Source organism: Trachinotus anak, unplaced genomic scaffold (genome assembly GCF_046630095.1).
Source record: "Trachinotus anak isolate AG129_WGS33_773 ecotype Australia unplaced genomic scaffold, CSIRO_AGI_Tana_v1 ptg000032l, whole genome shotgun sequence".
In the NCBI taxonomy this organism is placed as follows: Eukaryota; Metazoa; Chordata; class Actinopteri; order Carangiformes; family Carangidae; genus Trachinotus; species Trachinotus anak.
Window position 1 is genome coordinate 25,866,212 of NW_027273883.1, and position 124,145 is coordinate 25,990,356.

At 45.0% G+C, this 124,145-nt stretch overlaps 5 protein-coding genes and 1 long non-coding RNA gene across 13 annotated transcripts; 3 read left to right on the forward strand and 3 right to left on the reverse strand.

The window, feature by feature from the left end:
- Positions 1-30,421: 30,421 nt before the first annotated feature.
- Positions 30,422-36,052, reverse strand: LOC139613482 (alpha-N-acetylgalactosaminidase-like). Of its 3 annotated transcripts, XM_071470157.1 has the most exons (10): positions 35,914-36,052; positions 35,617-35,784; positions 34,895-35,051; positions 34,061-34,201; positions 33,273-33,484; positions 33,073-33,167; positions 31,946-32,107; positions 31,517-31,714; positions 31,263-31,403; positions 30,422-30,821 (listed from the first exon to the last, which is right to left on the reverse strand). In XM_071470157.1, the coding sequence occupies exons 2-10, from the start codon at positions 35,714-35,716 to the stop codon at positions 30,630-30,632; spliced, it is 1,398 nt and encodes a 465-aa protein (XP_071326258.1). In that variant the 5' UTR covers positions 35,717-35,784; positions 35,914-36,052; the 3' UTR covers positions 30,422-30,629. The 3 variants fall into 3 exon arrangements, with proteins under 3 accessions (XP_071326258.1, XP_071326259.1, XP_071326260.1); XM_071470158.1 differs by lacking the exon at positions 35,914-36,052 and having other exon boundaries at positions 35,606-35,731; XM_071470159.1 differs by lacking the exon at positions 35,914-36,052 and having other exon boundaries at positions 34,895-35,068; positions 35,606-35,666.
- Positions 36,053-38,689: 2,637 nt separating this feature from the next.
- Positions 38,690-47,720, forward strand: LOC139613553 (retrovirus-related Pol polyprotein). 6 transcript variants are annotated; one of them, XR_011686775.1, is made up of 3 exons: positions 40,505-42,986; positions 43,748-43,820; positions 44,430-45,976. XR_011686775.1 is itself a non-coding variant. In XM_071470306.1 (2 exons), the coding sequence occupies exons 1-2, from the start codon at positions 40,398-40,400 to the stop codon at positions 44,691-44,693; spliced, it is 300 nt and encodes a 99-aa protein (XP_071326407.1). In that variant the 5' UTR covers positions 38,970-40,397; the 3' UTR covers positions 44,694-45,975. The 6 variants fall into 6 exon arrangements, 1 of the variants encoding a protein (XP_071326407.1); XR_011686777.1 differs by having other exon boundaries at positions 43,748-43,811; XR_011686776.1 differs by lacking the exons at positions 40,505-42,986; positions 43,748-43,820 and adding an exon at positions 38,690-38,946 and having other exon boundaries at positions 44,430-47,720.
- A 249-nt stretch (positions 47,721-47,969) lies between these two features.
- LOC139613418 (uncharacterized) lies at positions 47,970-51,663 on the reverse strand. Its single transcript, XR_011686749.1, has 3 exons — positions 51,068-51,663; positions 49,971-50,068; positions 47,970-48,422 (listed from the first exon to the last, which is right to left on the reverse strand). It is a non-coding gene; the product is annotated as an uncharacterized lncRNA (long non-coding RNA).
- Positions 51,664-53,246: 1,583 nt separating this feature from the next.
- On the reverse strand, positions 53,247-56,533 carry LOC139613045 (uncharacterized). The gene is made up of 2 exons (XM_071469346.1): positions 56,376-56,533; positions 53,247-55,041 (listed from the first exon to the last, which is right to left on the reverse strand). The coding sequence occupies exons 1-2, from the start codon at positions 56,392-56,394 to the stop codon at positions 53,549-53,551; spliced, it is 1,512 nt and encodes a 503-aa protein (XP_071325447.1). The 5' UTR covers positions 56,395-56,533; the 3' UTR covers positions 53,247-53,548.
- A 2,552-nt stretch (positions 56,534-59,085) lies between these two features.
- On the forward strand, positions 59,086-62,632 carry rrp15 (ribosomal RNA processing 15 homolog). The gene is made up of 5 exons (XM_071469348.1): positions 59,086-59,233; positions 60,172-60,470; positions 61,788-61,885; positions 61,963-62,152; positions 62,293-62,632. The coding sequence occupies exons 1-5, from the start codon at positions 59,194-59,196 to the stop codon at positions 62,434-62,436; spliced, it is 771 nt and encodes a 256-aa protein (XP_071325449.1). The 5' UTR covers positions 59,086-59,193; the 3' UTR covers positions 62,437-62,632.
- A 2,052-nt stretch (positions 62,633-64,684) lies between these two features.
- Positions 64,685-95,071, forward strand: tgfb2 (transforming growth factor, beta 2). The gene is made up of 7 exons (XM_071469347.1): positions 64,685-65,915; positions 85,553-85,716; positions 88,998-89,130; positions 89,216-89,326; positions 90,798-90,978; positions 91,858-92,011; positions 92,087-95,071. Exons 1-7 carry the CDS (start codon positions 65,570-65,572, stop codon positions 92,243-92,245), a joined length of 1,248 nt encoding a protein of 415 aa, XP_071325448.1. The 5' UTR covers positions 64,685-65,569; the 3' UTR covers positions 92,246-95,071.
- The last annotated feature ends 29,074 nt before the right edge of the window (positions 95,072-124,145 follow it).

Genomic DNA, 124,145 nt, shown 5'->3' on the forward strand with positions numbered 1-124,145 from the left:
GAAGACTGGTTGGAGGACTGGATGGAGGACTGGTTGGAGGACTGGTTAGGGTTGGAGGACTGGTTCAGCAGGTTGATTATCAGGACCGTTAAACAGCCACATGAACATCTGAGTCTTTCTGAGCCGTTGTCTCTGTGTTGAGTTCTGGTCTAAAAAATCCTTGGGGAAGGTAAAGATCGTGATTATTGGCTTCTTCACCTTCAACCTAGAACCCCATCCATCTCTCACTCTTTTCTTTTCTTTTTGCTTGCAGTGGATCAAAGTGGAACAGCCAGGAAATCTATCTCAACAATCACAACCACAGTCCATGATAGGGGTGGGGTGCTGCCCTGACACAGTCGTCATCATCACATAGGGAACCTACCTGGACAGTGATGGAGGGGTCTGGAAACAGGATGTGAGGTGTCAGGTAGGTCACTCTGCCTGATATATGATGGGAATCCACAGGAGTCACCTTGTGTTGGTGGGAGGAAGAATCCAACCTCATGAAGAGTGAACCTGTATGAGGTCATCAGCAGGCCCTGAGGTTCAGCACAGGGGGACTGTCAGTGGATAAACATTACTTTAGAGTTTGTTGTTGTTCATATACTCAGACATGTTTGTGCAAGGTGTTATTTATGAATTTTTAATAATTGATTATGATGTTTGATCAAGCACAACTGACCAACAACATCAAACTGCCCCTAAAGGGGAGCTACAAACAATGTACTGTGTCTTTTAATGAGGAGGATTTGTTGCAGCCATCATGTTAACAACCAGTAATGTTCAGATGTTAATATCACAAACTAAACATTTAATAGAATCAAAACTCAAAGTCCAAACTTAAGATGTCCGTCAGGGCGAAACCTGACAGACTCTCATTTGTGTAAAATAGTTAAGGTTTGTCCCAAAAGTCACAGAGGTGTTGCTCAGTGCTTTATAAAAAAAAAAAGAAAAGAGTCTGAAAGGAACTAACTCTAGCATCAAAGTCGCTAGGTTGACAACACTGGATGTCACAAAGCTTCAGCAGATCCATCCAATCACTATAACCAATCTGACTTTAGATTGACGTAGGACCGCCCACCTAATTCACATACTGACATACAGAAATACAGAAATTAATTAATTATATTAATTAATGTAAAAAACATAGAAATAGATTTTTTTCACTACCAAAATGTTTTATTTTTCATTTATTGATGTATTTGATTATTTATTTCTACATTTATTCATTTATTTATTTCCCCCATACACCGTACCTGGCTTGTTAGCTTAGCACATTAACTTTCTAATTAGCCAGCGAGTGAATTAGCCTCGGGTTAGTCTTCGAGCAAGACACCCAGCTGGGACACTAATACTAATGGGGGTGTAAGTTTGCCACAGTTATTAAACCATCATGCATTGAAGTCTTGGCTCCACCCACACTCCACCTCTTAGACCATTTTTGGATTAGCTAGGAGTTCAGGGCGGAGTCAGGTAATGCCAAAATGGCAACGGTGAAGCAGCTCACTCTGAGCTTCAGAAACTTGTGGGGGACGTCACAGAGGTTACGTCCATCTTTATTTACAGTCTGTAGGTTTAACCAACGACTAACAGACTAATGGAGGACTGGCAGTGACCAGGACCTGGTCAGTGACCAGGACTTGGTCTCTGCTCACACAGATCAGTCAGTGTGTTAGTGTTGGAGCTGGAGTCAGTCTGAGTCTTGTCTTGTAGTTTCAGTATCAGTGTCACAGGGTCAGACATCAACACAAACCACAGACAGAGGGGGAGTTAAGAGAGAGGGGTCCTCACACCACTCAGGCAGGAAGCAGCTGGAGGAGATGAGCAGTGAACCCAGTGTTGTGTAACAACATAAGTGATGCAGACTCATGTGCTGTGCTCTCAGAAATGTACAGAACACTGTGTATTGAGTAGGAACGTGTCTGAACCAATGTGAAAAGTATACTTTATGCAAATCCCCCATGTCACTGAGCATGCTCAGTACTGTATGAGACAAAAACACTACCACATGTTGTCAAAATACACAACATAAACAGTGAAACACTCAAATGTGTTGGTCTGACACTGGACATGTGTGAAGTCATCTGGGAGTGAGGGGCGTTCACCTCCTCCTCTGCAGCGTGTCATCATGATGATGTCACTGACTTTTGTTTCCTGGTTATGACATGATTGTTAGTCTGAGTGTTTGTGAAGCTGCTAATCTCAACATCAGTGACAAGCAGCTCTGTATGGATGACAGAGGTCAGAGGTCCGAGGAGAATGGACAGACTGGTTGGAGCTCTGGTCACTCAGATAACCACTCTACAACTGAGCTGAGCAGAAAAGCTTCATAGTGAACAACACATCAACCTGGAGGTGGATGGACTACAACAGCAGAGACCACATCAGGGTCCACTTCCTGTCACCAAGACCAGAAACCTGAGGCTGCAGTGAACTCAGGCTCACCAACACTGGACAGGTGAAGACCTGGTCTGATGGATCTGGATTTCTGCTGAGGCAGCAGATGGTAGGGTCAGAGTCTGAATCCATGGACCCAACCTGTCCAGGTGGTGGTGGTGGTAGTATGATGGTGTGGGTGTGTTTTCTTGACTTACTTTGGGTCTTAACACCGATGAGTCCTGGTTTGAATGTCTCAGTCTGTCTGAGTGTTTTTCTGACCATGTTCATCCTTCATGGCCACAGTTCACCATCTTCTAACAGCTACTTCCTGCAGGATAATGCTCTATGTCACAAACTGGTTTCATCAACATGACAGTGAGTCCAGTTCAGTATCAGACCTGGATCCAGTAGACCCCCTTTGGGACGTGGTAGAACAGGAGACCTGCAGCATGAATGTGATGCAGTCATGTCAACATGGAGCAGAGTCTCAGAGGAAAGTTTCAACATCTGGATCCAGGACCTGAAGACCTGAGGAGCTACACTGTGAGTGTGGTGTTCCTAATAAAGGGATCCCTGAGTGTTTATATGTGTGTAAATATACAGATAATTAATATACTATAAGGCAGCAGGAGGATTGTTGTTGTACTGGTTGAGAACACACATACACACACACACACACACACACACACACACACATACACAAACCATCCTGGTGCCAGTACACAGTGGTGGTGTGGTACAACCTTGGTGACCTCCTGGGGATGTTTGTGGACATGGCCCAGGTCATGTTCCCAGTGCTGTGTGGGAATCACACGCTCTGTGAGATCATCAGTCAGTTGACCATGGAAAACATCTCTGACAGGCAATGTGGGAGGAGGGGGGGTTGGTATGTTGATGCTCCAACGTTGTCCTGTAATCACACACACACACTCTAAACTGTCCCAGAGGACAACTTGGTGGGTTTCAGCTTCACTACATTATCTCTGAATCAGTGTTTGTGTGTGTTGTGTTTTGTGAAATGGATGAACTGTGGTTCTTCTCCTTTGCAATGACCCATGGGGCTTATGGGTAATGTAGTATTTAGAGGCAGATAAAATTGAGGCCTCTCAGAAACAGTGATGTGTGAGTGAACTGTCCAGTGACAGTGTGTTTGTCACGTTCACACTCTGTCTGAGTCATGAAATGTTTAGTAATTTGTTTAGTTAGTGTAACTGACACTGTTTGTGGAGTCAGTTAAACGGGATGTGATGTGAAGCATGATGCTGTTTCCACAGTTACTTCAGTCACCTGATAATGTAATGAGGTAATGAGGTAATGAGATACATGAATGTTGTGCTGCTGAATAAACTGCTGTAGTCAGGACTCACCCAAGTGTCACAGTTGTGTTGCAGTTGTCAGTGTGTTTGATTTCATCACTGATTTCATGACTATACCTAAATGGGTCTGGTCTATTTAAAGTAAAGACTGTGTGTTCTGTTGTCATTTGCTGTGGTCAGTTGTTTGTCAGGTCCTTTACACAATTTTCAGACTTGAGCCACAACAGAATAAATTATCCACAGACACATGAAGAGGATCATTGATGACCATTGATGATCCCTCTCTCCAGCAAAGCTATCCAGCTCCCTGTTCCCAGGCCAGATGGGGTATGTAATCCCTCCAGCGAGTTTTGGGTCTACCTTAGGGTCTTCTCCCAGTTGGATGTGCCGAGAAAACCTCCAAAGGAAGATGCCCAGGAGGCATCCTAATCAGATGCCCAAACCACCTGAGCTGGCTCAGCAGCGACTCTAAACCTCCCCAGATAGTTGAACTCCTCAATTTCAGGCAGTAACTCACCTCCTCCTGGATCTTAGGTTCAACAATCGGTCAGACCCTCCTTTCCAGCACACTGGAGTAAACTTTCTGAGGGAGGCCGAGCAGTGTGATTCCCCAGTAATTGGAGGATACCCTCTGGTCCTCTTTTTAAAAATGGGAACCACCAACCTCATCTACCACTCCAGAGGTACTGTCCCTGAACTCCACGCAACATAGAAGAGGTGTGTCAGTCATGACAGCCTAACAATGTCCAAAGACTTCAGCAACTAAGGCCATATCTCATCCTGGCACTCACATGGCACCTTGCCACCATGGAGCCTCTTGGCTACCTCAGCAACCTTTGCCAGGGCTATGGATGGGGCTACCCCCAAGTCTTCGGACGCTGCCGCGTCCACAGAAGAAATGTCTGTCAGGTTCAGGAGCTCCTCAAAGTGTTACTTCCACCACCCAACAACATCACCAGTCCGGGTCAGCAGTTCCCCTCCCTGACTGAACACAGCCTGAGTCACTGAACGACTTGCTTCCATGAGGCCAAACCAAAAGTCCTCCTCCATAGCCTCCCCAAACTCCTCCCAGACACGGGTTTTTTCTTCTACCTGTCGCTGCTTCTGGAGACCACTGGGCCAGCCAAGTCCAAAAGGCATCTTTCTTCAGCCAGGTCTGTCCAGCAGCCTCCCCCACCGTCTGATCCAACTCACCACCACCAATTGAGAGCTCCAAGAAGGCCTGATACTCTGAACTGTTGTTTGGTCAGACCCAGTCAGACTCAGACAGACTCAGTCAGACTTGGTCAGACTTGGTCAGATTCAACCAGACTCAGCCAGACTCGATCAGACTCAGAAAGACTCAGACAGACTTGGTCAGACTTAGTCAGGCTCTCTGTGTCTGATCTGGAGACCAGACACAGAGAGGGAATACTGGACAATAAGACTCCACATGAAGGATCAGATTGATCTGTGATGATGGATCTGGACTTTAGCAACAATGTTGATAATATGTCAGTTTTTTATTGGAGCTTCTTCTTCTTCTTCTTCTGTGATGAACATTAATTTCTTTACTTTCAGTCAACACCATCTCAACCTGTAAGAGTGCACTGACTCCTGGTGGTCCAACAGTTCACTGTGCTTTCCTCAAAAACCTGAATTCAATATAATTGATGTAGAGGCACAGAGGTGTACACACTGGGAACAATCTGATATAAAATACTGTCAGAGAGGCTTCACTAACACATCAACCTGTGACTGAAACCAGCAGAGGGTCAGCAGCTCTCAACATGTCTGTGTGTTATCCACTGTGGGTTTCAACATGGCTACTGGAGGACACACACAATCATATGAAAGCCCTCTGTAAAAAGCTGCACACATTCATATGCACACTCTGATTTGGAGCCACATAAGGGCCATGCAAAGGTCACCTGGAGGTTTGACAAAGTGAGAGGCCCAGGGCAGCACAAGACCTTCTAGGTTACTCTATTATTAGTATTCGTGATAATCACTCTCCTGGAGGTGTCTACCATCAGTCAGGCCAAGCTGTTTGCCGTGGTTGATTTCACCGTTACGGCACCGTTATCTGACTGGTCCATTTATAGGCAGCAGCTCCACATGACGGCTGAGACACAGCGAGGAGGGAACCTGATCCAGGAGAGACCTGCTGCTGTTGGCACAGTGACAACACAGATAGTGGAGGAAGCAAGAGTCAGGAACCCTCATCAATCTGACAGCGTCCACAAACACACACACACACACACACACATACACACACACCCACACACAGACACACACTTTGCTGTGTTCCAACTCCTATTGTTTTTTAGTTTATTTTTACATAAATCTACAGACAGTTAAAAAAGTGAGGACGTGTTCAGCAGCTATAAAAACCGTCTGGTTTGACCACTAAATGTCTCTGTGTTGAAATTGTTTCTAAAGCCCAGAGATTGTAAAATCCTCAGAGAGGAGCAGGGTTTCAGCAACTCTCACATGGGGCAATAGTCTCTTCACATCACCGTGGTTACAACAGGCAGGAAACGCTGTATAAAGTGTCTTCTACAAACCTCTGATTGTGATGAAGAGCGTGATGAAGAGTGTGATAAGCAGACCTGTCTCCACTGTGTTGGCCATCATCACAGAGACTGTGACTCAGCTGCTTAATGTCACCCTCACAAACAATGGCCGCCCTCCTCCTCATATATCTCACTCTCTGTGTGTCTTCGCTGCCTTCATCCACACACACACGGGTTGTTCAGTTTGTGTTGGTCGTCTCATCATGTTTACGTTCTTTATCTTTATTAGACACAGAACCATCAATGGCTGTTGACGTGTGTTTTACCTGAATAATATCGTGAGTGACAACCTGCCTGCTCTGCTGACCTTACAGGTGGTTATACAGGTGTATGAGTGTGAAGCTCCTCCTCCCCATATAAAAGGCAGATGATGGCGTCTGGAGACTTTTAATGAGTTGTTTTAAACTTATGAGCTCAAAGAGTGAAAGGAACCACAACAGAGGAAAAATAAATCCTGGGAAATTCAACACAAAGAACTGAACAACCAAAAAAACTCTCTCTGCTCTACTGACCACCACCACTTACCTAACCCCCCATTGCCTGATTACATCATTGTCTTCACACAGGACACAGGAGCACATCAGCTCCATCTCTGTTGGTCACTTTATTGATCATGTGGGCAGTGACTGGACTGTCCGTGGCCTGAGTTGAGTTCAGGGACATCCTGTCTCTCACAAATCAAACATGCTTCATTTCCTTCTTATTAGGGGCTATTAGTGGCTCGGACTAAGAGATTGCAGATCTGTTGCCAGGGACAGGCAGGAGATAAATGTGTGTCTCATGTTGATCCAGACCAGCTAATGCCTCCCATTAACAGTGAGAGCGCCTTGTTCCACAGGAGAGCACTGCCAAAGTACACAGTGATGGAGCAACAGGTGGAGCAGAGAGCTACGCTAAAATGGAAAAGGAGAAGTAGATTAAACAATGGGACTCAAGAGCATGAAATGAAGCCTCACTGTATCTTTACAGACTCATTTTAGATCTGAAATCTGGGGAGAAGTTTGACTGTTTCTGCCATTTGAGTTTTAAAGACAAGAAACGTGCACAGAGCAGGTAGGACAGACGCCACGTTCACTGTCACAGACACACGTGAGAAAATAAAGGAAACAAGCACCTAATCTGTCAAACTTCAGTGAAATGAACTTTCTACATCAGAATCAAAATCAGACTCTGGTTTACGCCAAGTAGGTTTTCACATACAAGGAACTTGTTTTGGTGCAAACAGTAAAAATAGCAAGAAGATAAAAATATGAACAAAGATAAAAACAAGCAGGTCAGATCACTTAAATATAGACAGGAGAGTTAACAATGACATAAAATATAATATCTACAATATAAATGGTATGAGTTCTGAAAGAGACAACAACCCTTACGTCATCTGACAGTGATCTGTTGCAACAGCCCATGTTTAAAGACAACAGTTAGTCTGTGAATATTCATACAAAAATATGATCGGGATTAGTTTCTAAGTATTTGACAATTTCACAGTCTGCTCTGTTCTGACTGTGCGACCAGGTGAAGTAACGCTGGGACAGACTGAACCTCATGAACAGCAGGTAGAGACTCAGTTTGCATTAACACACCTATTTGTTCTGGAAATGATCATGTGACCATGGATGTATTATAACTGAAAACCAGACTTCAGAACTGTTTTCTAGCTTCAAGGTTTGCTTTTATTATTTTTCCTGCCACTGTTCCTGAATTTGACCTTGGGAGTCGCTGCAGACAGGACACAGGTGAGACAATGATCTGGGAGGGTTGAGTATTATTTTCCCTCAGTGTGATCCAGATGTGAACCTCTGAATGTATTTCAAGCTTTCAGCGTTGAGCGTCACAGGATTCACTAACATGTTAGTATGAAGTGGAACTGCCTCGTCCACAAACTGGCATTGACCTAAGTCTCAGCTCCACACACGCCCCATCTCTTTGACCATATTTGGATTAGCTGGGAGTTAGGCGCGGAGTCAGGCACTGCCAAGATGGCGACGGTGGAGCAGCTCACTCTCAGCTTCAGAAACCTGTGGTGATGTCACAGAGGCTCCGCCCATCTTCATTCACAGTCTGCTATGTCTCAGCAGTGAACACATAGAGCTACAGTAAGCAGCAAGGGATAAACTTGATTCAGACATTTTTGTCCAGCAGCAGAGGTCCACCAGCCAGGAGCTGAACCTGGATGTTACAGTCAGGTGGTCACCCCTTCTCATTCCTCCCACATCACCAACAGGGTGACTGATGTCAGGGAAGGTTTTACAAAGCTCAGTGTAAAACTTCATCACACAGAAAGTGATTAAATTTCACTGACGTCTTCTTTTTAATGATGATGTGTAGAGAAGTGATTTTTGGGCTGCAGGGTTTTCACTACAAGTGACAACCTGGACACATTGCCTGGTGATAATGACAGTGTGTCACTAACATACTGATGCTGAGCAGGAAATATTCATTATGTTCACTGTGGTAATGTGGCGCTAGAGAGAAGGAGATCAGATTCAGAGGGATTCATCCTCTGTGGTTACTACAGATTTACTGAGATATTTTAGTCTGGACCACAGTCGTGGACTCAGCAGCACCGACATCCACTGAGCTGCTATCTGAACAGATAAAACACTGTATTACAACTACACATACAGACACACACAAAACAGCATTGTTACAGACACAGAAATCAAAGTGTTACCAAAGTGTCACTCATCATGTCTGCCCCTGTGAGGTCTGTTTTTATCACAGAGCTGCTCTCACTGCTTCATACAGAGGTTCACTGTTGCACACTCTGCAGGGCTCTGTGGTCCAGACCATCCTGTGCTGCTGCACTGTCATCAGGGTGAAGTGGTTTGGTAACCAGACCTGGCAGCAGCAGTCACAGTGGGTGGTACAGCCATCAGCACTCTTCACCCACATTACACCAGAGTTATGTAACGTAGCAAGAAGTGGAGCTAAACTGTGACTGTGGTCTGAAGAACATCTGACCACAGACCAGAAGACTCAAATCCACGACTCAGAGTATCACAGGAAAGACGGTCACTATCTCTCCTTCCTGTGGTACATTGTTGAATAATGGCCACAAGTGTTTTTCCAGAAAATGTTGTCACAGTGACCCTGACCTTTAACATTTGACCACCAAAATCTAATCAGTTCATTGTTTAGTCCAAATGAATGTTTGGAGAGACATTCACAAGAATGAGACGGACGGATAACCTGAACACTAGTTCCGTGTTCTCCAGCCTCCGTGTTCTCCAGCCTCCATGTTCTCCAGCCACCATGTTCTTCAGCATCCATGTTCTCTAGCAATCATGTTCTCCAGCATCCATGTTCTTCAGCATCCATGTTCTCTAGCAATCATGTTCTCCAGCATCCATGTTCCCTTTAGAACATGGAACATGAAACATGCTTGGGCTCCTCTTCCGGTGTTCCAGCTGAACATGAAGTCAGTGTTCTCCTCATGTTATGTGACCTCTGGACTGGAATGTAGCAGTACATGTGAGTCTGTGTGTGTTTGTCTGTGTGTGTGTGTGTGTGTGTCTGTGTGTTTCTGTGTGTGTCTGTGTGTGTGTCTGTGTGTTTGTGTGTGTGTTTGTGTGTGTGTGTGTGTGTGTGTGCATGTGTTTGTGTGTGTGTGAGTGTGTTTGTGTGTGTGTGTGTGTGTTTCTTTCTGTGTCTGTGTGTGTGTGTGTCTGTGTGTTTGTGTGTGTGTGTGTGCTGACAGTCAGTAGATACAATAAGACCCTAATTTTTAACAACAATGTAGTCGAAGTTTTAGTAGTTGTAGTTGTTGTAGTAGTTGTTGTAGTTGTAGTAATTGCAGTTGTAGTACTTGTAGTTGTATTTGTTGTAGTTGTAGTATTTGTATTTGTAGTTGTAGTACTTGTAACTGTCGTACTTGTAGTTGTAATAGTTGTAGTAGTTGCAGTTGTAGCTGTAGTACTTGTAGTTGTAATAGTTGTAGTAGTTGTAGCTGTAGTATTTGTAGTTGTAATAGTTATAGTAGTTGTAGTTACCTCACCCACTCGTGTCTCTGTCATGTTCGTCTCTTAAATCTGTTCTGATTTCAGTCTGAAAACTCCGGGACCACCGACAGCAGCGGCTCTGACATCTGTGTGTTTTCCCAGGAGGACGTCTGAAACATCTTCATGGGCACATTAGACCAATAAGAACTAACAAGCTGTGATTGGGGAGGAGCCACAGACAAGCAGCATTACAGAAAATCAGTTCTTCAGTGACGAGGGTTTATGTCCCTCACTGCCTGCCATACACAGTGTAGTGTGGCTGCTGCAGCGATTCTCTGACCAACACTAAACTCAACATTAAATTGTCCTCATGTCTCTGAAGGTGTCTGAGACGCCTCACAGTCACAGCTCTGCAGGCTCCCAGTGTCTCAGGCTAAAATAAGAGCTGAGCTATAATGAAACCATGTAGTTAAATCTAAATCGGTGGACGTGTATTTGCGTGGGCGGCATATTTTATAACAAGGAAAGTGAAAGCATGGATTTGCGGAAAAATGCCTGTTTGCGCCGAGGGCAACCGTAATGATAGGGCCTCAGGCTGAGGACGTGAACGCTGTCATCCACGTTGCATGACAACCTCAGGGGAACGGCGAGCTGCCAAACACGCCTGGTCGGATAAATGCGGGCCATGTCACATTACTTTGCTGTAACAAGCTTTTTTACATGCAATTACAGGCATACAGAATGAGTTTGCTCAGCATTAAGGGAACATTTTAGGGCCTTACAGCTCAGTTAACAGACTGACCCTGAGTCGCTCCTCACAGACTATTTTCAGGTTGGAAACAGCCTTTTTCCACTCGGAGCGTGACAAACGAGCTTCCTGCGACACGTCTGCGTGCAGGAGAGCGACACGGGAGAAAATACATTGTGCATATGCTGACATGACCCATATTGCAGCGGGAGAAACTAGTTTCCTGTGTCTTTGGGTCCATCAGGCTGAGGGAGTCTTTCACCAGCATGTGGCTTTAGATAGACACATGTTCGTCTTTGGTGGACAAGTTGTTTCTGCCTCTAGGAGTGAATGAGCTGCACATTCTTGATTTTTCTCTTTCAAACATAAGCAGCTGGTGATCTGATGATCTTCACAGAGTTTCCTCTTTGGTACGACCCACAGCTTCATCTTACTATGGATGATTTGGAAACAAACAGCGGCCCTCAACCTGCTCCTTACATCAACTTTGTTGCTCTTTATACAATGTCACCTGACTTCCTCCTTTGCTCCCATCATACTCACTACAGCTGTTAGAGGTCACCTGACAGTCAAACCTGAGTCATCAGCTGCTGCACAGACAACTGGGCTGTTTTTATCCAGGACACTGTTTGTTGTTGTTTTGACTGCTACTGTGAGATAGCATGTTAACATGCTAACATGCTGAGGTTTAGCTACCTGGCTGCTCTTGTGAGAGGTCCCCACAGATCACCAGATGTACACCTGACGCCCTTCTCAACAACACCTGGAGGAAGCTGGGAATTAAACCATCAACCCAGGGATCTGCAGGCAACCTGCTCTCCCACCTGAGCCATGGTCCCCTCCTCTCCAGGACAGTCTCTGTTTCTCAGGTGTGATTACCTGTGTCAGTCTGACAAGCAGTGAATGTAATGATAACAATAGAATCTCTGTAGGTGTTCACACCTTTTACCTGAATGTGGAGAAATCAAAGCTTCAAACCGTTTTGGATACTGTTCTGGTTTCATGAAAGGAGGACACGTGTTACCTGACTGTATTTGTCCAGTCAACAACATGTTTGTCCCACGTCAGTGGGAGGAAGAGTGTTTGGGCTGGTGAGGAGTCAGGTTTCGGTTGAAGAGTCTCCAGCAGCTCCGTGAGGCTGAACTCACACACTGCAGACATCAGCATGCTAACATGCTAACATACTGATGTTTAGCAGGTCAGTGTTTGGTCATTTACTGGAGGCTCTGGGTCTGTGGTGTTTTGATATGTGATAAAATTCTTTTCTGGAAGATGAAATTTGAAATATAATATTTGTTGCTGCTAGTTAATCTGAGAAGAAGTTAAAATACTGATTTCCTGGACAGTTTAACGCAAGCGATGCCTCTGTGAGCCTCTTATCTGTACAAATACACCACCACAGTTCAATAAATAAATGAAAATGAACAGAGGCGGTGTGTTTCATATTTTTAACATATTTTACATATGGGATATGAAAAGTGAATATTTTACTACGCTCAATTCTGTTTTTCGTCTGCTTGTGGAGATTTGAGTTTACATGATCTTGTCACATTTCAGTCAGGTACAGATGTGTTGAAGTGTCACCTGAACTGAGCTGCTGATATCAGGAGGAACTATAACCAGTCCTCCTGTCCTCCTGTCCTCTGAACGTCTGAGTTGAACTTATGAAGTTAAAAGTCTCAGTAATTTACTGAAACAGCTGATCACAGATGTCTCTGTCAAACAGGAGGAAACTGTGACTTTGTTGGGGACTATTTTCAGTGGCAGATTCATTTGGTATGTGTAAGTATGTGTGTGTGTGTGTGTGTGTGTGTGTGTGTGTGTGTGTGTGTGTGTGTGTGTGTGTGTCAACATAAACTACAGTGGGTTTGTGTTCATGGTGATGAAGAAACTTGTCACCTGTGGTTCACTATCAGACTTTAGAAGACTGGTCCTTTAGTTAAACTTCACCTGCTGTCTGATATGATCTTCTTCCTGCCTGTCAATCATCAACATGTGGTTAAACATTCTCTGTACTCCTCCTGATTCTGTCTGAGGCCAGGTTGGGTTCCTCTGGTGGGATCCTGGTTCTGTCTGTCACTCTCTGCTCTCATGACTGAGCTGAACGCCTCTGGTTATTTTGGTTCTAGGTTTCAGACCATGTCACTGTGGTGGAGGCCGGTGGAGACACTCAGAGACACACCCCCTTCTCCATGTCCTCATGTGACCTGACAACCTTATTTCAGCCATCTTCAGACACACACACACACGTTAACATTCTCACTTGCTCTTTCACAATGTAACACACACTCTGACCTCAGAGCAGTTGTCCATGTCAGTATCAGACTGGAGGAGGGGGGAATCCACTGATCAGCTGATCTGGAGACTTTAGTCCTCCATGTTTTCTCATCAGAGCAGGTACAGTGAGGAGTTCAGCCTCTGATGTTGTCTGCTGTGTGTGTGTCTGTGGAGACATCATTAGACTCACCACAGCTGGAGCTGATGATTGGTGATGACTACCTGCTGGGGCGGTGGGTGGAGCTGAAGATTGATGATGACTACCTGCTGGACCGGTTGGTGAAGTGCTGCAGGTTTTGTCTCTCTGCTGCTCTGTTTCCTCTGGTCCTGCAGAGGGAGATGAAGCTCTGACTGTAAACTGTCTCTGACAAAGGCGCTTTAATAGAAGTGAAAGAGGCACCACAGGTGCTAAGCCACGTTAACTTCCTGTGTTGTGGGCAGTGAGGTCACTAAATGAAGAGGCTCGACCCAGAACACAGACCAGAACCATGCAAGAACTGGTCTCCTCAGGACCCACGTCTGAGATGAAAACTGCTCCTGTTCCTCTCTCATTGAAAACCACAAGACATCATGGTTTTGTTTATGTCTTCTCCAGTAAATAAGCTACACAGTTAACTAACCACTGTCAACTAACCATAGTAAAACATAGTTAACTAATCACCATTAACTAACCATGGATAACCAGCCACAGTTAACTAAGCACTGTTAACTAACTAACCACTGTTAAATAACTAACTGTGGTTAACTAACCACTGTTAAGTAACTAACCACAGTTAACCAATTGTCATTAACTAACCACTGTTAACTAACCACAGTTAACTAACAGTTAACTAACCATTGTTCATGACCACAGTTAATTAACCACAGTTAAATGACCCCAGTTAACTAAACCCTGTTAAATGACCACAGTTAACTAACCACTGTTGGAGTCCACTGTGAGTTCTGAATTATATAAATCGACAGATGAATAGATCAGACAGATCAGGTTAATAAAGGCTGATGATGAGTTCAGTATTAAACACGATTTGTTAATGAATCTATCAAATGTCATTTAATTTAGTTCAATTTAATCTTTATTTAAATCTCAATGTAAATAACTAATTAAAAACTTAACCCATGTGGAGAAGAGCAGTGAGTCCACTGTGGTGAACACTGAAAATAACTGAAATCATTTTATCAGAAGTGATTATTTATTATTATTTATCACCTACAATCTAAACTGATTCCACTGAGCCGTCTGTTGATTATCTAATTACAAAAATAAATTTATCTGACTGGTATTTGAATAGAACTTTGTATTCATGGACACCATTGGACACACTAATCTGACATTAAAGGAGTCACTGTATGAGCAGCAGCAACATGGTGGAGAATGAGCTGCTGCTCTGACGTAGTTTGACTGTCTGAGTCTGATCCTTTCTCTGCTGAGGAGGTTAGGATCAGCAGAGATCTGCTGCTGAGTGGAGGCTGGGAGGAGGAGTGTATCCTCTGCAGGATTACACTCCCATCAGCAGGTAATCCTGCACTAGGTTGTGTTTCACCTAAACTAACCACAAACAGACACAGGAAGTCCTGACCCAGACAGTGAGCAGAGTGTGGAAACAAGAAAAGGACACTGATACAAAAAAATCACCTCTGCTGATGACCACTTCAGTATTTCCCTCAGTTATGTTTTAAAACAGCTGATCAGTGTGTCATGGAAGAAGTTAAATGACCCACCACTGCTCACAGACTTGTATCTGCTCTGACTGCATCACACTCTTCGTCTGCACAGCGAACAGCTGACGGAAAGTGACTGATGGAAACTGACACAGTCAACAAACCTGGGAAGGTTCCTGCTTTTTCCATCTGTCACTACCTGGAAACTCAGTGGGTCACATCTCTGAGTCACAGTGGGACACAGTGGGTCCCATCTCTGGGTCACAGTGGGTCACAGTGGGTCACATGTCTGGTGCTAACAAGCTGTGGACACCAGCACCGATGAAGCACCGGTGGATTGGTAGAAACACAGTCGACAGAACAAAGTGATGTGGGGCCATCATAGAGTGGACCAGAGGCTGTTATGGCTGTACTGGTCCAAAGGCTTCAACGTTTGACAGCTCGTTAATTTACTCTGATTAGATCATTAGACTTTGTGCTGTGTCTGATGCTGCAGGATTTTAACACACAGAGAACCCTCCTTCCTCTGCAGTGACAAGAACACAGAATACAGAACACAGAACACAGGCCTCTACAGTTGAGGTGGGGGGAGGGTGGTTACACTGTGTCAGGATGTGATTGGATGAAGATGAGGTGGGGGGGGGGGTGGTTACACTGTGTCAGGATGTGATTGGATGAAGATGAGAACAAGCCTGTGGAGCTTAGAGAGAGTGGGAAATGTGTATGTGAAGACGTGAAGAAGGAGATAATGTCCTTCACTGGATGTTGACAGGTGTACCTGGAACAGGTGAGCAGTGGACTCAGATCATTGGATCAGAAGGATGAAGAGTCTGAGAGAAGTTCACACCTTGACACACCTGTCCTGTCAGGGTGTGGACTCAGTTCCACAGAGTCTGATGGGTATTTAGCTGAAGCTCCCTGACTCTCAGTGAAACATGCACTGTTACTGTGAAACCTTCGTTTTAAACAACAGCAGCAGCTAAGACCTGAAGGTTTTCCTGAACCACTTTAAACCCCACAGCAGTGAATCCTGAACCCTCATGAATCCACTGAGCCTGGTTCAGATGATCACTAAAATGTTGGGTCTTCAGGGAGCCAGGATCTCAGCATGTCCCTGTTCACACCATGAACTCTGTGTGTGCTCACCTCCACCATCATTCTCCAGAGGATGAACCGTGAGTGTGAGCTTGTGAACTCCACTCTGGACCCAACATGTCTGATAATGTGACGGTTTCAGCAGTGGAGTCCTCCACAGATTTCTGTTGAACAGTCACAGCTGAATTAAAATGCTTTGATTGTTTATGTCCATTTCTGCTGGCTGTCAGTCTTCTTCCTGACTTGTTCTGGCTCATGACTGCCCCCTGCTGAAGAGAAGTGGACCAGTCTGAAACCAGTCTGAAACCAAGCAGAGACCTACTCTTTAACACATCAAGGTCAAACCTGTAAACACACGGACCACATTTATATGTATGAAGCCACTGTAGTTCATTGACCCTGTGACATTTGAAATTAGCACCAACAAACATGTGCTGTTCATGACAACATTTTCATATTGTGCTGGTCATGAAACCTGCAGCCTCCCTCAGACGCTTGTTTTGTTTTAGTTTGGGACAGAAATGGTCAGAATTTAATTATTGAGACAAAACTTCAGCAGCTTCATCCCACATTGATCTGACTGTTATTAGACAGTCCCCACAGATCCTCAGCTGGTTTAATGTGAGGCTGCAGTGGATATCCTATCATCAGAGCAGGAGACAGGATATATTACATATGTTGGTCTTTTAATTGTCCTCGGGACCCTGCTGACCCTCAGCTGCAGTGCATTATTGGAAACATGAGTCAGTGTAGATGGAAGCCAGATGGTGGAGTGAGGGTCGACGGAGGGAACACCTTCTCCCACTGAGTTCTAACATGAGTTATGTAAGTGCTGTGTTTTTCCATAACAGGTCAAGTGTTGAATTATTAGCCATGTTTAAACAGAGGAAGAATCATGTGACTCCTCTGTTTGATCTGTGGTCTCTATCTGTATTAATGTAGTTACCTGTCGTCACTGCTGAGAGCTCCTTAAGTATGGTAAAATATTATTTGTTGTATTTTTTAATATTAATTTATTGATTACTCAATTCTGACAGAAGTCATAAAGACTTCTCCAAAACTGATTTATAACCAATTAATCTCATCAACATGAGCTTTAGCCTGTGATTTATCAGTGATTTATCTTTGCACCATCAAAGGTGAACATGTTTATGACATCGCTGACTCTACATCAATAACAGTGTCACAAACACAGAACCTCCTGGACCACCTGCAATTTACCTGCCAATCATCTGTGGGTAGAAGATGAAGGTCAGCAAACTCACCCGGAGGAACCGAATGCTGTGTCTCAAATCAGATACTTCAGTCAGTACACTCTCATGTAGTACACTGTGTACACAGTACACACACATGTAGTCCACACACATATAGTACACTGTGTACACAGACACACATATGTATTACATAGTACACACACGTAGTACACTGTGTACACATTACACTCACTGGTGTGTTGTCTCAAATCAAACCACCCTCAGGTTTCTGAAGCTCAGAGTGAGCTGCTCCACCGTTGCCATCTTAGCAGCGCCTGACTCCGGCCCTAACTCCCAACTAATCCAAATATGGTCAGAGAGGTGGGGCGTGTGTGGAGCTGAGACTTAGGTAGATGCTGTTTTTTTTACCAGGCTGTAAACATGTTTCTTTCTGCAGTAGAGTTGGAAATTTTAACATGGGAGTCTATGGGGACTGACTCTAGTGGTCATTAGAGGAACTGCAGCTTTCAGGTCTTCACTGTTGATGCTCCAGGTTTCAGACTATCTATCTATCATAGCTTTTGGGGAAGGTTACTGTTAAAACTTAATTGACATGATGAACATGTGTAATACAGGACTGGGCCTATGGAGTAAAATGTGTCACTGCAGCAACAGATTTTTGTGTCTATTGTGACTGCAGGATAACACAAAGTAAATGTTGTGCAGCATTATAACATGAGCCCAAATACACCATATGCAAAAAGTAAGGCATGTTTGGAAGTGACATGGGTGTACCTAACATATACACATCCTCCACCTTCAACTAACCCTCTGTAAGGCTGATCATCATCAGTCTCTTCATCATGATATCAATGTCTTCATCTCTGTCCCCAACCAAGGTCATGAGAAACCTGGAGTCATGTTTGATGTATCTGTCTCCAGGTCCTGACTCTTGGTTCTGTACAACATCAGGTCTGACCTCCACCCAGATCCTGGTCCGGGTCCTGGTTATCGCTTCCCTCCTCTGACAGACCTCCCTTGACCCACAGTGAAACTCTGACAAATGGTCCAGAAGCACCAGTACATCTGGTCTTCATCACTCTGCTCCTCACCCACCTCCACTAACTCCCTCTGACCCTGAACCAGATCCAGTCTCTGATGTTGCCTTCAGAGTGACTTCTGGGTCTGAACTCAGCCATTCAGCCTGATACTCCTTCTCCTCCACTGTGTTACTCCAATGAATGTGGTCTGTCATCACCATCCCTGCACACAGACAGTCTTAGTCCAGACTGTTCTGGTCTGTGGTTCCCTGATGGTGGAATCAGCTCCTGAAGTCTATCAGAGCAGGATATCTTCAAGAACCTGCTGAAGCCTCCTGTCTTCAGAGAGCACCTCCTCCCCTAACACCTCTAACACCCTAACATGTCTAACTAGCTCTTACTCTGACTTTCACTTCACTTCTTTACCTGATCTTCTTCAATTATTCAACAGATGTAGAACTGAGTCCTGACACCAAGGTCTCTACTGACCTGAAGCTTCACTGATCCACCTCACTGAGAGTCTCTGTGGAGGAAACAGTCTGACACATGAGTCAGTGTAAATGTAGATGTAACCACTGACCTGAGTGTCATCCCTGTATTCATAGCAGAGTTACAGACAGCACAGGACCTGACCACCAGAGGTCATATCCAAACATGTTCCATCAAGTCTGGACCTGGTGTTTAATGTGTAGCTCAGGCAGTTTAGGGCCCAGACTGACAGAGCAGAGATTTGTCACATCTCTGACAGTCTCTGTGGTGATGGGGTCAGAACAGGGTTGGTGGTCCTGACTGATTTTCTGAGGCTCTTTGTTTTCTTGTCCTCCCTTCAGAGTTCAGAGGCGTCCTGTGGGCTGGCCGTGGAGGTACATCATCCTAATGGCCCCCACGATAATGTAAATCAGAAGTGTTAATGCACTTACAGTCCATATGGACACCTCCCTGGGACTTGACGTTCCCAGCATGTCTGCAATGGTTGTTATACTGGCAGATCAAGGTCCTGTTAGAGCCAGACAGTGATCACATATCAGCTATTCAATCCAGCCTCGCATTGGTCAGAGCCCTGACCTTTCTCAAAGGGGTTGTTGCCTGTGGACTGTCAGTGGAGGTTTAAACATTTAACCTTTGGGAGGGTCTCTCCGCCTCAGGACCCGGTCACACCAGTGCCTATGACAGCTACATTCTGGATCAGGACCAGTTCATGCTGGTGGAGTCACAGAGATTTTAAGTCATGCACTTGTGTAGAGAAAGTAAAGTTTGACTTGGTGAACTGGCATGAACCTTTGAGCCACCCTCTAGTTTCAGACTACGTCACACTGCTGACCTTTCAGGAGTAAGAAACCTGAGAGCCCAAACTGAATGGAGCCATGTTAGCTTAGCCACATTAGTTTTGTCATACCATCCAATTAATGCCACCATGCTCTGTGTAAACAGTTGCACAGACTTGAGACATGGTGTGGAATCTAGGTGAGTGAGTCTACAGTGTTCAGGTCTCAGTATGACGTATCATCCCACCACACTCGAGGTTGGATATATAGAGGTGAGAGTCAGACATGGGTAGAACAGCACACACCTTTAGAAAGAATTTAGGGTGGTGCACCCAGACAAGTGATGGAATTAACTGCAAGTATAAAGAAACAGGACGGTGTGTTGCTAAGCTACCAGCTGTGCAAGGCTGCAGACAGATTCACAAGTTTAAGTACAAATTCAATCACTGACTTCAAGTTACACTAAAACGACCATGAATGACAATGGTCAAGACCGTTGGCTCTAGTGAGTCAGTGTCCTTCATCCTCTGGGGACCATCAATATTCTTGGATCATCCAATAGTTGAGATATTTCAGTCTGGACCACAGTGGTGGACCAACCAACTGACCGACCAATCAAATGTCCTGACAGACTCACACAAGAAGAACATGTAACTTCATCTGTCAGTGATATGAACTCTGTCACCTCCAGCGTCTCGTGGGGTACTGGGAGCCATCCCAGTATTAACCCCAGCAGTAAGAGCCCTTCTTCCCTTTTAAACATTAACCAAGCAGCAGCTGCCTTTATCTCAAAGCCCTATGAGGAATGTGTTGACCACGGTGTGGTTCAGGATCTAGAGGACAATGTCAAGACCACTGGCCTCAGCACTATGTGGGACTGGACCATGTCCAGAAGGGTTTGCACCAAAGAAAATGGAGCCCTGTTGTTTTCTGTGACATGGAGACAGAGAAATCCAATCAGCACCTATATATACTTATATATGATTTGCACTATAAAGTTATTTTTTATCTAACTTCACCAGTTTTAGATTTATTTATTTTTTTGTAATTCAAAATCGCTGAATTTTCACATTTACTGTTCAAATATTGAGAAGAGAAGCGCGGTGAGGCAGCAGCCAGATGAGCCTCACCATGGATTGCGCAATGACTCGACTAACTGTGCTGGCATGCTATGCAGTGAGACCGTATTGCTGTCTCTCTGTATGTCGCTATTAAAATGTTCAAACACTTTTGCTATATGAACAAAATTTCCATAGTTTAGCTGATGTATTTAATGTACAGTGTTTTTTGTCAACAACTGCATGTGTGTAACGTGTTTCTTGTGCTGAGCAATCATAAAATGGCTGCAAAGAGGCATTAAGTGAGGCCCGCAGTTCTCCTGCCTCATGGTAGGGGGCCCTCATGATCCCAGTGATTCTTCTTGCAACTCCAATCTACAGTTAGTGTAGCGTCCCGGCTAAATGATGGTCGAACTCTCAAACTGATGGTTCATGTTCCTTTATTTTGCGAACCGTGATCCATTTAATGAACATTATGAACACACCGTAAGAGCTTGTGCCTCTTATTAGCCAGGTGCTGCGTTTCATGTAACTTAAGCACACTTTTAGCATTGACACACTCTTCTCACAGCCGGTGAAGTCCGAAGCACCGGATGTTTACGAGGTTTCGGCGGGACGCCTTCAAAATAAAAGCGCTGGATATAACATCTGCTTAATATATTAAAAAATAAAATAAAAAATGACCTGGCCTTAACTTATGTTCATGAACTAAATAAATAAACATAAAGACAACAAAATGTAGTTATGTGTTAATCATATTAAAGGTCATTTACAGTTAGCAAGTCAAGTGCAGCCATCCCTTTATTTTTTCCTCTTGTCTTGCCTTATTTTCAAAATGGAGGATTACATATCTAAACTCAAACAGTTTTCTAAACTGGAATATCAATCGAAGCAGGAGGTAATAATTAAAGGAAGACCAACGCCGGAGCTAGAGGGTTTGCTTCAGACTGCGGGACAGAAGACCCGGTCTTTTCAAACAGAGTGGTACACACGAAAAGGCTGGCTGTGTGGGTGTCCAGTAAGAAACCGCCTTTTCTGCTTTTCCTGCCTTCTTTTCTCAACTTGTGACAATTTCTGGACTCAGATGGGATATTGTGACCTGAAGAATTTGCAAAGAAGCCTCATCAAACATGAGCGATCAACCACTCACATTCAAAGCCAGATCGCACTAAAAACGTTCGGGGTGTCCAGGATAGACTTGGCTTTGGACCAACAGCAAAGACTCAACATCAGCATCCACAATGCTAAGGTAAAAGAGAACCGAGAGATTTTAAAAGATCTCATCAATGCCACCTGCTTCCTCCCCAAACAGCAGCAAACAGGCTCTGCCAATCGTGGCAACTATGTTGAACTCTTACATGCTTTTGCTGAGAAAGATGACAGGCTAGCTGGACATTTAGAGACATCCACTGTGTTTTCTGGCTTGTCAAATAGAATACAGAATGATTTCATTGAAGCAGTCGCTAATGTCATTAGAAATGACATTAAAAAGGAGATCAGTGCAACCCCATTTGTTGCTGTAGAAGTAGACGAGATCACAGACGTCACAAACCAAGCTCAGATTTCTGTCATATTGCGGTGTGTGGCTAACACTGAAGCAGACTGTGAGGTGAAGGAGGCGTTTTTGGGTTTCGATGACATGAGTGAGGACAGACGCGCTCCTGCCATTGCTGAGTATGTCCTGGGAGTGTTGGAGAAGTATGACTGTGTTGACAAGCTTGTAGCTCAGACCTATGATGGGGCGGCTGTAATGGCATCAGAGCTTAATGGCGTGCAAGCTAAAATTAAAGAAAAAGTGCCCGAAGCCATGTTTACCCGCTGTTACGCACACAGGCTGAACTTGGTGCTATTGCATTCAGCAAAGTGCTTGCCCGAGTGTCGCACGTTTTTTTTAAAACAGCTGAGGGCCTAGTGTCATTGAGCAGCTCATTTAGCTCAGGACACAGTGAGATACCTTCAGTCTGGATCTGCCCTGGGACTTTTGTCTCATCTGATCCTGTCTTCTTCCTACATGTGATCTGGTTCTTTTGACTCGTCCTGTTTGTGTAAAACCTCATGTTTTATTTTGGTTCAGTTATTTTCATCTATTAAAGTTTTTATTGTCTCTTTTTGGCTGAGCCAATCAAAAGTGTCCATATAAAAGGAGAAGCCAGGTGAGCTACCTGTCAGTAATGGTGACGTGATCGGGTTCAGATTTTCAGATTTGACATCAGTCACCTTGGGCTTTGTTGGGTCTTAGTGACACAGGTATGAGCTGGGTCCAGGTCTCAGGTCATTGTTCTCACAGAGGGTGGTGATGCACCTGAAGCTGAAGAATAACTTACACACATTAACACCTAGGCTCTGACTCACACCACACTCACCTATATACATCATCCATGACAAACTAGAGACCATCTAGAGAGGATCAACCAGCTGAGATGACCACACCCATCTTCAAACTCCACCTTCAACTACACACCTGTACAGGTTCATAACTGGATCGTGCAGGTTGTGATGAAATGTGTCCACAGACAGAGACAGACAGACAGACAGACAGACAGACAGAAAGACAGAGACAGAGAGAGACAGACAGAGACAGGTATCATCAAGCATGCTATGAAATCACTTCATATAAAGTCTGAAGTAATCTGTATCCTATATGTGAGCGTTCTAAAGAACTGATATGAGAACAGTGAAGAACATTATGAAGTGAAAAGTTCTCATTAACTTCTACTGGAGATAAACATCCTGAGAACAGACTCAGCTCTTCTCCAGAACATTTACCCACAAACCTCCTCTCTACGGACATCAGTCTGGAGGTGGCCTCACTGTCTCAGACTGTGATTCAGACTTGCTGCTTTGCCTCTGGTCTGGAGTCATGAGTTTCTGCTGAGGACTCTATCTGTCCCCATCCATGGTGCCAGTTTAACAAAGTGAGACAGAAACATGGCTGAATCAGCTGCAGGAGAATAAAAGCCACTTGTACGTGAATAAATAATTAACAGCTTCTAGTTTTTTGTTGAAATAAAGTGTTGAAATTTAAATATTAAACGAGCATAAATACTTCAGCTCAGCAGCCTGTTTACAGACACTTTGGTCCCTGCCAATTAAAAACCTGGATCAGTGAGCTCAGTCCTCAAGGCTTTGTGTGCTCTGGACTTGACTAACAGGCTTGATGTGGTTGACTGTGCTCCACAGTCTGAGCTGATGGAGGCAGGTGGCTCTGACTTTGACCTAGTCTCTGCTGCCAGCAGGCAGCTGATCACTTGGCCCGGTGCTGCTGCAACGTGCAACTGTTCATGTAGACACTTGAGCTGAGTCCAGAAAGGCAGATAGAGGACTGGACTGAGGCTGGTTTCTTCTCAATAAACCACTGTTTTAAATGTTTAATATATGTTTTTCTTTTTTTTGATGTGAGGTTTTTTTTGTAGAAAATGAACCAGTCCTGAGGGTTAGTTTAGTCTCACACACTCACTGTGTGTCCACAGGTTGGTGTTGGTCAGAACTGTTTGACATAATGATTTTTATTTTTTTTTATACTGCAACAACTTGTCACCACAGTCACTCAAACAAGGGCTTAAAGGTAAGAACACACCCACCCGCATTTGAAGAGTAACTGTCCAAAGTTTGTCTTCACTGCCAACTGGTGGTGACAACATGTTCCTGGTACATCAGTACAATTTAAAACATCCTGTGAAGGACAGCCTCCTCCTAAGAGAGGTTAAAGGTCCATATGGTCTAAAGGTAGATGTCCATGTTTTTTTGATTATAAAGCAGGTCTAGGTTCTATATTAATACTGTGAAAGTATCAAAGCCTCAGTCCACAGAGAAATGCACACAGCCTGTATTCAGAAACTGAGCCTTAAAACCAGCCATCAGGACTTCTGGAACTTTGTGATGTCACAACGAAGCAGTCACTGCTCTCAGCCACGCCCCAAATCCAACCCACCTGGGTTTACCTGAAACCTGCTATATTTATATTTTATATTTTTGTATTATACAAAACTACACTGAGATGGTTTTTGGTTCTTAAAACCACAAATATATCTTCTGATGATATCAGCAATTGAGAAGTTAAAATCTGGACCTTTAAACATCAATAAATCTGCTTAGAGAAAATAAAGAAGAATATGTTCCTTACAACTTCAGAGTTGTTGTCCCCATCATGTCCAGACACTCAGTGATTATTGTCCACAACCTCTTCCAGCTCCTCCTGGGAGATCTCGAGGTGTTTCAAGCCAGATGAGACACCTCATCCCTCCTGTTCTGGGTCTTCCCCAGGGTCTCATACCAGTTCAATGTATCTGGAAAACCTCCAAAGGAAGACATCCAAGAGACATTCTTATGACCCACCTCTCAGCCCCCCTTGGACGCCTCAGCTCCCTGTGGATGCCTCAGCTCCTCTGTGAGCGGAACCACATAGGAAACCTTCAGTCATGACCCAGAGGTCAGGACCAAAGGTGACGGTTGGAACGTAGATCAACTAATAAATTGAGAGCTTCGACCTCAGGCTCAGCTCCTCAACAGTCTACATCACTGCTGAAACCACATCAATCAAATAATCACCCACCATTTCTGGGTAAAGACCCACAGCTTCAGACCTGGTGGTGCTGACTCTCACCAACTTTACATTTGGCTCCAGTCTGTTCTGCAGGTCACAGTTTGATGAAGCTGACAGAACCACATGGACTGAGGTTCCCAAACTGGACTCTCTCTACCCCTCAGCTGCACCTTGAGATCCTGTCCATGTGGACTGAATGGGCAAACTCCAAAGACCCCCTCTGGTAACCTTACAAGGGTGAGGAAGTGGATCAGGCCTTGGCCGCGCCCACCACCTGCTGGCTCCAGGTGTCCAGGTGAAAGAGCAGAGAGAATGCAGATGGTTAGAGGAGGAAACATCAGAGACTCAGCCTCATGTTTGAGCCTCAGTCAGACCCAGACTTAGATGGTGCTGACTGACTATTTTACTCATCATTTGTCTTTATTTTATAAAAACATAATGTGGACATAAACAAGGTGAAACACCTGATCTTCATCAGAGGCTCATGTGTTAGAAGTAATGTGTTGCACAGCATCATCATCATCATTGTCAAAACACAACAAATACAACTAAGGATGAAGGCTTCAGTCTAAATGTGAGAAAATAAATCCAACAACACATTCAGAGGTGGATGTCACTCAGATTTGTCGTCTACAGCTGCCTCCATCTCTCCTCATGTCAGACACTCACTGATGTTAGAGGCCTCTCAGTCTGGGGGGTGTGTTTCAGTGATGTCTAGTTAAGCGTGTAACTGGGTTGTGCAACTTTATTGCTTATATAACAGGTCATTTAAAACGGTTAATTGGTTTGATCGTACGTGCCAATGGTCAAGTCCAGAGTTTTAGTTTGTGTCAGTGTGTTGTCAGGTCGAGACGCTGAGAGAGACCAGTCCAGGAACAGGACCAGAACATCCTGATCAGGGATCAGGGGTGTCGGTGACATCAGAGAGTTGACACAAAATCCAAAAAACATGACAAAAACCTATCACAGACAACATCAGTGATGACACCTGTAATGACACATAAGTGGTCCTGCAGTTCACCACCCACACTTCCCATCATACCTTTCACCTGGTCACTCAGGGTGACCACTTTCCTGGCATCATTATGTCACGTCCACAGCAGTGTGTCCTCAGAAAACCAGAGCCATTCATTCTGCTGCACTCGTGGTGAATCTGACCCCAACCCAGGCCCCTCCCTCCCTGAGACAGCAGATCAGCGGGGGTGGAGGGGTAACAGTGAAGAGTAAGCTGCTGTATTGGGGCAGTAATTCTAAATAATGATCTGGTTTCGTTGCAGATGGCAAAGTCACCCTGACTGCGCTCCAACAGAGATGTTTAGGATCTGAACTCATTTCTGCTCATAAACATTAGAGACAGAAACACACACACACGAGACCTGGGAGAAACCCCCCACATGGGAGTGTTTATGAATTATCATGACAATTTTATAAATGATGATAATAAATAATAAAAATAATAATAATATCACTCAGTCTCTGTCTATAAATAATAATAATGTTTATAAATAATAAAATATAACCTCAGTTCTCTCTGATGAATTGTAACAAATATTTATAAACAATAAGAAGAAGAAGAAGAAAAAATAATAATAATCAAATATAACCAGTCCCCTCAGTGTTTCTATTTATACATATTATATATATATATATATATATATATTAGAGAAACCTGAGGATCAGACTGAGGAATATGAAGAAGCTGGAGGAAACACCAGAGGTCTGTAGGTTTGACTCTGGGTTTTCAGAGGTACAATGGTGGTTCACCTGTTACCGGGGTAAATCACCATGGTAACTAATGCTGGACTCCTAACCAGGTTAAGTTCAAGATAACATATGTATAACCTACTGCTGAGTCTGTGGACCATTACATCACTGTTAGTAGAGGATCCTGTGGAGTCTAGTACTGGATCATGATCAGGGTCTCTGAGGAGGTCAGAGACTTCAGAGACTTCAGAGACTGGCTCTGTTTTTCCCTGATGATGACCTTATGAGAGATTCTCGTCAGGGGGGGTCACCAACTCTTGAAACACAGTCTGCAGAGTAATATAGGAAGTGTAGGAGCTGCTGAGAACCTCAGTCCTGCTCCCTGGACCCTGACCAACTGATACAGCTGGTAGATGTTTAACTCTGTGACTGCTTGATCCATAAATAATGTAGAGCCTCATTTATATACTATTGTATAATAAATCCTGTTGTATCTCCATTCAGGAACAGAACTCAGGAGGCCAGGGAGGCACTAAGGGACTGGTTTGAGTCCACAGATCTGAATGTTCTCTTGGAGTCACAGGAAAATGAAAACAGCAAACACTGGACAGAACAGTTGACTGCACCATGGATTACATTAAGTTCTGTATGGACACTGTGATACCAACAAGGCCTATATGCTGCTTCAACAACAAACCCTGGATCAACAGTAATATCAAGACCCTCCTCAACCAGAGAAAGGAGGTCTTCAGGTTTGGAGTCAGGGAGAAGTGTAGATATGTGCAACATGAGCTGAAGATAAGATTAAAGCAGGTGAAGGAGGTCTACCTCCAGGAAAAGGGGGTCCACCTCCAGGTGAAGGAGGAATACCTCCAGGAGAAGGAGGACCACCTCCAGGAGAAGGAGGGCTACCTCCAGGTGAAGGACTACCTCCAGGTGAGGGAGGGCCACCTCCAGGAGAGGGAGGATTACCTCCAGAAGGAGGGTACCTCCAGGAGAAGGAGGTCTACCTCCGGGAGAAAGAGGTCTACCTCCAAGTGAAGGAGGATTACCTCCAGGAGAAGGAGGGCTACCTCCAGGTGAAGGAGGATTACCGGGAGAAGGAGGACTACCTCCAGGAGAAGGAGCACTACCTCAATGAGAAGGAGGGCTACCTCCAGGTGAAGGAGGATTACCAGGAGAAGGAGGATTACCTCCATGAGAAGGAGGGCTATCTCCAGGAGAAGGAGTGGTACCTCCAGGTGAGGGAAGACTACCTCCAGGTGAAGGAGGATTACGTCCAGGAGAAGGGCTACCCCCATGCGAAGGAGGATTACCTCCAGGAGAAGGAGGGCTACCTCCAGGTGAGGGAGGGATATCTCCAGGTGTAAGAGGATTACCTCCAGGAGAAGGAGGGCTACCTCCAGGTGAAGGAGCACTACCAGGAGAAGGAGGACTACCTCCAGGAGACGGAGGGCTACCTCCAGGTGAGGGAGGATTACCAGGAGAAGGAGGATTACCTTCATGAGAAGGAGGGCTACCTCCAGGAGAAGGAGTGCTACCTCCAGGTGAGGGAGGACTACCTCTAGGAGAAGGAGGGCTACCTCCAGGTGAAGGAGGGTTACCTCCAGGAGAAGGAGGGCTACCTCCAGGTGAAGGACTACCTTCAGGTGAGGGAGGGCTACTTCCAGGTGAAGGAGGACTACCAGTGTCTGTAGCTCTCTGAGCTCTCATCATCTGGGGCCTTCACCTGAGAAATGGTGGAAATCTGACGTTTCTCTTTTTTCACGTGTTAATGTGAGGAAGGGAAATGAGTGAGCCCACTGGTTGTAAGTGCAGCAGCTGATTACCCACCGTCCCTCAGTCAAGTTGACCCTCAGGTGTTATCTTGTGGTTCTCTTGTAGGACAGGCGCAAAGGAGGAAGTCGGAGTTCTCAGGAGGATGAAGAGGCCACTGGTTGTTTCCTGTGTGTCACTGATAATCACTGTTTCTTTTATCAAGACTACAGCCCCAACCACACTTAACATTGTAACCATGACAACAAAGGTACTCTAACACGCACAGACACCTAGAGCAGGTGGGGTGTTAGGTGCCTTGCTGACGGGCCCTTCAGCTGTGGATTTTGATGTCTCTAACAGTGAGACATCAGAGTCTGTCACAGTGACATGTGTGCTGCCAGGATGGTGGACTGAGTGTCATGTGACCACTAATCACACAGTGCACGTGATGAAGTCCACCAGTGTCAGTGAGGATGGACAGTGTGTGTGTGTGTGTGTGTGTGTGAGTCTCCTTTCATTTGTGCATCAAAGCCTCTTTGTAGCCTTAACACACAAAAGGAGACTCAAAGTCAGACTGTGGTTTTCAGAGCAGCTGCTTTCTGCAGAGCCACAATTGGTCCCTTCATCTGATCCAGGGGTCAGGAAGGACTGTCCCGTTTGGCCTACAACAAAGGACTTCCACACAATCTGTCAAAGCCAAATGATGTGCCCCCCCCAACCCCCCCATCCCCCCCCCCACCCCCACCCCCCACCACCCCCCACCACCCCCCACCCCTTGCTGTGACATCAGTAAAATGGCCGCTCTATCCTCCAGTCATTATCCAAATGTATGTGAAGACACTGGTGGACTGTGTTAGCTCTGGCTGCTCAGTGAACTGTCACTGATCTGATGCACATCAGTGAGGTTTCAGGTCTTCAGTGGACACACTCATTAATGTTGTGTCCCTCTGAGGACACTGACGTCCTGTCGTCACTGTTGGTCATGTTCTTTAATTACAGTCATCCTTAAAAGACCCAGACTCTGCTCCACACTGTACAGTTTGCTCTGCCTCTGATGTGCTCGTCTTCAGCTCTGGTTGCTGAAGTTCTCTTCAGAAAATAAAACATGTTCATGGAGTGTTCATCATCATCATCATCATCATCCATCAGCAGTGGAGCTCCTCCCTCTGTGGTTAATGACCCCATGATTTTATCCTGAGATATGACCCACGTTGATCTGATCTCACAACAAATTATTCTTTATGTGGTTATTTCATTTGATTTGTTTTCTGTTTCATTTCAAAAATCCCGTTAGGATCAGGTCCTGTTGGTCCTGTCACCTCATGTGTTTGTCCCCAGTTTGTTTTCTGTGTGTTTGTGAGTGTTTTTTATTTCAGACCGGTTCAGTTCACAACTCGTCTCCAGATCATTTTCACTCTCTGTGTCACACTTCAGCCAAATCCTGTTTGCTGTGTTAGTGTGTTTTTAGTAACCGGTTTCCTCCGCGTGTATGAGGTTCCACTTGTTCCCCCAGCTTCTTATCAGTCTGCCTGCTTGCTGTGGATTTCCCTGCTCACCAGCAGAAGGATTTCCAGTCTCCGCCTGCCTCTTCAGATCCATACTCTGCCTAAACCCTCAAACCACCAACCGCTTCACTTTCCTAACCTCCACCTGCAGTAACCTGTCCCCCGACTTCATCCTCTTCATCAGCTACCACACCCCTGGAAACCCCTCACAGCGAAGATCACTGTTCTGTTTGTGGGACAAAAACCTTACACATGTGGGTGATCACTACCCACACTGTATGATGTTACGTGTTTCCACTCACCTGGATGTGTGATAGGTGTGTCTGAACTGCTTCTGTGAATATGTGAAGCTTCATGTCTTTTACAGAACTGATCAATAACAAATCAATCAATATTCCAGTCATCAGAGACAGAGTGAAGGAAGACTTCCCCTTCTTATTTATTATATCTGTGTATAAGAGCCTGATTCACCCCGATTATGTTTTTATAGATTCATTTACAGTCAGTGGACCTGAGTCAAACATGACACCAGCAGAATTTACAACATTTTAACAACATTCAGACAAAATGACAAATTTAGCAGTAGCTGCTATGACGAGCCTGTCAGCTGTTCATAACACGTTGTGACGATCAGGTCCAGGTCTGTGGACTCTGAGCTGTGAGGGTCTCCTGTGGACAGGCTCATTGTGTGTGGACAGTGGGTAGATGTACCACATGACCACACCTGACGGGTTAATGGAGACGGTGAACTCTGTGGTGGCATTCAGCCCCTTCACCGTGGTGCCAGTGAACACGTCGTAGGCCTGAGGACAAGATGAAGACACACCTGCTTCAAAAACACTGATGAGCTCAGATAAGTCTGTCCCCTGGTGCATGCTGGGAGAATTTCTAACACATCTTCCTCATGATCCGCTCTGATTGGCTGATGGTGCTGCCTTTTTTTTACAGCAGAAACACAGAACCAATCAGCCGCAGATAGGTGTGGTCTGAACCACTGTCTGCTCTTTACACAGAGCGGAGCTGCTCATTAGTATCTTCCTCATCCTCTTACTCCTCCTCCTCCTCTCTCCCTTTCTGTTCTGTTCCTCATGTTGATCTAACACTAAATTTCCCACTGAGCATCAATAAAGTTTCATCTTTTGTCCTAAAATCTTATTCCTTGATAAATGACTGAAATAGTTAATTGATTATCCATTGATGAGGTGATCATGTGACAACACAGGTGAATGCACAGGTGAACAAACCTCATAGTTTCCAGGGTCATAGTGGAGTTTGTGCAGAGAGCAGTGGTAGAGCAGCGGCATGTCTGTCCTCCGGCTCAGGAACACCAGGCTGCTGGCTGAGTGAGACAGAGGCCTCCAGTACACCTCGACGTGACTCTGCTCCTGCTCTCTCACACACACACATGCACACACACACATATTGTTTCCCAGCCCTGTTAGTTTACTGTAAATAAGCTAACAGTGATAATAATGAAGATGATGATGATGATGATAACCTGCAGTAGGCGTCGCCCCTGGATACCTAGGGGGTCCTGGTTGATGGCGATGACTGCTTTGTTCTGCAAGATGGCCCTGGCCTTGTTGTCCAGGTTTCGAAGGTCGTTGGACATGATAAGAGGCGCCGCCATGATGGCCCACAGCGCCATCTGAGAGCGAGCCTGGTCCACGCTCAGGCCGAAGTTACCGATGATGAGCTGAGGAGAGAAGAAGGAGGGATGAAGACACCTGGCTCATGTACAGTGAACATGTGACAGAGGAGAGAGGGCAGGTCCTTCACGTTACTGTCACAGAGCAGCCAATCAGCAGTGAGGACAAACATCACAGATTTAGAGTATGGACGGATACATGTGGTGACATCATGATCTCATCACTGCTGCAGGGAAACAATGATGTCAAAGACAGCCAGCTGGGTCATACCATCGTACCATGTCAGGGTCGTTCCAGCGCCCGGGGCCGGCGGCCGGCTGCAGGTAGTCCTGGTTGTTGGAGAACCAATCAATGATGTCCTGGACGCTGTCCCACGAATCCTGGATGTCACCGTAGTTCCTCCACAGGTGACAGATGTCCCCCAGCAGAGAGTAGTTCACCTGGCGGGAGCAGTATTACTCACATATTAAAGACTGAGAGTCAACAGCAGAGGGTGGATATCTGACCTAAGACTGACAGGACCAGACCTGAGACCGACCAGACCTGCAGGGACCTGCAAGCGACCCGACAGGTAGAAAACATGTTTGGGTCGGGATCAGTCACGTTGGTCATTTAAAAGATATCCATACATGAGTGATCAGGGTCAGTGGAGGAGTGAGTGGTTACTCTAAGTACTGTAGGTTACAGTGAGGTCACAGTGAGGTCACAGTGAGGTCACAGTGAGGTCACAGCTCAGACGTCTATGAGTTGATGTTTCCCTCCAAACATCTCAATAAATGTTCAGATGATCCAGTATCTCACCAATAGTCCAACAGATACGACCTCACAGATTTCTCTCATCTGCTTTTTGTGTTTTATATAATTTTGTTGTAAATAAATGTTTTGTTGCACTTGTGTGTTTCCCATGGCTTTGTTGCAGTCTGAGAGCCAGTTGGTAACAGTAACACAACTCAGTGCCTGAGTTTACACTAATGTATCGGGTTCAGGTCTCAGATTCTGGGCCAGCAGCTCTGTGAGGCTGTACCTGATGATGTTACCACGGTGATGTTCAGCCGGTGTAATGTGACCACGTTCATCTTATCTTAAGGTGACATTGTTCATGTTGTTTAGGATGTACTGACAGTACAACGGAAGGCATCCATGTCTGTTTGACCCAGTCGTCATGACGACTGAGACATTGACATGAAAGGGAAACTATTCATTGCAGTAAATCTAACATGAGTGAATGCAGCATTAGCATGTTAGCATAGCCTAGTATGTTAGCATGCTAAAATTACCTAGCACACAATAAACTTGTTTGAAGAATCCTTCAGTGCAGAAAGATCCAGTCTAATTTCAGACTCTAGTTTCAGTTCTGTCCCACTGACCCAGGTCCTGGTTCCACATTGACACAGTGAGAACTCACATTAGGGGGCAGTCCTCCCAGGTAGACAGGCCAGCTGCAGGAGTACACTATTGGTCGGCCCGTAGCATTCAAAGCCTTGGACATCAGAGGGTAACCTGTGGGACATGAGACAAACACTAGCTGTGGCTGGTCCACGATTCTTGTACGAAGTGATGTCAGGTTTTCAGTGACGTCATGAAGTCATGTGATGAGGGTCTTACCCAGCATCTGTTCTACAGGATCAGAGTAACAGCCATCAAACTTCAGGTAGTCTACCCCCCAGCTGGCAAAGGTCTGCGCATCAATCTCAATCTTGTCCAGGGTGGTGCCAGGGAATCCCATACATGTCCGAGACCCCATGTCTGAATAGATGCCCAGCTTCAGTCCACGGTCATGGACGTATCTTGCCAGTTTTGCAATGCCCCCTGGGAACCTGGAGGAAAGAGATTACAGTGGTAATGACTCCAGAGTCCAGAGACATCAGTCCCCACAGGTGTTAACTGATCACCAGATCTGAGGGTCCAAACCAGTGGTTTTATTTTATATTTATTCATAGTGCTGCAGATCTCTAACAGGAGATCAGGACCTAGTCCTGATCCATCAACACCATTACCCAGTGAGGACAGGTCAGAGGTTAGCCAGTTAGATTGAAGGGTCACAAGCCAAAAAGGTTGAGAACCACTGACTAAAGACATGAAGCTACAGGTCCAGGTACAGATCATTTCAGTGTAGTAATCACCTGGGTATACAGCTCTGACAGATGTGGAGTCACATCTTTTTAACATCTGGTCAGACTGTGTCTCTAATGTGTCACTAATGTGTCTCAGTCTTTCAGGACCAGCAAACATCAGATCTGCTGAAACAATGAAAATTGCTGTTGAACATGGACTAAGGTAACTCATGATCCAGATCCTGGAAAAACTGTACATCAGTTTCTCTGCCTTTAGGACAAAGCACTGTGTAGTCCTGGATGCTGACAGAGCAGAGACCCTGAGGGACGCGGACCAACCTGGAGGGATCAGGCTGCAGTCTCCCTCCTTGGTCTCTAAGCAGGGACATCCAGCAGTCGTCTATGATCACATACTCATAACCCAGCTCCTTCCAGCCGTCCTCAGCCAGCCGGTCAGCCATGTCTCTGAACAGGTCCTCACTGTGGACAGACAGAGGACAGAGATCAGAGGTCAGAGGTGAGGAGGGCAGAGAACAGAGGAGGAGGTGTGTGTGTTGTTGTGTTGACCTCAGTGTGTTGTTTCGTGTGTCTGTCTCACAGTAGGACACTGGACATGTGGAGGTTAAATCACTGACTGTGTGTGAGTGAACAGCTCCACCTTGTGGACAGTCATGTGTCACATCACTAACCTCAGACATCATGACTTCTGTCACACAACTTTCTAAATTTAGTAGAAAACATAGACCACACAGGCTGATGTTCACTGTGGAAAGAGTCTGTTTTCTGACAGGAAGAAACCATCAACAGTTCAATTAAAGACAACTTTTAATCCTGAACTCATGAGGAAATTATCTCAGTATGAATAAAAACTAATAACAAAATCAGTCAATCGGGAGGAGTCAATCAGGAAGATTCTGATCAGGAGGAGTCAATCAGGAGGAGGAGTCTCTGCAGCAGGACAACAAGTCCAGGTAAACAGCAGGAGTCAGATTCTCACTGCAGAAGCAGAATGACCTCAGTGTGTGGTTTCCTTTCTCTGACCTGGTTGTCTTTGACCAGGTTCTCTCTGATGCGGTGCCTTCTGACCTGGTTCTCTCTCAGTACTTGGTTTCTACCTCGGTCCTTTATCTCCTTACTGAAGAATATCAGGTGTAAACTAAATCATGAATCTACCTGATGCAGTTCTCTGGGTCATCCTTACAGTCCACATCACAGCGAAAGCGTTCCCAGGCCATCCATCCCATCGGAGGAGTCCTCAACAGTCCGTCATCCAAGGCCACAGTCAGTGAGACCAGGACCAGGAGCCGAGTCACTACTAAAGGCCCCATTCCTGAAAGAAGACTGACACTTACAACAACATACATAACATACACAAACATGCACAAACGTAGACAAACATACACAAACAAGCACAAACATACACAAACATGCACAATATACACAAATGTACACGAACAAGCACAAACATACAGTGTTGACTGCTCACCTGTACTTTATGTTTATGATCCTGTGACCTGTTGTATATCAGATTATTCTGACCTGTCAGGGTTTATGTCCACAAACTGCACTGGTTTACATGTTTTACAGTGTACAGCAACATACAGCGAATCATTTTGTTTGTTTACATGTGTGAGTCTGAGGATGTTAGAGAATGTAGACTTCAGTACACAGTCAAAGGTAAAAGTCAAACACACACACACACACACACACACACACACACACACACACACACACACACACAGTATCCTTATCACTACGTAAGCTCTGTTGAATATCTTGTCCAGCGAGAAACTGCTAGTGAAGCAGCTCAGTGAGACAAAGACAACATCCTGTCTATACAACACACACACACACAGACACACACACATGATGACAGCGTCCTACCTGCAGTTTACCTGAAGCTTCAGCTGCACACGACTGATCTGAACCCTCACATGACCTCCTTCTCTTCTTCCTGGATCTTCTCTCTTCCTGGTAAGGTAAGCTGAGTGTCATGTGACTGCTCAGTGTCACATGATGAACCAGGAACCAGAGGTGATATGTTGTCGGTGCTGTCTGAGGGACTGCTCACACAGGAAACACAGTCAGTGCACTGTATACACAGTGTGTGTGTGTGTGTGTGTGTGTGTGTGTGTGTGTGTGTGTGTGTGTGTGTGTGTGTGTGTGTGTGTGCATGCTGTAGTAAAACATACCCCTTTTCCACCAAACTGGTTCCAGGGCTGGTGCTAGAGCTGGTTCGTGGTTGGTTCAACTGCGAACCAGTTTGCTTTTCCACAGGCGGGTGCCAGCCAGAGAGCCACGTCATCACGTCAATGTATACGTATATGTCACATCATTTCCTCAATAGAGCAAGCGCCAAATTCAATCACCACAACAAAGATGGAGGACTACGTTGCGGTCATACCTGTGAAGTATCCCGTTTTGGCCGGGAAAGTCCTGTATTTTACCCTTCTTTCCCGCCGTCCTCCCGTATTAGTATTTTCCCGTAAATATCCCGTATTTAAACCTGCGTTATAAAAATTATTAATACCGGGCCCGGGCGGAGTAAAAAAAAAAAAAAAAAACATCCCCTGACCTCTGCCCCGAGCTCTGTCACTAGCCTCGCGATAATAAAAGACGGATGGACGCGACAGAGCGGGAACTCCTCCTGCAAAAACCTCAAACCGTCTGTAAATACCGAGATCGATGGGACCGCGGATTTTCGTTTCTGAAGAGGAAAAAGAGTAAAAATGAAAAGAAAAACTGTGAGAAAAGCAATATGAAATGAAAAGAATGTGTGGAATGAAAATAAAATGTAACAAGCAATGTTGAACAGATAATATGCAAATAAGACATTAAATAAATACTTTTCATATATACCCTTTTGTGTTTTCATTCAGGCTGTAATGAATGTTCACAGCATGTCAGTGTCAACACAGGTAGGCTGAAGCGGTTGACAGGTGGTGATTTTAGCTTTCTTGTACACCTGTCTTAAAATGTAAGGGACACTGGAGCTTGGTCGGGGGGGTCAGACTGCTGGCGGCGGGCGCCGGAAAATTTCCCTTATTTTCAAATCCGAAACTTGACAGGTATGGCTGCGGGTCAAGTGTTGCTGTTGGCTTTTCGAGCCTTTCTTAGGAAGCAACATTTGGCGATCCAGCAAGTAAATACTGCTCGACGGTTCTGCAGCGAGCAGCGATCACGCTCGAGAAGACGGTCAATAATCCCGCCCCCGCTCGTGACGTAAGCCCGAAGCCCCCAACGTAACGTGGTTCTTCCTACGGGCCCAGCAGGGAGTTGGTGCTGGCCAGGCACCGGTTCTGAGAGCCAGGAACCGGTGCTTTGTCTGTGGAAAACCAAAGAACTGGTGCTAAGTCTGGCTCTAGCTCCGAACCAGCCCTGGAACCAGTTTGGTGGAAAAGGGGTACATTAAACTGGGAGAGTGTTGTGTTGATGAGGTTTTTCAGAGAGTGCTGCTTTGTATGTTTCACTTCCTGTATTTTCTGGTGGACTCTCTTTGTCAGATTCTTTTCAACACAAACACAGATTTATCTATTCATGAGATGTTTTTTCTCACTGGCTTCAGGTTGTAGAACTTATTTAGTACATTATGATGTCACAGACATCTGTGCCCCAATCATGACTCAGCAACATTTGAGTCTGAATGTGATGAGAGTTGGTTAATCTGTTTGTTAACATGAATATTTATTGGTATGCAGAGATGAAGCTTTAAAGCTCAGCTGCTCTGCTGTCAAACATGTTGTTTATTAATGTATTACAGTTTTGTTCAACAAGCATCAGTCAATACTGAAGCCACTTTTTCAAAACTCTTCATACAGTCTGATACCAACAGACAGTTTGGTCAAATAGTTCATCTTTCATGTAACACTCACTCAAAACACCACAACACTTCATACAGGTGTCAAAGTGAGCTCAATCACATACAACACTGGAAACAACTCGGAAAGAACACACTGTCACTGTAACATTGTCACTGTAACACACTCACACTGTAACAAACTCACTATAACACTGTCACTGTAACACTGTCACTATAACGCTGACACTGTAACACAGTCACTGTGACACACTGTAAATTCTGATATAGTTTTATTATAAAGGCCAACACTGGTGTGAATCGACTTAGGCAGGATCCTTTATCTGTCAGGAGGGGGCACTATATCACACACATTGTACTTCTTCACATATACAGCATCTAATAGCCACCAGACCTAGAGCTGTAAACATTTTTCATAGTTTTATTTATTTATTTATTTATTCATATAGCACATTTAAAACAACCTCAGTTGACCCAGGTGCTGTACATACAGTGCATAAACAAATGCAACACAATAAATTAAAAGCAGCAACAAAACAGTAAAGCAATAAAACATTTAAAAGTTAATTTAAAAGAACAATATGCAAAAAAAAACAAAAAAAAAAACAAACAATAAGAGTGTAACAGTGTAAAAAGATGCATTTTAAGAAATTTTTTAAAATGTTCATAGTCCTTGGCAGATCTCACATGGAAAAGGAGGCTGTTCCAGAGCTTTGGGTCAGCAACTGAAAAAGCCCTGTCCCCTTTGTTTTTCAGCCTGGACCTAGGAACATGTAATAAATGTTGGTTTGATGACTTCAAAGCTCTGGTAGGTGTGTGAAAGATTAAAAGATCTGCAAGATATGGTGGTGCCAATCCATGAAGACTTTTAAAAACCATCAATGAAATTCTAAAACGGACAGGAAGTGTAATGGGAAATTTTGGTATAACTCATGTGTGCCTATTCAAAACTGTGTAACCAATGACTGTGTGGATAGTTCTAATGAAGTTTTTGAACCTAACCTTTGTACATCCTTTATGGTTGTGTGAAAGACCTCTGTGTGAACTGATGAAGAACACATGTAGACAATATATGTGGATGTCTTTGCCCTTCTTGTTGTGATAAGAGTGTTGTTCATACATTGCGTTGGGGGAGAAGCAAGCAGGTGAAGACTCAGCACAGAGACAATCCCGTGAGAGAGAGTATCGTATTCTGTCTTTTTCCCATGAGAGAGAGTATCGTATTTTGTCTTTGTGGAATGTGTTTTTGGAACTATAAGACTGTGGCCCTGGGTAACATCTTCAGCCCACTCACTCACTGACTGTACTGCTGTTCGGTTGTGTTTGTGTGACTCCATTCATGAATGTTTATTAAACTCAAGAAAGACAGCTGACGTGTGAAGATCTTCTTTTTCAATTATTGAACAAGGTAAATCATTTTTGCCACCACAATTTTGGCGCTCAACGTGGGGCTCCATCCGTGAGCGGACTTCAGGACCTCTAGACCGAGGGTGTTAGAACGTGAGCACGCCAAGAGCCAGGCTCTTGGAGAACCTCTAACTCCCCAGAAAAGGAAGGTTGAGAGGAGGGCCTGATGTCTGGAGGAGCGGGGTCCCCTCACTGTTGGAGTCCAACGAACCCGGCGGCTGTAAACGCCTCGCTGTTTTTTCTGAGAGTTTTTTGCTGTTATTGTTGACAGTGTGGACCTAGGTTGTGGAAGGCCTGACTGTGCAGAAGTTGTTGCGCTCCTCTGCCTGCTAATGGAAAGTGGTGCCGGCAGACGTGCCGGGCACCGGGTTTTCTTTTCCTGGGGAAAAATTAAAAACAGTGTTTGAGGGAGCGTACTGGCCCGGTGTAGGGAACCAGGGCGTCTAGATTCGGAATCTAGCGGCTAGATCTGGGATCTAAGGGGTAAGTTGGACTTACCAGCCTCCGTGAAGGGAGAGGAAGAGGGTTTAGTGTGTTGTGTTACTCTTGTTTGTTTCGGCTTAACATTTTTGACTGTCCTAGGAGAATTTAATTCAGTTTGCAAAATAAAAATAATTTAATAATAAAATAAGATAAGCCAAGAGCAGAGTCAACAATTGTATTGTTATAATACGGTAAGTAGTATAAAATAATCTAGATTTGATTGAAAGATTGCTGAAATGTCTGAGAGGAAATAATTATGGGATCAGAACAAAGTAAAACCCTCTGAGGGGCCAGATTATCATGCCCCAAATGTGAAGCACATGACAGTAAACTATGGAAAAGAAGCCATAGCCCAGTTAGATGTGTGGGTCAGGGAGTGTAGTTTCCCAAGGACAGGCAGCCTGAGTGTTAAACAGCTGGAGGGTCTGCGTGCAGTGCTTAAAAATAGAGAAGAAATGCGTCAAAAACCTAGGAGCCAGACTGGAAAGCTTTTGATATGTGGATGGGTGAGGCAAAGCGTAGGCAGGCTCCCAGAGAAACTGCGCCCCGGTGTGTGAAGCTGGATCCGGACCTGGCCTCCACCTCCACCTCCAGCTGCTCCGCACCAGCTCTCTCTCTCTCCGGGAAGGAACTGTGCCCCCGCCTTGTGTTGGCCCCCTCCCTATACCTGAGCTGCACTCAGAGGTCGCTGGGGCTGCTGCCCCCGCACCACAGCATGGCTACGGCCCTGCTGCCTCACACTCCTCACCGGTGCCAGATCTCCTTTTAACGACATGTTAAGAGGGAACCTCACGGGGGCAGGACGAGGCGGCCCCGAACCACCACGTGAGGTGACACCACATCTCTATCCCTCAGCTCCATGACCCGTTCGGGCCTGGAGTATAAGAACAGAACAGAGGGCGTGATGCGGGAGCAGCGGAGGGGACCGGAAGAGAGGACACTGGGCTCGCGACTGCCCCACAGAGAAAGATGAGGAGGACAACAGAGACTGACTATATGGTGGAGGTGAGAGTCAGGAAGGATCTAGACACTGGGCCGGCAGCTGGGAACACACTGAAAACACGTGAGCGCACCCACACTAACACACACACACACACACACACACACACACACACACACACACACACACACACACACACAAACACACACACACACAAACACACACACACACACACACACACACACACACACACACACACACAAACACACACCCAAACACACTGACACACACACACACACACTGATACACAGACACACGCTGCAGAACCTGTCACTGACACTGAAGTGAAGCTAGTTCATGACACGATTGAACGCCTTGAAGCAGAACAAAACCATAAGCAGCAGAATGAGATGTCTGCTTCATTTCTAGCAGAGGCATACAAACACATGCCCAAATACACTTTGATAGTAAAAAATGTCACAATCTCTTTTTTGGTTGACTCCGGTGCTACTGATTCTGTGGTACGGAGCTGTGAATTTGGTGAACTGCAGCCTAAACTCAGCGGCAGGTATCAGAAGACAGTGGGTGTGGGTGGGAAGCCTTTCATAGAGCGGTACACGGCTCCGCTGAAATGCACTGATCCTGATTTTGGGGAAACTTTCAAACACTCTTTTCTCATCTCTGACAGATGTCCAGTTAATTTGTTGGGGAGGGATCTCATGTGTCTGCTGGGTATTTCTTTAACTTGCACACCAGACGGGGTGCACGTATAGAGGATGGTAGAAGAAAAATACCAATGTTTTCAACACCCAGACCCTGTGGTCAGTGTAGACTGGGAGGTAACTCTCCCCTCCTCTATCTTCACACAGCTCCTGAGCACACACAGACACATTGACGTCACTCTCCCGCGCTGCACTGCACACACACACTCCAGTTGTGATATTGAGAACATTGTGAATGAAGTGATGCATGAGAATACATTTTTGCATTTGGATTGGCTGTATTGGGATGATATGAAATGTGCCGCTTCACTGACATTGCCAGTGCAAGTGGGAAAAAGTGTAGATTCACAACAATCTGAACCACACATCGCATTGGAGAATCCTGCATATACAAATCTGGATCATTGGGTGCAGAAACTAAATGCCTCCACAGAATGGAAGGCTACAACAGAGCCTCAGGTGTACGTAAATCAAACCCTGTTTTGATTTTCCTGATTCTGGCACTGATAACAACATGCTGCAGTCTGTTAAAGAGATCCCAGAATTAAACCAGATTCCTGACCACCTCTGGGCGAAAAAGTAAACATGATGTAGGCCTGATTAAGAATTGTGAGCCTGTCATCATTACACCAAAAACAGACTACAGACCCTGTCGTAACCAATACCCTCTCAGACGTGAAGCAATTGAAGGAATCAGGCCTGTATTTGATGCTTTGCTGAAAGCTGGTGTGATTGTACCATGTGCTGGTTCTCCAGTGAGAACCCCCATTTTTCCGGTACGTAAGATTCGACCGGAAGGCGAGCCTCCAGAGTGGAGATTTGTGCAAGACCTGCAAGCCGTTAATTCAGCTGTGCAGGCCAGAGCGCCAACGGTACCAAATCCACACACCATTTTGTCTCAAATTCCATCTAATAGCAAATGGTTCTCGGTTGTTGATCTCTCAAATGCTTTTTTCAGTGTTCCTGTGCATCCTGACAGTCAATTCTGGTTTGCCTTTTGTTTTGATGAGAAAATGTACACGTTCACCCGTCTGTGCCAGGGCTATTGTGAATCTCCAACGATTTATAACGCGGCTCTGAGGGATAGTCTGCAGACTCTGGTGTTGCCAGAGGGAAGCGCTTTGTTGCAGTATGTTGATGATATTTTGCTTTCAAGTGAGACCAGAGAGGGATGCGTTAAAGCTACTCTGGCTCTTCTGACCCATTTGGCTGAACAGGGGCACAAAGCCAGCCTGTCCAAACTGCAGTTTGTTGACACAGAGGTCACATTTCTGGGTCACGTAATCTCTGCTAAGGGCAAATCCCTCTCATCAAAAGAGAATTGAAGCAATTCAGAAAATTCCAAAACCGGTGACAAAGAAACAGGTGATGTCGTTTTTGGGCATTACAAGCTATTGCAGACAATGGGTCACTCATTATGCTGAAATTGAGGCACCATTAGCAGCAATCGCTCATGGGAAAGGCCTGAAAGCATCAGACCCTGTCACCTGGACTGTGGAGGCTGAAAGTGCTTTCATTGACTTGAAATTGACTTTACAGACACCTCCGACACTTGGGTTACCTGACTGCTCACAACCTTTCACTCAGACTGTTGACGAAAAGGGGGGTTTCATGACTTCTGTGTTACTGCAAGACCACAGGGGCAAACCAAGACCTGTAGCTTATTTCTCATCTAAGCTTGACTCTGTAGCTGCAGGTCTGCCTCACTGCCTCAGAGCTGTAGCAGCTGCAGAGAAGGCAGTCATAGCGTCACGTGACATAGTGGGATACTCTGATTTGACCTTGCTAGTCCCACATGCAGTGTCTCTCATCCTCCTCGAGCAGAAAACTTCACATTTGTCTGCTGCGAGGTGGCTACGATATAATGCTGTTTTGTTAGAACTGCCTAACGTTAAGGTAAAGAGATGTACTGTTCTTAACCCTGCTACTCTTTTACCAACAGCTGAGGACGGAGAACCACACGACTGTGTGGCAACAATAACATCTATTTGTTCCCCCAGACCTGATTTGACTGATGTACCCATTGAAAATGCTGATTTTGATTTCTTTGTTGATGGTTCTGCTTCTAGGGATTCAGACACGGGAAAGAACATTGCAGGTTTTGCTGTCACAACTCTCCATGACACTGTCATGGCAAAACCTCTGTCTTCTTCACACTCAGCTCAGGCGGCTGAGTTGGTGGCTTTGACAGAAGCATGCAAGATGGCTAAAGGAAAATCTGTTAACATTTACACAGACAGCAGATATGCTTGGGGTGTAGTTCATGACTTTGGGCAAATGTGGAAAAACAGAGATTTTCTCACTTCCACAGGGAGACCGCATCATGTGCTGGTTGCTGCTCTCCTCGACGCCATTTTGTTACCTAAACAAATTGCTGTGTGTAAATGTGAGGCTCACACTAACAACACTGACTCCATCTCTCTAGGTAATGCACGAGCAGACACAGCTGCAAAAGCAGCCTCCAAGCGTCCAGTGTCTCCTGATACACTGGGCGTCTCACTAACCTTCAACTCTACTCCCCCTGTTGTGACTACAGTAGAGATAGTGGACCTGCAGATAAGAGCCTCACAGGCTGAAAAACACTGTTGGAAAAAAGCAGGCTGCTCTGTGGTAGACAGAGTGTGGACAGGCCCTGATGGCCTGCCTTGTCTCCTCAGGTATCTTTTCCCTCACTATGCGAAGTTGACACACGGATTGGATCATGTGTCAAAGGGGGGAATGGTAAGTGAGGTACGGAGACATTGGTTCACAAGAGGGTTCACAACCTATGCCACTGACTTCTGTAAAAGATGTGTGATTTGTTCCACAAACAATGTGGGAAGAGGTTTAAAACTTCCACAGGTTGCTCACCCACCACCAGACAAACCTTTTGATCACTTGCAAATGGATTTCAAGGCAAAGGCCTTGATGTATCTGATAATTCCCAGATGGGGAATTCCAGCAAAAATCAGCTCAGACAATGGAACTCCTTTTGTAAGTGGGGCACTGAAATTGGTTGGTGAGTACATGGGCATTGATTTAAGACAACATTGTGCATACCACCCAGCCTCAGGTGGAGCATGTGAAAGAGAAAATGGCACTTTGAAAAACAAACTCGCAAAAGTGTGCGAGGCCGCTAAAGTGTCCTGGACTAAAGCCCTCCCCATTGTGCTAATGCATATGAGGGCCAGAAGGAGAAGCAGGAGCGGTTTAAGCCCGTTTGAAATCCTGTTTGGGAGGCCTCTGAACACTGGGATTGGGCCCGCTAAGAGACAGCTGCCAGACACTGGCCTGTGTGAAGATGAAATGTTACGATATTGTGCAACCTTGTCGTCTGTTTTGTCTGATATTCACAAACAGGTGAAAGCTGCCCTGCCCAGACCAGCAGAGACGAAACTCCATGACCTCAATGTGGGCGACTACATTGTGGTGAAGGACTTCCGACGAAAGAACTGGAAAGCTCGCAGGTGGAACGGACCGTTCCAGGTGCTTTTGGTGACAGAGACAGCGGTAAAGGTTGCAGAGAGGGCTACATGGATACATGCCAGTCACTGCAGACGGGTTCCGGATCCAAACGCACAACATGTACCTGATCGAGAGGCCAAGACCGGCCCATCCCCTTAGGCAGCTCGGATGCGGCCTAAGGGTGGCGACTGGCATCCTGCTTGTCATTTCCATCTGGGTGGGAGTGATTGTGCTGTGCGTGGAGGAAATCCAACGTCAGAGGGTAAAGAACAACAGCACAACAGTCTCACCTCATCCTGACAATGAATCTGAAATAGCACACACACCTCACCGGCTGGTGAGGAGATCTGCTGTGCTTTCTCCCACCACAACATCGAGACTAGAAGACGGACTCCTCTAAAGTTTTTATTTTTCTTATCCAATCAAGTTGATTCTTCAATATCTCAGATAAAGCCAATCAATTTAATATATATATATATATATATATATATATATATATATATAATCATGGTTTGATTTTATTTTTCCTTTTTTATTCTCATGTTATTCAATTTGTTATAATTCATTGTAATCCTTTTCTTTATTAATTCTCATTATTATACGACAGTAAGTACAGGACAGTGTGAGTTCCAAAAACCAGAGGGTTTTTGTCTTTTATTCATTGTGTGTTATGTTTGAGTTATCTTTGCCATATTATTTGAAGTAGATTAGCTCAGTAGTAGAAACAGGGCTTTTTCCTCATCATATCTGAGGTTTTTCCCTTTTCCTTAGACTAAGTGTAGTTAGACAGATGGGTCTTTTTGCCCCCTTTTGTCAAATGGGGGGGACTTTTGGCTCCTCTGTGCTTATGACCTGTGTTCTTCTGCCTGGGGTTTCAACTCCTACGTTGGAGACTGGGAGCGCTAGCGTTTAGCTGGTGCGAGGCAGAAAACAGGGGACATGAGGTAGATAAGTACAAAATTTTCCATTTATTATGGTTTAGCATAAGAATGCTAAAAAGGGTGGAATGTAATGGGAAATTTTGGTATAACTCATGTGTGCCTATTCAAAACTGTGTAACCAATGACTGTGTGGATAGTTCTAATGAAGTTTTTGAACCTAACCTTTGTACATCCTTTATGGTTGTGTGAAAGACCTCTGTGTGAACTGATGAAGAACACATGTAGACAATATATGTGGATGTTGTGATAAGAGTGCTGTTCATACATTGCGTTGGGGGAGAGGCAAGCAGGTGAAGACTCAGCACAGAGACAATCCCGTGAGAGAGAGTATCGTATTCTGTCTTTTTCCCATGAGAGAGAGTATCATATTTTGTCTTTGTGGAATGTGTTTTTGGAACTATAAGACTGTGGCCCTGGGTAACATCCTCAGGCCACTCACTCACTGACTGTACTGCTGTTAGGTTGTGTTTGTGTGACTCCATTCATGAATGTTTATTAAACTCAAGAAAGACAGCTGACGTGTGAACATCTTCTTTTTCAATTATTGAACAAGGTAAATCATTTTTGCCACCACAGAAGCCAATGCAGGGAGACCAAAACCGGAGTAATATGGTCATGTTGTTTTTAACCGGTTAAAAGGTGAGTGGCCGCATTTTGAACAACCTGCAGATGATGGAGTAGAGAGTGATCCAGGCCGACGTACAGAGAATTACAATAATCTAAGCGTGAGGAAACAAAGGCATGGATCACTCTCTCAAGAGTTTCACATTTAAAATCCTTATCAAAGGTGAAACCAAGGTTTCTGGCTGTTGGATGGATTGTTTAAATTAAGGAAATTTATCTCCATCCAAGTACGTATGTCTTCAAGACAGTTCTGCAATGACTGAATTGGAGCAGAACTATTAGCTTGAATGGGCAAATAAATCTGCAAATCATCAGCAAAGCAATGGAAGGAGATATTGTGTTTTCTGAATATTGATCCCAGTGGTAGCAAATATAATGAGAAGAGGATGGGGCCTAAAATAGAACCCTGGGACACCCCACCGCTAAGAGGGATGCCGCCAAAGAATTCTGGCCTAGATGAACAGAGAAGCTCCTGTTAGACAAATAAGACCGGAACCATTCAAGTGCAGTGGCCCTAATGCCCAAACACAACTCCAGACACGATAAAGAATGTGATGGTCCACCGTGTCAAAGGCAGCAGTCAGGTCTATAAGCACTAAAACAGCAGAGTTACCATAATCCACAGTTAAAAGCAGGTCATTTAGAACTTTTAAAAGAGCTGTTTCTGTGTTATGGCAGAGTTTAAAACCAGACTGGAACTTCTCAAAGATACCATTTCACCAAGAAATGTTTGCAAAAATTTCTTTCTCCATTCAATCCTTGCATTTGTGCATCAAGGGCCCCAATTATGCCATTTTACATTAATCCAATGACATTTTCTACTGGAGTACAACAGCAGATCCACCGGCATGTACCTTTCATAGAGATAGTTCATAGTTTCATTATTGTCGTTTCAAAAGCTCCACATACCCCAACAACGGAACAGACGGGACAAACTCTTGGCCTGTGTCTTTACAGTCTCCAATTTTTAGTTCTGTCCCTGAACCTCATGCCAAACATTTTATATAACGTGTAAATGACTATGTCAACTAAACAAAGAAACAAGGTAATCTTAACAATACTGATCAATGCAGATAATACTCTGTCTGTCATCACCTTGTCTTTGTGTAATAGACTAAATTAGGCCATTTTTTATTCATCAGTAATGTGTAACGTCATGATAATGTAAGGATACCTTTAGCATCTTCAACAAATTTAACAAGTAGCTATGGCTAGGTCTCAACAACTGAAGCCTGCTTCTGGAAAGTCAACATGTTTAACGTCAACTGAAGCAGTCTGTCTGATCATGACCCAAGACTAACTTATAATTATTAGGCTAAATGTTACAAACCTTGTTGCTGTGTAGCTGTATTGTTAACAACATTGAAATCCACATGAAGTCCATGATATGGACGGTGCTGTCATATAGAATTGACTTTAGCTATATACAAACCTTAAAAATCCTTGTTATGTTAGCAACATTGAAGTCCAGATATCTACATCGAATTGTTCTCTCCCCTCGCCAGAGCACAATTTTCCTTTCCAGGCCCATCTTTCCAGCAGCTTTGGTTTCACCTCTCCAGATTTTACCAGCACACAGATGGCTGAACTTTCACCTGGGCCGTTGGAATTTGAATTGAATCTTGGGAAATTAAAATAGCACCTGTTTAATGTTAAATACATTTTGTTTGTCTCTTAAAATGTATCATACTGACTTTTTCTTGTTGATTATTTTTTCTTGTCAAAAGGCACTTATCTCTATCATCTTTCATCATAAAAACCATGGCAGCTGTAACAACTTTATGAAAAACATTTATTCATGTTGATTCATGAAATATTTTGTTTTCATCATACACTTGGGGTTGCCAATTGTATCAGTAGTAAGTAAGAATACAGGGAAAAGAATCTCTCAATGTTGTCAAGTTAGGAGGAGTTAATGTTATTATGAAGATATGCTGTTTTGTGGGTAACTATGCTTTTAACTTTAACACAGTAAAACAACATTAACATTATTAACAGCATTAAAAGACAGTGACGGCAACAAGTACTTAAAGACAATGAAACTAATAAGAAACATGTGCATATTATATACGCTCAGGCAAAAACAAGGGCAGGCATTTTCACAATGCTACACATACCTTCTGGTTATGTTCACAAGATCTAGTAAAAAATCCCGGGAAGGTCTGTTGTGCCTGTTCACAGACTAACTGAGCAGATCTGTCAGGTCTTCAGGATGAAATGGGTCAGTGCCAAACACTGAATCTCTGGTCAGGTTCCCTGTAATGTTCTGCTGCAGCAGAGGATCCAGACAGCAGGTCTTCTGGGACCCTTTTCCTGCAACCGTCTTGGACCAGGACATTAGGAATGAAGAAAAAAAAGATCTGGAGTCTAATAACAGTCTGTCTTCTTCCCTATCTAATCTGTAGGTAATTCACAAATAATATGTATATGTATCTACTGTATATTGGTTGGTTCCATTTATATTTCTGAGTTAACTGTCTCCATGATTCTTCTATGACCCACAACTTTGGAATGAATTTGATGAAGTTACTAGAAGAGGTGGGCTTTCTCACAGTGTGTGAATCGTTACTGTTGAACATACATTGCACAAAAGTGTGTGGGGTTTTTTTTATATCCTGGTGGGAGGGACTTAAACCTGACTGCACAACCAGCCATCAGGACTTGTGTCCCCATGGGGACCAAAATCTAGGTTGCTACAGGTAGACCCTGAATATCCAGTGCTAGTGGACATTACACAAATGATCCAGTGTTGACACTGTTGAGATGTTGATATAAGCATGAGCTAATGGGGTGTCTTGCACATACCAACTTGAGATGTGATTGGTTGACTTTAGGTGGAGACAGACAAACAGACAAAGCCTTTTCTAGATGGACTGGCCTGACAGTCACATCGTAATAATAATTTTCCCCCGATTCCAAATCTCCAATTTATAGTCTGTCTTTACACAGGGCTGTACATAAATATTTATATCAAATAAATCAGATTCAACAGTCAAACAGATCCTCAGAAAACCTCTGTCCATGTAAAAGCCGAATCTGCATTTGGAGATCAGATCCTGCAGTTTATAATCAACAGAGAGTGTGTATTGTTTTTTCCTTTTTTGTGCTGTATAACTAAACACTGCAGTTGTGTTGGGCACCAGATGAGAGTGATTATTACACGCAACTCTGATCTCGTATAGTGAGGATGTTTAACTCCTATAATGAGGATTTTTAACAGCATAAACAAGATTCTTGTCTAACTGTCAAATGCTGTCTCTCACTCAGACCGTGTGGCAGAATAATGTGAAATTGCAAACACTATGAAATTGCAAACATGAAAACAAATCTTCATGTCTCTCTTCCTGTCATAACTTCCAATTTTTGGAGATTTGGTACACAGTGGGGTCCATTATGGGTTTGGATATAAATCCAGAGGTACATGAGGGGGTCAGGGTTCATTACATTTTATTCCATGTCTGCACTGTTCTCTGCACTCCAGTGCTGCTGATCTGCATCTCAGGCTGGATGTGCAGTACCTCGCTAACAGATCATCCGAGGTCCGGTGTCTCTTGGTCCATCATCTGAACGAAAGCTGTTTTGATTGACCCTCTGGTTTATTTCAGGCCAGATCTGTGTGTAAAAGTATTACTCAACTCGTCTTGGATGTCAAGTGTCCCTGCTACAGTCTTTTATAACATACAACATAGCCGAATATGCAACATAGATTAAATCAAATATTGGTTGATGAATTTGGTTATACTTGTACTTGATGCAAAACACTATTCACCTGTCCAAGCCTTTCTGGAACCTTTTTACAAGCTATGTAGCTTGGACTGGTCTAAAACACATAACTCATCACTGGAGGGAATATTAATGTATGTAATCTCACTCTTGTAGATGTCATCTGGACACAGGGCCGTCTCTGCTGGCTGGCCTGTACTTCCTGTGATGAACAGGCTGAGGTGGAACTCTGTAAGGACAGCATGACTGAGACACCAGAAAACAGAAAGACACAAATCAGTATGGACTTAATAAAATGTGACTATTGTAATAAATGGTCAATAACCATATGATCATGCCATACCTTACAAAATCATACAATTAACACATTAACTATCAGATGTTTCTACAAAGCTGAAGGCGGAGCTTGCCCTCATGGATGAAGCATATTGTCTGATTTTAACATCACAACATGGCCGATAACGAGCACCTGTGGTCATTAGATTACTCTGGACCATGTTGCAGGACATCCCACAACTGTGTCATACATGGCAGTGCATGTAGAACGTAGAACCAGAGCATACAATATGTAAAAGCAACATCAGTAATCATTAATATACAGAAAGCTCTTATAAACTATTGAATTTTCTTCAATAATCATTCACTTTATTTAGTCTCATTCTATCAATGCAGTATACAGTATTAATGAACAAACATACTTATTGGGCATACCGGTACACCTCCTCATACACTGTTAAATTATTTTTGATGGCCATTGTAGAGTGTGCAACTATTTTCTGCTGAACTGATCAGTCACACCGTACATGGCCAGTTTCTCATGAAGCTTGTGACCCATGTTTTGGTTGTAAATAAAGGTGACAACGACAATGTTATTCTAATTATACTAGTTATTTACGGTGAAACATTTATGAACAAACTTTAATGTGATTAGCTGTTGGATGTAGATTATCCATGTCACTGTTCAGTTGTTCAGTCAGGTTCTGTAAACAGTAAAAATGTGAAACCTTGTGGCTCAAATGGCTCATTATCATTAATGTTACTGCACCAACACCACAACACTAAAGAGGTTTTGCAAAAATTACCCCCCCCCCCCCCTTTCACTCTTTCATCTTCCAGAAAATGAAGTTGTCATTCAGACCCAGCAAAATGTAAAAATGTAATCCTAACAATATAAATGGTAAGCAGACAGAATTAATTTTTTTAACAGGTAGTATAGTATAGACAAATAAGTTCAGATTTCTTTACCTTCATCGTGACAATGTTCACAGTCAGCGTCTCCCTCACAAGCCACCAATACCCCAGAGAGAACAGTGTCGTCCACAACAGTGTGAGCTCCTTGACTCCTGTCCCCCAGGCTGTCCACACTTTGGTGGCTTCTCATTTGTTAAGCCTGAATACCCTCACTCAACCCACTGACCATGCCACATATCACTGGGCTGCCCTAGAAATCCCCTACACCTCAAACACATACAGGAAAAAAAAAAGTTTAAAAAAATCACCATGATGTCATATCCAGGCTGCATCCGGCAGGGTGAAGCATTAAAGAAATAGTAGGCATCCTCCACTTCATGTCAACCTTGATGTCTGACCACTTCTTTTTTATTTCATTAGTGGTGCAGCACTCTGACCCCAACGCATTGACCACCTAAGCCACACTCTCCCACTCCATTGTTTTTCTTTTGGTGTTTATGCCAGAGGACAGAGTGCAAATAAAATTGTTCTTCTGGACTCTACCTCTAACAGAAGGACCTCCACCTCACCTCCTTTTTTGCAGATTTCTCACTTACTATCACTAGCAATCACAATATGTAAGGTACAACAGCTATATACTAGCTATTGTAATAAAGCTTACTCAGATGTCAATAATTTGTGCATGCAAATGAAGGAGGAAGAGACCAACAACAGGAAGAAGCTTCTTTATTCGTTCAAAATTAATGCCACAGTTCCTTATTCACAGGGTTAATGGAAACTGTCTGAGCCCTGTTCCCCCTGTATGACCACCCACACAGGCTCAACATGTGCCTGTTAAGGGAAACAGACAATCGAAGTAACTACACAGTCAACTGCAATCATAACTTGTAATCTACAACAGCTGCATGCTAATGATTGCTGGTTGTCCTATAACATAATGTGACACTCGACAGCAATCAATATAATGATAGAAATATCATGATGATATCCCGATGATATATATGATATGAAAATTAAAACATTTAAATGTTACTTACTGCTGATGGTTGAGAGCAAAAATGTTGCAGATAGCAGAGTTTGAGCGCTGTCTTCTTCTGGCTGGGGAACAATAGCCTGATAAAGTGGGACCTCTGCTGGTAAACACCAGGACCACACTGTGTATTTCCACATATTAATTACTAGCCTATTAATTCACACTATGCAGGTAAATAATAAATCACATTCTAAAGAGTAAATATTTTTCATGTCTTAATACAGAGCAAAGAAAGATCTGTGCTATCTGCCACACTCTCCTCATAGCTTTTATTTTCAAATATTAAACTTTACTTCTGTGTCACCTGACGTCCTTTTTCCATTCTTCAATTAAACAATGAAAAATGAAAAAAGGGAATTTGCAAACTCAAAAATTGGATTGTTTCTTCTACTTTGATGTTCTTGTTATGCTTTTTTAATTCTGACAACAAAAACAGAAAAACTCTGGCTCTGTTTCTCCATTTTTGGTTTAAAATGAGAGACTTGGTTCATATGTTGCTGCACCAAACTCTCTGTGCGGCTCTGCCTCTCACTCAGCACAGCAGACCAGAGAGAGGAGCCTCTCTCTACTGAGCCGCTCCTTCATGGAACATAGTTAAGGTTTGTCCCAAAAGTCTCAGAGTTGTTGTTCAGTGCTTTATGAAAAAAAAACTCCACTGAAGAGTCTGAAAGGAACTAACTGTAGTGGACACCAGTGGACCAGATCATCCAATCACTATAACCAATCTGACTTTTCCCTGAGGAAGGACTGCCCACCTAATTAACATACTGATACAGAAATACATACATAAATAAATAAATAAATGTAGAAACAAATAAATAATATAGAAATACATAAATAAATGCACAAATAAATAAATGAATAAATATAAATAAATAAATGTAAAAAATATTGAAAAAGGATTTTTTTCATTGCCATTTATTTTTAATTTTGCATTTATTTATGTATTTCATTGTTTATTTCTGCATTTATTTATTTATACTTTTGTCATTTTTGGTCCCTTATAACAGCAACCATGACGCACACACACTCCATCCAGTGTGTCTGTAGCGTAATGCTGAATCTGGGTTTGAGGATCGATCAGTTCAGGTTCAAGTTTTAGAGCCACATGTGGCAGAAGAGATCAAAAACTCTACTGAGAGAGATGAATAATAAAATGAAAATATATTTACAATGAACAAAACACAGTGAAACAGGTCAGTCTGTTATTATTCTTTATTCTTTCTATTTTCAACAAATCCAACACCTCCTGACTCTTCACTCTCAGCTCCACTGGTTCATGCTGAGGACATTGTTGGGGACTATTTTCAGTGGCGGATGAATCCACACACAGAGTACTGGTGCAGCTCTGCAGGGATTTGTTGTCAAGAAGAAAATGTAGAATCACAGACTTCTCCTTCAAGGTATAGAAACTACACACAGGTACCAGGTCCACAGACACACACAGCAGCTCACAGTGCACTGACCACATGTTGTGTGTCTGTGGATGTTGTCATATTGTGTTAAAATGGGTTGGTCATGGCGAACACATAGGCCACCGGCACTTGCAGCCCGATGTTGACAATGTGCCATCTTCCCATCGCCAGCGCTCCAGTGACCAGCCCTGCAACTGTTCCCAGAGTCCCCGCCCACGAGGACCACCTTCCAGCCACAGCTGAGGCTGCTCCCACCGACACCCCCGCAGCCCCCACCACACCCAACAGTGCCCCAGCTTTCCCTCCTTCTCCCAGAGCCGGAGCTAAAACCTCCACCCCAGCCAGCAACCCCACCGCCACTAAAGCTGCCCCTACTATGACTTTCACCTCTCCAGCTGCTCGCCTCACCAGCGGCCCCCCCACTGTGGCCCCTAACCCCAGCTGACACAGTTTTGCCACAAAGAAAGCTGCATTCAGCGCCTCCAGAGACGACTGCTGGTTCATACGGGCACCAATGATCTCTCTGGACTGGTTCCGCCCTGCCGCGTGCATCCTCATGGCTGTTGTCACGACGACCTGCCCGGCGTGCAGGGTTAGCATGGCAATGACGAACGTCGCCAACATCCCCATGCATCCCACCAACATCCAAAACTTAAAGTCAGAGGACTTCAGGAGTAAATAGGCAATAACTGCGACCAGAATCAGGAGCACTATGAGCACAGACTGGTGGCCCCCGTAACCAAATACCCCTAACCCTGATGTTACTATGGCAACCACAGTCATTGGGATCCCAGAGAAAGCTAAGAAGTCCACATGTTTGACCACCACGGTGTTGATCCAATCCTGGATGGTTCTCTGCTCCATCTCTGCCTCCTCACTCTCCATCCTCCTCCTCTCCAGTTCCTCCCTCTGCCGTCGCTCTGATTCCCACGTCGTCTTGTGCTCCTTCCCACTGACGCTGCCTCCGTTCTCCAGCATCAGGATCCTCTGCTCGACCTGCACCGCCACTCTCTGCCTCTGCTGAACCTCGGTGATCTCAATCTGGTTCCTCTCCCTGGCCAAGTCTACAGATCCCAGAGTGCAACAGGCCTGCCCCTGCTTCCAGAGGAGCTTTAACACAAAGTGCAGCGGAGGTTTGAGCACAGTGAAGATGCTCAGTGCCCACAGAAGGCCCACCATCCCATAATTCCTCACAATCCATTCCACAGCAACTCCAAGCGTGGCCCCACTGAGAGTTGTCCCGAAGGCCCCGGCCAGTCCTGCTGATGCCCACAACCCAGCAGGGTGTGTGTGTGAGGGGCCACAGCTCCTTGTGGCCACGAACACTGAAGACATGGCTGCGGCCAGAATCACGCCGGCTACAACTGAGGTCATCGCTGTGGTCAGAGCTGCGGCTCCAATTAGGGTCCCCAGCCCCAGAGCCCCCACAGTCCGGACCTCCTCCACCACTGGTTTCAGTAGTTCTGGTGCAGTCATCAATGACAGGATCTGGTCCACTGGGTCCTCTGTGGCTCCCAGTACACAGCCTCCCACAGCTCCCAGTGCAAAGCCCACAGCTGCCTCCATTAAAGGGCCCCTGGCTGTGGAGAAGAAACCTGTTGTTAATGATGTGATAGTCTGGGGGGGTCAACTCAGGTACTCATCTTCTTTTAGAGAAACTTCTGTCGATGGATATGTTGACACGCTGCTCAGTCTGATGTGTTGACCTTTGACCCTGAGGTTTTATCTGCTCAGGCTGGATTGAGTTTCACAGTCTTGAACCATTTTACTGTACATGTACAGACGTATGTGACAAAGATTTATTGATCACCACTGCTGGTATTGTTGTCATCTCATGTCTGTGTCTGTGTGTCTGTCTGTTTGTCAAGACAGCATCACAACCTGTGAGCTCCAGTCCTGAACTCAACTACACACTTGGGATGGGATCATTAGTAACTGGGCAGTCTCAGTCCAACACATGAGTACTGAGTCCTCGTTGGCCTGAAGGTCAACTTACTGGCGGGCGTCCTATCACCATGTCTCTACTTGTGTTGATTTTCTTATTTTCTTATAGGACATTTTATTTTGTGCAGTTACTGTTCACGGGTTGTATCACAGAAACTTGCAGGTTCTGTCTTAACTGTTTGGTAACATGGTGATTAGGGTTATGACCAGGTTTAGGAAAAACCAAACAGGGAGCTCTCCTGGTTGTATTTTTTTTTGGGGGGGGGGGGGGGGGGGGCTATGTCCATTTCTGTGTGTTTCAATGAGAAATCTAAAAGTTTCCAAAAATACCAAAGTGAGATGAGATGTGAGGAAACAGTCATTCAGTTGATCACCACTGTTGGACTGAGTTGCCAGGATTTCCTGACCTGAGATAAGAAGGATGAAGCAAGATAGGGTTCAAGATGTTGGTAAGGATTTATGTCTGTAAAACCAGAATGAGAAGAATCCTGAACATAGACTTCAGAAAGGAGGTTTCTGTGACGAACCGCATGATCATAGATGAAATGAGAAACCTTCAGTGAAGGTGAATTTCAGTGTTAAATGATAAAGAGCGGTTGAGATGTACAGACATCTGTGACGACCTGCAGTCAGACTCTCACCTGACCAGCTGATCTGGTTTAACTGGCGCAGCCACCATGCTGCCATGATAATATCTGTTCACTCTGCATGTGACTCAATGACATGAACGTGTGACTGGGAGAGTCGAGGCAGAAATATGTACAATAATATTTTTTCGAGAGAATAACAGGGAGGTAAATCTGAACACTATAACCCCACAGAGTCAGTATAAATCCTTTGTCTACTGAACAGCACTAGACACACAGAGACTTTGTGGAGCAGATTTTTAGTTGTTAAGCAGTTACACACTGCAGCTGTCAGACACACAGATGAATGAAAATGCAGCTTCAGGAAGAAGAAGTGTCTTTACCCAGTTTAGTCTGTGCCATGTTGTTCAATGCCGGGCTGTAGACTGAAGAGTCCTCCTGTCAGCTCCGTCAGGTTCCTCCAGACCTGAGTCCTGAGTCAGCAGCAGCTCCCTGTGAGCCCAAACATGTGGCTCAGTGTTTATATGACAGTGGCTCATTCAGGATCCTCCCACGACTGGTTCCTCCTCTCTGAGTCCCCCCGCCAACTGATCCTGATCTCCAGGATCTCTGCAGTATCAGTCAGGCAGCATTCCTGTCCTGGTATCTGAACTCTGACACAGTGAGACAAAGACCTGGATCATCACTCAGGTGTCAGTGATCTATATAACTGAGACCACACTACTCTTAGAATGGACCAATCAGAACACAGCTGAGCAACACTCAGGCACACTCAGGTACAGGTATTTTATATGGAAGATCAAACATGCCTCAATGCAAAAGACAAATATAGAAAGAAGTATTAGATTAAATGCTTTTGTATTGTACATTTTAATGTTTGTCTTTGATTGATCCACATGTACCAGGTCCTCTTCAGTACAGATCAGTTCAGATCAGTCAACTGTGAGACCATCATCTCTGTTGATTCACTGTCACTGAATGTAACAAACTGCTCCTCATTGGTTGTTGCTCTTTCAAAATGATTTGGCATGAACATTTTCTGTTATGTCATTACAGAGGATACACAACAAATTTCAACTGATTGATTGATTGATTGATTGATTCATTCATTCATTCATTCATTGATACAATTCTTTTGAACATGTTCCCAACCTGTGGGAGAGTATTGCTGCTGGACCACATCACATGTTCACTATGACAAAAGCTGGAGAGTCAGAACAGATGTCTGGTTAACAACAGGAAGAGTCAGAGACAGATGATGAATCGACGAGTTTTCTCTCCTCTAAGTAAAAAGAAAAGTAGAGTTTCCTCTGTTTTCACTTCAGTCCTGAATGTTCCATCATTATGTTCAAATAAAAAGCCCATGAGCTTTAAAATTCAAATAGTTCAGCCCCTCCATCTCCTGGCCCCAGCTGTGGCCCCAGGCATGGCCCCTTTCAGAGGAAAGTATTTCAGCAGATATGTGAGTCGAAAATCTACCCTCAGGCAAGCCAAGCCAAAGTTAGCAGGTATGAGTGGGTTTTTTAAATGCGGGTGAACCACCTGATAAAAGCTGATTGACCCTTGCCAGTTGAGTTTGTCTTTCTGCCCGGCTGAGGACACACAGAACTGCAATGAGTGATGTCATCACATGCACTTAGAGCACACACGCAGAGGCGGTGGAGAGAGAGTGAGCTGCTAACTGGTGAGCAAACTGTAAAACTGATCTGTCTCATCTCAGAGGTGTTGTTACTGTAAACGTGTCGGAGCCTCCATGTGACACGCTTCAGTCGGCAATTGTGTGTTTTTAAAACTTATTTCAGGGCTGCAGATCACTGTGTGATCCTTCAGCTCACTGTAGCTGTAGTGTTTTTGGTTGAACAGCACCTGGAAAGGTAACAGGTGAGTGTCTGTGCTCTGAGAGACATTACAGCAGGAAAAGAGGCAAAAACTAGTGGGATCACCTGGATGTTGTGTTCCCATCAGTGCTGATCAAAGCCAGAGCCAATAAATAACCACATCTACTGCAGAGTCATGTGACCCAGGTCTGATGCTGATTGAACCCTTTCACATTGCCAACAACAACCTGATGTTAGCGGGTCTTAGCTGGTTTTTGACCAATGGAAAAGGGGCTTTACAGAATCTATATGTTCTGTATAGTTCTCAACCAGCTTCAGACACAGTGACCTGTTTAAATCTATTCTGAAAACAAATTTTAATCAAAGAGCTTTTCAGATTTTACTCGATTTTATTGATGACCCACATGACTTGATTCTAATAGATTTTTATAGGTTGCACTGTTGATTGACTTTTATATTAGTTGTCCTTTTGCTGGTGAAACTGCATTTGGTTTTATTTACACTAGATACTGTTTGTGTGATCTGCTTGTTTTTGCTTTTAACTCTGTTGCCTTGTATGAGCTGGGTTATATTTAGCTGTTTGTGATGTGTAATGTTTAGAAAAATGCTCTTCAAAAATTATTATTATTATTATTATTATGAATAAACCTGTAGTTATCCCAAGTGATTCCATTAAATATTGTCAACATTTTGTTTATTATATATATATATATATATATATATATATATATATATATATATATATATTATAACTACACACAACTGTCTTAGAATATAACTAATCAAAGCTGTTCCTTCTGTATTAATCTCACTGGTGTTTCAGGGGAGGAAACATCTCATATTCTCCATCTGCATGTAATGTAATCAACATATCTGAAAAGAAATGTAATTATAAACATATTTTCAAATTTTTCAATGTAAAAACAAAATCATGACAACAGGAAATTTCTATTGGAAGAAATTGTGGAAAATCATATCACTTTTACCTAATAAATCAATAAATGTTTTATTCCTAACAAAGACAAACATTTCAAACTTTTACATAAAATATATATACTGTCCAGATATGAGGATGGTGAGATGGTGCTGATGAAACATCTCTCTGTTTATTCTGATTTAAATTCTCATGTTTTCAACATCAGTGACAGTCGCTGGAAATCTGGTAACTGTCCTGAACATCTGGATTCTGCCTTTGTATTTACACCTTACACCACTGGCCTACTTATTATTCCTACACCCTAAACTGTGAGTGTGGAGCGGGGGACGGAGGGGGAAGGGCAGGGGTTGGAATAGGAAAGGACGGTACAGGAAGCGGAACCTTGCTGCCTCGTCGTACCCTACGAAACCATTTTAGTGTAACTCCATGATGGCAGCTGTGGTGAGAAAACATGTGCAGGTGTCAAGTGAGTTTGTGTGTCTTCGTCTCTGTTGTTGTCTCTCAAAAACACACACAGGTGTACAGGTATGTGTCGCGGTTCTGGGTCTGACGCGGTGTACGAGATGTAGCTGCCTTCTCTACTCCTCAGTGCTAACCGCGGCTAGCTTAGCATTAGCTTAGCACTAGCAATGTTACCCTTCCCGTTCAGCTCCCAACCTGAGGACCAGGTCGTGCCTCACCCGTCTGCCGTTTAATAATGCTGCATTCATCTCCTCGGATAGTCCCTTTTAGGAAGAGGTTCTTCTGAAGTCGGTGTGTTCATGTGCCGTTAGTCGGGATGTGTAAACAACGTATATAAGTTATACAGTTAGTTTTGTCCTGTAGCTGGTGATAACCTCACTATGTTACACTGTTAGCTTTGATTAGCCCAGTCCTCAGTATGTTACACCGGTAGCTATGGCTGAACAATGTAATCATGAGTCTACAGACTGTGGCTGCACTTTCATTATTACCTCTATCAGCTGCATCAGGTCCAGTCACACTGGATCCAGAAAATGTAATATGTTACATGTTAATACATGTTCAGATACTGTGGCTTGGCTGAATACTTGATGGTTATTATTTCCTCAGATGTGTATCCATATTACCTAGTATGTCCAGCTAATCAACATTTTAAATGCAATATTTAATCAATAGATAATCCCAGTCCAGAACATTGCACAATACTCTAAGAAACACAGAAGAGCACTGAAAGACTCCTGGTGTGAGCGAGACTGGTCGGCCGGCCGCTGGCTGGGGATGGATGCTCCCACAAGATTTGGCTCTGCATTCAAAATTAGCAGTTAGATAATTAAAGTTTATGTCGTAACATCATCGTGGTTGAGTGACTGTGTGAAGTGGTAGAAGCATCATGAAGTGTAAAGTCAGTGAGAGCTGAACCATGGGTTTCTCTTTGTGACTCAGAGGATGACTCTGAGCCTCAGTTTGAGGACGACAGTGACCAGAGCGAGTCTGAAGGAGGGAACGAGGTGGACAGGTCAGATGATGGAGGGAGCGATGGGGAGGAGGCAGAGAACGACGATGGAGGAGACGATGACGACAAGGACAATGACGGTAACGCCAATGCTGGATGGGCCGAGGCCATGGCGAAGATCCTGGGGAAGAAAACCCCAGAGAGCAAAATCAGCATCCTGGTGAAGAACAAGGAGCTGGAGAAGGTGAAGGAGAGAGAGAGACAGGAGCAGCTGGAGAGGAAGAGCCAGGTGAGGAGACACACACACACACACACACATACACACACACATACTTGTACTTCTGTCTGACACTCATTGACATAACTCTAAAACCAAGTCTTAACCCTCAAAATGTGATTTGAAGGTGTCTCAAAAAGTGAGGACCGGCCAAAATGTCCTCATTTTCCCAAAATATCCTCACTCTGTTAGTAAAATACTTTTTTTTTGTCCTTACTATGTAGCAAGTACAAATACACACACACACACACACACACACACACACACACATACATATTATATATAGATCAATAATAGTTCATATAGTATATGACAGTATATAAGTATAAATTTTAATAAATTATGGTCAAAGGTGTAGTACTATTTGTTCAAGTACCAGAGCACATTTGTGACGCACAACGTTAAGTTGTAGTTTTGAAGGTTGTGTTACCACTGTTCCTATGGTGACAAGTTTACATCAGTGAACTCTGATTACATGATCATATGTTAGACTGACTCTGTGAACAGTTTGATTATGTTGAGAATATGATGCAGTGTCACACAAACATCAGCTCAGTGACGTCAGACAACACCATGATGTAGTAGGTTGTAATCGGTGTAGCTAAGCTAACAGGCTAGGCTAAGCTAGCTGTGATCTCCAGTGTAACAGTCTGACTCTGTCTTGTTTGTGTCTGAATCATCACAGATAAAGAAACGTCAGAAGAGTAAAGGATGAATGAAAGGATGTTTTCTGTCTTTTAATCTTTACTAATTAACCATTTCATCACTGAGCAGCTCAGAGGCTACCAGCAGCTACTGGGCACTGTTATGGTGAAATGTTTTCTTCACTGTTACTCAATGCATGACTGCTGTTTGGAAATGAATCAATACACCTTAAATATCAATATGACAGCTTTGATCATTTCCTTGTTTTGATTAGCTCTCTTTATGACAGATGCTTTAGTGATGATCAGATCTTAATATGTATGAAGCTGCAGGTAATATGGGTCTGATTGAGCTCCCTCCTCCTCCTCCGGGTTATAAAATCAAACGCTCCCTTCAGTGAAGATGGAGCAGGTTTCTTTATGTTTCCTATTGCTCACGCTGCACTTTCCCCTTCTTCACACCAAGGAGGAGGATCTGAGTGGAAACCAACACAGAAACCAAAACATGACTCTTATCCACCATGAGGGGTGTTCAGACTGAAATGCTGTGTTGGTGTTGTGGGGGCATCCAGCTGAAGGAACAGCTGCTCAGATGAACTCTGAGGTTTATAAACTCCAGACAGGACGTCCCAGCTGTGGAGTGGGGTCAGGGCTCTGGTTGTGACATTGTGTTTGTATCCAACAGGTGGACAAGAGACAAGCATGGGAGATGATGTGCAGGGAGAAACCTAACGTAGTGAATGACCGTGAGACTGAAAGAGCTCTGCAGAGGATCGCCACCAGGTCTGTGCTGCTCTCTGTCAGGTTGGTTTGATACTCAGCCAGTGTCAGTCCTGATCCAGGTGTGTGTCTGTGCTCAGGGGGGTGGTGCAGCTGTTTAACGCTGTGAGGAAACACCAGAAGACCATGGATGACAAGGTGAAGGAGGTGGGAGGCTCAGAGAGGAAGAAGGCCAAGCTCCTTAGTTCTGTCTCGAAGAAGGACTTCATTGACGTGCTGAGGAGGACGGAGGGGGGAGGCGGAGGCACCACCAAGACTGATAGGGACCAGGTGAGTTCAGGTGTCTCCCCAACCAGTGAGAGAAAAATGAACCAAACTGTGATTTCACTGAGTGACCACATGGGGGCACTGCTGCCTCAGGAAACCTGCAAACTCTCACTGTGTGTGTGTGTGTGTGTGTGTGTGTGTAGGCTGCAGCAGAGGAGAAGCCAGCCTGGAGCGTCCTCAGGGATGACTTCATGATGGGGGCCACCATGAAGGACTGGGACAAAGACAGCGATGGAGAGGAGGCTGACCCTCACACAGGAGGGGCGGGGGACAGTGACTCAGACTGAGACACTGACTGTGTGGAGCAGGCTGTGGTGCCTTCAGGGACAGTCTGGAACACAGACCCTGACCTGCAGAGACACTCTGGTGTATCCTGTGACACTGAACCTTCCCCTGCTCACAGACTGAGGGGGGCAGGGGGACTGTAAATAGACATGTTTTGTACAATGATGGTGAATAAACATCTGGTTTATCTACACTGTGTGTGTGTGTGTGTGTGTGTGTGTGTGTGTGTCAGTGAGAATCGTTCATTGTCAGTTTGGGTTGTCTTGAGAAAAACCACATCACTGACCCAGCACCTGGGGGTTTCAGCAGAGACCCAGGTGGTCCTGCTGAGGTCCAGCAGTGACGTGGTGCTGACTCCTCCCTCTGGCTGATTTTACTCTGGACGTCCTGTCAACCAGAGCCCTGATCCATCACCTGAGCTCCCGAAGGACTGTGAGGACACAGGGCAGAGAAGAGACCGGTCTTCCTGTTGGTCACCTGTGTGATCTGTCTGTCAAAGGTGACACGCGGCTGCAGCATCATGTTCTAATGATGGCGTTACGTCGTTGTTGGTCCTTTGCGGCTCCTCATGGCAGAGAGAGACATCACATTTAAAGCTGCAGAGTCTGAGCTGGGCGCCTGGGTTTTGAGGCTCTCAGCATGTATGTTAGGTCCTCAGTAGGTGCCCGTGGCTCCTCTTGACCCCTGGTCTCCCACCCAGGTTAGTCCAGCCCTGGTTCTCATGACTGATATGAATGATGAATATCAGCAACTGAACAGTCCAGAGAAGTGTTCTAGACTAGGTCTTCATTAAGGATCTCTGTGCTCTGCTTCATTCAGTTTTCCCAGAATTTGGTCTCTCTCAGTCTCAGAGTCCTTCAGTCTGGACACTCATAAAGACCAGATCAGTGGAGCTGCAGTGATGGTGGTCCTTCTGGAGGTTTCTCTGGAGCTCAGAGACCATCGGGGTCCTGGTCCCCTCCTCCCTGATGTCTCAGTTAATCCAGGTCCAGGTCTAGAAGAGTCCTGGTTGTGCCAGACTTCTTCATGTCAGAATGATGGAGACCTCTTTAACCTTCACCAAGCCTCAACACAATCCTGTCTCAGCTCGGCAGCAGCTCCCTCCTCCTCATGGTTTCTGCTCTGATATGCACTGTCTGCTGTGACACCTGGTGTAGACAGGCGTGTGTCCAATCAGCTGATTCTCCACAGGTGGACTTCAGTCCAGGTGTAGAAATATCTGGAGATGATCAGACAAATGGAGGAACCTGAGCTAAGTGTCTGAAAACTTCTGTCAATGTGATGTTTTGTTGTGTGAAGTTCTGTCTGGTGACTGTGACTCTGATCGACCTGTGAGGAGCAGGTGTTGAAAGACACACACACACACACCTCTCCTTGTCTCACATCTGTCAGTGCTGCTGATGTAGTGACACATCTGGTTGTCAGCAGAGTCTTAGACCTGATCCATGGACCTCACTCCTGACACACAGGTTACAATATCGTCCAACTAAGTCCTTGTCAGATACTGGTCTTCCACATAGACCACATCAGGTCTTCCTGGGAGATCTGATTCTGCTCCAGTACTTGTGACAGCCAATCAGCATTCACCCTGATGGACCTTCAGATCAGTGACTGACTGATGACATCACACTACATCACCTGTGGCACCGAGGCTCAGGTGCAGCTCTCTGCAGTAACTCTCCTTCAGACAGTGAGGAGAAGGTTTAACTCCTGACTCTGAGGTGTTCAGGACGCTGTGATGACACGTCAGAGACCAGCAGGACACTGAAACCCCCAGGAGACCAGGTCACAGTCAGGTACCTGAACACAAACACCTGGCTGAACAGGTGATATTTTATATGGTCCAGTCCTGCACATGAGAGGGGCCTGGTCCTCAGTCGAGCCATACCCCTGTTGTTTCTTCTTCTTGTGTATTGATTTGTCAGCCTGTGTGATGGTTTCATGTTCACTCGTGATGAACCTGCTGTGATCTGAACCTGTTCAGACCTCATCAGACACGTCATCAGACTGTGACAGAACATTACAGATTCAGTGAAATCAATCAATCAAACAGCAACAGTGATAAAACGTGACACTCTGACCTCACTGTGAGGATGATGGTGGTAACAGTCATGTGACTGATAAACAGAAATGTTATAACTGTAATAGCTGTCTGATGGAGGACTCTTCAGTCTCTGGTGTAGGCAGGTCTTGAGGCCTTGCGCTGACCGGCTTTAGGACCCTGCGTTACGACGCATCGGAGGCCAACGGGCCATTATCCGCTGCAGCGCTGTCCCAATGGGCACAGCGAGCTCTCCTATTTACAACAAACCGTGTCGTGGCGTGGATTGCAGGTCCCCAGCTCCGGCGGTGATGACCACAACCTCGGTTTGAAGCGGGCGGAGGGGGGAGCACGTGGTAACCGTCGTCCCTTATAAATCTTACAACGGCCGCCTGTGTCCGCTCGGCGCGCGTAAAGAGCCGTTCCCAACTCGATGGGGTGAGGGACGACGCGTAAAACGCTCCGCAGTCGCACCGAGGACAGAGGCCCAGCTGTTTTTACCGTGAGACCACAACTTTCCCTGGATCTGATTTCACCGTGACGCGGCGGCTCAGCCTGAGACACTTGGCACCGTGCGTCCCCGCAGACGCCAGGACCGGGTTTTGCTGTTCGCACAGAACGTGTGGAGAGAAAGAAGAGAGATGAGTATGGAGACGCTGTTGCTGAGCAGATAGAGACGCGGGCCCAGCGGTCTGATGCGGTGGAGGTGTGCTCACGGCTGCGCGTCCCGCTGTCGATCAGCGCTCAGCTGTTTCTGACTCCTGTTGTTGTTCCAGCTCCGGCAGCGCTCGGCGCCTTTACGCGCTCCCTGTGCGGTCACGGTCAGCGGGAACAGATCCGCACGACCCCCGGATAACGGCTCTCTTCTCTCCGGGGACAGTTGAATGGATTTTCAGGTTCACGTTACTGAAACCGGGGATATTGATCTGAACAGTTTTCTAACAACTGCCTGGCGCCACTCGGCTCGCGTGCGTAAACGCGCTTCACCGTGACCGTTTGATCGAGAAATGCGTCTGCCTGGCGCCGCCTGACGCGCCCGCTCTGTGTTTGCCTGAGTCCGTTTCTGAGTGAGAGCGCAGACCCCGGAGGAGAAGATGAACCTGTGCGTCGTCGGTCTCCTCCTCGCGCTGGATCTAGCCACCGTGGCGCTCAGCCTGTCCACGTGCAGCACGCTGGACATGGACCAGTTCAAGAAGAAGCGCATCGAGGCCATCCGAGGGCAGATCCTGAGCAAGCTGAAGCTCACCAGCCCCCCGGAGGACTTCCCCGAGCCCGAGGAGGTGTCCCGGGACATCGTGGCCATATACAACAGCACGCGGGACCTGCTGCAGGAGAAAGCGAACGAACGCGCGGCGACGTGCGAGCGGCAGCGCAGCGAGGAGGAGTATTACGCCAAGGAGGTGCACAAGGTCGACATGCAGCCCTTCTACCCGTCAGAGAGTAAGTGTGTGTGTGTGTGTGTGTGTGTGTGTGTGTGCGTGCGTGGGTGCGTGCGTGTGCGCGCCCACATGTGGTCTCTGATATTATTACTTGAGCGTGAAGTGTTAAAATGTGCGCGGTCACGTGTGCTTGTGATTGTTTTGGAAAATCCTTCCCATCATGCTCTGCTGCATGGAGCTGAAGAGAGGTTCTGAGACATCAACAACTTGTCCTCCAACTCAGAGTCCAGCAAAACCGGGTTTTGGTTAGAGTTAGTTGTCGCGCTGTTGCGTGTTGGTCTCTGTAGTCGGTTATTCAGAGACAGTCTGGACCTGCTCTGTGTGGAAGAGCCATGAGACAACTGTTGTGATTTGGCTTCTACCCTACACACACACACACGTCAGGGCTGGGTGATACTCTGTGCAGATTCAGGCTCTTCATATGTGTGTGAGTGAGTGAGTGTGTGTGTGTGTGTGTGTGTGTGTGTGTGTGTGTGTGTGTTTTATGAGTCCAGTGACGCAGCAGCCAAGACTTTAACACAACAACCTAATTTAACCAGGAGAAAACCATGAAAACAACTGAAACACAGAACAATGAGGTGTGGTCTAACCTCCTGTCTGTGGGGGGGTTTGGGGGGGGGGTCACTCTCTCTTCATGTTGGCAGATCCTCTTCGTCACTGCTGTGTACGACTCACTGGACTCACTTGAACCTCCTCCAAGCTGTGCAGTTCCTGCAGCAGTCAGGATCCAGTCCTGGGTGAGTCAGGTTTCTGCAGGCCACCATAGTGGGTCCAGCCTGGACCGCTGAGGCAGTGAGGGCCGAGGCTCAGAAACTTCGCTGTGCTGACCAGTTGAGTCTTAAATCATAGTTTGTAGTGAGGTGTGTAAATAAGGTCATCCTGTTGATATGTTCTGTTCCTGTATGAAATTTACCACCAGGTGGTCACATGACCCACCCCAAAGAGCACAGACCCTCCCCCTCTGTAACACCTCAGGTGTCTCAATGTGAGCATTGACATCCTCACCCCTGTGACTCAAACGTGTCCGTCACCTCCATGAGGGACGGCTCCTTGTGTTGTCATGTGGTCACACAATCACACAAACCTAAACTCAGTTTACACAACTTTCTGTCTGCACTAATGTCACGTCTGAGATTCTGACAGTGTAGAAACCTTCATCATCACTATCATCATCATCACCACCAACATCACTAACAAACTGTCACTGTGGCTCATTCATTCTCGTGAACAGTGTCTAACTTGTTGCTTTATTATTCAGTGTAATGTGGGTTTGTGTGTGTGTGGAAGTCTTTATTTAGTTTATGTGTAGAACTGGTGATTAGATCTTTATTCACTCACATCAGTGTGAAGGGTTGATTCAAGTGTCACAGCACTTTATACAGCAATCTGCAGTCTGAGGATCTACAGATCTACAGTCTGAGGCTCTACAGATTGTAGATCTACAGACTGTAGATCTACAGCCCCTCTCAGACTGGAGCTGGAGGACGTGATGTGGATCAGTTGAAACTACTGGCTTCATTCAGGTCTGCAGAGGAAGCTGTTCACTGCTCTGCTGACAACGTCTGTGCTGAATCTGTAGCCGACACTGACCTTTGACCTCCAGTGTAGAGGAGATGAACCTCTCCTTCAGCTGATCAAAGACAGAGTGAAGCTGCAGAGTCGTTCACTAACACGTTTCCTCTCATCAGAGACAGAAATGAGACGGCGTCCTGTGGCCCTGAGGTGTTTTCTGCTCTAAATGTTTTCCTTGGCCCCTCCTCTTGTGTAAACACCTTCAATATGAATAGACGGGGCCCGATGCCAAGTGCAGTCAGGAAAGCCTTCACAGTGTATAAATAATACAGAGTCAACACGCAAGGAGGAGAGGGGCCACAACTGGTCCCCATTCATGTGAACTGGTGACACTGGCCAGGTCCTCACATCTGGAGACAGATGCTGACAGCAGAGAGTTAACCCTTCAGCTGATAGGTTCTGTTTGTTTAGTCTCTGCACACTGGACGTGTGAAAGTGAATGTACACACACACACACACACACACACATATCAGCCTTATTTGGTCGGGCGCCAGGAAGTCCTCAGAGGCTGCAATGTGTGGCACAGCGGCTCTGGAAGCTTTACAAAAATGTTGGGCAGCAGGGTGAGAAGGGTGGGGGGCGTATAGAGGGGGTGAGAAGGGTGTGGGGGTGGGGGGTGTATGGAGGGGTGGAGGGGGTTGGAGACACTGTCCCAGGTCTCACAGTGGTCTATTTAAACCCAGTTAGCCGTGAGACATTGTGTGCCCATGGAAAATTCCAGCAGAGACTCTGTTGCTGGGCTGTGGATGGGGGCAGTGAAGACCCCTCCAGACAACCCCCCTCCCCCACCCCAATCCTGTTCCCTCCCCCTCTGCAGGTACCCACGGTTTCTTCTGTTACACTGAAGTCACAGGTCAAAGAGGAATTCAGCCAATGTTACACACATGTGTCAGTTCTACTCAGTCCATGGAAATAGCTGTGTAACGTCTTCTGATGATGTCAGAGTGATGTTATCTCAGTTTGGCAAGGTTGAAAAACACAGGATTTTACCAAACAGGAAGGGTCTCACCTGATGATAAACAAGATTTAGAAAGTAAACACAAACATTTATCAGCTGTGACATAGTCATGTCAAGTGGGATGTCAGGTGTGATGTCAGGTGTGATGTAGTGATGTCATGTGTGATGTCATGTTTGATGTAGTGATGTCAGGTGTGATGTCACGTTTGATGTGGTGATGTCAGGTGTGCTGTAGTGATGTCAGGTTTGATGTGGTGATGTCAGGTGTGCTGTAGTGATGTCAGGTTTGATGTAGTGATGTCAGGTGTGATGTCATGTTTGATGTAGTGATGTCAGGTGTGATGTCAGGTGTGCTGTAGTGATGTCAGGTTTGATGTAGTGATGTCAGGTGTGATGTCATGTTTGATGTAGTGATGTCAGGTGTGATGTCAGGTGTGCTGTAGTGATGTCAGGTTTGATGTAGTGGTCAGGTGTGATGTCAGGTTTGATGTAGTGATGTCAGGTGTGCTGTAGTGATGTCAGGTGTGATGTCACGTTTGATGTAGTGATGTCAGGTGTGATGCCAGGTGTGTTGTAGTGATGTCAGGTTTGATGTAGTGATGTCAGGTGTGATGTCATGTTTGATGTAGTGATGTCAGGTGGGATGTCAGGTGTGTGACAGTCTGTGAGGTGAGGTGTTGTCCTGCTTACATGAATCTACACACCCTGTCTCTGATACATCTGATCATGTTCAGTATCAAGTAAATCATGCATATTGATCATATTGATCAGTACGTGATTCCAGGACAATGACTGAAAACAGACAAACAGCTCCACATAGACACAGATGTGCAGCGTGTGTTGTGTTGTATCACACACTGAGGCTGGTGTTGTGTTGTTGTGTATCTCACAATGACACAGAGCTGCAGCTGTAAATCTGCCGTCAACATTTGAAACAGAGACACAGCTGATTGGATGACATGTTCTCTATGTGTGTCACCACATCACACACTGACACAGGTGTAACAACACCTGAGGACGTTAGACTCAGAGATGCTTATCTCAGCAGAGAGCTGATCCATATCAGATCCCAGATCAGCTGTGTGTGTGTGTGTGTGTGTGTGTGTGTGTGTGTGTGTGTGTGTGTGTGTGTGTGTGTGTGTGTGTGAACCTGTGACATCATGACTTCACCCTCCAGGTTTCAGGTGCTGTGGGTTTAATACTGCTGTCAGGTCAGGTGGAGCAGGCTGGCCACCAGGAGACTCAGCCTCCCTGTCCTGACTGATGTACATTAACAAATATAAAGTGTTAGGACATGTAATGATGGAAATGTTCATATAGAACCATCACTGTTGACAACCTCCATCTCCCTATAGCTCTGTCTAAATGTTTCAGTAGATTAAACCTGCAGTAACAACATGATGCAGGACCTGATCCTGATCCATCACAGTCACACATGGAGATAACACTGCTCACTTTAAAGCTCCTTTTCCACTGGTTCAGAAACCCACTGAGACCCACTAACATGTGGCTTTTGTTGGCAATGGAAAAGGGTTCAACATTCAGTCCCGGGTCACATGGCTCCTGTTGTGACATTTTTCAGACAGACACTGTGAACGCACCTGTCACCTGTCCAGCACGGTGCTGTTAAAGTAGAAACAGCAGCTACACTGAGCTCAGGGATGAAAGAGTGAGCTGCTGCTGCCCCAAAATAAGTTTCAAAAACACACAATCACTGTTTGAAGAGTCTCACACTGACAGGAGCAACAACCCAGGGATGAGACACGACAGGTCCTTCATACCAGTGTGCACAGCAGCCAGCAGCTCACTGTTTCTCCCCGTGTGTGTGTTTGTGTGTGTGTGCTTATGCATGTGCACGCGCTCTGTAACTGCACTTGTGTGTGTAATCTCAGACAAACTTGGCTGGCTGTTTAAAAGGAGTCAGTCGTCTTTTTTAACAGGTTACCGTGTTTAAAAACCTGCATATACCTGCAAACTTTGTTCAAACTCCACAGAGTCTCCACAGAGCTGACCATTCACTGCATGAGTGGGCGTGACTAAAGGTGGTTTCAGGAGTGTGTGGGTCATGGCTGTCATCTGCTGCAGAAAAACTATGACTGACTGTGTGTGTGTGTGTGTGTGTGTGTGTGTGTGTGTGTGTGTGTGTGTGTGTGTGTGTGTGTGAACCTGTGACATCATGACTTCACCCTCCAGGTTTCAGGTGCTGTGGGTTTAATACTGCTGTCAGGTCAGGTGGAGCAGGCTGGCCACCAGGAGACTTAACAGGCTCCTCTAGTGTTGGTTTCTCTTCATTATAAATGACTCTGGTTTATTTTGTCTCTAAAATCCTCTGTCTCCACCTGCAGCTGCTGAAATGGTTAAAATACATTTATATTCTTCAGAATCAGTCTGGACACTGAGACTATAGTGGAAGGTGTCAGTTTGATGTCATGTCGCTGGTGTGATGTCACTGTGACATCAGCAGGTCTATTCTCTATCTGTTTTTGCTGCAAGAAGCGTCATGTAAAAAATACGCCAAAGCGGCCAACTTCTAGATCAAGCGATGCAGTTGTGGGGCATTTAATGCATGTCTCACCTAGGCAGTGTGCTCACTCCAATCCGTTAACATGGCACTGAAATTTTAAAAAAGACATTCTGCATGCACACGCCACACATCCAGTGTGTCCCTGGTGTTAGTTTGAGGTCAGGGCCTTTACTCTCAGAGCATCTTCAGGCTAAGAGTTTCTCCCAAGCTGCCAATTTAGGAGAAACTCCTAAAAATAATGAGCATGTCAGTCCTAACTTTAGGACTCCTAGTTTTTTTTTACTAAGACTAAGCCACAAAGACACTTAGAGCTAAAAGCAGCAGCTCAGTCTGGAGAAGTGAGAAGTAGTGAAGAGGATCCTGACTCAGTGAGACCAAATCACAGAGAATCATAAAGAGCTGTGATCACCTCACAACACTGTAGCTTTGCAATGTTGACACCTTGGAGATCTCCAGTATCTTTGAGATGATCTGTTCACCAAACAATAATTTTTCTCTGTAGAACCAACATCACAGGACAGTTCATATGGTTCCCTTTAGATGTTCTCCAGCTCCAGAGAAATGAAGCAGCTTAATCGGTTTGACCTGGTGTGATCGGAGCCAGAAATGGAACCATGTAAAAATGACTGAACCATCACAAGACGAGGATGTTTCTGTGAAGAGGAGAAACATCGCACATCAACACACAGGTCGTGTTGGTCCCGGTGCTCCTGATGGTTCTGATCACACAGGTCGTGTTGGTCCTGGTGGTCCTGATGGTCATGATCACCCAGGTCGTGTTGCTGCTGCTCCAATAGTAGACGTTGTTGTAAAGTGGATCTACACACCGTTCATGATGTTAGTGGGAGGGGCCTGAGGCAGCTGTTTGAAAGGATCATGTTCATCGTGTGTGTAACTGTGAGGGACAGTGGATATCACACATCACTCCCCCCACGGCTACATCACCAGCCTCTGAGTCAGGTTCAGTCAGGTTTAATTTTTTTTATATTTTTGAAATAAAACAGTTATTTTATTGAGTGAACTGAATGTAAGTTTTTATTGCAAATTCAATTCTACAGGTCGACACAGACCTGATCACACAGATGTGTTTCAGAGAATCCACTACTTCAGTAAACAGAACATGATCTGTAATTGTTTCATTTGTTTATTTCTGTGGTTTTCTTTAACATCGGGTTGTTCATGAGTTTTCACCGGCACAGACCGATCTTTCATCAGCCAATCACTGTGGTTCTTGCAAGCAAGCTTGTCCATGGGAATTGACCTCACCACGGCAACACAGTCTCAGTCTGAGCTCAAGAGTTTTTGTTTTCCTCAGTAAAGTTGGTCTCAGCAGCTTTGAGAAGCGGATTCAGGAGAAAACTGAGAGTTAGAAACTTTTCATGCAACTCTGGAGAACTCCGGGTGGTGAGATAGGATGCTTCGTGAATACAGGCCCAGATCATTCTGAGCCTGGTCCACCACCGGTCAGAGTCCTGCTGGTACTGAAGTGTGCAGCGTGTCCTCAGACTGAAGTGTCCTCTGGTCTCCAGGTCCTTAAGCTCAGCTGATGTCACTGTGATGGACCCTGTGGCCCTCAGTCGCACAACCTGCAGTCACTGTTGTTGCTGCGTTGCTGCAAACAGACTCCTGGTTACTGACCGTCATTTTTCATGTGTGAGCAGAACCAGCAGTCAGCTGTGGTGATGTTGTCCTCAGCTCCAGCTGCAGTCCTGTCCCCCTGTGATGGGGGAGGGGGGGCGGCAGAGCTGAACACTTTAAGACCTCAGGGTATTTGCCTGAGTGACGGACCTCACCACAGGGTTGTTGTTCAGAGCCCGCTTTCTGTTCACTTACGCAAGACCTGGACGCTCTGCCATTTGAACTGCTCAGCCTCTGAGGCCAGGCGGTGTTACGTAACAGGAGAGAGAGAGTGAGTGAGAGAGGTTGAAGAATAACAAGTTTCTGTATTGTTTACAGCAACGGCACAAGTCCCGAGTAAGATGATAGTCTTAACAGCAGTGCAGGAGGAATGGGAGGAGGCCGTGTGGTGCTCGGGCCGAGGCCGGGCCTGGTGCGGCTCACATGCTGGATGGGAGGGGGGACAGTGTTTGTGGCTCTCAGGTTATGCAACAGGCAGAGACTGTGTGTCAGTCACTGAGTGATGAGGCAACGTCAGTCTGCCCTGCTGCCAGTGTGGGTGTTGGTGTGTGTGTGTGTGTGTGTGTGAGTGTGAGTGAGTGCTGTGATGTTAATGGCCTCGTTGCCATGCAGCCTCAGTGGCAGTGACAAACCTCATCAGTGAACAGTGTGAAGGATCGGATCAATGACAGTGACTGAACAACGTCACATTCAGTCATGTGACGTCTGTTCAGGACCAGTGTTTTTAGAATACATAGTAAGGGTGGGGTCGGGGGGGGTCAGCCTGATCCTGACCTGAACTCTGACCTCTGACCTGAACCAGTCTGTTGTTACTGTGAGAGGATTTTCATGGACTCTTCTTCATATTTAAAACTAGGGATATCATCATAAATGTGTTAATCTTGATGAGATTAAGGGCTGAGCATAACGTGTTTTTTTTTTTTTTGTTAATCTCGTGCCGCCAAAGATTCTTTATTTTACACCATCACTGCTGCTGTTACCAAAGATTCTAAAGTGCTACGTTCTAGAATCTTTGGCTGCAACTATTTTGACCCTTTGATGCACCCTTACTTTTTGTCAAGCTTTTACAGACACTTCCTACAAAGATTTTACATGGTGGAGCAAGATACTTCATGGCAAGTCATGTCTATGGGAGCAACAGAGGGACGGTTCCGGCATAAAGGGGCGTCAGGAGACCTAAAGTGTTTAAATCCAATGCCTGAATTGTCGTTGGTGAAGATCAAATAAGTTGGAAGATAAAAATATAACTTACCCAGAGCTCGTCTACAGACAAATAAATTATCAGATATGATCATTATCATGTGATTAATCGCAATTAACTATTAAAAATCAGCGATTGATAGTGATTAAGAAAAAAATTATCGTTTGACAGCCCTACTTACAACATGATGATCATACAACAGAAAGTTCACCTGTAGCACAGGCTCCCTGTCAGCAATGCATCTTGGGATAAGTTGGGCCACAAAGGATCCACCTGTTAGGGGTCCAGGTAAAGGACACACCTTTGAAAAGGGACAGTCTTCAGATGAGACTCTGAACTGAAACACAGCTTCTGTCTTTAGCAACAGTTTCTCTCTGTGATTCTTCTTAAAGGAGCTAAATGTGAGTTTAGCTCCTGCTGCATAGCTAACGTTAGCATTAGCAGCTGTTTCCTCACCAGTCTAGAGGAAACGTTGTGAGTTCAGCATCAAACGTCATCCCTTTACTCACCAATATCTATCTCCAGAGGTGGAGACAAACACCAGGGATAACATCTGTTCTTCGACTGAAGTTAGCATGCTAACAGCTAGCTCCTAGCGCCATCACTGTAGCCTCCAGTCTGTCCTGAAGACATAGCTGGTCAATAGACCGTCACCACCACCAACTCCTGACACCTGAGTCCAGGTAAGGTGTTGTGCTGCCCAGATACAGAGAAAAGTTCAGGTTCAAACCTAAAGGAAATAATGAGTCAGCTGTTAGGTCAGAGGTCACATGGTCACAGTAAAATTAAACATGATGATGAGCTGGTGGCCCTTGGGTGACTTTCATGTGGCCCCTTTAGAAAAGGGTCTGTGCTGGTCCAGTTGTCAGAGGGAAATTGGTCTCAGGCTTTTGAAGCTCGTGCTATGTGTGACCTGCATCACTTCCTGTCAGTGTGTATGTGTTGCAGACTGACAGCCTGGTGTATTTTTAGTTCAGGATTATGAGCAGAGTTGTTTTCAATTTACTGTTGGCAGGTGAGAGAGGAGGGGGCGGATCCAGACAGGCGAGAGCTCACAGTCCCTCTGATGATCCTTTCCTTTCCTCCCTCATCCTCTCCTCCCCCCTCCTGTCCCCCCTCCTCTTTCTGTCTCCTTCATTTCTTCCTGTGTGTCTTCTCTTCATCATTCACGTACTCCTCTTCCTCTGCTGTGTCACCTTCACTCTTCACATTATTTAGCTGAAGAAGATGATGACATCTCAGTGATGTTCTGAGGACTCTGTGCCCTGGATTTTGTCTCTCAGGCTGCATCAGGCTGCAGGTTACAGGTGCTGTTAAAATAATCATTCTGATTGGCTGTTGTTGGCTCCTCCCTGTGTGTTGTGTTGTGTTTTGAATCAGCTGTTGGTCTTAGTCACATGACTGAGAAATCATAGACCTCATATTGTAATTAAACTGCAGATCATCGTCATCATCATCATCATCATCATCATCATCATCATCATCATCATCATCATGAAAAAAGTCCTCTGTCCTCGTTTGATTGGGTCAGACCACAAACTGACTCTACCTGTGGACCTCCTCACCTGACAGGACTCTGTCCATGTGGATCCAGGTACCAGGACTCAAACCATCTCAGTCCTCCTGTGGTGTCACAGCAGTTCAATATCCAGACCCTGTTTCCCTCTCAGTTCGGGAGATACATTGATTTCATTATTGAACCTTGTTGTCACTCTGTCACTTTATTTCTGTCAGTGTTTGTAGTGAGTTCTCTTCCTGGTCTAAAGTCAGAAATACTCAAAACTAGGTCAAATATTTTTCCCTCCAGTCAGACGAGCGTTTCAGATTCACACTCAGCCGCTCTTTCCATTCTCCAACGCTCCGCCTGAATCTGAGGTAGAAACAGTCGCATCCGCTAATAAATCTGAGTGTGGGGGAATTTACACCAACAGAAATAGTCCCCCCCCTCCCGCCCTCCCTCACCCCCATTAAACATACTCTGTGTGATGTCGTTTTTTATTAAACCTAAGTGTTTTGCTGCAGAAGTTTCCATGGCAACTGAAATGTTTCAATTATTAGACAAGACAGTCGATAATGTGTGTGTGAGGAGAAAAAGATGATGGTGATGATGATGATGATGATGATGATGATGATGATGATGATGATGATGATGATGGTGTCTGTGTCAGAGCCCAGGACCAGAGCTCTGGAGACACATGTGTCTGTCCTGCTGCCAGCACATCTGCAGAAGCAGTCACAGCTGGATTCCTCACAGCATCATTATTTCACAGCAAATGTTTTCAGTTATGAATTCCCACACTGAGTCTGTGTTGTTCAGTGAGCAGTATGGCCGCCACCTGCTCGGCTTCACAGGAAGAGCTGAGGTCTGGAAAATAAAAAGGGAAATGGTAAAAACCCCTTCACAACCTGGACTGAGGTGGAGGACTGGAGCCGGATCCAAGTCAAACAGTTTGAGCTGCGTTGTTTCTTCCTGTCTTCAGGCATCCTGCTCGGCCCCACCCAGCCCTGCTGGGCCCCACCCAGCCCTGTCGTGACTCTTTGATGTTGCAGCCTCCAACCCGCTGACAGTGAGGAAAGAGGCTGTAAAGTTGAGAAGCCTTCACCTTGTCCTCAGAGAGTCCAGCTCAGTGTGGACTGTCCACACCTCAGGAAGTGTCTGTGGTCACTGAGGTCAGGGGGCTGCAGGGAGGGGCCACGCTGCTTTCATCAGGTCGTGACCTCTGCTGCACAAACTGTTAGTTAAGACCTGACGACGTGAAGTACAGAGTCGGGATTCAGACCAGAGTCCTGATTCAGTTCAGTCATGTATTTACTATAAGAACTAGATTTTCACATCCACATTCATAAATAAATTGATTATGACCAATTTTGAGAAAGATAGATAGATTGGTTGCTAGGTAACAAACTGTAGGTGGCCAGTGTCTGTCACTCAGACTGGTTGCTAGGTAACAGACAGTTGGTGGTCCGTGGGTGGTGTCATGCTCTCGTCTCTGGTGTTGCTGGTTGTATCTGAGGACAGATCTCAGAGCTGTGGTTGTATCTGTCTAAAGCTGGAGATAAATCATCGTATCACTGATGCTTCTGGTTCTGGTTCAGGTCTGTGGCTCCATGAGATCAGAGACAGTGAAACCAGAAAACTGATCAGTGAACAGACTAGCTTAGCCTGTTCACTGACACAGCTGGCCTGGCTCCGTCCAAAGTTCAAATACACACCTAGCGACACCTCTACACACACCCTGTGAAGCTGTAGGTGATGGTCTGTGTTTGATCTTCCAGTCTTTACTCCAGTCCAGGCTGACTCCCTTTACATTCTACATACTCAAGTACGTGAGGGTCTGTGAGCGTCTGTTGGGGTGTACAGACGTCCACACAGGAGCACACACAGGTTGTATCTGTGTCTCTATCTTGTGAGAGTTCTACATTCTGCCATCAGAACATTAATAACACATCTTGACTGATGCTGAATGTCTCCGTTATTGTGGAACATTCCTCTGCTCCACCTTTCTCCTTCTCTTTCTGCTGCTGCTTCAAACCAGTGTGAACAGTGAACACACACGTTCCCTGGATATCACAACACGTCTCTGATGACTCTGTACTAGCCCTACTTCACAGCTCTTATTGGTCATCCATCAGCTGACCAATTACAATTCAAGGCTCACCAGGGCCCTGGCCTCAGCCCCGGCCCTGAAACGCCATCTTTCCACCAGGATTTCTCCTGACCCTCCTGATTACCACTCTGCTACTGGATCCATGTATATATATGTATATGTTATATTTATGTGTGTGTGTGTACATGTATGTGAGTACATGTATGGGAACCAGCTGCACATTAGCTGGAAAACAAACATGGCCGCTGAGTTTGAAGAGAGGCTGTGAGGAGGTCACATGACCTTCACCTCTACACTTCATCTGTAAAAGAAAAGCACAGAGACGAAGCAGCAGCTCTTCTTCTTCTCTTCCTCGTGGATGTTGTCAGTTTGATGTGCACGTGCAGAACATGTAGAACACTGTGGTGTCCACATCTGTCCACATCTGTCTACCTCTGTCTGTGTACAGCTGAGATCGGTGTACGTCCAGAATACTGGACTGAATGAATGAATGAGTGTCAGGTAAATGAAGAACCACCTTCTCTGCAGGTCTGTGTTCACCTGTCCTGCAGCGTGTCACCTGAGGAGAGAGGACACTGACTTCAGTCTAATCACAGGCTTGTCACTCACCATCATCATCATCATCATCATCATCATCATCATCATCATCATCATCATTCCCTGTGCTCTGCAGCTTGCTGCTGTTTGCTCTTCATATGGAAAAGATGTAGTAATGACAGCTCACACTGTTTCTGAATGTGTGACTGCAGAGAGGAAGAGGTCTGAAGTTTCTGCTGACGAAGGCTCTAGTCAGAGCGTCTGCAGGCCAGAGGATGGAGCGCAGCCAAGCACAGCAGTCTGAGCCCCCCCCCCCCCCCCCCCCTCAGGAAGGAAGGAAGCCTGAGTCTGACGGATCCTCCACCAGGGTCTCTCTGAACTCTGAGCTCCTTCAGTCAGGAAAAGGTTTATTATCTGAACTGGACTGGTCTCTGACAGATGGTCCTGCTCCACTCACTGGGTCAGCTTCATGTGACGGATCCTGATCATCAGGCCCCTGGAGGCAGTGACGTAGCTGTGTGTGGTGTACATGGGTTGTGTTGTATTCTGTAAACGATGGCATAGACATCCACGGTGGCTCCTGATTGGCTCTTATCAGCCTGGACTACCAGTGGTGAAACAGCATGGATAATGAATTAAAGTGTTACTGACGTTGTCTTTGCAGCAGCTGTTGTTCAGTTCAGTTCTGTATTTTAACTCTACAACTGTCTTTGCTGTTCCTCCTTCAGAGGATTTACTGGAGCTAATCAGTGGGTCAACCTCAGGGTCAGGACCCCAACAGTGGTCACAGGTTAAAATGAGGGGTCAAAGGTCATTGTCAGTGCAGGAGGACAGAAAAAAGTTGTTTGTTCTACACATGATTTTCATCTTTTCCTCTTTTATTGTGAGTTAATGAAAATGCTGAGTGTAAACATGACCTAAAGATCTGAGCTGAGGCTGCAGAGCCACTTATTCCCTGTTCCACCAAAGTTAGCAGGTATAACAGGTTTTAAACTAATAAAAGCTGATTGACCTCTTTTCCACTGACAGTCGAGTTTGTCTTTCTGATCAGACTGAGGACACACACAACTGCAAGGAGTGATGCCATCACATGACATCACAGCACACACATACAGATGCAGTGGATAGAGAGTGAGCTGTTAGCCGCCATACTAACTGATAAACCTGATCTGTCTAATCCTCAGGTTGTTGCTCCTGTAAGAGTTGGAGCCTCAGTGTGAGATACTGTAATCAGTGATTGTGTGTTTTTAAAACTTATCAAGGCTGCAGCTCACTCTGTCATCATAGAGCTTCGTGTAGCCATGGTGTTTCTGGTGTAGCAGCACCTGGACAGGTGACAGGTGTGTCTACAGTGTCTGCACTCTGAAAGATGTTACAGCAGGAAAAGAGGCAAAAATGAGCAGGTTCACCCAGGTATTGCATTTATATAAATGCTGATCAGAGCCATTGCCGATAAATACCTGCGTCTACTGCAGAGTCATGTGACCCAGGTCTGAATGCTGATTGCTCCATTTTCCATTGCCGACAAAAGCCTGACGTTAGCAGGTTTTTTGATTAGTGAAAAACAGGCTTTACAGTCAGTGTTTGTGTTTATGTTCTCATTATTCAAAGGAGCTCAATGCAAGTTTTTGCTATTGCTACATAGCTAACGTTAGCATTAGCATCTGTTTACTCACCAGTCTAGAAGAAACGTTATGAGTTCAGTGTCAAACTTCATTGAGGTGGAGACAAATAACTCTTGTCTCTATGACATCTGTTCTTCTACTGGAGCTAGTATGCTAACAACTAGACAATAGCATGCTAACAGCTAGAAGTTAGCATGCTAACAGCTAGCCCCATCCTGTCTCTTCACTGTAGCTTCCAGTCTGTCCTGTAAAATCAGCTGCTCAGATTATTGTAACCTCTGAAGCTCTTGGTGAGACTGAACAGTTGCTAATGCTATCGTTAGCCATGCAGCAGTTAATCTAAACAGCTGCCTTCACTGAGGACAGTCAGTCTCAAACTCTCTGCTCATCTTCAGTGTCTCGTCCACAGCTCCAGCTTCCAGGCTCTGCCTGTGGTGTGTGAGGTAATGGGAGTGATGAGTAATAAAATGACTGATTACAGGAGTCAGGGGCCCGGTGTTGGCCCCGTGTGACAGCTCTCATGTGACATCAGCTCTTCTCTCAGAGGGAGGGGCTCCATGGAGGAGCAGCATCCATGTTGCTGTGTGATGTGACATCACCGGCCTCACTCCAGTCTCAGCCCCATCACTGTGACGGAGCAACACACACACACACACACACACACACACACACAGACCACAGCGGCGCCAGTTGTGGTGGCTGATGTTCAGTCAGGTCTGGATGAGTCGTGGTGATGTGGGCGGACTCCACTAAGCGCCGCGGCCTGGAGGCAGTCAGGGATTTACTGAGGCCCCACATTCTCAACCAGCTCCTGGAATTTCCCAGCAGAACTCACTGTGAGGAGCTGCTGTGTGTGAGAGGATCCTGGAGTTCACTGAGCATTGCCTAAATGAAGTACACAACCACCAGAGAGAGCAGACCCACAAATCAGCTGCTGTCTTCACACCTCCACTACAGATGGTCAAATCAGTGTCAGTCTGTGTGTGTGTGTGTGTGTGTGTGTGTGTGTGTGTGTTGAGTCCAGAGCTTGAGTCAGGATATGGTTAGCCTTGCTCAGCATAAAGACTGGAGGCAGGGGGAGCCGCTAAGTCCAGAGATCAGACACGCACCTGCCAACACCTCAGTGATCAACACACTGTCTCATAGGTTTGAACCATACACACACACAAAGGTAGAAAATGACAGTTCATCCTGCTGCAGGTCCCAGATGTGGTTGTGGTCTCTGACTGTATCTGGTTTTGGTTTTCGTCCATGGAACCAAACCTGACTCCACTGAGACCTCAGGAAGTTGCACACAGTCACACCTGAGACTGATCATGTGACCCAACCTCTGAGCCTCAGAAGAACAAAGTCTCATGAGCATATTTCACAGAAGACACCTGAACACAGCAGACAGGTGACATGATTGATGTTTAGATTTGTCTTCAGGGTGGTGATGTGGGGGAGTTCACTTCGATAACAAACCATGAACCAGACTGAGAGCAGTCGTCATCCTTCTGGTCAATGCTGGAAATCAGCTGTTTTCTGTTTGTGTTGTGTGAAGACAAAATGAAACAGACACAATTGTATAGACAGCAGTGTTTGTGTTGAGTTCATCAGTGTGTTGTTGCTGCTCTGACACAGTCATTCAGATGAATCATGTGTGTGTCACTGTGGGTCATTGTGTAAAGGATCGTCAGGTTGTGAGTCCCATTTTGACAGAAGTAAGTGTGTGAACAATTGCACAAGAATGTCAAACATGAACACACTCAGGTGATTTTATGGTGATTGTGAAGACGAACTGCAGGAAGGAGAGAGGAGAGGAGGAGAGGGGAGAGGGAGGAGAGAGACTCTGCTGCTTCATCATCATCATCATCATAAATTCATTCAGAGTGAATAACTAACAAACTACTGGTATCAGTGTATCAGTCCAACCAAGGACTGAGCTCTCTTTGTGTGTGTGTGTGTGTGTGTGTGTGTGTGTGTGTGTGTGTGTTGGTGTGTGTTCCTCTCATCAATGGCTCCAGTGTTGAGCTGCAGCACAGCGGCCTCATTCATGAGGCTGCAGCAGAGTAAACAGTCGCCTCAGCTGCTCCAGTGTGAAGGAAATGAGACAGAGCATCGTTGGTCTTGGCTCTTCCTCCTCAGCTGCTCACACTGCACACTGTTCAACACGGGCCCCTGACCAGGAGCAACACGGGCCCCTGACCTCTGTTCAACACAGGCCCCTGACCAGGAGCAACATGGGCCCCTGACCTCGGTTCAACATGGGCCCCTGACCAGGAGCACAGAGATGAAACAGGATCAAAGAGTCCACTTACAGGAGCAGGTCCAGGTCTGTGCTGTTTTCAGCAGGTTCCTGTTCATCACTGTAGTTTAAGGTGGACTGCATCGCTGTGGTTTAAGGTGGACTGCATCACTGTAGTTTGAGGTGGACTGCATCACTGTAGTTTAAGGTGGACTGCATCGCTGTGGTTTAAGGTGGACTGCATCACTGTAGTTTGAGGTGGACTGCATCACTGTAGTTTAAGGTGGACTGCATCGCTGTGGTTTAAGGTGGACTGCATCACTGTAGTTTGAGGTGGACTGCATCACTGTAGTTTAAGGTGGACTGCATCACTGTAGTTTAAGGTGGGCTGCATCACTGTAGTTTAAGGTGGGCTGCATCCCTGTGGTTTAAGGTGGACTGCATCACTGTAGTTTAAGGTGGGCTGCATCGCTGATGTTTAAGGTGGACTGCATCACTGTAGTTTAAGAGGGACTGCATCACTGTAGTTTAAGGTGGGCTGCATCGCTGTGGTTTAAGGTGGAATGCATCACTAAAGTTTAAGGTGGAATGAATAACTGATTCATCCCATTTTCGTGTTGGTGATGGTTGTGATGGGTTCATGGTCTCCAGAGAATGACTCAAGTGACCCCCGACCTCTCATCTCGTGCCACCATCAGGTCAAAATCTCAGTGTGTCCCATCAGCCTCAGCTGTTCTTTGTGTTTAAAGCTAATTATTAAATGTTAGCATGCTAACACACTGAGCTATTATACCTGCTGAATGCCAGCATGTTAGCATGCTGATGTTTAGCAGTTAGCTCAGAGTACTGCAGTGTGTAGGTACAGCCTGGGCTCAGGGTGGGGGGGTATGCCTCAACCAGTTGGGTTTGGAGGAGAGGGGAGAGGTGGGGGGAGGAGAGAGGGGAAAAGAGAGAGAGAGAGTGCAGGAACAGCTGTATATACTATCAGTAATGGTGTCATCAATAATTATAATAGATAACAGTGGTAAATAGTAATAATGAGTAATGGTAAATCTGGATCCTGCTGCTCCAGAAACAGAGAGAAAGAGAGAGCCCAATGCACCATGGGAATCTACCAGCAGTCTAGCTCTACAGCAGCATAACTAAGGGATTGTTCAGGACATACGCGAGCCAGCCCTAACTATGAGCTTTATCAAAGAGGACAGTTTGAAGCCTGATCTTACAGGTAGAGAAGGGTCTGATCCTGGACCGAGACTGGGAGCTGGTTCCACAGGAGAGGAGCCTGATAGCTGAAGGCTCTGCCCCCCATTCTACTCTTACAAACTTTGGGAACCACAAGTTGACCTGCATTTAGAGAGCGAAGTGTCCTATTGGGAAAATAGGGAACTATAAGCTCTTTAAGGTATGATTGCATCTGTAGGTGAGGAGGATGATTTTAAATTCTATCCTGGAGTTTACAGGGAGCCAATGCAGAGAGGCTAACACAGGAGAGATGTGATCTCGTTTCCTAGTTCCTGTCAGTACTCGTGCTGCTGCATTTTGGATCATTTGGAGGCTTTTTACTGAGTTACTGGGACATCCTGACAATAAGGAATTACAGTATATTATCAGATCATGTATTTCTGAGATCTTTCGAGCCACGTACAATAACTTCAGTTTGTCTTAATGTAAGCATAAAAAATACATGTTGTTGTTTCTGTGTTGTGTTTATGTGATGTAGATACACACCACTGTCACAGATACACACCAACAGTGAAAACCTGCTGAATATATTTTAAGGTGGTTTTAAGTTTTGTGATGAGCACATCAGTGTTCATATGATTGTGTGTGTGTGTGTGTGTGTGTAAATAGTTGAGAGAAGCTGAAAGATGCAGCACCTGCTGTTTGTGCAGTAGCAGGTGATTCCTGGTGTGGTGGTGACAGGTAGATCTACTGTTGAAGACCTAGTTCCTGTTAGACGACAGACATTTTGAGGAGACATGAATGGAGACTTACAGCCGCAGGTATTTCACAGGTTCATGTGACAGTCGGACAAACAGCCTGAATCAGACAGTGACTCCTTGTGTAGATCTCAGTCTGCTGCTGCAGGGTGTTTCCCTCTGGTCACTGACACACACACACACACACACACACACACACACTTCACATCCTCTCAGGATGTGACTTTTCCCACCGGCAGTCAGAGCTGAGTGAATGACGTGGACAGGTCAGACAGGTGACACACCTGAGACGTCATCAAGCTCAGCATCACTCAGTCTACATGTGACCTGTTCAGTGATCATGGTCGCTACTGTCTGTTCATCCATGGTTACCATTTAAACAGCAACAGGTTAATGAAGCATGACTTACCAAAACGTAAAGACCGGCTGCTTCTATGTTCCTATGTTTTACACTTGTAACTACAGTGATACACAGGTGACCTACACTCAGTGCTGCACCTGAACGCCTCCTGTGTGACCAGAGCCCTGAATCTGCTGTAGACACAGAAATAATAAATCAGATGATGTGTTGTAGAGAGCAGGATGCAGCTGGACAGATGTTTTTACCTCCTGATGTGATGCTGATGTTGTTTGACTGATGAACCGAAGCTGGGACTGAGGGAAGCTTCTTAAAGTGACCTCAACATGTCACATCCAACTGAGCTCCTCACGTTAAAGGTTTTAACAACTCATGTCTCTGATTCTCTGACTTCATTTATTTCACTTTTTATTTTTTTATTTATGGAGAGTTCAACACAAATCAGATTCATGAGACAAATATAATGAGTCAGGAATAGTGTAGTGAATCCTGAGATGAGGCAGTCACATCACCTTCTGACACAGGTGTGGATACAGGTGTGGATACAGTCCTGACTGTGGAGCAGGTGGAGTAAAGAGGAGCATTTAAACACAGTGACTGTGTTTCTGTGTGGATTAAGAGGAGGAAGACTGTGCTCATCAAGAGACTGTAGAAGAAGAGGAAGACAGTCCTCCCGCTCAGTCAACTGACTCTCTCAGTTCTTTCATTTTATCTTGTTTTATCACTATCATGTGTGTGTGTGTGTGTGTGTGTGTGTGTGTGTGTGTGTGTGTGTGTGTGTGTGTGTGTGTGTGTGTGTGTAGGTCTGGTTGCTGTTTCATAAACAGACCACAGTTTGTGTCTGATCCAGTCTCTGTCTTACATTACAGACATCAGACCTCCAGGATCTGAACTCTCAGAGCTGTGGGACTCTGGCAAACACTGCACCCCCCCCCCTCCCCCGCCCCCCTCCACACACACACACACACACACACACACACACACACAGTTCCACACACGTTTTCCAGTTTTACTCTTCATGTGTGTGTTCAGCAGCTTCTGTCAGACATGGTAACACATGTGTGTGTCACCCGCTCCCGTGTCAGTGTCTGTCAAACACATTAACACACACGTTTCTCATTGTTAGGGGGTTGTGCTGCTCAGTGTGTGTGTCTGTGTTTGTGTGTGTGTCTGTTGGAGTGTGTTATCTGACGCCCTCTGGTCTCTGTCACAGTCTGTTCAGGCACCAAGAAACCCTGATGATGTCATAGTGATGTCATCAGGGTTATCACGGATTGGGCCTGGACACAGTCTTCAGTGACTATGAGAGTTACATGTCAGTGCAGATCTGTCCCAATGTCAGTGTCAAAGTAAACCTTTAACCTGTCTCTAAACCCCGCCCCCTCCCACTTACTTGTGTGTTTGTCACACACCTGGCCTCAGCTCACAGCTCTTTCTTCTTCTTTGCAGACGTCATCTCTCCGACACACTTCAACCCGTACTTCAGGCGGCTGACCTTTGACGTGTCTTCCATGGAGAAGAATGCGTCCAACCTGGTGAAGGCAGAGCTCAGGATCTTCCGTCTCCAGAACCCTGGAGCAAGAGTGTCTGAGCAGCGGATCGAGCTCTACCAGGTGCACACACCTTCTGTCAAGTTCTTCTGTCAGGTTCCTCTGAACCTCAGTCGGTCAGTGTTTACCTCCAGATGACAGCTGAATTAAACTCAGGAGATTTTCTCACACAAACACTGAGTCTGTAAATGTGTGAGGGAGGAAGGGACGGACCGGTACAAAGAGGGAGACCTGATAACATTCTCTCTCTCACTCACACACACACACACACACACACACACACACACACACACACACACACACACACACACACACACACACACACACACACACTCTCTCTCTTATTCACGTCTATAAATAGCACAACTTAACACCTCGTGTAAATGTTTGAAAATATCTCAGCCTGTGATAAATGTCCTGCAGATGCTTCTGTAGATCACACACTGAGATGACTCCTCCTCTGAGGTCACCGTCTCTCTCCTGTGGTTAAACTGTACATGATGAGTTTCTGTCCGTTAAAACTATGACCTGATAAACATCACATGATCTGGAGCAAGCTCTCTGTAATATGTGCTGCTGCTGTGTTTGTCCCTGACACTGCACAGGGAGACCGATTATACTCACACTGACAGACTGAGAGGTTGATGAAGGTCTGACTTTCTCTTGTTGGTTTGTTGGTTAGCTAAACTTAAATTAATCAGGAATTGAATTACAACAGAGGCCTGGGAAGAAAATACAGTCATCACACACTGTGTAACACTCACAAGTCTTTTAAAATAGTTCAGAGTTGGTTTGAGGAACTTTTAAAGGATAAACTTTGTGGCAGTGTTCATGTTGTGATCGTTCCTACTGTTTGCACTGATAGACCTTTCCTTAATGTCAGTGACAGTGAAGCGGACAAAGTCCACAGTTCTCCTCCTGTGTGACATTTATCTGATCATCTCATTAGAACAAACTTCCATCTTTGTGTTTCTGTCCGTCCTCCACAGTTCACCAAAGAAACACAAAGAGGGAACATTACACTGATAACCTGTGACTTTGGATGTACCCACTCTGACTGCTGAAGTGTTAACTTCAGATGAACATGGAATTTTGTCCTCCATCACTTCCAGCAGGGTTGTGTATGGACAATGAGCTCAGTGATCGACCATCATCAGAGCCATCAGCTGATGCCTTTTCCAATGTCAAAACAATACTGGCTTGTTTTCAAATTAATGTATCAATTTATTATCATCATTATTTGTAGTATTATTTTAATATCAGATTTAATTTGTCCTGCCATAGTTTCACATATATAACCACATATTCACCACTATTGTCAATTTCACAAGGTGACTGTAGGGTGATGATCACACAATCCATCAGAGGGATCTCTTCATGGCCTGTCTTGCCATCATCGGTCCCACCTGCAAGGCTACTATCACCATAGGAAATCATACACTTCTCCTTGGCCTCATTGCCAAGCTGTGGCTGCCTCTTTCAGTCTGATGACCCTAAATTGTTTCATCCAAAGAGTCTTGTGAATGGCTCCTTAACAGTCCATAACGTTTACATTCAAAAGAAGGAAACATTCTGTCATCCCGGGCTCAGGTTCTCCACATGAAGTCAACACTGACAGTCGAGCGGATTCAACAATATTAAGCTTTATACTGAGACAGGATTTGAAGTCTCTCCCTGACACTGTCCTGGAGCCTGACAGTTCGCTCAAATCCACCAGTTTGTCTCCTGTGGTCACCAGTTTTTCTGTTTCCTGGAATCGTCTTTGGTCATGATGTGTTAGATCTGTACAGGAAGGTAAACTTCAGCAGGACCACAGCACTGACCTAGTGCTGCAGCCAGGTGATTACTGAGGCCTTTTGAGAGTACAAACTGAATGACCAATTCCACCCAATCAATCACAACTGACCAATCCCACCCAATCAATCACACCTGATCAATCCTACCTGATCAATCACACCTGACTAACCCATGTCACAGCTGATCATTTTCTGATAAATATTTGGATCAATAATCTTTCAAACTAAATGAGCAGGAAGCAGAGAAGCAGAGGGACAGAGACTGAGCCAGTGTTTGCTGCTGTGTCCAACAGATCCCGACTCAGGATCCAGATTTCAGACAGACGGAGGTTTTGTTTGCGTCTCCTCCTAAGGTTTCCCACAACAGCTCTAACAGGAGACGAGAGTGGAAGCTGAAGCAGAAGTGTTTTACACATTAGACAGAGATGAGCCAACACAAACACTGGGTTCTGAAGGACAGCAGAGTAACACGGGTCTGTCAGCATCTGGATTCACTCTCCGTGCTCCTCCCAGACCTGCTCAGGCCATCACAGAGGAAAGAGCAGGTGGTCAGACCTCAGCCCACGTCCTCCGAGGCTGCTGCACCCGCTCCTTTGTCTGCTGTGTGGACGTGTTGTGTGTCTGTTGTGTGGATGTATTATGTGATTGTCCAGGCTGAAGCTCTAAGGTCAGATAAGAGTCTGAACCACGACATCTCTACAACCACTTCCAGCTCTTCCAAACCTGTCACCACCTGAAACTTTTCAGTCCATCAGTCCAACAGTCCTTCCGTCCAACAGTCCATCAATCCATCAATCCATCAATCCATCAAGGTAGAGATTCAGGTGGTGGAGGAGCTCGATCACACCTGGTTTAACACACAGTACATGTAGGGCTGCAGTCTACCACTAAACTAGAGCTTTACAGAACCACAGGACCACAGCACCCGGAACCTCAGAACCACAGAACAGCAGAACCACAGGACCTCAGGACCACAGAGTGACAAGACAGGAAGACTTGAACCTGTGATGTGAGACACTGTCAGATGGTCCAGGTCTTCTGTCCAGACTGACTCACTATATCTCTGCAGATAACAGGTGTGTAGAGATGTTGTCCAAAGACTAACTTCCTCTCACTATCGTGACCCTCTGGTTTCACAAATACAGGATCACCATGAGACTAGCTGCAGGTCTCCAGAACAAACATCCTCCTGTTTCTGTTCCTCCCTGATGGCTCCTCAGTGTCATCGTTCATCCTGGGACAGACGGATCTCACCATGGTTCCTACAGGATGTGTTTTCACCTGTGTTAGTTTTCATGCTGTCATGATGAGTGTTGAGGTGTTCCAGTGCTGCTCAGGTGTTGGTCAGGTCAAGGTGGGGGGTTCAGGTCAGGTAACATGTTGTTGTTCACATCCTGTCTCTTTCCTGAACTGTTCAGGTTAGACAGAGATTTGTTGGACCGTGGTGCAGTGAACTCTGGGTATTTGAGACAGTCTGACTGTGTTGCCTCATTATTACAGGTAAGACTTTTTGATAACCTCTGACCTCTGTCTCTGGTTTGTCCACAGATTTTAGGACACAAAGACCTGACGTCCCCGACACAGAGGTACATCGACAGCAAGGTGGTCCGAACGCAGACGGAGGGGGAGTGGCTGTCGTTTGACGTCACAGAGGCAGTGAGTGAGTGGCTGAACCACAGAGGTGAGTGTGTAATGTCCCATCAGCGTGTCCCCTCCCCCACCACATGTGTTACCTGGTGGCATCACCTGGATGTGTTTCTCCACAGACAGAAACAGTGGATTCAAGATCAGCCTGCACTGCCCCTGCTGCACGTTTGTACCGTCCAACAACTACATTATTCCCAACAAGAGCGAGGAGCTGGAGGCGCGCTTCGCAGGTGAGTCTGGGGTTAGTCCAGAAAACCCACCAGAACCAGGAGTGCAGTGGCAAGAAAGTGTAATGACTGGTCAGAATGCTGAACTCAAATGTAGACAATCTACCGAAAAAAGGGTAGATGGAAGAAGATGAATTTAATCATAGAAAGAACTTACAAAAACAAGAATCCAAATCAAACCAGGCAGGAACAAAAACCAAGTCCAAGAACACTGCAGCACAAGGAACAGGAAGCGAAACCAGAGATCCACAGGAATTCACAGGATGATGTTTGTCTTGAACAGACGAAGACAGTGGGGAGCACAGAGACTAAATACACACAATGGTGACTGAACACAGGTGAAACACATTAGGGCGGGGCAGACAATCAACAAGGTGGGGGGGCACAAGACAAAGACAGGAAGTAAACTAACATGACACACACCAGGGACATAGTATCAAAATAAGATGGGAAATAACCCAGAAGTCCAACTCAAGAGTCCAAACATAAAGATTCCTACAGATCAGACCATGACAGACAGTGGTTTTGAGGGTCAGTTGATAGACTCATGGTGGTTCTGATCTGATCAGGTTTTCCTGGTTTTCCTGGTCCAGACTGACTCCACCATCATGTGGGTGTGAAACTCGACTGAAGACACAGATCTTTAAATCAGCTCACACTGTTAGAGGCTCAGTCAAGCAGCAGTGAACAGCTGAGGGTCCTAACAAGTCTGAGGTGGGTCACCGTAATCCCAGGGCCTTCAGTCAACAACACAGGGGCCCTCAGGGGCCCTCATGTCCCATGTTCACTGATGTGAGCAGGGACAGGAGCTTCAGAAAGAGTCATTGTGTTTATGAGTTTGAATGGGTTGTCAACATCTAGAGCTGATCGTATTTTTCTTATCACATCTGGACTAATGAGTGTTTCTACCTGTGACGTGATGAAGATGAAGCAGTTTGACTAATCCCCTGTTTAAAGGCTGCAGCACTCTGAGGCTCAGCTCCTCTGGTTCCTGCTGGAGACATGTCAGATCTTTATAATGACTGAACCAGCTGCTCACTGTTACACCTGTCACTCCTGTCACATCTGTCACTCCTGTCACATCTGTCACACCTGTCACATCTCTCACCTGTCACATCTGTCACTCCTGTCACATCTGTCACACCTGTCACATCTCTCACCTGTCACATCTGTCACTCCTGTCACATCTGTCACATCTGTCACTCCTGTCACGCCTGTCACATCTGTCACTCCTGTCACACCTGTCACTCCTGCCACTCCTGTCACTCCTGCCACACCTGTCACACCTGTCACTCCTGCCACACCTGTCACATCTGTCACTCCTGTCACACCTGTCACTCCTGCCACTCCTGTCACACCTGTCACTCCTGTCACACCTGTCACACCTGTCACTCCTGTCACACCTGTCACTCCTGTCACTCCTGTCACATCTGTCCCACCTGTCACTCTGATCTCTGATCTCTGATATCACCAGGTATTGATGACAGCTTCATCCACGGTGGAGACCTGAAGGTGTTTAAGAAGCGGCGGCACAGTGCCCGGGCCCCTCACCTCCTCCTCATGCTGCTGCCCTCGTATCGGCTGGAGTCCCAGTCCCAGGCCCTGCACAAGAACCACCGGTCCAAGAGAGCCCTGGACGCTGCCTACTGCTCCAAGTACTGACCTGAAGTCCACACACACATACACATACACACAGTGAATTTCGTAATCTCAGGGCTGCATCATGTTTTGTATCATTAAAGTTAAAAAAACTTAAATTATTACGTCGTGTCCTCAGAGGCTGTGATGTGATTAAAGGAGAGAGTCATGAGGCCTGGAGTTACTCTTCATTCTCATCAGTTCTTTTATCAGCTTCAGTCAAGCATCAACCTCCAGGTCTGAAACCTGAAGCATCAACAGTGAAGAGCTAAAAGCTGCAGTTCCTCTAATGACCACTAGAGTCTGGCTCTAACAGTGAGTCAGTCCCCATAGACTCCCATGTTAAAATGTCCAATTTTACAGCAGAAATAAACATGTTTACAGCCTGGTACAAAAACTGTTTTGGTCTTTGGAGTTTATTTTCTCCTTCATGACAACTGTATGGGCTGAATTTTATAGAACTCACCTGTTTACATTTTATTAAGGACTCAAGGGATGGAAAATTGAGGGCATGGCCTCTTTGAGTGACACGTGTCTTGTCATAAATTGGCTCCACCCACACACCCACCTTTTTGCCCATTTTTGGATGAGCTGGGAGTTAAGGGTGGAGTCAGACACTGGCAAGATGGTGGACAGTGGAGCAGCTCACTCTGTGACATCACAAAGGCTCCTCCCATCTTTACTCACTGCAGCAGCTGCTCAGGAGGACTGAGGAGAACCAGCACAGTTCATGGACTTCAGCAGTGACTGGTTCCGGACTCCACAGACACAACCACCACAGTTCATCACAAAAGACACAACAGTCACAACTATGTCCCGCTCATGATTATAACACAGGTATGACTGAACCTGTACCTGTCTCACCCTGACTCACCTGTCCCCTTCTCTCTGTGTAGAAATGTTCAGGACAACTGCTGCTTACGCTCGCTCTACATCGATTTCAAGAAGGACCTGGGCTGGAGGTGGATCCACGAGCCGAAGGGTTACGAGGCCAACTTCTGTGCCGGGGCGTGCCCATACCTGTGGAGCGCTGACACCCAGCATTCCAAGGTATGGACAGGGTCAAAGGTCAAACAGTCTGTGGGGTGTGATGTTGTATTCATGGCTCTGATTCTGGTGCTCCAGGTGTTAGGTCTGTACAACACCATCAACCCTGAAGCTTCGGCCTCGCCCTGCTGCGTCTCCCAGGACCTGGAGCCCCTCACCATCCTCTACTACATCGGCAAGACCCCCAAGATCGAGCAGCTCTCCAACATGAAGGTCAAGTCCTGCAAGTGCAGCTAGAAGCCTATAGAAGCCAGCACACACATACACACATACACACACACACAGTGGCAGACATACAGTGAAACCACAACTGTACTTTTTCATGCACAACTTTAACCACAGCAGTGTTTTCACACAAACACACACAGTACCAGTACCAGTGCCTGGACCAGGACCAGGATACCACAGACTTTGATACCAGTGCAGTGCAGAGGCAGGAGACAGTGTGGCTCTGCAGAGTGTGTGTTCACACTGTTCACACACAGCTGTCACGATGAACTCGGGGCTCCAGGTTACAGTTTGTTGTGTGTTGACTCTCTGGTGTCAGTCGTGTGGTGCTGCTCACGTCTGAGTGACGCCTCCACATGTCACTAAGATCCTACAGACACTGAACTTCACATCATCACATGACATGAGCATGAGTTGAGGCAACACCTGGTCCCAGTGAAGAGCCTGAGGATGTGACTGTCAGCAGAGGATCAGTGTGACGGTGGAGTCGTCAAAAAAAAACTCAGAGAAAATCTGGTCTTCATTGATCCTGTTTCCCACTTACTTGGTTCACTAACGAACACTTTAATGATGTTTGATGATCAGACCTCAGTCCCAGTCCCAGCCCCGGTTCCTGTTTCCTGATAAGAAGACATTACATGATGATAGCGGTGGTATCAAAGACTGAACCTGGACAATTGTGACCCCACTGTACATATACACTACACATACACACAACACACACACACATACAGATATGGCTTTTGTACAGGTGTGTCTTCTGGCATTTTAAGGTCCTGTCAACATTCACCACCTCACACACCAAGACACGAGAGGAAGACAAACACTGGAAGTTTAACTGATGAGTGTCTATATGTGAAAAACGTAACACAGCCCCTTCACCCACCCTCTGTCCCCTCCACCCTCTGCCCCCACTCCTCACCTCCTCCTTCTCCTCCTTGTCTTTGTTAGTCATTTTCTCTTCATTCCATCCTGTTGTTGTTCATGTTCAGTCAAACAGCATTGACCTCACACAGATGATACAACAGCTGCTGAGTCCATGTTCATTCATTCATTCATTAAAAAGGAACTCATCACCTGGAGCTGAGAGGATCACTCTGGTGAATTATTAATTATCTTATTTAATGAGCTCAGAATCAGAATGATCCATGTTTCCTTTGAACAGGTTCATCTTAAAACCTTAAATCACAAACTCTATTTCCCATAAGCCCGAAGTATTTGCAGGTTAAAGTTCAGGGTTCAGGGGCGAGTGACACAAAACACCTTAAGTCTGAGTTAAGGTTTTCTTAAAATAAAAACACCTTAAGTGTTCTCCTTAAGTTTTCCTTAAACTGTTCACTTTAGTATTTAAGTCTTTAAGGAATCACATCAGTCAGTTAGTAACAGATTCAGTTCCTCTGACTCTGTCCTATCTCAACATGCTGAGGTTATGGTGATGATGCTCTGTGATGAAGATCAGTCCCTCATCGTTAAAGGTGTCTCCAGGTCGCTGATCTGAGAGGAAGTCAGTTTATTGTCCACAGTTGGATCCTTCTACTGTTTGCAGCTTAACAGTTGTTTTATGTCACAAGATCTTTCCGGTCAGGTGTAGTAGAGGAGTTTCATGTCCACGAGATAGCAGCGCTCTCCTTTACTGTTACCAGCTTCTCAAAGGTGCTAATGGCAGAAAATCAGCGGTCTCCATGGAAACAGGAGGATTTTACTGCTGTGAATTACTGAACCTTTTTCCGTCATCTTTAACGAGATTCAGTGCAACACCCTTAAGAAACTCCCTCAGCTAAGGAGAAATTCAACCTTAAGTGTTTTACTCAAGCAGAAAACTTAAGGTGCGTTGGCCCCTGTGAGTTCACACCAAACTGTTTCTACACCTGAGTGCAGGTGTGGATCATGTGTCACTGTAGTCCACACTCTGACCTATGGTTTGTTTCCCATCAGCCTTTGCTGTGGTGACATCACCGTGTGTCACCTGTCACTTCTTCATTAAATCAGGCTGATGAGTTTGAACTCAGGTGTTGCAGTAACACAGTGTATTCTACAGTGTAGTACAGGTGATGTTACTACACCTCCACTGCCTCCGTCAGCAGGTGAGCTTCATCAGAGATGTACTCCTCTTCACTTCATCATGTGGTCACCAGATTCAGACAAAGAACAACAGACCTTCATGAACAGACCAGAACGGTGTCTTTACTGTGATGGGGGGAGGGGGGGTTCCGTCACTCAGGGTGGTGGGTCAAGACAATGGATATGTGGTCTTTGGTAAGTGATGAAGGAGCGACACTGGGGGAGGAGCTGCTGGAGTTGAGAGATAACGAAAGTGTTAATGAGGAGGAGATAAGAGCTCCACCATCACCCTGCGGCTCAGCAGTTAGTGGTGTAGTGTCATCAGTGTGTTGTCTTGCTGCCTTTGTTTCACCCTCTAACTGCCACAGCTCTGTCATCGTCATCTGTCTCTAATTAAACACTAATTGCACTGATGCTGTTTTCATTTTCTATTTTAAAAGTTTTCTAGTTTTCTTCCCCCACACCCACACCCCACCCCCCTTTATGAAATACACAGTGTTGATCTAGACCCCTGACCCCAGCCCCGGACCCCAGCCCCTGTGGGCGCTCAGTGCCAGTGGACTTACTGAAGAGCAGGAGAAAGAGAGCGAGGCACCGACTCTGTCACGTAGAGCTGTTATTGTTTATGTTTATGTATTTGTTGTTGTTTTGATAATGATGATGATGATGATGATGATGATGATGATATTGTGACCCACTATGCTGTATTGTAACACAGTATTGTTGTGGTGCTCTAGTGGTAAATAAATTATTTAAGTTTCAAGGAAACTCAGAGCTCTATATGTGTGTGTGTGTGTGTGTGTGTGTGTGTGTGTGTGTGTGTGTGTGTGTGTGTTGTCTCCTTCTCTCCTCCTCTGTGATAATGCTTCATCAGCTGATCTATGATCAAAGGAGGAGTGAAAACAAACAGGACTCTGCAGTTCAGGAGACAGACGGCGGAGCAGGAGGGGAAGGAGGAGTTGATGTCAAACTGTTTCAGTGTAGCTTTGGTCTAATGATGCAAACAACCCTCAGAGTAAACACCATCAAATGTTCAGACCTCACCCGCATCACAACAACACACCTTCATCATGTGTCGTCATCACTAAAGGAGGCAGAGGAATAACTAAACATAGACACACTGAGCAGAGAGAGTTCATGTCTACCTTAACTGTACCTTAACAGGGGTTCAGTTGACACAACCTGTCTTTCAGCTGAGACAAGTGAGGGGCTGGGCAGAGCAGAGAGAGAGACAGGTGGGAGGAGCCAGGTGGTCTGATTTCCAGTCTCAACTTGCACATTGCTTAAAGATCCCTTTCACTGGAAGTGATGGAGGGCAGAATCCACAGTCCTGGTTCTGTGCAACAATAAAATCCAGTTAAAGTCAACAAGGCTTCAGCTGAGTGTTGATCTGTCTCTTTGTGTGTCTCTGTTGGGTAGTAACACACTTTAACTTGTGGTTTCCAGTTTATTTCGGCCCCACATGTTTCCAGGTACAGGTCAGGGTTTGGGTGTTTTATCCACATCTGCTCCTTTTTTGATGAGCTGTGTGAGACTCTATAAAGCCTAAATAATCCTAAAATATAAAGGCAGGTGAATCATGTTGCCCCCCCATGTCTGAAAGCGATGGGACGGGTGGCGTCCGGAGGAGTGGGAGTGAGAGCAGCATTAACAGTGTGGGGGAGGTTTTTGTCAGCTCTGGAATGAGGCTTTCCACCAGGCTCTGTATGAGGGATTAAGTCTGTGTGGCGGAGCAGTGATAAATAAAGACCGTGTGGTCCCGGCTCTGTGTGGTTCCTGTCCAGGGGAGAAGACCAGAGGAGAGCCTGGCACTGGCTCCCAGTCATAATCTGGACCTCCACGAATTATAACTCAGCATCTCAGCTGGAAACTATTGAAGTGTGTCATCATCTGGGTCATTGGCGATCATGTTGAGCAGAGCAGGATACACAGTGAGGCTTCATCAGCCTTTTATTGATTCAGTCAACATGAGCAGATGTTTAAACTCTTATCCTGTGAGAAAAATCACTTATAATGGAATAAAATGCAGAAACCAGAGTGTGAATTGTACAAGGACAGTCAGGGGGGTTGACTCTCTCTACTTTGAATATCTTGTTTAACTTGTTTAACTAAAGCTGTCCAATAAATGTAGTGGATTAGAAAGTACAATATTTCCCTCTGAAACGTAAGAGTGGAATATTCACGTAAAGTACAAGTACCTCAAAATTTTACTTAAATACAGGACTTATACTAAATGTATTTAATTAATTAATTACCTTCCACCACTGCTAATACAATTACTGAGCCTTCAGCACACATGTATTTTAATACTGTAAAATCACCCAAAAGGGTGAAAGAGAGGAGCTGTCTATTACAGATGCTATTATCAAAAAGGTGAAACACTGACTAAACCACAGACACACACAAGACATGAAATAATAAACTATATGTATTGATCTCAAAACGTATCTCTACAACAACTAATCCTCCACTGTCTCACTGCTCATGACTGAGCACCAGTGTTTGCCAACATTAGAGCATGTATGACATTTTATATTGGTCGTGAAATGACAAGACAACACTGGGCGCACTATCAGCTAGCTTACATTAGTTAGTTAAACTGTAACCTAAGGCTAAAGTGAGAAAAACTAGTTAACATTAGTTAGCTAAACTGTGATTTATGGCATAAGTCAGAAACAAGCTACCATAGCTAAGTTGTAACTTAAGGTAAAAGCTAGATAGTTAGCTGCTGTTACATTTACCTACAATTTCTCAGTTTGCTTGTGTGATGCACAGGAGCTGAGATGCAAGTCACTGATGGAGGGAGGCAGAGGAGATGTTAGAATTGGAAAGCCTTTATTGTCATTGTACAAGAATACAATGAAATTAGGGTCGCTACAGCTGATCAGTGCAAACAGAAAACAAACAAGAAATAGTCAAACAAATATGTTCATCTGATGTCAAGGTTAAGAAATAGTATGATCCACTTTAACAAGATCCTTCCAGGCATGAATATATAAAATATATTGTAATACTCACAATTACAGATAAGAACAACTGCTGTTTTTATCTTTTTTGTAGGGTTGAAGTCTTGATCAGGGTGATCAGACCCCCTTGGTTCTCCCCATAATTGGAGCTCTGGCAGATACCACTCCAGAGTGGTGGAACATCAACAGTGAGAGCTCTCTGTACCAACAGGAAACAGTTTATCACATCACTGAGCCCAGACAGACACTGTCAACAGATCAATAGGCATATATTGTTTAATTTACTGTAGGGAGCTGTCAGAGGTCATCACCACACAGTCACTGGAGTGTGTGAGCTGGTCCCCTCCTCTGGGTCCTGCTCCAATTATCTGCAGGAAACAAAATGGCAGTTTAAACACGTCCAGGAAGTCTTTCATCTGAGAACAACAGGCGCTCACACCTGATCACAGCCTCCTGGAGTGTGGCAGGTTTACGCAGTCATTACATGAATAAATCTATATTTAAAGACCACATTCAACGCAAGCTGCTTTCAGAGGGCTGAAAGATAAAACAACTGCAGCAACTCTCACAGTAAAAAGGTGTGAAGTGAACTCACAGTGATAAATTACACACACACAGTGGGAGATTTTGTGTAGAAAAGACAAACTCACAACAACAGAAAAAACTGTTCATTGTTATGAAGAAACATTCTGCATGCATGTGTTTTACATGTTATTTAATGAGTCTAAATGATGAAGAGCACTCACTGTGGTTAACAGTGTCCGTCTCTCAGGTAAACCACAGTTGAGGAGTGAAGGCCGCAGGTTTTAACAGGGAAGAAGAAGAAGAAGTGGGAGTTAAAAGAAAACATATCTGTGGTTCTGCTGCATCATGAGTCTGACAGTGTTACAGTGTGAAGATAAATCTCAGCTTCAATAGAAAAACAACTTTCACTAAGTTTGAAGTGTTTCTGCGGCAGCTCAGGAAACATCCCAGCTGCATCACAGAGAACAGGTCAGAGACTGACTGACTGCTCGCTCCCATCACACTCCTCAATGTGTGAAGTAGTTGGTGAGCATAAAGTGGTGGGATAAAGAGCAGCAGCCATCCTCATGGACCAGGTCCAGACCTCTCTGTCTTAGACCAGAGGACGTCAGAGGATTCTCAGTCCTGTACAATGTTCACTCTGCAGAGCTTTTGGTTGGTTGTCTTCATCATTATTTATGGTTATTTTTATTGTGTGTAGGTTATTTAACCTTTGACCCACAGACCTCCCACCCTGGTTTATGGTTCTGTTTCACAGCTGTGGTTCCCTGTGTGTTTAAAGTGGTCTCATGTTGTGGAGTCTGTGTGTTGTAATAGAGTGAACTCAACACAACTGGTGCTGGACTCAACCAGTTACACACTGAGACATAAACATTCATCACATCAGTCACCTGCAGGTTTCATTCAATCTCACTATGGATTCACAAGTGAGTCAACAGGAGGAACGGAAACTTCCTGTAGTGATAAATCCACTCAGTGCTTCATGCAGCTGTGACGTGTGGACGACACTGCAGACCTGAGCTGATGTGTGTTCATAAATAATTGGTGCATTTGTTTAAATCACTGAACAGTGTCAGGCCGCTTTAACCAAACCGCTCAGGTTAACTGAGCTGAGGGAGAGTTCAGACGTTTGAAGGTGTTGTCCTGGTTTCACAAACATCCCCTCAGCTGCTGTGTTTTAAAGCTGGACGGCTGCTCTGAACGGCTCCAGTTCAGAGCAGTGAGGTTTTCTTGCAGACAGAGACGAGCTGCCACAGGAGGACTGGATCTGACCCGTTGTCTTTGGCTTGAATCTCGACTCTAGAATCCAGTCAGATTCCTGAGGCTGCTGGAGCACTTCTTCAGTAGCTGAGCTGCGCCATGCAACAGTTTGTTTGAAGCAGTTTGGAAAGTGTGTAGAAAAAAGAAGACAGAAAACACAACCTCCTCAATACTCGTGGTTTATTAACGTCCTACGCCTCAACCTTACCACGCCCAGCTGGACAACTCTACTTCATCATACATGACCAAAACAGAAGGCACTAAACGTCATCAACATCCACGTTATCAAGCTGCACTGAGCGACGCTGCTACTCTTGAAACGAGGCAACACAGCACGTCTTAAAGGCGCATTTCAAAATTTCAACTTTTACAGGCTGAAGTGTGAAGAAGAGGGTGAGGTGAAGGGCCCTCTGTCCTCAGCCCCGCAGCAGCCAGCTCCTGTGAAAAAGCCTGGGAGTCTGCAGTGGAAGGGGGGCAGATTTTCAGGGTCAAAGGTCACACTGTCTCTGGGGAGAAAAGCGATTTGGAGATTTTGGTTACTCAGCTGCAGCTGCCGGCGCACAATAACAGAATCAGAGAGGTGGTGAAGCTGTGACATCAGCAGTCAGCAATGCACTGGCTCCCATCAGAAGAGAAACCACACACACTACATGTCTGACCGTGTCGTGTGTGTGTTTGTGTGTTTGGATGTTCACAGCCAAGACATTCCTCTGACAGCAATTTGACCGAACCTGATACCATCTGAGTCTGGTTCAGTGGGCCCCCCCACCCCCCACCCCTGACTCCCCTTGCCCTGCGCCTGGTGTGGCGGCAGTAACAGCCCACAGGACTGAGTCTGTAATTACACAGGAAGGCCAGCTCTCTTTGAGCCCCGGATTAGCCACTCTCTTTGTGTTTCACTCAGAAAGGGGGGCACAAAGGCGCAGTGAGTTTTTTCCCTCCTCTTTCTTCTCTCTCTTCCTCTACAGTTTGACAGGCGTCTTGGAGATATCACGATAGAGAAAAAGGCAGGAAGGCAGTCCCGGACATTCAATCCCTCCAGCGCCAGACTGCCTGCCTGCCCGCCTGTCTGTCTGACGCTCGAGTCAAGTTCACTTTATTGTACTGAGCCTGAACACAGAACACATTGAGATGAAGAGCTCTGCAAGATTAGAAGAAAAGAAAACAGAAGAGTGAGAATATACAGAGTGTACATGTCTGGTTTCAGATGACACTAAAAACAAATCTGTGGCGTGGCCTCTGTGTGGAGAGAAAACAGTCCACCCATACCTGACTGTCTGTGAGGGGTCAGGGGGGTGGAGCCAGGGACAGGTCAGAGACAGACAAACCACTCACTCCTACACACAAGTTAACCTACCTGTCGCTGTGGGGGGAAACCAGAGCATCTTCACCATCTCCTCCCCACAGCTGATGGGATGTCCAGTTCAGTGACTGGTTTATATTTAGAGCTTCTCCCCTGTAGATCTCTCTGAGAACTTGTCTCCTAGACCCCGCTCCAACAAGGCTGTTCAAAGAGGTTTTTCCTTTAATCGACACCTCTACATTAAGTCTGATTAACTTATCTTTATCAACTGGTTATGTACCGCAGGCTTTTAAAGTTGCAGTAATTAAACCTCTACTTAAAAAGCCTACTCTTGATCCTGATGTTTTAGCCAATTATAGACCTATATCCAACCTCCCCTTTATTTCCAAAATCCTTGAGAAGGTTGTTGCAAACCAGTTCTGTGATTATTTGCACAGGAATGGTTTGTTTGAAGATTTTCAGTCAGGTTTTAGAGTCCATCACAGCACAGAAACAGCTCTGGTTAAGGTTACCAACGATCTCCTCATAGCCTCAGACAATGGACTTGTCTCTATACTTGTCCTGCTAGATCTTAGTGCTGCATTTGACACCATCGATCTCAAGACTCTATTACAGAGACTAGAACATGTCGTAAAGTCAGTCATGGAGTTCCACAAGGTTCTGCTAGGACCAACACTTTTCACCCTATAATGCTTCCTCTAGTAAATATTATCAGGAAGCACCAGATACAGCTGTACTTATCCATGAAGCCAGGTGAGACTAATGAGGTAGCCAAGCTTCAGGTGTGTCTTAAGGACATAAAGACCTGGATAAGCAGCAATGTTTCACTTCTAAATTCAGACAAACTGAAGTTTTTGAAGTAAACAGCTCATTATCTCATTACCTGATAATCCCCCCCCCAAAAAAAAAATTACGTCATTAATCCTCCTGGAGGAAGTTGCTTCAGTCATAAAAATCATGATCAAGGTAATTAATTAAATTATTAAATTATTAAGTGTGTGGTTTGCTGCAGAGTTTGTGTGTGTGTGTCCGGGTTGGTGTGTGTGTGTGTGTGTGTATGTGGATATGTGTGTGTGTGTGTGTGTGTGTGTGTGTGAGCCTGTGCAGCAACATTACACTGTGTGTGTAAAATCTATCCTCCGATAATAACCAATGATAATAAGGAAATCTGGACCCCCTCCCCCCTCCATGTGCACTGATGTGCATAGAGAGCAGGACTATAATGTGATGGGGGGTTACACTCTGCACTCACACTGTTACCTCTGATAATAGTGATCTGGTTTTGTCACACCAACATCACCAACATCACCAACATCACCGTCATCACTAACATCACTGATATCACTGACACCTCTGACATCACTGACACCTCTGATATCACCGTCATCACTGACATCATCGTCGTCACCATCATCAGTGACATCACCGTCATCAGTGACACCACCGTCGTCACTGACATCACTGTCATCATTGTCATTACCCCCATCACTGTCATCACCGTCATCACTGTCATCACCGTCATCACCGTCATCACTTTCATCACCGTTGTTACTGACAATAACTTGTAGGAGATGAAGTGAACTTCTGAAGCCTCCACACTTGGAGTAAAACTCCTCAGCTGCTGTTGACGCCTTTAAAAACTCAGCCTGTGTAGTTACAGACACTGATGGAATAACCAACCATCATTCTGCCTGATACACTGAACAGATTTATTACCCAGGTGGCATCATGTTCTCCCAGAACCCCCTGCAGAGCAGTGATGTAGGAGACGGTGAAGGCAGGGGTGTAGCTGTGAGGGGGGGGGAGTCGGTGTGGGACAGGAGCTGTGGAAAGACTCAGTGTTGGGGAATATGACATGGCTGAATGGAAACTGCACGAGGCTGCTGTCTCTGCCGCTCACGTGCTTCCACTTCACCAACACACACTCTGCTTGGCTCGCTCTCCTCTCTCTCTCACACACACACACACGATTGTGCTTCTGTCTTTGTGAGGACACTCGCTGACATAAAGTCTAACCCTAAACCTAAACCTGGTTCTAACCTGATCCCTAAAATCAAGGTGAAGGTGTGTCAGTCAGTGAGTCCTCACTTTCTAGTTATGTCCTCACTCCCACAGAATAAAACTCAAACTGGTCCTCACAAAGATAGAAGTTCAAGTTTACACACACACTTCACGTTTCCAAGTAAATTACTTTGCCAGGGTTCCTGGATCCCTGCACAAACATCTGGGGCTGTAGTAGCTCAGGACTCAGGCTGCAGTCAGAGTCCTGCACACAGTATTATGTTTTACACAGTCACATTACAGGGCTGGGAATTTCCCAGAGTTTTATGGATTTTTTTTTTTTTGGTGGGGTGGTTGACAGGGAGACAGGGTGGGGAGAGAGGCTGTGCTCTGCCTCTCAGTGCAGGACTTTCTCAGGGTTCAGGGTCCTTACCCAGGTGTGGACCCATGACCCTGTTTTAGTCCCCCCATCCATCTACATAATGCAATATGCTTCCACGGCAGACAGTGCAGTGAGGTCATTGTCTTAAATCAGCCTGGTGACCAGCTTCGAGCATCCATGACTCAGACAACAAGAGAAATACCCAGAGCTGTGTTAACTCAGTGTGACCTGATAGAAACCTGAACTCCAGGGTGATGTGTGCTCGTCTTGATTTTGTAGATTTTTTTTTTCTTTACAACCATTAAAACAAGTCTGTGGAGTATGGGGCCTTGAAGGGCCCTGAGGTTCTTGGTACCTGCTCTGGTCATGACCTGAGGTTTAGTACCCGAGGTTTAGTTTGTCGGGTTCTGATTCTGTTCTTGATATTTTCAGATTAAATGTGTTAAATTGGAAATATGTTTCTGAGCATAAAATACACTGGGGATGGTACAGTGTCCCAGCCCCACAAGGCCCAGGACACCAGGACACCCTGACGGTGGTCTGCACAGTGCACATCTGTAGACAAGTTAATACCAATATTTGCTTTGGGAATAAGGGCCCTTGGCCCCCGGCACAGTGTGGCATTGTTCCACTAGTGGAGTGTAGAGAGTGAAGTGGATTGTGAGGCACCAGCCTGAAATAAACCTGTAGCTCATCGTGTAGACAGGAAAGTTAAAGGTATAGCTCAAATAAAATCTGTTTAATTTCATAAAAATCTGTCTCTATCTTGAGGATCACATCAAAATCAAACTAAAACTGGTGGATGAACTTTTCCTCTTTCAAATGCAGAAGGTTTGTGTAGATTCCTTCACAGCTGATTTCTGAGTTTCCACTGAAACAAAGTGGTGAAATTAAACAGTTTGAAAATCCTGGGTGAATCAGCCATAACAGGATTTAAGTTCTGTAACGATGGGGTTATTTAGAAAACATGATCAGGTGTTGTTGTTGTTCTATTGTTGTTGTGTTGTTGTTGTTGTATTGTGTGGTGGGGAGGACTAGTCCAGACAGACCTGGGACCTCAGAGCTCAGACAGGATCAGACCTTTATCGTAGTTGTTGTGGGTCTTTGAAACTTAAAGAACTCAGAATGTGTAGTCAACGGCAAACACAACCCCATGAGTTGCATTTGAAGGAGAAACATTTTTATGGGTCACACACTGAGGCACAGCACCTGACCTGGGGGGTGATGCGGTTCTCAGATTAACCCCTTTGCCTCCAACATCTGGACTGTGTAAGGAAACAATTACCCACAGCTGCTGATGAACACTCCGTCTTCAGATGTGTGAGGGAGGGGTCTCAGAGAACAGTACCTCCTGTGCCCCCTCCAGGTCCCTTCAGTCGGAGGGTAGAGATTAATGATATGTAATGACTCACACCACATTCATGTGAGATGAATGGCCTCAGTGACTCACACCAGCCTGTAAGATTAATAGAGACTAATGGTTTGTGATGTTGTGTGTAATCGAGCTGTCGCTGGTCCTGAGGAACAGCAGCTCCCTGCATCAGTCCAGTCCAGAACCACAGCTCCCAGTCCCAACACACCATTCATCATCTGAAACACTCAGGCTGACTTTGGCCGTTGTATAATCAGCTCTTCCAGTGAGTGTGGTCCTGGCAGCATGATCAGGCCTGAACCTGAACTTTGATACAAGAGAATTTTATTGAGCCTTTATTAAAGTGAAGATCAGATCTGATCAGTCCAGGTTATGACATTATTCTGGACTCAGTCACTGCTGAGCTCTGAACTCGGTCGATGAGATTTCAAAATGAAAGTGTCAGTGACAATTCCTCATTGCACAGGAAGCCTTGAGTGACGACAGGAAGTGAGGCAGGAAGTGTGTCTGTAAACTATGATGGAGTTTTATAGTGGACAGGTAAGTTCACATTTATTTTCAGAAGCATCAGAATAACCTGCAGGTTTGATCATGTGACCCACAGAACCCAGAGCTTGAATGAATTACTTTTTTCAACCTGGCCTGTTGGAGGTAGTAGAAAGACAGATGTATCATCACTTTATAAAGCTGATATGATGAAACTACTCATGTCCACATTCAGCTGTTAAAGGTCACGGTGATTCATTTGGTTTTTGTGTCCAGGTTAGAAACACAGCAGCTTATGTCTCAGAACGACATTTTGATCAGTCATGGGCGCGTTTGTCTTGTGCTTGAAGTTTTCCTCTCAGTCAGTGGTATGATTCTTGGACACTCGTAACCATCAACAAAACAACCCGCTAATTTCCTTTGTTTTGTTCTGAGAGTTATTCTGGACTGAACTCAGTTGTAATGGCCGTGTGTGCAAACTGTCACAGTTAGAAGAGGATCTCCACTGCCTGAAGGTTAGAGCTCCACAAAAAGGATCAGCTGTTTGAAAGCTTCGTCTGTCAGCTCCCCAAGCTCAGCACTTTTCCCATCTATGGTCTTCCATTCTTGCCAAGCATGAGGTCCAATCACCCTCCTCCCTGGTCGGTCTGGGCCTCCACGGTCATTCTTCCCTGGCTTGCCTCCTTGCATGCTGGCTCTACACTGGTCTTCCTGGAGAGTCCTGCAGCCATCCCCCTGTATGAAGGCCAGTCCAACCAGGCTGCAGCATTGCTGACACTGCCAAATGATCCTGAGGTTGGCATGGGAACCAGGTTCATGACACCGAATCATACCTCCACTCCCAACCCTAACCCCCTGGTTTGGGGGGCTGTTTCTCCACCAGTAACTTTCTTTAACTGCTCTGCCCCCCTGGCCAATGATCCTCCAGTTCAATGCCACTGCAGTCCTGGCTTTGACTCCTCCCAACTAGTTTTGACAGTTTTGATTCTCGGAGACTTTAACATCCATGTCTGCTGACGTCTCCTGACAAACCACTTGTCTGTGAATTTACAAATAAATTATTAAAAAATAAATTATTTAGACATAATTTTATATCTCTGATCTCATTTCTAAGAGTTCTCATAAACCCAGGGTTGTTTTCAGCACCTTCACTCTCTCCCCACCCAGACCCGGCCTAACATATCTCATCTAAATGTGAAGAATTTCTAAAATTTTTCACCAGCACAGTTGAACACATTAAGGCAAGCATTCCCACCCCCACCAGAGACACAACTTTTTTTACCCTACTTCACTGGCCTTGCTCAGAGAGACTGTTTTTCAGATGAACTCACCTGCACCCTGGACATCATCCCCACCCATCTCTTAAAGGAGGCCTTTGACTTCATCAGTCCCAGAATCCTTTCCATTATAAATAGCTTTCTGGCCACTGGCATGGTACCTTTATTAAAAGCCTAACCTGAAGCCTGCATTACTCAGTAACTACAGACCCATTTCCAAACTACCCTTTTCATCCAAGATCCTTGAAAAGATAATTTTGTCAAAGCTATTACCTCACATAGACCAAAACATCAGGATTCAGGGCAGTCCATTCTACTGAAGGTCCACAATGACCTGCTCCTTTCAGTCAATTCTGATAACTGTTCTTTATTCTACTGGACCTCAGTGCCACTCTCGACATCACCATAACACCATCTGAAATTGGTTCACCTCCCATCTTACAAATAGAACATTCTCTGTAAACATAAATAATTTTTCCTCCCTTCCAGTAAACCTGTACTGCAGGGTTCCTGAAGGTTCTGTCCAAGGCCCTGTTCTCTTCACAATCTACATGCTGCCCTCAGGTAAAATCATCCAGAAATACAATATCTCCTACCTCTGTTTCATTGATGACACCCTGTCATCCATACACCTGCTGCCATAAGGACGCTACATCAAGAGATACTGCTATGGGTCATATCAGAGGGTTTAGGACTGGTTGTTCCAGGGTTCACTGGCTGGTTATTAAGGTTGTAGGACTGGTTGTTCAGGTTGGAGGACTGGTTGTTCAGGTTGGAGGACTGGATATTCTGATTGGAGGACTGGTTGTTCAGGTTGGAGGACTGGTTGTTTAGGTTGGAGGACTGGCTGTTAAGGTTTGTGGACTGGCTGTTAAGGTTGGAGGACTGGTTGTTTCCTACTGGTTGGTCAGGGTTCCTGTGCTGGGGGGTGTCTGGTCAGGACAGTGTAGGTCTTGTTGTGCATCTTGTCCTCAAGTCCTGTTGAGTCAAAAGAAGCAGCTGATGACGGGACTGAGGAGCCCACAGGAGCTAAAACAAGGACTGGGGGATGAAAAACACATTGGTTTCCCTGGTAACCACAGTGTTTGTCTTTTAGGACTGGTTAGTTACCAGGTGAAACCACCTGCATTTATACAAGCAACTATTTCATGGTAATAATTCTTTAAAAAGCTGTTGTTAACAGATACTCAGAGGCAGAGCACTGAAGAGGAACTGAAGTGAAAGTTAAAGCATCTCCACCACATCTAAAGAACCTCGAAGATTAGTTCTGATGACTGATTGAAAGCTCAAGTAACCTCAGGGTCTTTACCTTCGGTCCTGAAGGTTCCTGCTGTGTCTCATCTGACAGGTCACACTGAGTCTGTCCTGGAGGCTTCTGGTGGAGCAGCTCCGTCTGTCCAATCATTTGCTCCCCATCTGTGTGTTGTTAAAATTACAGTGATGCACTGGGACTGTAAAGTTCAGAGCTTTCTGATGAATGACAGTTGTATTTGTAAAACAGAGATATTATTCCAAAATCAGACTGTCAGTGTTCAGGTGTTTGACACTGCAGCAGAAACATTACACCCACACTCAACTAGAGCTTCAGTTGTGTGTAGTTTGAAGTTGACTCACTGTCTATTATCAAAACAACATGACATTGTTGGCCTCCTCCTGATTATTGCAGAGGTCTGGAACAGGCCAGCCACAGTAATGTAGAAAGTATTCTGCCTGAAATGAGATGATTGCATCACTCTGCAGATAAACGACTGAACGCTGCAGCTGAGGGGAAGTGTGTCTTCCTCAGCTGCTGTTTATTGTTTCAGGATCCTGATCCTCAGCTAAATGAGACACATGAAAACTCAGATCACACTCACACATGAGATCTCTGTTGCCCAGCCGGCTTCTGGTGTATGTGGTCTTGATCATGTTGATCTGTGTGTGTGTGTGTGTGTGTGTGGGTGTGTGCGTGTGTATGTGTGTTGTGCGGCAGCCTCTGTGTGAAAGTGTGTGTGACTCTCGCTCTCCCTCTGTGTCTGTGTGCATGTGTGTGTGTGTTGTTCGCGTCAGGCCATGTGAGAGAGGCAACAGTGGATTGAATAACTCCTCGATCTCCCCTGTGGAATGGACCCCCTTATTGAATGGAGCGTTGTCTCTCAGGCCAAGCACTGGCCTTGATTTGACGCCAGGAAACCCAACTGTCCCTGTCTATCAGCATGACGAGCCGAGCCAGGGATAAACCCAACGACCTGACAGAGGGGGACACCAGTGTGGGCTTTGGGCTAGAGGGGGTGAGGAACTGGGCAGAGGGTCCTGATGTACTGCAGGCAGAAAATATGTAGCTAAAGAGACTAAGGAAAAGTCATGCAGTCAGTACTCAGTTTAATTTATAATTCAGTTTGATTTATATAGATCCAGATCACAACTTATATTGTCTAAAGGTCTCAGGTCCAGACCAAGGCCAACCTCAGGTCTGAAATTTTAAGCATCAACAGTGAAGAGCTAAAAACTGCATTTCCTCAAATGACCACTAGAGTCTGGCTCCAACAGTGAGTCAGTCCCCATAGACTCCGCATGTTAAAATGTCCAACTTAACAGCAGAAATAAACATGTTTACACCCTGATACAAAAAAAACAGCATCCACTAAAGTCTCCATTCATGCCTAACCTCTCTGACCATATTTGGATTAGCTGGGAGTTAGGGGGCGGAGTCAGGCACTGCCAAGATGGCAATGGTAGAGCAGCTCACTCTGAGCTTCAGAAACCTGAGGTGATGTCACATAGGCCCCGCCCATCTTTATGACAACATGACAGGCACACAACTTTAAGAATTGAGCTGTAAATGACGTAAATCTCTTGTACATGCAGCAATGGAGAATTTACTCAAGTAAAACTACTGTGTATAAATGTACTACGATACAAGTACAGTCTATGTCAGTTACAATTACTGTGTTAGATTTTTAAAAGGGGGAAGAGGAGGAGTAAAAAAACACAGTGATAACAATAACTTGTGATAAAACTCTCAAAGGTGTACAGGTGTGTATGTGTTGGTGTTTCATCACTCTGTTCTGTTGAGAGAAGCACTGAAAGAAACAATAAGCTCCAGTCAGACTCTTGACTGATAATTACACACACACTGTGTTGTCAGTTTATTAGGAACACCACTGTCTGATACAACAGCTCTGCAGTTACTGTTATCAGTAGTTGTAACAGTAGCTGACTGAGCTGTGTGATCACTGTGGAGAATGTGTGTGTGTGGAGCTGTCGAGCTATATCACATTACACTGTATAACTGAGACAGAGCAACATAAACACACACACAGACTTAATGAAGCAACATGAAGCTTCATGAATCAAACAGCTGCTGCTTCTTATGGATACAACAGCAGAATAAAGCAGACGTACAAACAACATCAAACTCAGACAAAACGCTACAGCGGTGCACACACCTGTCTGAATGTCTGCTCTGGATCCAGCTTCTCTGCTGGTTCTCAGTCACAGCTTAAGGGTCCACCATCAGTATTTTAGCATTTAGCATTAGCCATACTCAGTATGCACCTCTTGGTCATGCAACATGCTAGGTGTGTTTCATTTGGGACACTTGCTGTGGTCCCTGGCTGGTTTGTTCAGTATTTGTTCATCATGTGACTGCCTTTATTTGACAGGACAGAGCGAGGGCGAACCAAATGCAGCAAAGACTTTAAATTTGACTTAAAATTTAAAAGTAAAACACTTAAGTTTAGAATAACTGAAGCACAAGTCACGTTACTGATTTTTAAAGTACAAGTACAAAAAATACTTTGTTACAGTAACAACAGTAAATGTGACACATTTTTTTAAGATCACACATGTTTTCTTTTAAGAGAAGAGGAGGAGTCATCGGGGGGGCTTTAAGATATCTGGGGTAAAGTTTGTTAGAGTGAGGCTGAGTGTGTGTGTGGCTTGAGGGGATGGTTGGACACCATGTGTTGGTGTGTTTGTGTGGAGCTGCTGGTGTGTGTCTGTTTTACTGTAAAGCTACCATACACTGTATGAACACTGGGAACAAGCAGCTCTCTCTAACACACACACACACACACACACACACACACACACACACATACACACACACACACACACACACGTACATAGACTTCCATTCATTTCCTGTAGACTCCTCTGAACCAGTCACTGACCAGCAGTAATCTTCTGTCTTCAGTTAACTTGTCTGTATTTTCTTCATAATATTCTCTTTTGTAATATTCTATATTTTTCTTGTTGTCATCAAATCTCATGGAGCTCCTGTTCCTGCTCAGTGAACATGCGACCTGACGGCCCTGGGACCATGATGACCCAGCTCCACAGACCCTCTGCCTGCATCAGGATTGTTAGGGCCACTTCCCTCCTTGCTCTTTATTGCTGTTGGAGTTATTTTTTAATTTTTGTAGCTTGTTAGGCCCCCCCACGTGGTTTACATCTCTCTGGACCCTCTCTTGTTGTTTCCTTTCTGGCTGTTTTATATCACATGTCTCATGAAGAAGGGGGGGGGGGGGTTTCGGTCTCCACAGGCGTCAGGGGGCTTCACTATCCTGATATACTGCCCCCCTGTCTGGGGGGGGGTCCATTGTTTGTACATTCTTAGCCATGTTTATTCATGTTACCATGACAACATTGATCCAGTATACACTGCCACTGTAGGTCACTATTTCAGGAAACGCTCCTACTGGTGGGACAGACAACTGATTGGTCGTTAGGTTGGAGAACTGAGTTCTGTATGTATGACACACACACACATACACCACACACACACTACAGTGACAGTTCTGTTTTCACCTCCTCTGGTCCAGGTTCTGTTCAGGCTTCCTCACATCTAGGTGCTGTTTGGACCTCCACTGGTCCAGGTCCTGTTCAATTTACTGCTGAGAGATTGTGAGACGGAACCAACTTTAACGTGGATCAAAAATCTACCTGCTGGAGGTAACCCCTGCTCCTCCAGCTGTACTAGGGAAAACTACAGGAACAGTCACATGGTCACAACACAACCTGACAACTGGTATCATCATGGACGACACCTACACAACACTTCATCCAGCACATCAGTAAGATCCAGGTCATCAGGTCAACAGCAGGAAGAGGATGAAAAGGAAACCCCCTCACTCAGACCACTCACCGGATGTGAACCCATCACCATCCAATCAGAGAGGGGGAGGTCCAGGTTCAGGACCACTACAAGGAGTGGAGGAGGGGAGTCCACCTTCAATGAGGACCAGGTGCTCACTGCTCAACCAACAGGGACCACCTGAATCCTCCCAGTGGACCCAGTCAGCACAAACCATGCTGGTGATGTCATAGTGCTCCACCCCCAGCAGCCCCCTCAGGATCAGGTGTTAGTGCAGAGTGAACAGTATAAAGTGTTCACTGTACTGCAGAGAAATAATTTCAAAAGGTTTCTTCTTCCTGTCTCCACCTGGTGGATGCCTAGGTGACTGTCTACCTAACCTACACCTACTAATAGCTAAGGACTGACAGTAGATCTCTACAATAGCCTACCTGCAGGATACAGAAGCATGCATTAGTCTTACCTGACCAGGTGAAGCCGTCCACCCTCTGTACTGGATATTTATGGTATTTGACAGATACCTGATGACCTGATGATGGTGGCTGTCGTCACATGTAGAAGCAACACTGTTGTACTGTTGTACCAACTGCTTTATTACAACTCTTTAATTGAAATAATGGGGGGCGTCCATACATGTAGAGGGTGTCAGAGGTTGGGAAGGACAAGTCTCACACCCCTTTAACGTCTGCTGGTTAGAAATGTCTATAATGTCTAATTTTATCTTAATGTAGAATATTGTTGAACTGAAGCTAAAAATGAAACCAGCACTTTTCCTGATGACATCATCTACAACTACATCACAGCAGCTGTTTGAAGTCTGGCTGACATTACTGTGTGTAAGGGGTCAAAGGAAAACAACAGCATATCCTCTCTAACAGCTCATAAAGGCAGTTTTATTCACAGAGCTTCCTGTCTCAGGACAAACGCTCCCTGACTGAGCACCAATGGTTTCCTGGTCTGTGGTTTTCAGTCCAGCTTTGTTGAACACTGAGAGGGGAAGCAAAGAAAAAGAGGAAGAGGGGAGGAAGACAGGGTGTAGGAGAGATAGAGAGAGAGACAATGATGAGGGAGTAGAGGAAGAAACTAGAAATAAATGGATGGAGGTAAAGCACAGTCCAGGTGAAACAGAGTTTAGTGATTTAGTAAGAAATCTGCTAAAATAATCAGTGGAATTCAAACAATTCCCAGCAGATTTATACAGTGGACCTGAGGGTCACAACACACAACAACGTTTCACAAGACACAACATTTCTTCAATTTAAATGACAAACTTCCCACATGGCAGATCATTAAATCAACCACAGCCAGTTAATGTTCATGATGTAATTTACATTTCAAGAAGAATTACAGAACTTTTGTGTGTGTTCTGGTTAATGTGTAAACTGGTGTGTGTGTGTGTGTGTGTGTGTGTGTGTGTGTGTGTGTGTGTGTGTGTGTGTACTTGTACTTGCTACATAGTAAGAACCAAAAAAAGTATTTTACTAACAGAGTGAGGACATTTTGGGAAAGTGAGGACATTTTGGCCGGTCCTCACTTTTTGAGACACCTTCAAATCACATTTTGAGGATTAAGACTTGGTTTTAGAGTTATGGTTAGAATTAGGTTTAGGTTAGGTTTGATGGGGTTAGGGTTAGGCACTCAGTTGTGATGGTTAAGGTTAGGGTAAGGGGCTAGGGAATGCATTATGTCAGGGGTCGGCAACCCGTGGCTTCGGAGCCGCATGCGGCTCTTTCATCCCTCTGCTGTGGCTCCCTGTGGCTTTTGAAAATAAATAATGAGTATTTAATTTTAATTTATTTTATTTTAGTTCGTAAGTATTTTAAATGTTATTCTAAATTTGAAGATTATGGTGATCTTGTAACATTAAAATAAAACGTAATTTTTTGTTGCTCAAAATATGCGTCACAACCGCTGATGTGGGACATCCGCCAGCACGCGCTTTACTGAGCTTTTTGACCCCCGGTAGGCCAACCATGGATAAATCCAAGAAAAGAAAAGTTTTTGAAGAAAACAGAATGTTTCATTTGCTTTCACTGCTGATGAGGAGAACTCAAATAGACATTGAGTATTTTATTTGAAAGTAACCTTCAACCAAGCGTCTTTTCAAAATGTTTTTGTTGCATGCAGAAATACAATTTCATTTTCTTTGTAGCAGTTCATTGATTTCATAAATGCAACACACTATAGTTTTTTTATACATAGCATAAAGGTAAAAAAACAACATATGTAGTGTTATCTTCATTTTAGATGTCAAAAGGGTTTTGTGGCTCCCGGTGTTTTCTTTTCTGAAGGAAACGGGTCCAAATGGTTCTTTGAGTGTTTAAGGTTGCCAACCCCTGCATTATGTCAATGAGTGTCCTCACAAAGATAGAAGTACAAGTATGTGTGTGTGTGTGTGTGTGTGTGTGTGTGTGTGTGTGTGTGTGTGTGTGTGTGTGTGTGCATGTGTGCATGTGTGTGCATCGTTTCTAAAGTAAAGGAGCTTTCTCTCTATGACGTGTTTTTACTGTTCAACATGGCCGACAGAGACAGAGACTCTTCTGATCACTTCATGTCAACACTACACTTCTCAACCACTTGAATCATTTTACCCTCACACATTCACCCATTAGCAAACGTTTGGACAGTGCCCCACCATACATACACACACTCATACACTGATGAAACAGTCATCAGTATCTTGACCGTGGACACTTGGACCAGAGGAGGAACAGGGATCGAACCATGACCTTCTGATTGGTGGGTGACCAGCTCTAAATCAACATGTTGATTATTCTGAACAAGGAGTTCCTGCTCAAGGTGAAAAATACAGTATCATGTTCAGTGAGCTGTAAATTCAATGTGTCAGACACATATTTACTCAACATCTCCTGCTGCTCTTCCATCAGATCAAACTGAGGCTGTTGACCCTGATGAGGAACTCAGACATGTGGTCTGATGCAGGACCTCATAGCCAAGACCTGAGATGGAATTTGAATCTGTGTAAATGAAGCAGGATATTTTTACACAACATGAGAAGAGCTTAGAGGAGAAGAAGTCCCATCAGTCAGGTGATCTGGGAGTGAAACACGTGTCACATATCCCAGATCTGAAATAACAGCCTGCACTGGACAAGCACACACTTGCTCCAGTATGAACCTAATACCACCACATCTGTCTGTGGGCCCTTGGGCATCAGTGACCCCACCCTGACAGACTGTGCACAGTGTTCAACAATAAACCAGAGGTGTTTTTGCAGCACATGATGAGGTCACAGTGACCTCGACCTATGATCTTTCACCACTAAACTCTAATCAGTTCATCCTTTAGTCCAAATGAATGCTTGTTCCAAATTTGAAGAACTTTGCTCTCTGGAGACTTGGCTGGTCCAGAAGCTGGTCTCCTCAAGTTCTCCATGAGGGGTGGATGGCCAATTATGACAGCCTTGTCATAATTGCTGTGAAGTCTTGAGTAATGGCTAAAAAGTGTGTTTGGTGAGGTCACTGACCTTGACCTTTGACCTTTGACAACCAAAGTCTAATCAGTTTGTTCTTGTATCATCATAAGTGGATGTTTGTGCCAAAGTTGAAGAACTTCCTTCAAGGTGTTACTGAGATATTGCATTCACAATGCCAAAAACGAGTTTTGTGAGGTCACCATGACCCTCACCTTTGACCTTTAGCCACCAAACCTAATCAGGTCTGTCCTTGAGTCCAAGTGAACATTTTTACCAAAGTTGAAGAAGTTCTGTCAAGGCATTACTGAGATATCGTGTCAACGAGAATGGGACAGACGGACAACCCGAAACCAATAGACCCTGACTGTCACTGTGTGGAGGCAAAATAAAGAAAACACAGACCGGTCCTTTAACACATAGACATGAGGTCAACCTTCTTTATCAACATACATGTTTGTACCAGAGAAACAGCCTGAGGTCAGGTGGTCCAGGTAACAACTACAGCCAACAGTCCAGTTGTCTTTGTGGTGGTTTTTGTAGTTGTGTGGTTGTGTTGTGATTGTGATGTAAATTAATCAGCTGCTGAGCTGTTTGTCTTTTATTTGCACTGTGCACTACTAAAGGGATTATTTCTTGATCTCAACATCTGTTAAACTGTGATTATAAAACACTTACTTCATGAGCTCAGGACAGTGACTTCAACCTGCTGGTATGCTGAGATCACACAATAACACTTCTTCTATCATCCCACAATCAATATTTACTTACATTACAAAATGATGCTTATTAGGAGGAAGCCACAGTAAAGTTGTTGTTTTCTTTCAGAAGGCTGTTTAAATGATGTAAAATGTAAATGTCGGTTCTGTGTGTAGGCTCCGCCCCTTGGATCTGTGTCAGTGGCATGCTGGTGAGGACATGTTCAGAGTACAGAGGACACTGTCTGATCTAAGAGCTGTGTGATATCAGATGTCAGAGCAGAAAATCCTCTGCTCTTAAAGAGAAACCCTAGAGTCTGTTGTTTCTTCATGTTGTTTCTATCTTTGGTTCAGGCTGTTTCATCTCTGCTCTTATTGCACTTCACTTCACAGAGATAAAATGTCAACCAAACTGTGAGGACACTGCTCCAACCCACCCCCCCACCCCCCTCACCCGCAGACATCTTCATCCTCAGCTATGGAGGCTAATGCTAATGCTTCCAGGAATGCAGCCAGAAGATTATGAGGAAAGGTTTTAAAAGTTCCTGAGGAACAGGCAGCGTTAGCTAACATGACAGAAACGTAACATTGCTAAAGAACAAGTTTTTTTTAATGCAGCAGACTGAGCATTTAAACCTGAGCTGTTCAAACAGGTGAAGAAAGGTGGAGGTTACGGTTCATCAGGATTCAGCCCAGTTTGTGGTTTCAGCCTTAGAGCAGGTGGCACAGCAGGTAGTCGGTTCATGTACCTGTAGGACCAGGACCAAGATTCATTTACCTGTTATAATATTTTGTGGCAGAGGCAGATGAACAGGGCCACTGAGCATCAATCATATCTACTGAGTATTAACATGACATGTTGTCTGTATAATATTTCAACTATTTGTCAGTGAGCAAGGACTCAGGCTCACGGTGGCTTCTCCACCCCTCCCCCCTGTGAGGCTCTTGTTCTACATTACAGTACAGCGCCTAGTTCACCAGAGCTGAGGTCAACGTAATGAGAGAATGGAAAAAGTGACTTGTTTCTCTCTCTCATTCATTTTAACTATGATGAATTTAACATGTTGAAAATCATGAAATCCAATCGAACATGAAGAGCAGGCCACAGCAGCCATACTTTCCAGCTTTGTTAACTCAGTTGAGTAACTTTCCCAAAGTGTTTGAAATGCAGCCATGTGCGATAAGTGCAGCTGCACTTCCTCCTGCAATCTGATGACCGCGGCTGCTGCGCCACGCTTCTGCACTTTCCATTTCCTGTCAAAGTCGGCCTACTTTCCCACCAGTGATGAAACCTTCAGCCTGGACTGCAGAGGCACTTTCCCACACTCTGATGATTGTAACCATTCACTCTGACTGAAAGTGAATCAAGACACCACTGGTGCAACACGTGAGTTAGTCGTGTGTGTGGAGCTGTGGATGTTGGCTCGGTCAGTCCTCACTAATATGTTCCATTTCAGAGCTGTGAGGAAGACTCTGCTGCTGTGTGACTGATCTTCATCCTCCTGGACAAACACTTTAATCAGTTCAGTCCACTGCTGCACTGACTCTCATCTCAACCTCAACTTACTGAGTTTTTCTGAAGGTTTCAGCCACATCTTGTGTCTTCATCAGCAGGTAGAGTCTGAGTGTGGAACCTCTGTCGGGTGCTTACAGGTGGTCAGAGGGAGGTGGTCCTTCCTGTCAGAGTGACAGGAAGTCATTCCTTTTCTATGTGAGCATGCCCGTTGGTTGCGTCAACTTTATGGTAATGAGCTATGACACAGTTCAGCAGCAACCAATCAGAATGTAGAAGTGCTCGGCTTTAGAGAACCCTACAGAAGACAACTGTGTAAACTTTGGATCCCGTCAAACTTTTGTCCCAAAGCAGAACAGAGGAGAAACTGAGAACCTTGGACAGAGGGGTCTGACTGTGCAGGTGACCCTGGTGAGCTGGTGAAGTGTAGCCTATAATACATTTAGTGGAAATAGGAGGGACATCCACGCTAACTAGCCCCTTAGCATGCAAAACAGTATTCCCTGTCAACACGGTGCAAATCAGTCAGTAACATTAACGTTGCATTCATGCAGTAAATTTCTACACTACATGTGGTCAGTTGTCACCTGAAAGACACCTGTTACCGTGTCTGTTTGTCCTTTAAATAAAGTTTGTCAGCGCAGACGTTCAGAACAACATCATCTACGTCACAGGACAGGCAGAGTTCAGTCTGAACTTACAGCTGTTGGTTTCTGTGTCTGTAGATTTTTAAACATGTTCCTCAGAGACCAATCAGATCTCATTTGTTGCCATGGATACGACCAGTGATGTTTACCATCTCATTGTCATCTGTCATTTGAGACATTTTAAATAAATCTGATAACATTAGTTGTCTGTACTGTACCTAGTTCACCACACTGTATGATAATGTGCTTATATATGCTTATGTTGCCGAGGTTTATTTTATTTTTTATTATCCGAGTATAGTTTGGGTTTATTTCTTTTTTTTCTCCTCTCCTCTCCACATGTTTCTCCCCCTTCCTCTTCCCCCCCCCCCCCCCTTTTTTTGCTACAGTCATCCTGTTATGTTATGTGTTGACGGGGTGATTGTTGTAATTTCGCTGCAATTGTACTTGTACTGTTACAGTGACAATAAAGCCAATCCAATCCAATCCAATTTCCCCCCTCTCCTTCTTCCTCTTCTTCTTATTGTTATTATGATGTAAGAATGCTATGAATTATGGGTAATCTCCTTAACAAAGTCTGATGAAGAAGCAGACATTCTGACAGTCTGCTTGAGGCCCTTCATGGTCTGGACTGATAGAGGATTTGAGGGAAGGGTTCAGTCATAAAGTCGTGTCACATCATCTCAGTCAGTCTGTTCAGGAGTTAACAGCAAAAATAAAACATGTTGTGTCAGGAGAAAGTCCTGGATTCTGGATATGGTGGTCCGAATCCTGACTCCTCACTGACCCTGTGTTAATGTGGTTAATGCTCTGTGTGTCCCTCACATATCTGTCCCACCACCCCACACCTGCAGTCACCTGTGGGTGTCCCTGTGTCTCCTCACAAAGCCTCCCAGCATCTTCACGCCATGTGGCTGCACAGTGAGCTGAGCGGACAGGAGAGCGCCGGGGGGCGTGGCGTCTGCTCGGCTCCTTTCAGACACGATTAGTGTAAAAGCTCCATCACACAGAGGAGATGATCCCCTGAGGGGAACTGTGGGTGTGTGTCAGAGCGAGAAGGCTGAGTTTTATTCAGGTGTCTGATGTGATGTGACACATGATCCTGAGCCAGGAGGAGCTGAGGGTGTGGTAGAGGAAGATGAAGATGAAGAGGAGGACAAAGGCATGAAGAGGTGAAAGGAGAGGAGGAGGTAACACTTCATCTTTAAATCCTTGTTATCGAATTGGTAATAATTTATAAACTTTTTTTTAAAGATATTTTTTGGCCATTTTTGCCTTTATTTGATCAGACAGTAGAGAGTGACAGGAAAGGGGCAGAGATGGGAATGACATTTAGGAAAGAGTCAGGTAGCTCAGGAGTTGAACTGGCAACTCACCCACTAAGAGCATCTGCACTAATGTGGTACACGCCCTAACCACTCAGCTATCGGGTCGCCCCTTTATAAACTTTCAGAGGAGACGTGTTGATTAAGAACGTTGATAAAAGTCTTATGATGTTTTTATATCATCACAAACACACTGAGTTTACCGCTCTGCCGTCCAGGAGCATTTTTCATGCAGAAAATCCAGCGTCGGAATCCCCTGACCCAACGCTGCTGATCATCAGTGATTCCATCATCAGGGATGTCTGGAAAAAGTTCACAGAAACATTGTGCTTTCCTGGGGCTACTGTGAACCACCTGACTGAAAAAATCCCCGGCCTTTTGGAAACACATCCCACAGCAAACAAGCTTGTGGTTCATGTCGGTACAAACAACATCAGTCACTAGCAGTCTGAACTGCTGAAACATGATTTTAGCTGTCTCTTGAACTTGCTGAAAGGCCACCCTGGGAAGTTTCTTCATCTCTGGTCCCATTCCTACACTGGCCCGAGGGATGGGCCGGTCCTCCAGACTTCTGAGCTTGCACACATGGCTCCACTCATGCTGCTCCACACAAAGATTTTTTTACATCGACAATTTTAATCTCTTTTGGGAGCGTCCCTCTTATTTTAGCAAAGATGGTCTACACCCAAGTCGCCTGGGTTCACGGAGGTTAACAGCAAACATCCTCCACAGCATCTCAACTTCTCCATATGAATGAGTAATCACTCTAAACACCTGTGCCACAGTGGGCACAGACATGGCCAGTCCCTCTCTGCCCACAGCTTACTCAAGCCCTGATTCCCCCTACAGCGCCTCTCTCTGGCCTTCTCCACCAATAACCACTTCACTTCCGCTGTCAGACACCACCAGCCTGCCCAGCAACAAATACAATCACTATGCAATGATTCCCGATATTATCACCAGCAGACACAATGCCACAAACCAGTGGAGTGAAGAGTAATAATCTCAGCACCCTGTGCACACACACATCACCAGCTTTTAACTCAAAACACAAGAAAACCTCCCCAGTGACTCTGAACATGTTAGATATAAATGTTAGATCTCTTTTAGACAAGACTTTTTTATTAATGATTCGATTTTAGATAATAATATTGATTACATGTTTTTAAATGAGCACAGATGGGCCAGCTACCCTCATTGAAACCACACCACCAAACTACAGTTTTTCATATTCCTCCAGGACTGGTAAAAAGGGAGGGAGGGGGGGTACTGCAACCATTTTGTCAACATCATCACGTGGTTTTTAAACATGTTTTGTGTTGTTGTTGTATGTGTGTTTACAGGTCACCCAAACGATCCTCCATTTTTATCACAGAATTCTCAGAAATGCTTTCAATCATTCACACCAACTACAACAGAATTATTATTTTAGGTGATTTTAATTTGCATGTAGATAATCAGTCAGACTTATTTGCTTTAATATTGTAAATTACTCCCCTCAGACAGTTTTTTTTCCCCACTGCTTTTAAGACTACCCTGGTCAAAAGAGTAATCATTTAGATATCTCTCTTCCTAGTAGCTACAGACCAGTATCCAACCTGCCATTTTTAAGCAATAAGAAACTTGTTTTTAGTCAGCTGAATGATTCTATTAATTCAAACAATATTTTTGAACAATACCAGTCTGGTTTTTCGAGCCAATCACAGCACAGAGACTGCACTGGTCAAGGTTTTGAATAACTTTAGACATAATATGGACATGAAAAAACTCTCTGTGCTAGTGTCACAGGCTCTTACTGCTGCTTTTGACACAGTAGATCACTCAATTCTTTTAAATAGACTTTACAAGCCGGTTGGCATCTCGGGCACTGTTTTTAATTGGTTCAAATCCCAGAGAGAAAATTTCATGTGAGTATCGATGAATGTACATCAAAAAGCTATGAAGTAAACTGTGGTGTCCCCCAAGGCTGAATTTTAGATCCATCGCTTTTTAATTTATTCATGCTGCCTCTTGGAAATGTCATCAGGAGGTATGGCATAAACTTCCATAGTTATGCTGATGACACGCAGCTGTACACTGCCGTGTCTCCTGATGCCCTTTTAAACTGTATTTTAGATATTAAGTCATGGATGGCAGAGAACTTTCTCCAGCTCAACCAGGACAAAGCAGAGGTCTTAATTATCATTCCTGAGGATAAGAGAGAGAAACTCAATGACAAACTTCAAGCACTCACACTAAAATCCAGTGAAATCCACCTTGGTGTATTAATTGAATCTGATCTTAACTTTGAACCACACATTAGGACAGCAACTAAAGCAGCATTTTATCATCTGAAGAACATTGCCAGAGTGCGACCATTTCTCTCCCGAGTCAACACAGAGACAATAATCCATGCTTTTATTTCCAGCAGAAAAGATTACTGTAATGCTCTACTTTCTGGTCTTCCTAAGTAAAATATAGCTCAATTACAGTTATTGCAAAACTCAGCTGCACACGTGCTGATGAAGACCAGAAAGAGAGTACATATTACTCCAATTTTAAGATCTCTGCATTGGCCGCCCATGTCCTACAGGATTGCTTTTAAGGTCCTTTTACTGGTTTACAAAGCTCTTAATGGTCTTAGTCCTACTTATCTATCAGATTTACTTTTATCCAATGAGCCCTCGAGAACCCTCAGGTCGTCTGGTAGTGGCTTTCTTATTATCCCAAAAGTTAGAACAAAAACCCAGAGTGAGGCACCCTTTCATTACTATGGCCCACGTTTGTGGAACAGCCTGCCTGAAGACCTGAGGGCTTCACGGAGTGTTGATACTTTTAAAAGCTTCAGGATCAGCATGAAGCATGAATCCCAGGACTCATTGCACACCGGTGATGAAGCACTGCACAATCACTCTTCAAAACAACAATGTGTTGGAAAACAGCAGCTGAGGATGCATAGGAAATCCTCTGTAGACCAGACCGGCCCATTTCAGTTCAGCTGTCATGGTCTACGGAGGCCACAAAGTCTTTGTAGACCATGTCCTTCAAAGGATGTGACTCCTGAACTGAGACACAGCTGTGGTCAGTTTCTTCCTCTTTCCTCTGGTGGTTGTTCAGAGTGTTAAATTTCTGTCAGTGAATAAAAAAATACATAAATACATATTTGTAGTTTAATATGTTTAATTAATAATTCAATATTGTGTCAGTTAGTGGAAATGTTATTCTCAGTCTAACAACACAATCAGTTCATAATGTTTAACACACGTTTAAGTGACATTATTTGACATCATCTGTACATAGATTATCATCATAAGATTATTTTACTATATCTTCTGTTATTTCTGTTTATTGCAGATGACTGGCGGCCTAATCCTTTTAAGCTTCTGTAAACCATCACTGGATGGCGCACCAGACCACCACCATCTCGGACCAGAACCAACACTTCGTCAGTCACACCTCAAGACTCCGCCACCCCAAACCCAAGTCTGTAAGGTGTTCTGAAGCTCAATGAGTGTAGCCTCACTAATGAAAACAGACATTGACATTATGTAGCATCAAGTTACTGACACATGGAGGAGAAGCAGCTCGTAGGGTTCTCCATCTCAGTAAAGACAGACCAGGACTGGCTCCACAGTCGGATTTGGAAAGAAACTCAGCTTTGAACTGATCCACTAGGACCGACCGCATGACACCAATGGAGGCAGTAAAGACACTGATGGAGCAGGTGAAAACTTAAAAAACTTTCTGGATGTTTTCTGGATGTTGCACTCTAAGAAAGGATTCAGGAGGTTAGTTAGTATGACTTAAAAACATGAGCTTTTTCAACATAAAAAATACAATTTGTTACATGTCCATTATTTTTATTAAGTTGATAACTTATTTCAAGAAGTTGATCAAAATTAAAAATGAAGAAAGTTGTCTTAACTCAAAAATATATTGATTTTGGATAAGCATTTCTGCCTTCACTTAACAAAGAAAAGAATTAAGTTAATGAAACTTAATATTGTATTATAATATTAAGTTAGTGCAGCTTCCTATCACGTGTGCCAGCAGAGAACGTGACCAACGGCCATTTTCTGCTGCCAGACTGCACCAGCAACAGAGGGAGAGACCACAAGGAGTGAAGGTCAGGGGGTTGGATTAACTTTACTTGGTGAGTAAATATTTTTTTATTGTCTTTATTGTATGTGCAACAGCAAGTAACTATCAGCGCTCAGTCCAGTCACACAACACTAAAAGTGAAATGTCTGCAGCATGCTTTGTCCTCAGCTTTTAGCCAGCTAGCCAATGTAAAAATATGTTTATGTTAAAAGTTGGTTAATTAAAAGAAAATAATATTCTCCACATGCAGTGTGCAAATGTAGGCTGAGAGCCAACACCACATCAAATAAGTTACAGCCCCTGAAAATAAAATTAAGGGACTCCGCAAAATGATCAGTTTCTGTTTTTGGCTCCAGAAAATCAGTGTTCAAAATGAAAAAAAATTGCAGTGTTTTCAAACCTTGAGTATTGCAAAGAATATTCATCTTTTTTATATATATTTTGAACAGTTAATATTTTCTGCAAATACAGAAACTTGTGATTTGGCAGTGATCTCTTAAATTTTTTTCTGTAGGATAGTAATAAGCTATTTATTTTGATCACATTTGATTTTAACTGTATCTTTTCTTCTTGTTTTTCAGAGACGGGAGAACTGGTCGCAACATCTGGTTAGGAAAGCAACATTTCCCAACAACGGTTAGCAACAGATAGCAACATTTAAACATTGAGAAACATCATATAGACAACAAGTTATTACTACAGGACTACTGCTACCTAAAATTTAAGTTCAAATAGACAGAACTTACATTTACATCACATCTGTACATTTTGTGAAGTTGTGCTGTATACACTTTATTCTGTACAAGTTCAGTACATTTATTACATAACGCACAAACCAGCTTCATTAAGGAAGAACCCTGTTCAGATAGCAGGCAGTGACAGTGTTGATTGCAATAAATCGATATTGAAGTTGCTTACAATAAATGTGCTTTGACAGTAAAACTGGAATTGCATTGTCTAATTTCTTCTGACTTAAGTGAAATAAGTTAGTTGTACTCAATAAAATTGAGGTAACAATTTGCATGGACTTTTCTGTGTAGAAAGAAAGTAAAATAAAGGAGTTATAGCAACTTAAATAGAGTAAGTTGACCACTTATTAACACTAAAACTTTGGTATAAAAATTGAGTTGGTTCAACATGATTAAGCTTGTAGAGGACAAAACAAATCAAGTTGGTTGTACTGGACTAATTGAGTTAGTCCAGCTACAAAAGTCTCATGGGAACTACTCAATAATGTCTTAGTTGGAATTACTTAAAAAGATAAATGCAAATTGTTACAACAATTTTTTCTAAGTTGAGCCAGTGTCATTTTTATTAGAGTGTGCTCTGGTCTCCTCTTTCTGTTTGTTGCAGTCTTTTCAGATGAAAACATGGTTTCTTCTTCAGTGGAGGAAATTCTGAAGGTCACTTTTACCTGAACGCTGCACTGTGTCATCTCACCTATGGGCGGAGTCTGTGTGTGTGGCCTGTGGGGAGGATCAACTCTCTCAAACACACAAACAC

Bases quoted from the DNA above. Each gene is read 5' to 3' on its own strand.
- LOC139613482 (XM_071470157.1), bottom strand. From the start codon at position 35,716: ATGACACTCAGCTTACCTTACCAGGAAGAGAGAAGATCCAGGAAGAAG. The intron at 33,485-34,060 runs GTTGGTCCGCGT...TCTTTCCTCCAG, and splicing joins CTGCAGCCTGATCCCTCCAG to GTTCCCAGGGGGCATTGCAA. The intron at 32,108-33,072 runs GTGAGTTCTCAC...TGCTCCCGCCAG, and splicing joins TGGGAGGACTGCCCCCTAAT to GTGAACTACTCTCTGCTGGG.
- tgfb2 (XM_071469347.1), top strand. From the start codon at position 65,570: ATGAACCTGTGCGTCGTCGGTCTCCTCCTCGCGCTGGATCTAGCCACC. The intron at 89,327-90,797 runs GTGAGTCTGGGG...TGATATCACCAG, and splicing joins GCTGGAGGCGCGCTTCGCAG to GTATTGATGACAGCTTCATC. The intron at 90,979-91,857 runs GTACTGACCTGA...CTCTCTGTGTAG, and splicing joins GACGCTGCCTACTGCTCCAA to AAATGTTCAGGACAACTGCT.
- rrp15 (XM_071469348.1), top strand. From the start codon at position 59,194: ATGATGGCAGCTGTGGTGAGAAAACATGTGCAGGTGTCAA. The intron at 60,471-61,787 runs GTGAGGAGACAC...TGTATCCAACAG, and splicing joins AGCTGGAGAGGAAGAGCCAG to GTGGACAAGAGACAAGCATG. The intron at 62,153-62,292 runs GTGAGTTCAGGT...GTGTGTGTGTAG, and splicing joins CCAAGACTGATAGGGACCAG to GCTGCAGCAGAGGAGAAGCC.
- LOC139613553 (XM_071470306.1), top strand. From the start codon at position 40,398: ATGAGGAGGACAACAGAGACTGACTATATGGTGGAG. The intron at 40,434-44,429 runs GTGAGAGTCAGG...ATTCACAAACAG, and splicing joins AGACTGACTATATGGTGGAG to GTGAAAGCTGCCCTGCCCAG.